Raw genomic sequence first — 139,807 nt, forward strand, 5'->3', positions numbered from 1 at the left:
TGGAAAACACAAAGTGTTTCCCAGTGGACTTCTGTGAGTTGTTAGGTTGGTTTTTTTTTTCTGGCCACATTGAAGCAGGAGGCAATGGAGGCACCAGAAGAGTTCATCAGCTCCATCCATCTGCCCTCACACAGGATCACCTCTGGTTAGGTAATTTCTGAGCAGTGCATGCCACACCTGTCCCTAAAGACCACAGACATTGCAGTGTTCACCTGGCAATGCCAGTGCTTGCTGACTTTAATAGAAAGTATTCCCTTGTGCCCGATCTGAATCTTTCTTGTAACATGTCAGCAGTGGACATGGATAATATTACATTCTCCATTTACGTGTTTGAAGACTGTTGCCACTACTCCTCTCAGTCTCCTTTTGTTTACATAGAACAACACTAAGTACCTCTCCTATATTTTATGACTCCTTTGTCATTCTTCTCGGTGCTGTCTTGTGGACTGTCACCAGTTGATTCACAGCTTCCTTTCTGTAGTGTGGCCACAGCTGGGTGTCACATGCTGAGAAACAGAAAATGAGATTTGGGGTGCTTCAGAGGTCAGACTTCTGTTTATACTGTGAGATTTTTCAAAGCAAAATAAATTGCGTAAGGATGACACAATACATACATGTGTTTTCAGGACTGAGATAAAAGTTGTTGGGGTGAAGTGAGACACGTTTTTGTCTCTTGCTTGCCTTAGCTTTGTGACTATTTATTTATAAGTCTAAGGGGCTATATTTTAAATCCTATTTTGCTTTTAAATTTTAGCTTGACCAATTGTTTTAGTAATTTATGTATGATTTTTAAGGCAAGTTTCAATTTAAAAATATGAATGATGGTAGTCCATAGGACATGCTAACAAATAACTTTTCATGAATAAAGACCATGTAATTCTTACTCCAAACAGTAGAGAGCATCATATAACTAATGGTTCCAATTCAGGCTGCTTTTTCTTCAGGTGATGGTGAACATGCTTAAGAAATGAACAAATGTCACCGTCTTCTTTGGTTCTAGATTAATACTGTGATGAATTATTATGACAGATTGTCAGACTATGGAAATGATGAACGTTTTGCACCTTTAACCTGTATTTTCTTCTTTTTCAGTTGTGAAGGTATAAATACTCCTGTAAGGGTGTTCTCTAGGAGTGCAGAGCACCTTGAAGCTGAAATAAAACTACAAATAGGGAAAAGATTGTGTGAGCCTTTATTCTTACAAAACCACAAATAGGGAAAAGATTGTGTGAGCCTTTATTCTTCCCTGGAGACCCTCCTTTCATGGGATCTCTGCATCTCTCATCTCTGTGCCAGAGCAACCAAGGACTCCTGTTTCACTCTAGTCTGCTACAGACATTAGAAAGAGCAAGAGTGATGTTTGGCAAAGCAGCAAAAGCTGACCAGGCAGAAAAAGTGTGTATGACAGTCCTGTTTTTCAACCCTGGCACCTCCCAAAATAATCAGTCGTTTCCCAAAATCATCAGTCGGCCTTAGAAAAGGAACCTTTGCAGTTGTTTCCTGTCTGTTACAGCTTCTAGACAGCAATGTTCATTTTCCCCCTGTAATCAGGTTTATCAGAAATGGAATTTAATATGTTCTTTCTTTTGAAGTTTTAGTTTATTCTGTGACTCTCATACCTCTTTGCTCAGTCTCAGAAGAATCAAATGGTAAGTTGAGAGGCTCAGAGCAAACTGCAGTGGGAGGAAGGAGAGGGTAGCACGGAAGTTGGTTCTGGAGAAAACCTTGTTCCCACTTGATCTTGTGCAATAAATCACCCTTACACAACTTAGTACAGATATATCCTTGTCAGTCCAGCCTCTGGTCTGGGCTCCTTTTGGAAGTGTGGTAGGTGTCAAGGTGGAACAACTTGGCTGGTGATGCTTATCACCAGCATTTTCAAACACATCTGTCCCTGTGCTGTGCAGAGGTGCACATCTGTTTGTCTTAACTGACCTAATTCCTTCATTTTCTCTTCTCTGTTTCCTGCATTTCTCCCTTTCAGTTTCTCTGAGCATGCCCACTGGGGGGTGGGCAGTGGTCTTTCTTGTTGCTTGAGATATGGACTTGTACAAGTCCATGCCTCATGGCAGCAAAATTCTGAGGAATAGGAACTAACTTGATACCTCTTGATCTGTTTCAGTCACCCTCGAAGAAGTGTTTTCGTTTTCTTACCATACTTGCTGGAAGAACAGGTTTGCCTTTCCTCACCTCACTCCTAAAATATTTCTTGAGTAACTTCTTAAAAAGTAGCAAAGTACAAGGAAATAGTAGTGAAATGGGAATGAATCACAAGACTAAGGAACAAATGCAGCCCTAAAAAAAAAAAAAAAAAAAAAAAAAAAAAAGGAGGGGATAAAACTCTCAGTGTTGTTTTCCTGCCAGCTTCCTTTTGGCTCTGATTTAAAGGTCAGAGACATCCAGCTTATTGACATCAATGGGAAACTCCAGTTTTCCCCAGGAGTGAGTAAATAACATCAGTGATGTGTTCCAAAGCTATATGGCAATGTCAGGAGACATTGTATGAGAAAATTCTCAATAATGAATAAAGGTCCTGGTTACAGATCCTACCTGGCTGAATCCTGATACAGAGTCAGTGTATAAATGCACCTGCACAAACTGGGGCCCCTTTTTACAGTGCCAGAGCTTGATTTATTTTCCATGGCATATGTGGGGATCACTGCTGCACACTTAATTCAGATTGGTTGCTAAGAGTGTTAACAACAGCAGTGCCTATTTTGTTTCTTATTTGGACACACTCCTGGTCTCCAGTGATTCCATAATCGCTTGAAGAAAAATACTGCCCTCTTGCCCTCCCCTAAAAGTTTTGTGCCAACAATGCTTGCTTGCACCTACCAGAGTTGTGCTCTGGAGTGCTATCGTGGCAAACACTTGTAAGATTGAACTTTTTCTTTCTTGCATTGTTTTTGAGTGAATTCTGCATGAACCCTCACAATTGCAAAACTCCAGCAACAGAGTGGAGGGAGGAGGGATAGTGTTACCTGCTAACCCCAGAGAGGGAGGAGCTCCCTACTTCAAACATCATCAGAATTATAAGGAAGGTGTGTACTTAGAGCACTTCCTCAATATAGAAGTTCAAGCACACTATGCTGAAGATCTGTCCTGAGGGTGCTGTAGAAAGTCTCCAGAGGGTCATTTCATGGGGGAAAATCCTGCCAAGAACCATTATGCACAGCTTAACCAGGGAGAAGAGAATGAGATGGTGAGTTGTACTTCTGTCTAGGTCTTTCTCAGCTTGAAGCAGAAGGTGGCACGTGTTCTACAATACAATGCTACAGACTGTAATTGAGTTATTGCTAGTTGGAGTGTTTCCTTGGCAGAAACACACAGTTAAAAGGGGATATAATATTTTTTTTAGCAGAAAGAAAATAAGGTTGGTTGTGTCCATTGGATTTAACCGGTTGTCCCCTCCAACAGGGGATGATGGCTCAACAGATTATTTGTGGTGTTACAAATCTAGATGGAGGTGGTTTAATATGAGCTTGAGAGACGGGCCAGACTGGCATCCCCAACCATTTGACAGCTAGATCTCCAGGGTCAGCTCCAGTTAGAGAACTGGAAACCCTGGCTTTTTCCAAAACATAAAAACACCTGTTGCATTTGCATAAATTACTGGCAAATGCAGTCTATTGAACTGCCAACACTATCTCAGAAGCTGGGATTCCTAAATACAGAACTACTATATTTCTTTCTAGAGTTTCCCAAGGAGAAATGTGTTTGCATGCCTTTTGTAACATCTGGAAATAAGTCCTAAGTTTAGGCAAAATCTCTGCTGTCCTGCATGGCACTGCTCTTAAATAGTAACGTCAGTGCATGATTGAAGTGAATTCAGTGCTTCTGAGCTGCTTTGACATTACTGTGTGTTATGAGTCAGCTATTCACATGGATTCTATCCCTCTAATAGATTCTGCTGGAGATGTCAGATCCACAATGCAGCTGTACAACAGTTCTTAGGTATATCTGGTAAATGCAGTGCTTCTCAAAATTCCTGTGCTGCAGAGCCACTGGAGCACTGCTGTGAGTGCCTGCAGGATTTCAATTGCTTTGCTGTTGAAACACAGTTACAAATTGACACAACTGTTCACGTTCAGAAATCCTGGAGAAGTCTTCAAAATCTCCTCACTGAGATTCTTGTTGTAGTGAAAAAGACTGTGTCATGTGCAAACATGGATACCTGTTATCTTGCAAAGAAAAATGTAGATTTTCAGATAGCTCCCTCAGCCATCCAGGGAAGGGGAGATGCCACATTTTGCGTAATGCAAACCCGGGGAATGCAGTAGAGAGTCACCCAGCAGCATCAACTGAGCACTGCGGGAAGCACAAGGCACTGGCTCCGAGGGTGGGGACTAATTAGCTCTGTGCAATGCAGAACCCGACGGGCTCCGCTGCCCGGTTACTAAAGCTGCTGGCAGCACCCCGCTCCTGGCTCTAGCCCTGGTGCTGATGTGCCACTGCTCCCCAGCTCCAAACAGCTGCTGGGCTTGTGCCTCTGCTCCACCCTGCCCTGTCCTTCTAGGACTATAAACACCCTGTCGTGCTCTCACCACTATTAGTGCTGTCTCTGGCAATGCCAGAATTGAGCTGGAGCTAATTAGGTTTAAGTGGATTGTCTGGTGCTTTGTACAGTCACACTTTTGTACCCTGAATGTTCACTTCCAGCTATGCACTGCTGGGATACCCAGACTGTGCTTGTATGGAGCCAGTTATCCCAAGGATGTTCTTGTTTCTCAGTATCATACCGAGCCCATGAGTCCTGAATCTAGTGCTTAGGGATCTGCACTGTGAATCTGAGGTTTTCCATGCACAGCTGCTGTGTGTGTCCAGTGTTGAGTCAGTCTTCACTATGAATCCAGAGCATCCAGCAGTTGCCATGCTCTCCATGCCTGCAGTGAGTATGTCCAGTGCTCATTCAGCTGGGGTTCCCAAATGGAAATTAAAGGACAGAGTCTTGTAAAGCACTTGAGTAGAAAATGCAATTAAAACTGTAGCCAAATTATGCTAAATTAGGCAGGAATGCATGTTTGTTGCATAGATGTAAGAGAGAAAAAATTTATGAGACAGAGGAAGATATCCCTGAGGATGTATGAGGTACTGTAAGAGGATGAGAAAAAAGTAATGTCTCTATAGAAAAAGAACAGCTAATGTGTATATTTGTGTGAAAGGAAAAAAGAAAGCATGTACATCAGAGTAGCTGTGAAGAAAAAGAAGTCTCTCTTTAAGTAGAGTGAAGAAGGATATATGAAGTAAAGAGAATTACTTTTTTTAAATTCAAAGCCATGAAAAATATTTTTAATGTTATTTTCAACAGTCAGTTTAATCTACCTGAACCAAATTATTAACAAGCAGTTCTTGACTTCCCAAACAAGATCAGATCTTTTGGTCTAATAATGCAACAGCTGACACTGTACAAGTGCCAGTTCTTCCAGAGTGGAATAGTTCAAGTAATCTGAAAGCATGCAAGTAATTAAATTGAACTCTGGGTGTGCAATGTTCCCTGTGTTGAACCAGCTGTCCAATTTGCTGAGGAAAGTTGGGGAACTCTAATAAGAAGAAATGCTTTGAAGTTTTCTTCTGTATTTCCATTTCTTGGTACAGCTGAGGTGCTAGATGGTCCTGGATTTAAGAGTAATCACTCTGACTTAGGAAATCTAGCCTTATAGATCCTTGTATATCCTTGTGTATGTCTTTGGGATTATTTTAGAATTGCTGCAGAACATTTGCTTGAATGAAAGTTCATTCTTCTACTATGCAGCTAAAACCTAGCAAAGTATATCCAGAGCATGAGATAAACTCTCCATAACCATCTGTAGTACCAGAAATATCTTAGTAGAGTGAGAGAACTCTGGACACAGCAGCTTGCCTCAGAGAGGGCTAATAGTATGATTCTCTTCAGAAAAATCTGCTTAAGATTTTAAGAAGTACCTTTACTGTGGAATACAAAGAGGAAGGAAAAACACAACTTTATGCTCTCTGCCAATTTGATGTTCTTCTCTACACAGCTTGGGAATAATCATTCCCTTTGCACAAAACCTAAAGTGTGAAGCTTAAGTCTTGCAGTGCAAAAGATTGTGATAGACTTTGACTGGCTACTGCTTTGGGAAGGATTTGCCAGCAGCCTGTCTTAAGCATATGTTCCTCCATTGCTTGTGGCTGAAGGAATGGGAGAACTGCAGTCAGTCAGCTGGTGAACCCTAGCTTACTGCTCATCTTGGCAGCTGTCTGCCTCCTTTGAGGGAATTCTGAATTCTGAAGGGAATCTAATACAAGAATTTTATATACTTTGAATTTGAAAAATGTAAGTTTTAAAATGGAAATAAAATCTGAAAGGTACAATCTTGTTGCTAATGGAACAATAGTGAATTTGGCTACGGGTTTCAGAGAGAACAGGAACAAACCTCTGATGAAACAAGTTCTGGTTGGTAAGAATGAGATTCATTCTTATTAAACTGCTTGTGAAACTTAGCCAGTCTTTCAAGTCTAATCCTATTATCTGTTGTTATAGCAACAGGTTGTTCATAATAAGGTACCTGGTGTTGAGGCTGCTAGAAATATGACCATTCACAACCACTGTTTAGGCTCCCTGATGGTAGCTATAGGCTTTGTTTTCACCAAAGAAAAAAGTGCCTGAATTTGTTTGACTTTTGCATTTAAATTCTGCTGTACAGATGACCTGGCAGTTAGAGGCAAGTTAGAATTTTTCTTTTAAACATAAGTAACAAAGACTTGCTGGACACTAGATTGATAAGCTCTTGAATGCTGTCTTTCTGTGATTGTAAAAGCAGCTAAGAGCCTTACTTGCCCACTGAGCAGGTCTGGCAGCTTTTTCTGTTCAATAATCCTGGCCCCTTCTTAGACCCTTCACTCACAAGTCAAACCATTTTGTTACAGTCACTCTTCTGACTGTTGTGAGTCTCAAGAGAAAAGGGATGTTAACAGATGAGCAAACAAAATTTTACTATACACTACAATTTATTAAAAATTATTCTATAGAGATGAGATGAACACTGCATACCGACTTATTTTGTAGATGATGTTACCTCCTATGAGATAATGAGAAGCCCTTTGGAGTCTTACAGACAGCTAATCTTCAATTTATTTTCCACCATTTCCTAGTCTGGTGCACTCAAGAACCCAGATTATTTGACTGTGAGCTGTTTTGTACGCCAAATGCATTTATTGAACTCTAAAAACTTGTTCATGCCTCAGACAAGTTGTCAAGGTTCAAATCTGTATTCATCAGACCCTCTTCAAAAGAACCATGTCTGCACCACCACAGCGAAATGAAACACAGCAAAAGTTATTTCCTTAACAACATAAAACTAACCTGACAGACATGCTCTCACTGCAGTCCTCTCAGCAGGACCTCTGCCAGCCTTGAAAGTATTGTTTGCCAGTGGACATTCATTTGTTTGGAGATCTTGGTAGCAGAAGCCGAGTGAATCCTAAATAAGCTTTAAGAATTTCCAAACCCTAATTACTATAAGTTGTTCAAGTGGTTAAACAAAACTGCGCCATGTGTTTGCCTGGTTCCTCCCTTCTTCATGTGCATTGTGTATACCTCTGTCAAGGGTCTAACATTCACCTTTTTTTGTGGAAGATAATAGTTTTGAGAATTCTTCTAAAGAATTTCATTTTGACTTATCTGATGAGTGAGAAGGTTCTGCTTCAACAAGGAGTTATTCATGTTTCAATTTTTTTTTATGAATGCAGCATTCATTGCTATAATCCCTCCAGCTGAAAGCACAGGGCCAGAAAAATCTCCTCAACCTAACAGAACATCCTGTACTGAAGTTAAGCTTGAAAGGTTCTGGCTCAGGGAACTTTGGCACAAGTCAGATTTGGAGCTCAGTCTATTTCCCTACCTAGCTTTACTTCTCAGTGACGTGGCCCAGGTGATCTGCTCTAGACATTTACAAACGGTGGGAAATTATTTGCTTTGGCAATAGATTCCTTCATGGACATCTAGATGTATCAGGTAACATCTGATGTTTATTCTTTCCCAGCTTACTCCTTGTAGAACTCCTGAATAGCCAAATTCAGAAATGTCACACTCATCAAGGTATGAACCAACAAGCCTGAACCAATATTTCTGTTTATATGGCAAATCATGCCCTTGAAAGGTCAGAACAGCTCAATGGTGTCCTTCTATCTATCTGTCTCTCTATCTGTCTCCAAAGTCCCCTGTGAGAAGCGGCAAGATCCAGCACACAGCATAATGGATGTCTTAAAGAGCATGGTCTTTTCTTCCAAGATGAGCTGTTTTCCTTGTCTGCCTCTCTTCTGTATTTCAAGATTAGGAATACCGATGCATGCTTGGTTCTGGGGAGTGTCTTGGAATCTATGGATTCAAATCACTTTTTGAATTGAAACTACTCTGGAAAAAATGGCCTTAAAACTTATGCTGGCATAGGGAGACTCAGATACATATTTTCATATATTGATGCATGGTTTCCTAGGCAAAAATACAGAGAAATACAGAGTTTGCTCTAGTTTTGTGGTTATGTTGTTGTATCAGGCTTGGGAAATGATTGAACATTTCAGTGGAGAAGAACACTGCCAACAGGAGATGATCCCACATGACTGCCAATCATATGCATAGCATCCACCCTCTCTCTTTTTAATTCTACTAGTACAGCCTTGCTGACTTCGCAGACATTGGGTGTAAGGCACAAAAACTGAAAATTAAAGGAGTGATTCATGGGCAGAAGCAAGATGCACATGGCAGCAATCCTGTTCATCCCCACCCTGATATTCATGCCCATCCCAATTTGAAAATACTGTTCCAGTTATTCCAGGTACAACCATATGCTGAAGGAAGTCCGAAGGCGTGTTCTTTTAACAGGTCTTCCCTTAGGCATCTCTGTCTTCTTGGGAGATCATTTGTCTTGCTGACAAGCTGTGAAGACTGGATCCAAGCATCTAGATCCTGCTAGTAAGCAATTGCTGTGAAGAATAAATTCCCATTGTCCTATGTATTATTCTGTATGCTGGTGCTGACACTATTTCTTTAACCTTTTTGTTAAGGTTACAGCTAGAGAGAGTTGAATGGAGACACTTTACCTGTTTATAGGAGCATGGGAATATTAATTGCACATGACTGCCACACCGAATACCTCCTAGCAAGCTTGCCTGTCTGCTGTCCTCCATGGGCTTCCTTCTATCTGGTGCAGAGTTACTTTATTCTCTTGGTCTGCTCAGACATTATAGACGCCTTTGAAAATACTGTGTGTGTATCTCACAGGTTGTATAACCAGGTCCTGTGCAGTGCAGGCCACTCTCCTGTGTTGTTTACCTTACTTCACAGTTGCCAACTTCTTCCCCTTAGAATTCTCTTGGAGATTGCTTAGGATGACAGAGTGTGTCTTTTGGAGAATGCTACAGAGCAGGTGTGCCGAGGCAATGTGTGGAACCACTGGGCAGGGCCTGCATTTCACATAACAAGCAAAGACACCAGCACAGAACCAGGAATTATGCATTAGTCATCCTTAAAATTGCATTGCCTTTTCTTCTCACCTTATAAAAGAATCTTGCAATATCTGCGGCTGCAGATATCTGATCCTCAGAAGCAGATTGCACGGTTGCTGCAGATATACTCAGAAGAAGGGAACTGAGGAACCTTAACCCTTATGTTAGCAAATTCTCCTGGTCATCTGAGGTAATTGCAGCTGTGGAATCTCCCATCTTATCTTAGGCTGCATCTCCTCTATAAATTTACTGTATACATTTCATTTCATGTTGACTAAGTCCCTGCTGGCAGTACTGAGAAGAAATTTGGCCACAGTACCAAGACTTGCAGCTCTTGAAATGTAATGTTGACAGACATCTCTTTGATGTTTTGGGCAAGTCACCTTGCCTCACTGTAACAATTTCCCCAGCTTTAAAAATGGAATAATAATACCTACTCATACAACTAAAATGAGCAGCTTCCTTTGGCCCTCTGAACATGTAAAGCATTATGCAAGTGTTCATTAGATGGTCTTACTAACAGTTATTATTATTATTAATAGCAACTATTAATTATTAATTATCAATAAAAATTATTATATGTTAGGCCAATGGCACATTGAGAAGCTTCAAAATCCCCATACTGGAGTTGTCATGGAAGAGGGCAACAACTGCAAAAGCTGTGTCTGTGCCAGGTTGTGCACAGCAGCCCCAGCTGGTGCAGGCACACAGTGTCATTCAGGACCAAGCAGGGAGACTGGCTGAGTCTCTGAAGTGTAGGTGCATTCGTGCAGATCATTGCTAGAGCAGGGAGCAGCCCTTCTAGTGCAGCAGCTCTGCACTGATCACTCACCATCCCCTGGTGCAGATTTACTTAAGCTCTGCAGCTGTCTGACCCTTAAAAATGCTAACTGTCAAATCTGAATTCCTGACTCACAACGAAGGTTTGAATCTCTATATTTTGTTATCATTCCTCCTCATGCAGACACAAAACAGTGTCTCATGCAGAGTTTCACAACTAGATAAAAATAATGGTCAGATCTGGAGTTTGAAGGTGGATGGACAGTTCTGTTGAAGATGCAAATTTTTGGTAATCATGTTTAAGATATGTAAAGCAGCCAAATACAAGTTCTCTGGCTTGTTTTTCATAGTACCATACCTAACACTACCTGTGGGATATATATGACAGGAAAGTATAGTATTCCAGGCATTTCTTTAGGATAAATAGTAACAAATTTTCTCTTTTCTTTGCTGTACAGGACATATTTGGCTACAAAACTCAAGGCTGCCGAAAGGCCTTGTGCATTGCTGGATACATCTTGTCCTGTGGGGCTCTGAGGCTGCTGCTTTACTGGAAGCCAGAGTGGGATGTGTGGCTGAACTGCATCCGATGCAGCTTGGAAGAAGCAGATATTGTTCTTCTTAGAACAACGGTAGGTGCCTACTTTAATCTTTTAGTCTCTAGTAGGTAGCTATTTGAAAGGTGAGTTAACTGTAAGGTATCCAGCTAGCTGAAATCTCTTACATTGTTGGTTTTCCTGCAATAATATCTTATGTGTACCACTGTTGATCTAAAGAATTTCAAAGTACTCCATAAATTATGTGTACGATGATGATGGAGGGTAACAGCTGATCAGACAAGGTGAGAGACACTGGGGTGATAAAACCCATAATATCTGTGGTTCCAAACTTATTTATTCTCAGTCCTTCCTCCTCCCTTCTACCATCCCTGTACTTTCTACATGGTAGCCTTGTGCTCCAGGTTCTAAAGCATCTGTTTGTTTGGCAGTATCCAGCAGATCCCGTTTCCCTCACTTGACCGTTCTGGTGAAGATGTCTCTCTCTGCCAAAAATTTAACTACTATCTAATTTAATCAAATTAAAGATTTGTCTAGCAGTGTCCCCAGCAGTGTCCAAGTGTGTCATGAGGGATCAGTACACACAAGAGGCCAAGCCTACTCTGCTTGTTTTCTTGGCTGGGTTTCCATTTTCCATCAGCCCTGCCCCATGTCCAAGAAGCTTGCAATCCTACAGTTAATGCTTTCAGATGTGGTATATTTTGCTAGTAATTTCCTGATACAGCTGTCTATCTGTTGAGGACTGTGCTGTAGCACTCCAACATATGGAAATCGTGGTTTTTTTTCATGGAAGGAACCGCAACACTAAAGAAGCAACCTGAGACTTGGGTCTGAATCCCAGCTGAGCCTGAAACTCCAGGAGCTGGCAGGGTTGGTTTACTTCCAGAAATGTGATTTGTTCTGCTTCAAAGATTCCTAAACAATGGCATCTTCAATGTTTGCAATTGCAAAATGGATCACTTATTGCCTCTGTGTTTGAGCTGCTTTCTTAAATGCGCAGAGCAGCTTGCAGTTAAAATCCCAGGTTTTGAAAACCACAGATCTGCCTATTGAATACTTTATAATGAAACAATCTGCATCCTAATAGTTTAGAGTGTGTTTTTTCTTTTATTAAAAACATCATTTTAGGCTTAATATCCCTTTTTAATCTTCAATTCAGTTTGCATTTTTAATTACCTATTCTTGTGTGCAATTTTAAAAAGATGTGCCATGCCAAGCACTTTTGAAACAAATGAGTTTTTAAATGATCCTTTGTGTAATTAAACAGGAATTGAATCATACTGTATGTTCTTGTTATCAAGAAGCTTTCTCAAATATGCTCTGGGTGTTTGAAAATTTAAGATTTCCTTCATGTTTCTTTGTGTTAAAATGACAGTTTTGTTTTGTTTTGCTACATTCTGATTATATCAGTTCTCAAATGTGATGGCTACTGCTAATGAGGATACAAGTAATTTCATCAGCTTGATTCTTGGAATTATCTTTTGCTTCACATAAAACCTTAATTCTTAAGTCATCATTATCTCTGCATTTGCAATATAAAAGCCTATTAACTCACTTTTGTTATTAAATTTTAATTCACTTTAGTTCAAATGATGAGCACCTGTGTTATTCACTGGTTCCCATCTCAAGCTGCATCCCAATGTCTACTGATTCTGAAATCTAAATTAAATATATCAGAAAATAAATGTTATTCTACTCAAAAGACCAGTTTAAGAAGAAAAGCAAATAAGATATGTAAATATGTAAACATTGTTAAAGTTCTTTTTTTAAACACTTAAATTATTCCAAAGCACTCATATCTTGTACAAAAATCTTTTTTACTCTTCCCTTTTGAAATTAAAGTTTCATAGCTGTAAAACTGCTCACACACAGGATGTAAGTCAGTCTCATAGCTGGCCCTAAGGCAGGTAGTTCAGTGTTTGGGACTGCAACTTAGCATGAGGCTACTCACTACAGTAGTTGCTGTAATCTCTCAAGACTACCAACACTTGTCAGGCAGTGCTAATGTTCAACTTACTTTATAAAAATGGGAAGGTCATGAACTCAGTTTGTGGTAAAAGCTTGTCTAAAGTGCCATAAGTGCTGGCACACATTCTTAACACAATGAAGTGTTAACTCAAGAGTGACTATAAAGGTGCTGGCACTAAACATCCATTTTGCAGCACAGTGCTGTGTTTCTTTTGATCTTCCCTTTACAGCACGGTCACTGCATCTCAGATTGTCCTGTGCTGTTTGCCTGTCCTAGATCTTGACCTGGGTGTTCACATTCCATCCTTATCAGCCAAACACCAGACCTGTGGTCACTGAAGTATTTGCAGTACTCATATTTTGACAGGACAGTGGTTCTGTTCCTATTCTAATGATTTTTTCTCTAAGTCACAGGAGTTGGGAGGCTTCTGTTGGTTAATCCTTAAAAAAAGCCAGAGCAGTGCTCTAGAAAGGCTACTGTAATCATTGATACCAAGGTGAAAGTGAGTTTGGTCTGTGTTTGGGGCAAATTGTGACATTTCTCTTCTATACTCACTCAGGATGATTTTCGGATTTATTCTCGTAAGCCTGTGACATGGATCTCTGTGTCTGCATTTATCAAAAGTAGATCAGATTATTCAGCCACTGAGGAGGACTCAATCTTCAGCAAAGCCATAATGAAGCCAAATTTGCAAGTAAGTAAAGTATTTCCTGCAGCATCTGGGAGATGATGGCAAATCTCAGCCCTGCTTCATGGAGTGAAAGTGACCCATGAAACACATCCAGCTAAGAGTTTTGCAGCTTGAGGAACATGAGCTGTGGAAAAAGAAGAGAACTGTACTCAATGGTAATGGCCTCTGTAAAAATCCTCTCTTTTTATGAGGGAGGTTATGAAATGAGAATTCTCATTATTTGTGACAGAAAACCTGTGTTGTAAATAAGAGAGCTTCAGGAGACTGGGGTGGCAGTGGAGAATCAGAGTTCCAAATACAAAAAATCATTCCTGCCATAGGAATCAGGGAATTTAGGGGTGACTGTGTGTCTGAAAGGAGACTGTGCAGAACTGAATGCAGCTGCCCCAGAAACATGGAAACAGGGATGAATGCAGCTGATGGGGAATAAAACAGAAAAATGCCTGAGCTACATCAGTATTTCCAGAAATGTTTCATCAACACATTTTGCTTCCTTGCCTTTGTATCCACCAATTTGTTCTTTAAAGTACATTTTCTGGAATCAGGTTAACAGGAGTCACTGTAACTGTTCTTGCAAAAATGTATCCTCATGTCTGCTAGTTCCATAGATTTGAATCCTAGTGAGACACTGGGGAGAGGGTAGATGATGGATTGATACAAGCAGATCTCCATGTCCCTCATGAGCTAAGTAAATGTAATTATCCCATGTCTAAAACATGTACCAGACAGTTCAGTTATGTGCCTTGCTTGGCATTACATGTTAAGTTTGTGTGAGCAATAGGAATGCAAATGACACATGTGCTAATATCTGGCTCTTGATTATAGATACTAGAGCACTGCACTGAGGAATTCAGAAAAGAACTATTTTCCCTTTCAGGAAATAAATTTCTAAGTTAATAGAATTTCTTTTTTATATCTACAACAATTTTCAGTACATATTTTCAATATAAACCCAACTTTAGCTGAGCAAAGCTGTTACTGTTTCTGCTGTGGACATATATAATGTACCTAGGAGAGTTTAGTGCCAACTAGTTTAATTAACTGGCACAATATGAAGAAAAAAAGCCAAATATAGCCTCAAATAATAGGCCCTTTGAACACCACTTTCATATCAGTCAAAACATCTAGATAGAAAAGCAGATTTCAAAAGCAGCAAAGAGAGTACAGTTTAATCCTTCCCTAGCAACTCAAAAGCCCCTACTTACAAGTCAATAAATAGTAAGGTGGGTTTTGCCATTTAAGCTACCTAAGTTCATAGAGTTGTGTGTAGTGCCCAAGAGCTGCCCAAGGACCTCTTTCAACAGGGAGCTGAGTCCCTTTCTTCCCACTCCAGTTTTTAGCATTGCAGATATTGCAGCTCCTATTGCATAAAATGCTAACTTCAGACCTCTTGTTAAGTTAATGACTGTGGTTACAGCTCCATTTTGAGTCAGTGGATGAGCTGAGTCTAGATTTCATTGGCCTATAATAATGCTTATTGTGCTGGGCAGGGAGAGTTCCCTGGAGCTGATTTCTTTATCACTCGTGTGTACAGGTGTATAGCCCTGCCTTCTGCCAGCTGATAGGAAGTGCCATTATCTCTAATAGGCTTTGTTATTGTTGTGCAGGACAGGACAGACTCCTCTTGCAAGTTAAAAATGACAGCATGTGTTCCTAATGGATAACTGCTCTGCAAGGGCTTAGCATTGGCAGTGACTCAATATCCTGGGATGGCGTTTCTTGTCTGTTGACACATCTGTTTAGCTGAAGAACTCAGCACTATGCTTGGAAACAGCCCAAAGCCCCCTGCTTTCTCCAGAGCCAGACAGAAGACAAGGGACTTGTTGGCTGAAGACAGGCTTTTTCAGCTGCCTGTGTACCCACCATAGCATCAGTGATCTCTTACATTCATTCTGTGAGATCAGAGTAAAGATTATTCCTTTCTTCACAAAGAGCACTGCTTTGTACTTGCTTGACCTAAAGATCTGTAAAGCTTATTGGAACCTGCACTGAGCTGGGGATCCCCATCTGTAATTCAACTAGGGAGTCAATGTATGCAATCCTGTCTTCTCTCCCTCCTTGCCCCCACAAAATTTCCTTTATCTGTACTTGACCCCAGTGAGATGCCTAGATGAGCTCTGTGAGCAAGTCTCAGAGTATGTTTGTTTGTTGTGTTGCATGTATTGTTGTCCTTGTTTTGTTTTCTAGGTGAAAACTATCCAAGTACAAAAAATCCGCTATGTCTGGAATATCTATGCAAAACAGTTCCAGAAAGTTGGGTGAGTTCACTGCAGTGGTTGCACAAGTCTCTGAGGAAGTCAAGTGTCTTTGTGAACAATGTCCTAAGGAAAACACTTCCTTTCTATTTTAGAGTCCTGGAAGACCACTACACTTGCTCAGCTATACATGATAAATTTGGTTCTGGTCTCACCTGCAATGAACAGAATGTCAGGTACACATTTTAAAACATGAACGCTCAACATATGGATTTCAAAGAGATGTAAATTCCTTCTGTTGGGGCACTTCCCAGGAATTTTTGTGTATTTATTGATATGCACATAATTTTAGATGAAACAGTCATGCATTGAAATGTTGAATGAAAAAGGCTAGAGAATGCTGTTTATTCCTTGTCAAATTTTTTGAAGTGTCTCAGTATTCATCACTGTTATTGTTCTCAATCAGGAAAGAACTGTGTCCTGTAACTAAATTTAAGCAGTTTTTATTTGGAGCAAGAGAAAGTCTCTGTGAAAGAGTGCAGATAAGTTGTGTATTTGCTTCTACACTGGGGCTCCAAATTGACTAGTTCTGGTCATTGAACTTATTCTTATAAACTACTGTATCATTAAGCAAGTTACAGAACATGTATTTATGGAATTGCTAAATAGAGAAATAATCTTCAGTTGATTGAATACTGAAAATCCAGCTCCTGACCTTAGCTCATGTCAAATCTTACATTCCAATCACTCTTAACTTTTTGCAAAATTATTTGGGTTTGGATCATTTAGTTTTGGATGCAGAATTCCTTTGTTTATGGTGTCTCAAAGTAATTTTTGTGTGATGGAAATGTTTGCCTAATTGGTTGTGTTACACCTCTTGTCTGCATAAGTAAATGCCACTGCTACAGGCATCTTTTCTGACATAAGCGCTGTAGGGACATTTAAATTTTTTTGTCTTGAAGAAATATCCTCCCAGCCTTTAAACTGGGATCAGAAGAAGCTCTCAGAACTATTGAAATCTGCATGTTCTTGAGCTAGTGACATTGTCATTATTTTATCTGTGAGTGATGTATCTTTGTCCCATACAGGAGAGTTATATGTGGGCCAAACACTATTGATGTTCCAGTGATCCCTATTTGGAAACTACTCCTCAAAGAGGTTAAGCATTTCTGTTGTTTTTATTCTAAACTGCTTGGGAGGCCATGTGTGCATATAATTGATTCTACATCTGATTTAACTTCCTATTACTCACTCTTCTTGCACATTTCTTTTGCAAATCCTGATGGGAAGGTATTCCATGAAATCATCATAAATCCATTCATTCTCCCTTGTTCCCTATCCTCCATGCCTGTTTGGTATTTCTATGTATCTGTGTCCTGGGAGCCCATTCTATTTACCTTCTGAGGGCCACTGAAGGTTTCCAAGCTGCACTGGAAATTAAACCTTCCAGACAAGGGGCTGTCTCTTAATCAACAGAGGTTAAGTAAACAGCAGTACCTGGTACATGCCTACAGCTGCAGAGAGACTCAATGAGCTCATGATTTTGGGCATAGCACCACACAAAGCACCAGTATCTCCTTCAGACAGGAACTGCCTATATGTGGCTGAAACAGGGTGTTTGTGGCTGTGTGCTTATGGTATATGAGCTCCATGCTCACAGCACAATCTGCTCTTCTTTCACCTTTGTTGCTTTTCTTGCAAGAACAAAACACGGATTAGGCAGAGTCATTCACGTCCCAAATAATATCCTATTGGTCTATATTATTTGGCCTTTCTGTCAGATGAAGATGGTCTGATCTGATTAAAGTGACTGCTAAAATAATCACAAAGGGGTCAGAAGTCACAATACTTGAAGTCTCTTAGTTCAAACCTTTCCCAACAGGTTGGACTGTCTAGGTATATGGGGGCCATTTAAATGTGGCCAGCTCTTTACTGTTGCTGTTTCTCCAAACAGGTCCTAAATCCATTTTACGTGTTCCAGCTTTTCAGTGTGTGTCTGTGGTTTGCTGAAGATTACATGGAGTATGCCACTGCCATCATAATCATGTCTCTCCTCTCAATATTTTTGACTGTATATGATCTTAGAAAGGTGAGACACCTCACGTTTTTCACAAGGCAGATTTACCTCTAATGTCTGGGAAAGGCCAGCATGTTACAACTTGCACACAGTGCTGTGAGCCTTACTCAGAGGTTTAGTCTTGTGGCATTGTATAGTAGCAGGTGCAATGGCCTGGTCTAGTCATCATAATCTCTGTGTGGTACCTTATCCACATCCTCCCTTCCCCATTCCAGTGCTTCACTTTGTAACATTTTGTTATGCTCTCAGTAATTAGGGTGGGGAATTTTTTTCTCTGTGTGGTTGTACAGTTCCTGGTAGAGCCGGAACTCAGTTTCTGAAGGCTCTCATAACTACAAATGACAGAAGGAAATAATTGTTAATGGACAAATTGCATCATGTGAGTAAGATGTAACACTTTTGTGTGTTCTTCTTTAATTTATAGCAATCCATTAAACTGCACAGACTGGTTGAGTCTCATAACAACATCATGGTCACTGTCTGCAGAAATAAGGAAGGTGACTCCTCTATTGCTTTTTTCGATGTGTTTTGTTTCTGTAGCAATTTATATGAAACTCAAGCATGTAAAGTAACAGATTCGTTCTAAAGTGGTTTTCCTCTTCGGCTTCTCAGTTCAGTCAACCCACATCTGCACATTCTGCACATTGAGTTTTGACTTATAAATATATTGTGGCACATCAAGTGTATTAATACTTGAGTGCAGCCTTCACAGAAAACTGTCAGGAAAACTAAGTGGTTTTTCTTAAAGCAGTGTTGACATAGCCAACAACATACCCATTAAATGGCTGTGAGTCCACCTAATTGCTCCATGCAAAGTCTGTTCATTGTCAAGGTATCTAGAGCACAAACCAAACAGACAAAATCAGATAAAGAAATAAAGGCTCATCAGTTAGGTCAGTGCCCTGGAACAGTAACCATTGGTTGGGCACCTGGGTACATAATGAGGAATTCTACAGTTGGAATTATGCTTAGGCTTTTCTTAAATATTGGAGGTTTTATACTTAGGTCCTACTGTGGCCCTTTGTTTATCAGCCATTATAAAGAATTCTATTCAGCAAGTACTTCCTTGTATTTTTTTCCCTTTGCTACAGAGAAATATATGAAGAACACAAAGTTTGCATTACTTGTCACTTTCAGATTTCCAAGAGCTGGAATCACACCATCTTGTTCCTGGAGATATGCTGATTTTGAAAGAGGGCAAAACCCTTTTGCCTTGTGATGCCATCCTGGTCAGTGGGCAGTGCACCGTAAATGAAAGCATGCTGACAGGTACAGCTCACCCCTCCCAGGTTTGCCACTTCGAACATCTTGCTGAGAAGGGGATTATTTCAGTTTGATATAACTGAGATTGAATTGTTGTTAATTGTCTGAATAGACAATATGGACTTTAGGAAGGGCAGTTTATCCTTTTCTACCTTCCTGGGGTGCAGCATTTAAGAAAAGGTGAAAATAGAGAATATCATGTCCCTGTCTGCTTGAGGGAATGTATAGTGACCTGCACATGAGGTTCAAATTAGGTAAACAACCTCTGGCCATTCAAAAGCACTCATGCAACACCAGTTCATGTCTCTTTTTAAGTCTCTACATCTACAGCCAGGGTTTGGAGTCCTTGGACTTCTTACAGTTCTCAGAGTTACATGAAGCTGCTGTACTGATGCAAAGGAAAACTCTTCTTTGGCAGTCTATTTGTTTGCTAGGGTTTAAGCTCTATTCACTCTGAAGATGTCAAAATATAAAAGTAAAATTTCTGTAAACTGGTTTCTCTAGTAAATACCTTTAACTTACCACCTAGATGTCTAGGTACCTATTTGAAAGTCAGCAGGCTGTTATGAAGAATACTGCAGTTTTCCTCATGTGAGCTAATCTTCCCTAGGAGAAAGTATTCCAGTAACAAAGACCCACCTACCCCGAGCTGATAATTTCAAGCCCTGGAGAATGTACTGTGCAGAGGATTATAAAAAACATGTCCTCTTCTGTGGAACAGAGGTCATCCAGACCAAGGCAGATGACAGAGGAGTGGTGAAAGCTGTGGTGCTGCGGATTGGTCAGTCAACACTTGAGTTCACTTTTCCTTCCATGATTTTTCTCACTGGAATAGTCTGAGAATGTACCAAATCACATTAAGTTAAAGGCACAAATCCATATTTACAACAGACAGATGGAGAATCGTTATCCTGGGCTGGGCTAAGTTATTATGCATAGTTTCTTTTTGCTTGGCATAACTTCTACAAAACTATCAGCATATCATTATGAAAAAGAATATTGCTTTGCTTCTAAGACATTGAAAAACTACTTCCCCCTAAGATAAAACAACTTCTTTTCTATATTCTGCAGATAAGATCACATACACTAGAATGAAACACCTGGGCCTTCTTTCCTAAGTTGCAGAAATTATGAATAATTTTGAAGCCCCCCATTCTTTGCAGAGAATTTTTTTGAAATATTTTCCTCTTGGAATGATTTTAATTTGTCTGTCCAGGTTTCAACACAGCCAAGGGGGATCTGGTGAGGTCCATTCTCTACCCTAAACCCATGAACTTCAAGCTGTATAGAGATGCCCTCCGGTTCCTGATGTGCCTCATAGCATTTGCAGCCATTGGAATGATCTACACTGTGTGTGTATTTGCACTTAATGGGGTGAGTTACTAAATGCAGGAGAAATGGCTCCCCAGAAAGCCTTTTAAAGCACTTCACTCATTCTCATGCATCAAGGTCAATGTGAGAAGAGTTAGACTGTAAACAGTATCTCTGCAAATTTTAAAGCCTAATTGATTTAGAACTTCAGATGCTTTCAAGAAATCATTTCATGCCATGATAATTATCTGCCAGTGTAAAGTCCAAGCCATAGGTTGCAAAGTTGATTCTGTAATTCAGCTTTTGAATAATTTTTCTCCTGGGGAATAATCTACAATCAGTTGGCTCAGAAGATTACTTCCCCTTAGGATATCAAAGAAAGTGTGTTTAAGTACTTATTCTTGTATCTGCTTTGCAGTTCTTCCTTTTTTTTTTAATTAAACTTCTCCATTGTAATATGTAAAATACATGCTGATGCTATCTCAATCGCTGAAATTTTCTTGTCAATCTTTTAAGATTGAATCACAGGATGTACTCAATGCTTTCACTTGTGTGAGGGTTTATCTAAAGGTAGGTGGTAAGCACTTCATTGTAACATAAAATAGATACCAAATATTATCAGACTGGTGTGTTCTGTGGTCTGAGACAGTATCATGAAGGGAGAACCAGAACGTGATGGAAATTCAGCACATCAAATACTGCATGATTTGCGGTCCAAGTCCCAAGTTCAGAAGTAGTCACAGTAGATCTCTATGATGGCTTGCAAGTGTTTCTGAACTGCAAATCTGCTTTTGTTTGCAGTGTCTCAGTCCTGGGACCCCAATTTGAAAAACATTAAATTTTTTAGTATTTATGTGAACTGCCCAGAATAACAGTGCCCACACTCAGCATCCTGGCAGTCAGTTTTACACTGCCCTCTAAGCTCCCAAATTATAGATTGCTTTTACAAAAGTAACTCTTACTTCCACATCTCTTCCTGCAGGTAAAAACAATTTTCTTTCACAACTCCTAGAACATAAGGTCAGAAGAAATCATTAGCTCATACATTCTGCCCTCATTTTCAGCACCATCCCGTATGTCTCACCCGTCACCTTAACAGGGAGTACAGAGCTTGCCTGTAGGCATTTGGATGAATGCCCATATGAATAGCACATGTGTGCTGTGTCATGGGAAAATGGGTTTCACTGAGGCTGCAATGATCTAGCTGGCATGTTTGAACACGTTTTTTGGAGGCGGATGTGAAATGTACTTGGCAGGTTTGTTTGCATGGAGAGTGGATGAAGGCCTGGAGGCTGCTCTTTAGCAGTGTTGAGGCTTGAAAGCCTCTGGTTAAATTAAGCCTAATAATTTCTTACGGAGATGAATATGGGATAGACCATGGGCAGGAACCTGTACAGCCTGGAGCACCTGCAGGGGAGGGGAGGAGGGCTGAAGAGGGCTACACCCAGTGCAGCAGTCTCCTTGCTACTCTCTCCTGATAACTGTCCTTGTTATTATGTCAGGAGGAGACAGGAGAAGTGGTGAAGAAGGCTTTGGATGTTATCACCATTGCTGTCCCACCAGCTCTGCCAGCTGCCTTGACAACAGGAATCATTTATACCCAACAGAGGTTGAAGAAAAAGGGCATCTTTTGCATCAGCCCACAGAGGATCAACATATGTGGACAGCTGAACCTTGTCTGCTTTGACAAAGTAATGTCTGTGTGGTGGTTATGGCCTCATTGGTAATGGGAGCCATGCTGGGGGTGGGAGGCTGGGGTTTGACTGACATTTCCATTGTATTTTAGAAACACAATGACCAGGGCTGTGTACTTAAGTTCTTGGTGTCTGAACAGAAGCTGTGGCAAATTCTCTTTTTTTCTTGGAATCTAGGAATTATCTGGTAGCCCTTTTGCTCTGCACCATGCTGGTATTTTCTGGACAATAACTTGTAAAAATAAGTCTTGTTTTTTATTCCTATTGGAGCTCTCATATGAGAAGTTAATTTAAATGTATATTTTAACCTAGACTGGCACCTTAACAGAAGATGGCCTGGATCTTTGGGGTTTCCTGCCCTCTGAAAGAAACTGGTAAGGCTCCTTGACACACCAATGGCATCTAAATTTGTTGGGGTAGTGATTGGATTCTTCTACTAGACAAAGGACCAAATATGAAGGGCAGTTATTGTTAAACAGTTAAGCAGTTTGAAGTTTCCCATGTTTAGATTTTAAATTTTATTTCTATATCCTCTGGAAAATGATTTGTTTGCCTTATCCCAGGGGTCCTGCTCCACATGAAAAGATGCAGCCATTGTTGCCAGCATTTGGGTCAGCATGTCTGGGCAGACAGTGTTCAGTAAACAGGCTGGGTTAGAGCTCAAAGCTGCAGTGTAACCCCAATCCTTTATGACAGGAAGCCACTGTTACCCACAAGATCGACACTCTGTCCGTGCAGTGGCCTTGATTTCACCCATTTACACTTCCAGAAATGTGCATACACAGAGTTGCTCAAACTTATATCAGCTTCAGAACTCAAAGAATATTTGCACGAGCCACAAGGAAGGTATTTTATAATAATCTGTTCCTCTCTCCATGCCACTGTACTCCCTAACTAGGCACAACACCCCTGATTTGAGCATGTGTATCCCAGCTTAAATTGGGCTCATAGAAAGCAGTTCATGGGGGAGGATAAGTCCCCAGAACATGCATGTGGTCTGGTTTCAGGATGGGACTTTAACTGCCCCAAATTTAGGACTTTTTTTCTGTTAGTCTTATGTTGTTTAGTGTTCTCTGAGAGTAACCTTTTTGTTCTCTTTTGCTTTAGCTTTCAGGATATTCACCGTTTCCCTGCAGACCATGGCCTGCCTTGGGGCCCAGTGTTCAAAGCACTGGCAGTTTGTCATTCATTAATTGTTTGGGAGGGCAAGATCCAAGGAGACCCACTGGATGTGAAAATGTTCGAGGCCACTGACTGGGTAAAGCTGTGATTTGTTGTTATGCAAACAGTGGGGAGATCACCTTGCCATCTCAGGTTTAGCCAGACACCTATCAAAATTATGAAAAACTCAGGAATTCTATTAAATTACTCCTGTGAAACAAGAATTGAGTTTCTTTTGACATTAAAAAATATTTTTGTTCCTCACAAGCATGTTGTGATGATAAAAAAATCTGGATGATTTGTGGAATACTTCAAGAGCAGAGCTTTCTACATGAATACAAATTCTTGTGTATTATTTTCTCATTGAGTCTATGTTATATCTAAAGATTTATCTTTATTTAAGTGTGTTGTAATGAATAAAGGATGTATTGTCAGTGAGAGGACATAGTCTATTTATTGTGCAAGGCTACAGCATTGTCTTAGTGAACCTAGTGAGGCTTTCTATTTGATTGCCAAGAGAGGCAGTGAATTTTCCATTACTGGAAGTTTTTAGTTTGACATCAGACAGACCTCTCCCAGGAATGAATAAGATATCTTGTTTAGAGGCAAGGAATAGCTCTGAATGGATCCTTGAGGTTCCTTTCAGCTACACTGGTGTTGCAGTCTGCAATATTTTTGTCTTTCAATGCACAGGTGATAGATGATTCCAGCAGACACCAGTTTGAAGGTCAAGGATCCACACATGCCACAGTTGTTAGACCTGGACTTAAATCCACCACTGTAAGTTATTTGCAAGATTCACATCCATGATCAAGTTAGACTTTCATTGTAAAGGTTACCTTTCAGTATAGGAAAGCTTGGGTGTCTTTGTCCAAGAGAGCTCTTCCCCACTTTGTCTTTCCTGTACTGCCTGCAGATTGCTCTCTCTGATTACAGATGCCTGGGGAAGCTTGCTGCTCACACCAGAAACAGGGGGATGCTGGATTAGAGGTTTTCCAGCTCAGAGATTTGCCTGTCCTTGAGGCTTGAGACTCAGTCTGAACTCAGCTGAGTGGGGAATGCGGTCTGGTGGCTGATGTCAGACCCTTACTGGTGACATACACTGGCGGGACACTCTCTGACAAACATTTTCCCTTTGCAAGACCAGTGTAAGACCTAACAAAGTCTTACTAAAGAAACAGGACTAGTAAATTCCTTTCAGTAAATTACATTTAGTAGTGTGCTAAAATTGTCAGTGAACTTTCCCACTGCTTAAGCTAAATATTTCTGCATAAATTTAATCTCATCTTTATGTACCAGTCATTTCTGTCTGAATGTGACAAATTAGCCCATTTTACGTAGCTAGCTTCTTACTATGGCCCAAAAGACAGACCTAAAATTCTTCAGTCTGAGTTTAAAGTCCTAGCTAGAGTGTGTAATCCACTTGCTTTTCTCCTAGGCCCCAGTGGAAGGAATTACCATTTTACATCAGTTCCCATTTTCCTCAGCCTTGCAAAGAATGTCTGTCATTGCCCAGGAAATTGGTGGGGATCCACAGGCCTTCATAAAAGGGGCTCCTGAAATTGTAGCCATGCTGTGTAGAGCAGAAACAGGTAACAAACATTTATAAATGTATCCTAGAAACAGCTATGTATAATTGACTTTGGATGGTGCAATGAAATGGAAGGCCCAAATAGATTTCTGTCTAAGACTTTATACTAAAGCCATAAAAGTGTCTCTGTTGTATTCCAAGTCTAAGGCTAAGCTCTCACACAGCTCTTCTTAACAAAAAAGGACTTTGAGAGAGATAAGAGATGAAAGTAACTACCAACTCCTGTACATGGTGTACAGTCTCTGGCAGAATAGATATTTGGAAAAGTGGTCTACAGGTCTGCCCCCACTCAAAAAAGTTGGGCTTTTTTTCTCCAAACATTTGGAGGGCAGCTAGAGAAGCACAGATCCTTCATGACGCCCTGGAAGATGGTAAGTCTTTGCAGTTTAGGACCTAAGTTCAAAATTATAAAGGAAAGGCAAAGATTTTCTTACTGAACAAAATTAAGTTCAACCCCTTTCTTTGATGTGCTTGGCCTATTGGTAGACTCCAGGTCTACAGGCCCTCTGGGACACAAACCTTCCCTGCTCCAAGGCTTCCTTTTACTGGAAAGCAGTTGAATGCTGTAATAAACTGTCTTTTCCTCTTTTGTACAGTCCCATCAAACTTTGAAAGCAAGCTCCTGCTCTACACAGCACAGGGCTTTCGGGTCATCGGACTGGCCTGTAAATCCCTGCAGGCAGGGAAGCTGCCTGCTGCTCTGACAAGGTAAGCCACAGAACTCTGCTCCTGGCCACCTTCGGCCATGGGCACCACCACAGAGCACCATCACCACATCACTCCTGCCAAGAGCAGGGTCATTGGTCCAATCATTTAACTTTCTAGCTTCTGCTGTGTTTAGTTTCTAAACAATTCAGCAAACCCTGCTATTATGCTGATGGTATTAGTTTTTCAGAAGCCTCACAAAAGAACACTTACACAGGAATCCATATAGTTTTTCCCAAATCCCTTTTGCTTTTGCCTGTGATACTCCAGAAACACCACTTCTGAAATATCTGCAGTTACTGAGCAGATACTGCAGTTACAGATCAGATTACTGATCTGCTGTCCTCTCTCTTTCCTAGCTGCAGGTCCTAACCCAGGTGAGAATCCCTTGCTTTTTCACAGGTATTTTTGCTTTGCTGAAAGGGCCAGTGACACTGAGGCAGAGTGCAAGTGGTTACATAACTCTTGTGACAGGTGTCAGACCTATCCAGCCCAATGAGCAAATGTGTGTGAAATGGCCCAGATTTTGCAGTTGTGTTTGCAGTTACAGCATGTGGGATATTTATGCTGCCAGGAGAAAGGAGAAAGCTGCTGGTCAAACACCAGATCTGCTGTGAAAGCAGTGACCATTCAGGCACCACTTGACTCAGCTACTCTGACTGTCATGCAAGAGTTTGACATCTCCTTGGTGTCTAAAATAAGTGCATGAAAGCTTCTTTCCACATTCTTCAGAGTCGACCTGTGTACCTGAGAGACCTCTAGTTCATGACTCAGGGATGGGGTGTCTACTAAATCCTGTTCTCAACTGCATGTGTTCAACTCTAAAAAAGCAATAGCACAGGTGAAAAGAAGGAAAACACAATTGGAGTTGACACAGGCTGTTTGCTTAGGTCCAGCTGTCAAGAGGAGCAGACACATCAACTAAGGTGTATTTCTTTGTTGTACAGTCCTCAAATGAGAAGGTCTAGTGTGCAGGAACTTTCCAAATCAGTCCACCACAGTTTAGGAGTCTTGCAGGAAATTCAGGGTTCTGGTACTCAATTAGCACTGCTGGTATTGAAATAGCTGCACAAAAGGCAGACATCCTGGCACTGCAGAAAATAGACAAATTATTTAAATTCTTTTGAGTTAGGTGGGGTGGTTGAGAGTTATAACTGGCTATCACCAAATCCAATGGTGATAAAGTTAAAATTAATAATTAAATCTGTCTGTTACTTTTTGACTATTAGGGAGGAAGTAGAATCTGATCTGACATTCCTGGGTCTGCTGATAATGGAGAATCGATTAAAGAAGGAGACAAAGCCTGTTCTGGAAGAGCTCAGTGCTGCCCGCATCAGGAGCGTCATGGTCACAGGTATCTAAAAAAGGTGGATTATTTTTGTGGTCACTGACCCAGACAGTGTGTCCACCAATGTTTAAATGAAAAGTCTGCTGTTGTCAACACCACTGGTAGGAAGGCACATATATTTAATCCAAAAGGCATCTGTGTTTTAATAATGACATAGGGTGAACCATGTTCTCTCTGGCAATTTCACCAGGCTGTGTCTGATTCTAAAGTTTTTCCATTGTCCAAAGACTTGGGCCTCATCCCTTTCAGCCCACATACATCAAAGTCAATCAATAAGAATCAGGGATACCAGCAGCAACTTAGCACTGAACTCCCTTGTTTTTTTTTTTGTTTTTTTTTTTTTTTTTGTCTGAAACAAATAATCCAAGAGCATATTCCCCATATGGATTTCTTCAAGCTGAATATGAAAATACTTCATGTCCATATCAAAACATTTCCAAATGAAAATATGTTTAATGATTGAGACAAATCTTATCTGCAAAGTTTTAGTCTTTATCAAAAGTTTAAAAGTTATGTACAGGTACTGAAATCCTACTGATTCTTCTGGATATATTTGAAAACTCAGAATTCAGGCTAATGAATAAACAATCCCTCACTGCAGAAATTTTTAAATAACACTTCCTTTGATTTTTGTAGGGGACAACCTTCAGACAGCTATAACAGTTGCCAAAAATGCTGGCATGATTGCTCCAACACACAGAGTGATTCTTGTGGAAGCAGACAAAATGCCTGGATCTTTTTCAGCATCTATAACCTGGAAATCCCTAGAAGAAAACAAACTTGAAGATTACAGAAGCCTGGTGAGCATATCAGAAGCAGGTTTTGTACAGCAGAAAAACAAAATAAGATGGAGTGCTTTAAATAAGGAATAGGATTATGCTGGTATAACTGAGAACTGCCATTCACCATCAGAATATGTGCTAGAAGAGTGTTTATGCAGAGAGGATCTTTATAAAAATGTGCTCCTGTAGAGTTTACTTCCTAGCATATTATCCTCTAGCTAACTGCCTAGCTGGGTTTGAGACCAGCTTTGCAGAAATCCCAAAAAGATTTATCTCTACCCCTCACGCCTAGCTGATGCCAGTTTAAATGCTTCCTTTCCCTGCAAGATAAATTTGATGGTATAGATGTGGACTTAAAATCTGTGGAGCTGCATTGAACTAGCCAGCCCCGTTCAAGCAGGTAGAGTGTTAGCACTTTCCCATACCTGCAGAATTGAAACACAGTCCACTCGAGGAATTGCACATACACAGTGAATCATAGGCAAGCCAGGCTAAGAAATTTATTTTATCAAGCATCTCCACAGAGAAGCTGGGATGAAGACCAGTTGCTTTCTCCCTGAAGAGTTAGTCTGAAGGTGCTGACCCTTCTCTGGGAATTACAGAGTCAGGCAGATGGTAGGGAACACCTACAGGGGCTTTGAGTGGCTCCTCAGCCTGAGCAACTTCTGCCCTGTTTCACTGCATGAAGACTTGCTTAGATGTGCCCATCTGCTGTCTCTAGCCCCTCTCATTTCCAGTGCAGCCCACCAGACTGGCACTGTTGCATGAATTCTACCAAATGCAACAATTCATGTGATAGAACTCATGTGATGAACACCCAGTTAACACTGAAATTATTGGTGTTATGTGCCTCAATCCCTTTACAAATCCAAGCAAAAGCAATGGGCCTTGAATCCAAGTCTCCCAGAGCCTTCAAAAGCACCCTCCCCATGGTATGTCCTTTACTTTATCTGTAGTAGTGTCTGTGTAAATGCAGAGTAGCTTTTGAGGGCCTGGGCACAGCACTCATTCTGTCTTATTTTATAGGTGGATGACAGTCAGGCTGAGCCAGGAATCAGGCTGGCATTGGGATCAGGCCAGTATCATTTTGCCATGAGTGGAAAATCTTACCAAATTGTAGCACAACATTTCAGTCACTTACTTCCAAAGGTAAGATTTGGGTTATTTAACTGAAGTAGCCTTGCCATTCAGGAGATACAAATTGTCCCAGTACAATTAGCTGAAGAGACTTGTATTAGGACATCTTCTGGGAACCCTGAAATACTTACAGGCTGGATGAATCTCTGATTATTATATGGTGAAGGATCTGAAAATCCCTGTATTTTTCTCTGCACATGAGAGGAGCAGGCATGCCTTAAGGTGTGAAGACATGATTTAAAACATTTGTGCCCCTATTCCCACTCCTTGCCCAACACTGACTCTGACCTGTTTTAAAGAACAGGAGAAAATGTGATATTACACATGGTGCAATTCAGCATAGCTTGTTTGTTCCATGGACAGGATAGTCTCATGAATTCTCTTCTTATAACTCCCTGCCTGGTAATCTATGTTCATCAAGTAACTCAAATGGCATACCAGGCCTCTTCTCCTTATTGTCATTGTTACTTTTTCAAAACATTGATTAAGATCCTCTTTATCTTTGATCATCAGCATTTCTTGCTTCAGAGTCTATAACCAGTTGTTTATACTTGACGATTTTCATTCCAATTGTTACAGAAATCACTTATTTCAAGTGTTTTAAAAATAATTTCCTACTTTTCTCGTTATAGCTCTTGCTGAATGGAACAGTTTTTGCTAGAATGTCTCCTAGTCAGAAATCCAGCCTGGTAGAAGAGTTTCAGAAGCTGGAGTAAGTTGCTAATGAATTTGAAAGTGTTTGAATTTTCAGGCTTGAAAAGAGTCTAGTAAGAGCTAGCTTTTGTCTGGCATAGAATTTCATGGAACTGCACAAAACTGAAACCTCCACACATCTGCAAGTTGGCAATTAAATTCCAAAAGACTGTTAAAAAAGAGACACTGAATGCCACACTGGTTTGGAAACCTGTTGAAGATCAAAGACTTCCATGGTCCTGGCTTTTGTTTGTTCATATCATCCTTAACTTTTACTTTACTCTGGGCCTAAAGGATTGACACTTGTCTTCCCAAGATTTTTTAGCATCTCTCCCAGAACTGCAGCTTCTCTAAGCTTGCTGTCTTTTTACCATGCTACTGCTGGTTCAATGTGATGGGTTAGAAAATACGGCAGGGCAGTCTGGATTGTTCACAGTAACAGTGAGATATATATACACACACACACACATACATATACATATATATATATATATATATATATATATATATATTCCTAAGTCATAGGCATCTTGTTGCCTGTTGCTCAGCTGTATCCCAAGTCTTTTGAGGACCCTCACCCTTACTTCACCCCAAGCCTTGTGCTAGAGCAAAGTGAACTTTAGGCTATTCAGATTATCAGTCTGGTGTGTGCAGTTGTGAGCACCTCAACTGCTGGTCAGACAGGCTTTAACTTTCCAGAAAAGCTTTTAACAAAAATCTTGCATAACTTGCATAAATGACTTGCATGGAGCAGGCTCTGATTCCTCACTTGCCTTCTCACTTTATTTTTTAGTTACTTTGTGGGGATGTGTGGAGATGGAGCCAATGACTGTGGGGTAAGTGAAATACTTTTACAGTATATTTTAAAAATGAGAAATTAATGCAATGCCAGTAAAATATTCCAAACTGAGCACATGCTGGAGATGGGAGTGTGTCACTTATTCACAGAGCAGCTGTACTATCAGCAGTAGTGATTTAGTGATGTGTGGTCCTTACCATGCAAGAGTTGTCCTAGGAAGAGATTTTTGCAGTTTGTGATCTCAAAGACTGGTTCATTTTCTTTGCAAAAGCCACCAGAAGATTCTCATGGGGGAAGCTAGAAGGGAACCTAGACTAGCTGCATAAAATGTGAGAGCAAACAAGTGCTGCAAAAGGAGGCAGAGCCAAACCTGTCTTCTGCAGCTGGCAGTGGATGGTTGTGGGGTCTGTGGAAAATGAACTTTCCCATGCTCTCATCCCCATTGTTTCCCTGGACTTGGCATCTCACTGGAGGAACCCTCAGGGTGGAGCACACCCAGGGATTGAAGAGAGACTGCTGTCACAGAACACATCCTGTAATGAGGGGTCACTGCTTGCTGACATGAAAGTTGCTGTGTCTTCCTAGTGAGCACTAAGGAGGAATGTGACTTTCAGGCTTTGAAAGTGGCACATGCAGGGATATCACTGTCGGAGCAGGAGGCGTCTGTGGCTTCACCTTTCACATCCCAAACACCCAGCATAGCCTGTGTTCCAGAGCTGATCAGGTAAGTGTGGGGTTTTGTTTCCTATTTCATAAAGAAGAAAGTTCCCACTCCTCTCAAACACTAGTCTTGGGTATTGTCATCGAGTCACAATCTGCGTATCTAGAGAAAAAGAAATGTCTCTGACCTTGAAATTGCCATTTGCCTAGTCCCTACCTGAAATTTCTTTAAGAGACATTAATTATCATAAGAGGAGGACATTTACAGTTGAGCTTTATGTCATCAAAATTATTTTAAATGCAAAAGAAATAACAAAATGAACAATCCTCTATAAAGCTGAATTGAATGTCCACCAGCCAACCAGCCAACCTGGACATGAATTTCAGGTCCTACCTCTGATATTGTATGCTAGTAAAATATGGCATCTGTTATGCCAGGATCCTGATTTTGCTTACTGAGGCATTTGAATAGCCAGGGAGAGAGCATTATCCTGATTGGATATTATATGTTCACTGCAGGAGCAGAGGACTTGTTAGTTCTGAACTCACTGAGCAGCTCCTTGACTTTGTAAGTTCTTCCTCATACAGAGTTGTTACCTACATTATTAATGTCAGCAGAAAAAGTTGCTGGGGTAAATTGTAGTCTACAGAACACAGGTGATTGGAACCAAGCCGATTTCATTGAACAAGATATCTACAGGTGAAGGTTTTACTTTCCTTTATGTCAGATTTTACTTATTTCACCTCCCAGCAAGACACTGGTAGAGGCCTCTCTGCTTGTGACACATGCCTTGTTTTTCAATAACTTTTTGAGAGAACTGGCACCAGGAGCAGACCCATCACCTAACTGCTGTACTTTATTTATGCATTCACACAGGGAAGGCCGTGCTGCTCTTGTCACCTCCTTCTGCATGTTCAAGTACATGGCACTGTACAGCACAATCCAGTACCTTGGTGTTCTCCTGCTTTACTGGGTATGTATTGGGAACACATTGGCTGGAACTGGAGAAGCTACTATTTCCTTGAAGGAGAAATAGGGCATAAAAGCCACGTGAAACTAGGAGATGGAGCTTTACCTGTACCTGAGCTGCAAACTTCTGTGGTGTGATCATATGGTCCTCCTGCACTCTCAGCAGAAAACTGGCAAGATTCTTCCCATGAACTTCAGCCAGAGGGCTCAAGATCCAAGCTGGGCAAAAAGAAAGCTGAGATACTAAATGGTGTTTTGGATGAGGGCATATGTCTGTGAAAAGGAAGAATCTGGTGTAAGCATATGCTGTTACAATTTATTCAGCATTTAAAGCATGAATTAACTTGACAGTAAGCAAATCCCCTGGAGTGCCTTAAACCACTTTTGCATGGCTTTTTCCCAGATGGAGAGGAGGGCTTTGTGTTCAGAAGTAACCCAGCAGTGAGAAATCAGTCTCTTCAAATATTCTTCTCTTTTATTGCCTGGAGTGAACTGAAAGTGTAGCTAGTCCCAACAATGTGCAAAATGAGAATATTCACCGCAGGCCCAATGGCAAGGAACCTCTTGGCAGGGTGGTGAAATGTGTGGTCTCCTTATCTGCAGAGTAGATTTCAGAACAAACAGGAGTAGCTCCATGGATATAATAGGGTTTTCTGGAGAGGATATAAAATGCCCACGACAAATGTCTGATTTGTGATATTTTTTCTTTGTTTTCCTCTTTTCAGCAACTAAACTCCTTTGGGAATTACCAATTTTTGTTCCAAGATCTGGCTATTACCACTGTAATTGGTGTGACAAGTAAGGCCCTTAGTCATCCTATGTATTAATGAGAGAATGACCTCAAATATTTTTCTCCTCCTTGGAAATGCATAATTCTACATACATAAAGGAAGAAAATGAAGGCCAAGCTTTCTGCAGACTAAACGTGCTCTATGTAGAATACAGGATGTTTAGATTAGTAGAAGAGGGGTATTGGTGTAGAAAAGCCCTGAAGGTGGGAAGTACTTAATGGTGCATTTGCTGAGTGTGTAGGTTGTTGCCAACAGGGGTGCTATCTTTAGGAGCAAGGAGTAAGCCCACACCTAGTGCAGTGGAAAGTCTATTCAAGCATTTTCCTGTTGACTTAGGAAGGCAGATTAAGAAAATACATGACTCTATGCCCAGAGGAAAAAGCAGGGATTAACTTTTTTGAGTCCAGCTCACATTTGAAGCTCTGTAGACCAGAGCCCCGAAAGAAGAGAGAGGTAAAAATGGAGAAGAAAGAAATGACAGATGTCAGACACTACAGAGCAGGGAGTTGTAAGCCAAGAATAAGAGGGGAAACCAGTGCTGAGGCACAAAGACAATGTTATTGAGACAGAATAAGTGCAGGGAGAGTTTCAGAAGCAGGAATGGCAAGGACAGGGCCATGAAAAGCATATAGCAAAACCACATCCTGATATGTTCTATCCTTGCTGGAACACAGACAAGGAAAAGACTTTGATGAAATCAAGCCTAAAAAGGTCAGCCACAACACAACTGGGTGCCAAAAGCTACATTGCTGTAAGTAGTTTATTTGGAATAACATCAAAGCTTTGTCCATAGCTCTTTTACTCAAAGTCTGGATGACTTTGTTAAACCTAAGAACGGAGGAAAACCTGTTGTGTCAGGTAATGCTGTCCTTCTCCAGCTCAAATAACCAGCCACTAGGTGTTTAGAGCAGCAGGATGAACAGAACATGAGTAGCAAAAAAGCCCAATCCACAGCTGAAAGTGACAGAAAGAGAACAGAAGAGCATAAATATATGTTCACATTCTTGGGCCTGACAGTAGCCAAGTAAAATAAAAAAGCCAACATTTTAGTTTTCAAAAATGCCTCATGATAGTCAGATGACATTAGTTAGCCTGGTCTGTGTCAATATGACTTTGGAAGAAAACTGTTTTTTGTACTTGATACAATTTTTGTATGCTTTAATGTGAATATTACAGACTGCAAAAATGTCATTGATACAGTCAGTATTACAGAGCATCGCTGCTTGTGTTTTGGACACACCACTAAACACATCTGTACTTGTTTCAGTGAGTTTCACAGGTGCCTATCCAAAGCTGGTCCCCTACAGACCTCCAAGCCAGCTCATCTCACCCCCATTGCTGCTCTCTGTTGTGCTTAACATCCTCTTCAGCCTCAGCATGCAGATCTTCGGGTTTGTGGTGGTCCAGGAGCAGCCTTGGTATTCCAAGACCAATATACACAGGTAGGGCCCCTTTCTGGGACTCTGGATGCCACAGGGGGGCAGGTCTGTGTGAAGCTATTGATCAGCTTCACTGCAGGCTGATGAGCAGCTGCAGCAGACCCTGTGCTGCCCAAGGGTGCAAACACTTTAATTTGTGTTGTCTGAGGTCCCTAAGCTGTCCAGCAACCTGCCACACACAGTTCATGTGGTGAGAATGGTTCTGCTGAGCACAGAGAGGAGGATTTGGTTGCAAGAGGGACCAGGTTTGAGCTCAAGCTCTAACAAGTTCAGCAAGCTCAACCAGTGGTGAGGTAGAGGGCATTGCCAATAGCCTATATCATGGCAGTGAGGGAGGACTCCTGATGGTTAATAGTGGAAGCTGGGGGAAATAACCAGGACAATGATCATTCCCTGAGCAGTGTGACACTCTTTTTCAGTGCCTGCCTGTCAGTGAACAACCATGAGAGGAATTTATCTTCCAGCTTGGGGCTCCAGGGGGTGAGAGATGGAGCCCATGAGCAAACAGACAATGGCTTCAAGAGCTATGAAAACACCACAGTGTGGCTGCTAAGTACCATCAATTGCCTCATCGTAGCACTAGTGTTTTCCAAGGGAAAGCCTTTCAGGCAACCCATCTACACCAACTGTAAGTATGAGAAGAGAAGCAATGACATATAAGTCAGCTCAGAAGGTCAATTTAATAGGGCAAAATTAGACTTAACCAAAATTATGTCAGCCAAAAAATCAAGAGAAAGACTGTCCCATGAAGGGAAGACGAGCACATATGTTTGTGATAGTTCCAGCAGATGCAGCGAGTCATGGAAGAACTGTTCTTTTTCTCTTTGGGACAAATCCTGCAGCATACTCTTAGAAAAAACTCTCTTCAGCCTTTTTTTTTTTTTTTCCCCTGAACAATTAAAATAATGCTGCAGGTTTCATGGCTTTGATGTTTTGGTATAGTAATAGTGAGGAGGGGACATTCCTTGTAGAGAGCAGAAAAGGGGGTCATCAGTCTCACAGAACATGGCAATACACAAATGAGTGGGTGGAGGATGAAGTTCAGTGCATGCCAGCTGGAGAGAAAATGAATTTACTCATCACTGGAACATTTGCCTACAGATGGAGAAGGTAATAGGTTCTCCATTACTTAGACTCTTTAGATCCTGATCAAGAGCAAAGTCTTGACATCCCTGAAGTTGAAGGGAGCATTCCTAACCATATTAACAAGATCAAGACTACATCCTGGACGTTTTTCTGAATCACAGGATATACTGTGATCAGAGAGAGGCTTACTGGAAGGCTGTAAAGCTTCTCAGATGTAAAAGGTCAAATCAAATGTTCAAAATACCCATTTGGTGTTTTAAATCTATGGCTACAATGCTTGTCTCACACTCATGTATAGCTACTTGACTGAGTAAGCCTGGGATTTTCCTCTGTTCATTTTTCTTTTGCTGAAAATTCCTTTCTATCCCATGGATTCTTTTGATAACTGTGTAACAGAGGAAATTATTACAATCTTCTGCAGTAAAGGCAAGCAGCTGAGATTGCTCATAAACCTGTGGGTTTCTTTCTTTGCTCTTTTCCCTTCAGATGTGTTCATAGTGGTGCTCATAGGGCAGCTGGGCATTTGCCTCTTCTTCATGTTTGCTGACATTGATGATCTCTACTCCAAGATGGATGTGAGTATTGTTCCAAAGGGGATTTTCTTCCTACTGCCAGTCCATTATAAGCACACTGGGATTATTTTAACAAAAGGCACAGACTTTTGCAGGGAAACATGGCACCTCCAAAGCCAAATCATGTTTAAAGAGGTGCATTTTAGATGATGGGATTGTAGAAACTTCTGCAAATATAGTGACTCCAAAGTAGTATCTGTGCATTCAGTGAGACAGCTACACATGTAATTGTGATTGTTTCAGCACATTGTACAATCAACAGAAGATAACATCACTAAGCTTACGTGTGGTATGTTGGTGGCTTGTGAAGCCAGGAGCAAAACAGGGCTGGGCTCTGCAAGTTTAAAATAAAGCACTATGTTCCTGTGTTTCTCAAGCTGAGCTACTCTGAACAAAGGTCCTCTTACCAAAAGTTGCCAGTTAGCGCTCAGAGCAGCTCACAGTTCCATTCTGCAATCTTTTCAGGCTCCCCATTTAAATTTTAGAGAGCAGTTTCCCAAAGCAGGATTTGGGTTTAAAACAGTTGTAGAGAAAGACCAGTGGGGCTGCCATGGCAAGAGAGGATCTATCTTGATCCTTGATTAATAAATACCGGTAAGGCTTGACGTATGTAGTCTGGCAGAATGCAAGCTGGGAGTTGTCTTGTGCAAATCCATCCCAAGGGAAATGTGAGGGAAGGATAAGATCTACATCAGCTGAAGGACAGGGTTGTCAATGGACCCGACAATGAGGCTGTGAGATGTTAACCTCCTCCACTGTGACACTCTCACAGTCTTCCTGTAGGAGTTACAGGAACAAAACAAGAAAAACACCACAAAACTATTTTTCTGTACATTTGCAGAGCAGTGGCTTTGAGTCACAAGTGCTGAACACAATGCAGCTTCCAGTCCTGTGTGTTTGCATGTCAGTTAGCAAGTCAGTTTAGAAATGGGATTAATGAAATATGGAAAGAGAAAGAGAGTCAAAGGCCCAGGTCCCAATTTTAATGTCAAACAGCTCACTTATCACTGCTGCCTAGAACTATTTGCAGAGCCCGGCTCAGCGGGCAGACCCAGCTAGAGAAGCTGCCACGAGGTGGCACTTTAAAGCAAGTCATCGTCCTGTCGTGGCCTGTGCTGGCACAGGACATTTCTCAGAGCTGCAGCTGCAAGGGGACAAAATGCTTTTGGGGAGAACTGCAAAACTCTCAGCCCAAGCAGTCTGGAGGGAATTCACTAGAATTGCTGAGAAGAGAAAGGAGTAGTAATAAAAACCTCTGCAACAGCCTAGCCCTGGAGAAAACTGCTGATCCAAATTGCGCATCTGAGCTGCATCTCCAAAAGCAGTTGAGCTACAGCCAGAAAGCCAGTCCCATCTCTGGGAAGCTGGAACTGGGTTTTGGGCTGAAATACTCAGTTTGAACTATTTCTTAACATTAGAAAGTAAAAAGGCAATTAGATTTCCTCCTGCAGTTCTAAAGAATGGTTTTCTCTGCTGCATCAGAAATCTAAAAGCATCTTTATCAGTAATTCCTCAAGACAAATAGCAGTATTAGCTCCTCACCAGGGTCACTCAGTTGGGCTTTTTATGACATGGAGCTGCTGAAGATCAGGGGCACAAGTCATGTAAGGACTGGCTGAGGGAGCTGTGTTTGTTTAGTCTGGGGAAAAGGAGGCACAGGAGAGACCTTAATTCTGTCTACAGTTACCTGACAGGAGGTTGTAGCAAGGTGGGTGTCACTTTTTTTCTCACATGTAATAAGTGATAGAGAGGAAATGCCCTCACTTTGTGCCAAGGAAACTTTAGACTGGAGATAAAGAAAAAAAATTAACTGAAAGGGTTACGGACTGGAACAGACTGCTCAGGGAAGTGGTTGAGCCATCATCCCTGGAAGTATTTAAAAGAAGTGTAGTGGTGGCCCTTAGGGACATGGTGGACTTAGCAGTGCCTTGGTTTATGGTTGGGCTCAATGATCTTTAGGGCTTTTCCCAGCCTAAATGATTCTGTGTTCTATTGCACTCGTACCCACCAGTGTTTACTGTGGACTCATTGCTGAACAGCTTCTCCTGCTTTTTTCCCAGCTCGTTTGCACCCCTACCACGTGGCGAATCTCCATGGTGGGAATGCTTGCAGTCACACTTGCTGTGTCCCTCCTTGTTGAGGTGAGTGACCATAACTGGATGTGCTGGTCTGCACTAACTGGAGAGGCAAAATGGTCGAGTCTTGCTCTTTCTCCCTCTACCTCAGCCTAGTTTGGGAATATTGAGTAAAACAGGAATAATTGCTGCTACCTCACCCTTGCTCCTTTTTCTTAAGGCTCTCCATCTGAATGATAAGGGAATGCAAGGCCTGGCACCTTTTCTTTCCCCTAGTGAATGGGATCTATCAGGCCCTGCCCCCGGCTAGAAAAATATGGTCAGTCCATGGTGTTTTCCTCTCAGATCCTGAAGACTCTCAGGAGGAACTGGTCACAGTTCTCTGGTGGAGAACTCTGGGGGAGCTGGTATGAAATGTGGTCAATAAAAGGGACAAAGTTTAAGGGACGATGAGCAGGGCAGGTGGGAGGTCTGGGTCTCCACTATTTGCCCCATGTGTGTACTCTGGAAGAAGAGTAAACTGCTATGCAGGTCCTCTTAAACTTGTTTTTTCTTCTACCTTTACAGGAAGCTGTCATTGAGAACAGACCCCTGTGGCTGCTGCTGAAAAAGACATTCAGGTACCACTCAAAGAGCCACTACAAGAGGCTGCAGCACGTGTTGGAGCAGGACTCAGCCTGGCCACCTCTGAATGAAACCTTCTTCTCTGATTCTGTGGCAGTAACAGTAGAAGGAAATATGGGAGGCCATAGCAATCCAACATTTGACAGCAGTGAGGACTCACTCTGAAGGAAACTGCAGTGGACACATGTCCAGGACAGTTGCATTTGACCTTGAAAGACTCAATGAATTAAAACCAGGAAGGGCTGACTCATCATTGCTCTCCCATTCTCGGAGTAACCTGCTCTTGCCTACATCTAAATTAACTGGAAGCACAAAATCTGCTGCAGTGACATAAAGCCACGATGGTGTTTCCTCTGTCCCCTTGCCCATACACAAATGGTTGCCATCTGTAAATCAAACACCTTGCTGAATATTGGTAAAGAATTTGTGGTTGAAACACCCCATTGCTGTGTCCTCTGTTGAACTGCACTATGCACTCCCTAAGAGTGGGAGCAGCTCCAGATGAAATGCAACTAATTGCAAGTGCAGCACTCCTCTGGGCAGATAGATCCCCTTTGAGAAAACAAGTAGAATTTACTCCTGGCAGAGGCTGCTGAGCATTGGCATTCCTGGGATTCCTCATGGAGTTTCAGATACTACTCAAAGTCTTGCCTTTTTTTGGAGTCTTGCCTTTTTCTGGCAATTCTTGGCTTCCAGAACTGAAAGCAGCTGCAATCAGCCAAAGCTTTCAGGAAGTGTCCATTCCTAGCATTGTTTTGCTGTTCCTACGATGGGAACAAAAAGAACTCTCTTGCTAGCTCACTGCTATCAGGAAACCTGTGTGCCCTCTTAGTTTTTAGCAAGTGATACTTGCATTTTGTGCGTAAAAAATGGCATTATTTAACTTTTTTTTGGCAGGAGGTATTTGTTCAGGATATCCACTAAAACATGTAGAATGGAACGTATTAATTACAAATTATGATCTCATCCTGTGGCTCTTCAAGGACACGCTGTCCCTTGTGGTGTGAGCTTGCTTTACTAGGGCAAGTGCTGCACAGCTGGGGTGCCTCCTGGCATCAGCTTTACCAGTATCAAAAGAAGCCAACATTGAAGATGTTATTAACCTCGAGGACCTGAGGCCTGAAATAAAAGATGTGGAGTCAGCCAGGTCTCAAAATATATATTTTTTTTAAATTCTCTTTCATGCTCTTAAGTTGAGCCATCTGAAGTTTAGTCTGGTTTCTCCATAATTGCAGATGCAGTTCATTCATTGGCTCATATGCATCATCTGTTGTCCTTTGATGGAGAATTTTACTTACTTTGCTGTGCTGTGTTTGACGTACATAAATGCAACAACACTACCTATTCCTGCAAGAACCTTCCTTTAACCTCTGCTCCTTTTCAAAGAGGTCAGTGAGTCAGGCCAGCACTTGGGGGGACAGTCAGGAAAATTTCATCTGGGTGCTTTGGGATGGGGTGACTGATACTTCACAGACATAATCCATAGTGGAAAGCTGGTGAACCTCTTTTTTGGCTATTAGCACACATTCCTGGCAGAAGGTTGCAGGGAATAATAGCGAGCTAAGGAGGTGCTGCATACTTGTAACAGCTAAATATTTCCCTTATGATGACTGGGTCCCTTCTTGGAGAGCAGTGCTGTCAAAGCCTGATGTCCTCCTCCTCTGCTGCTGGCCCTTATTCCTGGCAGAACTTTTCCTGTGTACAGGGCTGTCTTGCCTCCTGACTGAGCAGCAGGACAGCCCTGGAGTGCTCAAGCTTTTTGCAGCTGCTGGGGCCACAGTCAAATCATAACTGCCCCTTCACGGAGCCTCTTAATGGATTTTTTTTAGTACAGCTAAGACAGACTTGTTCCTCTTTAACAGCCTTGATTTCATAGTCCAGAGACTACAAATACCAGAGAACAAATACCAGCAGCTGCTGCTGCTTTTGCTGGGTTTGCTTGTGACCTCAACAGCAGAGTAAAGCACAAATGTGTTTAAGAACAGAGGAAAATATTTACAAAATTGCTATTTTTAATTGCTTTTTTTCACCTCATAACTTCCTTTTCTCCTACAACATAGACACAGGATTTTTTTTCCTGCATAGATAAGGACACACTCTAGGACTGATCTTCTCCTACAGAGGACAAAACAAACACATCTTGTGGATAAGAGGGAAAACAGTTATGGATAGCTACTTGCTGAGTTTGCATATAGAAATGCCAGGCATGTGTTTCTGCATACAGGACATGGTTGTGCCATTTGTCTTCACTTTACTGGGCTATGGATGCTACATGAGTGTCTTTAAAATGGGAGACACCTATGAATGCTGGGACTCTAAACTAGTATGTGCCTGAACTTTTAGTGAAGTACCTAATAGTGAAACCCTACAAAATTCATGAGAAGTTTCAGGCCTCTTGAAATTGGTTACATTTGATGTTACCAACCTTTCAGTGCCCTCTGGAAAGAGCTTTTGAAGAGAACTCCAGCGTGGCACTCTGAAAAGTTTATTTAATTTGAACTTCTCATTTCCATCCAAGGCTGAAACTTTATGTTTGAAATACTAATGGTCGTGCCTGGAGGCAGACTGGTCCTCATAAGCTTGTGGTAGTTCAGTCCAGATACAGCTTCAGTGTCAAAGGGCTGGCACCCTTGATTTAGTGTCTGTCTCTTTGTTCTAGTGAATGTCGAAGAATGCATTAAATTTGCAATGAGGGACCAAATTTGTCAGATGAATACTTCATTTCAGTTCTAAACTATGCAGAAAACACTTTCACTGGCTATTTTAGTTCCACTAGCTCTACAGAATAGTCTGTTACTACTTCAGAGAATCCAAGTGGTGAGTAAATCTCTGAAAAACTTAATCTAAACCTTTTGCTGTTTGTTAGGTACCACAATAACAAAAAATAAAAAAATAACACAATAACCACAATAACAAAAATTATGCTTTCAGGTATCTTTTGGCCAGTTTTAACATAAAACATAAAAGTGAGTGATTACTATTGTTATAAGGCTGACAGAATGTAGAGTAGGTAAAAGCATGGAAGTACAAGGAAATCAAACTATCATTTTAGCAGTAGCCTGAGGCTGATTACTGCTGAGCTCACAGAGCATTAGGTTTTATTTTTTCCAAATAAATATCATATTCACAGTGACTTTCTTAAATCATAAAACATCGAAGACTTCTATGCTAATTCAGTCTTCTCCCTCCCCCATATTTCGGTACTGTTTCCTGAATAGCATCAGAAATGTCACCTCTGTTAGACTGCTGTGCTGGGAAATCACGTGACTTACAGTCATGACAAAGTCCCAGCACAGCTTCTGCCAAAGAGGAATTGGGTGTCAACATTTTCTACAGCTTACATAGTTACAGACACACGTAAGCTGGTAAGCTGTTCAACTTACAACAAGCTGTTCAACGGGAATAACTGTGTCCTGGGGTGCCTCAGGCACACGACTGCCAGCCAGGCAAGGATATTCCTGACTCCTGATAAATGTTTTATAAATCTTCAGGAAGACATAAGGGTTAGTGGTCAACACTGAGAACTGCAGTTCCTGAAAGCAGCTTGATGTAATTCGAGGTGGTGGAGGGTGTGAAGGGCTGGCAGCTCGGATGTGCACTGACCTGTTTGTCATGATCATGTGCTGCTTAGAGCCAGGCACATCTTACATTGCCTCCAAAGTCACTGCTAAAATCATTGTTTCTGAGCTGAATTACTGGGCAAGATTCAGCCTTTTGAGAGGTTTCTTGAGACGATGAAGTGCTGTCTGTGGAGTGCTGCCTGGGAACACTTTTATTGCTGCCTCTCACTGATCTTGGCAAAGCCCATGTGAAGAGCTGGGCCTTTGCCATCACAGGTGTGTTGGCTGCACATCACACTTCTGTATCTCCAGTATCTGCAGCACTCCCATGCTGAACAAGTGCTCAAGATGCCAGTGTACCTTTGTACTCAGAGTACTGCTGTCCGTAATTTTGCAATTGCAACTTTTAAATCAAGATAAGACATTATCTCTAATGGCCTTGCAATGACAATTAACTTCAGCATTATCTCAGAAGATCCAACTGTATGAATCTGATTGCAATAACTGGCGAAGCTCAGACACCCAACTTAATTAGAATTTCTGTATTTCTTCTTGCAATGGGAGTTTTGTAATGACAGTCTTTACAACTTGGTGGTTTTGTTGATATCCTGCAACTGTTGAGCACAAATAAACCTTCTAAGAAGGGGCTGCAGACAGCAAGGCTACAATTAAGGGGGCTGACTCTGGCATGAAGCAGGAATTGCTCCTTGAAGGCCAAGGGAGATATAGGGGCATGAACTGGAATCAAACAGAAAATTGGATCCATGTTCCCACCACAGCTTGTTCTATGTTAACTCAATGAACTCAAATCCTGACTTTTAATGAGTGATGTGATACCTCCCTGGATAGCTCCAACTTCAGTTTCTGTGCTGTTAGTATGGCCACTGAATTGTAACTCCCTGTTTCATGTTGACTGCTGGTGTCTCAATGCTGCAGTCACCTTCCCATCCACAGCAGCTTCCCAAGCTGCATCACCTCACTGAGGAGCACAACAAAGTTCAGGTTACCATCTGCACCCAGAGAGTCACATGTGAGTGAGTCACATGCATCCCATTTTTCTCACCAGCCTGTATCATGAATTAATATGTTAAAGTGCATCTGGAATTGCACAGCAAAGGAGGAATGGGGCAGAGGGAGGTGAGGTGGGCAGGGCAGCAAGAAGTGTGGACACAGCCTGTATGATGCAGTGATGATGCATCTGTATCTGCAGCATCTGTCATTACACAGGTGAAGCCAGTAATTTGTGTTAAGAGTCAAGAACAGCTTAGAAATTTAATTTCACAAACAAGCAACAAGACAACAATTCTGGCCTTCCAAGACCTGCTTCCTGGCTCTGCTACAGGCTGATTACACTATCTTGTCAAGCAGTTTGTGACTGGTGTTTAAGGTGTCTAGATATACAGCTCCCATCGAGGTATGTGCTTTCTTTCCCAGCCTCAGTTCCTCACCCATAAAATAGAAGTTACAGCTATTTTTGCCTCCCAAAAGCATGGAGATGAGCAATACTTAGGGTGGTAGGGAGATGTAAAGGCATTGGGTAGGTTTTCCTGGTCAGGGTGTTTTATGGACACCAGGAAAATGAAGCTGAAGATGCTCACTTGGAGTGAGAAGTTTAAAGGGCTGATCTTTGAGCTGTTGTTCTTCAGCCAGTAGTATTTCTAAGAAGCACTGCTTTAAAATAATAGAGTGGAGAAGATTACTGATACTGTGTGTGTCTTGAGACTTAATTTAACCACTGCATAAGTAAAGTTGTTTTTGTATTGTTCTACAGGAATCTTGTTACTTAGTCCCTGGAGACACATTTCTTTTAAGTGGAAAAAGGTTCTGTCTCCCCTGTGATGCTGTCCTGGTCGATGGAAGCTGCATTGTGAAGGAAGGGATGTTCTCAGGTGCAGCATTGGAGACAGAAATGCTAAGGTTCTCTGAAAGGGAGGTGTCTCTATCTGTTCTGACAGCAAATTATTTATTATTAGTGTAGTTTGCAGCAGGAGGGAGAAAAACTGTGGGTTGAATAATTCACAGTTGTCTTAAGCTTTTGGACACTGTCATTGTGTAATATGCCTTTCTTATCCACATTTAAAACAAGTAGCATTAATGTACTGTTAGGTGTAGAAAGTAAAAACACTCAAATACCCTGAATATGTATTTTTTTCGTTTTTGGTGTCTGATATTGCAGCAGTTCAGCTCAAGCACACAGATCAGAGAAGCCAGTGTTAGCCCTAAACATCAAGACAGCAAGGCACAGACTTGGTTCAGGGACAAAATGTGACCCAATCTCCTCATACAGAGTGTTCAGAAAAATCTATCACAACATGGGTGGGAGGAGGCAAGAGAAGGAAAGGAGCTGCTCTTCTCTCTGCCATGTCCTGGCCTAGAGTGGTTCTGGATCTCTACAGTTACCTACCCTGTCATTTTTTCTCCTTCCTTGTCAACATTTTCTCCAGAGAGATACCCAGGTATGTTTGGGGAGGCAGAGTCCGATGGGTGTCCCTGCTTCCTGCTCAGCTCTGTCCCTGTGAGAAAGACCTGGGCACTGCTGTGGCAGATGTAACCACAAAGGAGGCTGCTAATTCAAAGCAAACAGAACTCAGCAGCAGCCTGAGTGCTTTTAATTATCCTGAAGGGCGTTAGGAGAATATGCACAGGACTGTTCAATTATATCATTCTCAGCACAGTTAATAAATAATTCAGTCGATAAACCTTTCATCTTGTAAATGTTAGGATAATGTTCCTTCTCTTGAAATAAAGTCTTGCTGATTTTGGTGCTTGTCAAATATCACCTACCTTCTGCCAAATCCATGAGACCACAGATCAGAGCTGCAAAGTGTCTTTAGGGACATTCCTAAACCCTGGCAGGCTACATCTCAATTCCAAGCCTAAAGACCATTGAAATCCTAAAGAAATAACCATATAAACATGAAAATTGATTATATTCAAAACTGTCCTATTTCTTTCATATTGCAAAATACAATAACAGACTTCAGCACTTCAGTGCATGTGATGCCAAAATGTTAATCTTTTCCAGTGGCCAGGGCAAATCATACACCCCATATCAACTCCCAGGATAATTAGAAGTTATTAGTACACCAGATACTTCAACACCACAGAGATAATTATCCCATAATGAACGAAAGAAGAAATTCATTGCAAGAGGAGAACAATCACATTCCCAATACTTCTTAAGAAAGCAGAGAGGAAATTACTATCTGATATAAATTAATGAGATGAAATTAATAAGTGTCAACCAATAAAATACTCCTCCAGTGGGACCAGACTGCAGGGCCGTAGTACAATCTCTTCTTGGCCCTCCTCCAGTGCTCTGGGGAAGCCCCCTGAGGTGGTGCATGTTGAAGAGACTCACAGCCCATCAAAAGGCAGGCAGCTCCAGCAGTGCCAGAGTGTTTCTCACCAAGGTGAAAATATTCATCCTTGCAGGCAGTGTCTCACATAAGCAGCAGAACAAAACTGGATCAATGTGTCAGAATAAATTCATGTAATTGAAAACATCCTCTGTAAGGTATCACAATGTAAAGCTCTTTTTCCAGATATGTCCAATGGGCATCTGGCTCAGAACGTGCTGGTGACTCTTGCCAAGAACACGAGGAGGAGCTACTGCTGTGTGCATGGATCTCATTAGTCTATTTGCATAATTACTCCTTCCTAAATGTTCACATTTTTAAATGTATTGTAAAACTAGCTGTCAGCTAAGCTCAAAACTGTGAGGCAGTAAAGGAATTTAATTCTACTTACAAAATATCCTATTTTATGTTTAATACGATATAAATATTTGTTGGCTTTATGTGATGTTTAGCAGCTTCACGGTGTCTCTGAAGTATTAATTAATTAATAAGCCAATTATGATCAGGCTGAGAACAAGGTATAATGTGCTGGAGACAGAAGAGGCTTTGATGGCTCCAAGGCACAAGAGGTCTGGACTCATTGAGCTTTTTAATAGAGCTGCTTGCTTCCAGATTCATTTCACTGTGCTTGTGCTATAATAGGGGATGTTAGTGGTGATCAAAGATAAATATATCTATTTAAAGTTCTCCTTAACAGGCCAGATTAAATGGTGATGGGCCGTGTTGTGGCCTGCCAGACACACCTTGTCAGCCAGCAGCTTTTTAGGGGAAAATGCGTGTCTATGAAAAGAGAGGACTCTGATAATAACTTCTGTGATGAAATTACAGTGTCTTCACCCAGCCCAGCCTTGCATGTCTTCAGTCTGAACTGCATGCCCAGGAGGGAATAAACCTCAAGGCTGGGTAGAAAGAGAAAAGAAAGAAACAGAAAGAAGGTTCTTTCATAAAAAGAAACTGGGGCGTGAACCTTTGAGTTATGCTGAGGCATGGTGTCAATAGGGGCTAACCAATTTACCCATTTTTAACACCAAGGTGGGAGAGACAAGGTGCCTGTGGCTCTGCAGATGTAAAGTCTGCAGCTGGAAGTGAAGCTGGGGCTCCTTGTGGCTTGCAAACTGCTCCCAGGGTCACTGTGCTGATCCAGCCCTGTCAGTGAGCAACACCAGCCCAAGCAGATGCTCTCCCTTTCCATACTGCAGCCTCACAACTCCTCTCCAAGGGCATATTGCCAGGATTTTTTGAGATCCCTGCTGTGAGTTGTTTCCTCTCCAGTTGCTGTTTCTGCTCAAACAGCAATTGTTAAATAGGACTCCTGTCCCTGCCCATGAGAAGGTTTTCCCATCTCAGTTACTTCACATCAAGCTGAACTCATGAGAATTTATCACTGAGTATTTTTGCCCTCTGAAAAGCAGTCCCACTAACAATATGGTTTCACTATTCAAGTTTCAGAAAATCCCTAGGTTTCCATGCTCTGCCTGGGGAACCGTATGTGAGGGGAGGAAGGCAGGGAGACCTGTCATCCATTGGTTGTTCTGGATAAGGAGATTCAAGGAAACCCCCTGGATCTGAAGAGGTTTTGAGCGACTCACGGCTGCCTTCATTTCCTCTCCTAGTTTTACTTACTGGAGTGTAAGGCAGGGGAGGCAGAGCCTGGTCACCTCTTGCTGAAAGTAGATGATGAGATAAACCATGGACTTCCTCTTCAAAGGCCCTTGGGAAGCTCTGTTCTGACAGCTGAAAACATAGATCCAACCAGCTTCTTCCAAGAAGGAGCAGGATTTCCTGTAACTCTACCAGGAAGACAGTGCTATGGCAACAATGAAATCAGTCTTGTTTCAAAGGCTGCTCTGCTCCCATGACAATGTCACTGTAACTCATCATGTTCCAGTTTCCAGTTTTCCAGGACTCAGGAATATTGCATTAATATATGCTTATTAAGAGAAAGGCTGGGACAAAGACTGGAAAACAAGTCAAATATAAAGAAAAACACCAAGATTCCTGGGAAGTATGCTGAGATGACAGCTGTTGAGACAAGTTCATAAACTTGAATTCAATGGTCTGATTACACAGCCAGAAGACAGAGAATGTCAGAAGCAAAACAGTCACCTATTATTAATAAACCACTTTATCAAGAAAGATGCAACGTTCTGGATGGAATTAGTTTGGGTAATCAATGACTCAGATACTCTCACTTTCCTGACCTCTTCTGGACTCCTGTGGAGGAATAGCAATTCTACCCCAATTCCCATTTTCTTCTGGGCTGTGGAGAATGGTCATTATTTCACAGAAGATCACAGAGGAACAGTACAAGATGTACATGAAAGTACCATCAGAAATATTGTCCAGCTTTTGCAGACAAGACACTCATGTGGAGTTTCTATACTCATACCAAAAGAGAAACTTCATGGTATTTTTGACCTTAATAAAATCTTTAATCAGTGCTTGTGTTGGGGCTGAAATCCTAAAAGGATTTCCACTGGCCCCACTGCAAGTGCACGTATATGACTCTTCATGCAAACAAGCCTTGGGCTCATTAAATGCCATTAATTAATGCTACAAACAAGTTTTCATTGCTTGTAAGTTCAAGATGCACAGAGCCCAACAACTAGAGGGATGCACAGCCTGAAGTTCAGCTGCTCTCTATCTCTTAGCTGACGTGTATCTGCTGAAGATTTAGTGATCCAACAATGTAGGATCAGAGTAATTGCAGGTGTCACAGCAAGTGTGTTGTGCTGTACAAGTTCTTAAATTTCCTCCTAATTTATTGCTGTGTAAATTCAACATGGAGTTACTGACCCGGCTTGTAAAGGCTTTAAATCTTAGCAGTGCAAAGCTCACTGTGGACATGCAAATTACTGTTGTTAAGGATAATTGATATTAATACTCGAGCCAAGGTTTCTGTCCTCTTGTTGCAAATAAGCACAGGCTTTTCTTTTTTGTCTGTCAAGGATATTATAGGTTTGTACTCAAATTTGTCTGCAAATTTGAAACTCAGGTCACTCCTATGATTCACTGAATATCTTAAAACAATCCCAAGCAAACACAGAACCAGTGATCTGTGGCTCTGTGGTTTGTTATTTTAGGTGTCACTGATCTGCAAAGAGGCGAAGGACTCCACAGTGCAAGGAGCTACCTGAGCTATTTGTGGTCCAGCAAAGGCCACAACATGAATTGGGGTCTGGAGCATCTCTCTTATGAGGAGAAACTGTGGGAGCTGGGCCTGTTTAGTCTGGGGAAAAGTGAGGAAATGTCATTAATTAATATTATAGATATCTCAAAGGTGGGTATCAAGAGGAAGGTGCCACACTCTTTTCAGAGGTACCCAGTGACAGGAGGAGCAGTAGCCATAAACCAAATACAGACAGTTCCACCTCAGTGTGAAGGAGAACTTCTTTGCATTGAGGGCAGCAGAGCACTGGAAGAGCTGCCCAGGGAGGTCTCCTTCTCTGGAGATATTCACAACCCACATGGATGGTTCCTGTGCCACCTGCTCCAGGTAACCCTGCCTGGCAGGGGGGTTGAACTGGATGATCTCTAGACTCCCTTCCAACCCTATCAGTTCTGTGATTCTGTGAAAACAGCTTTAACAGAAAATAGAAAGATTTAGTTTAGAAACACGTAAGATCTAATGACACAAGCCTCCAAACAAGGCAACAGCAGCCAGAAATATGTCTTCAAAATTATGTTCTACTTTCCTAGGTTTCTCAAGAGCTCCTCTTATCTGATCTAGTTTGTTTCTCTATTGATTGCAGGTTAACGAATCATTAGATACTGCACTGTAAAGCTGTGATTGCAGTGTATAGTAGAAAGTAAATGCAGAAAAATGCTGCAGAGATAAAAGGAATTCTTTGCTTTTAGAAACACAGGAATTATCAGAAAATTGAAAATTTAGTATTTAAAAGAATTCTTACCTTAACACAGAAGCATAAAAGCAATTTTTTTCAGTCACGTGATTTACTACTAACAGGCAGCAAAGTCAGGCTCATTGAAGCACAAAAACTGGAGGGGGAGGGTTTCCTTCCAACTTCCATTAGCTTGGTGATTGGCAGAAAAATGCAAGGCAAACACAGCTGCTCCCTATGTAAGCACAGCCAGGGATGGCTGCTTTGGAGTGCCAGGGGGAGTTTAATGCTTTTAATGCCTAATAACTGCCTCCTTGCTGGGGATTCAGTAGTTCTGAGGAACACAGGAAACCTGGGGGCTAGTTCATATCTACCTCAGGGTGTATGGAAGTGTGGTAAGGACCATGCATCCATTGAGGAGAAATCATTAGTGGAGTGGTTCTTTCCTCAGGACTTGTGACATTACTACACCAATATCTGGCAAGGCTTTGCAGATGCAGTGCCCACTTCAGTCATGCTTGAAGAGTGCAGAATTAATGCAGTTAAACACATTTGTTTGTGTAACAATTTGCTGGGCCAAATTTCAGTGTCTGAGCTAGCAGCCTGCAGTTAACAGCAGGCTGATATGTGTAAAGAAAATGAATGTGAAAACGTGTAAGGAATCAAACGTTGCCAGGTTAAAGTTTTACAAAGGCATGTTGCAGAAGGCTGTGTCCCTGGTTTCCTGGACACTGACAAGGAGGAGGTGAAATGGCATGTTATGACCTCAGTCTGAAACTAAAGGCTGTGTTATTTCTAGTAGGTATATGCTCATACTGAGGTAGAGATCATCTTGGAAAGCAGAAGCCTGAAACCATTTTGCAATGAATTGAAAGTCCTCTCAGATTATTGTCAAGCACTTCTACAGCTTGCTGTCAAAAGTAGGTTCAGAGAAAACAATGCACTTACTTGTCCCCCAATTTTATTTCATGTCAGTTGTGTTCTGTTGGGAGAAAGTGTTTTTCTGTCAGCAGCTGTAATGTTACTTCACATTTTGACAACTCCAGGCGAGCTCCCACCATGCCTCAGGTTTAACCTGAACAGCTTGCTTTCAGCATCTTGTAACACCTCAGATGACAGGGGTGCTGTGATGCTGCCAGTAGCTGCACAGTGGAGTTACTCCACGGTCACCTTCTCAATTCCAGTTTAATTAAAAACACCAACCCCATGACCATGTGCCACTTCCACAGCCAGCAATGGCCTTGCTCAACAGGGCCATCAGGAATGTGAAATAACCACCTCTAGCAGCAGAGATCTTCAATTCTTATCACTCAGTCCATAAAATAGCTGGTGTTGGGACAGTTTCTCAGATTTTGTACTCTCTAGCTAGCTTTTCAGATAGAAGAAATGCCAGGCTGAGCAGTGTTACTGCTGCTGTCATCAGCCATCTGTTCTGCACTTGGGGAGCCCTTACAGGGCATGGCTGCTCTGAAGGCTGCTGCAGAGCATGTGGTGATCACTGGCTTCTCAGCACCTCTGACAGAACAGGGGAGGCAGAAAACAGCAGGATAAATATGAAGTTAGAGGACACCTAAACCCTAAGGGGAACAAAACCATGTCAAGGTTTTGGAATTGGGATTTGAGTATTTGACAAGTGTCAGGGACCCACCAGGAAGGTCTAATCCTGTCTCGGTGGAGCAATGGAAGCACAAATATTGCCAAGCCAGCTCATTGTTTTTTCTTGCAGATAATGGTGAATGTGCCTATCTTTGGCAGGATATCTCCTGGCCAGAAGTCCAGCCTTGTTTAACTCGAGTAAGGTTCCCTTTTGTTTTCTTCTGGAACCAAATCAATAATGTGTTTTCTTGAAGTGTGACTGTCCCATCCAGTGCTGCTCCAGGCTGATCTTTCCCACCCCCTCTCTCTTTACAAGCAATCCCCCTTTGCATCCTTTGCAGCTGCTTTTCTGCCAGTTCCCTTCCAGGCATCCTTCTGCATCCAGAGCACCAGCACCCCTTACCCAGACAGAGCCACTGCCCCTCTCCAGCACAGCACAGAAGGCAGCACTAAATATGAGGCTGAGAGAAAAACACCAAGGCAAACTTCCACATTTACAAATAGCCCCAACTGCAGCAACTCCTGCACAGTGGCTGGTGCTGTCTGACAGCCCGGCAGAGCTGGAAAATACCTGGCACAGTTTGGGGGTTTGACCCCAAAGATGCTCCTCCAGGTCCCCCAAAGGAAAGCTTTGTCCCCCAAACATGATTATCACTAATTATGGATATTGCATTTTAAGCATAAACAAGACATGACACCTTTCCGAAAAAACAACAGTTCATTATTTATTAATTGAGGTGGAAGGCTATTTTTCCATCTTGTGGCTGCCATGGATTTCAGGCTTTGAAAGTGATCTATGCAGTGATATCACTGTTAGAACAGGAGGTGTCTGTGACCTCATCTTTCAGCTCCCAAGTCCCCAACCTGCAGTGTCTGCTGGAGCTGATCAGGTGAGTTTGCTCACGGGGTTGGTGTATGGGGTTGTGAGAGGGAGTGCACAGCTCTCAAAGGTGCTGATAAACCAAACTTAATTCCTCAGGAACTGCAACAAGTATAGAAGAATGGGGGTTTGAATTGGGTTTGACCCTCAAATTTCAGTCCTGGGAGGATTTTTGTGATGTTAGGAGAGCTTTGTGCTTGGTAGCTCATATTTCTGAATCAGGTACAAAAGTGGAATCACATGAAAAGGCAAAATATAATGGTAAGCACAGAATAGATTTGCCTGCCATTACTTAAAAAACTTTCAATTCCAGATGCTACAGACAGTCATGGAGCAGCCAGTAACAATGCCTTTCAGCCAAATGTATGTGAAGATAATTACCTGATTGTGTAGAAATGTGCTTGATTCCCAGAGCTGTTGAGCAAATTAGTAATGTAAAAGCAACAACAGCTTAATCTGGGTATAAAAATTGTAGCTGCAGAATAAAACAAAAGAAACAAACTGCTGCAGATGAAGGGTAGTTAAGTAGCTCTGCAATACCTTAAGGCAAAAATATTTGTCTATGGAATCTGAACTGTTTTCTACTCTTCTGTGGGAGCCTGAACATAGATCCTGAACACAGAAACCATCTGCAGCACTAAACCTACAGTACTGTTGCTGTAAGTAGGATTTGTGGTTTGTGTTTTGAGCAGGGAAGGTTGAGCTGGTGCCTTTGCTGTGAACAGCTGACGCTTTAGGGCCTGATTCAGTTTGTTGGTACCATTCTGGTGTTTTGGGTCAGTGCTGCATCCCCATTGTTTATCAGCACATGGTTCTCACCGTAGGTTTTTATCTTTATTGGTATCACTAGGCAGGGGAGAAAGGACATTCAGGGCTTCAAGTTTAACAAAGATCTGAAAAGTTGTTTCCCTGCCTCTGCATGGATGCATCACAGGGCAAGTGTCTCAGTGCAGGCAGCACACATCTTCATAGCTGTGTCCTTCAAGCACTGTGGCCTTTGCCCACCTGAGAGCCAAGATTTTGGCACTGACCAAAAAACTAAGCAAATATTTTTTGGTTTTAATGTCTGTTTGATGTTTTTTTCCTTTAATGTATGTCTTTCAGCCCTGTAATTGATACCTGGTTATTATAGCAGGCTGGGCTGGAAAGAAGAGGGAATTGCTGTTTGCAGTTCCCTTTTCCTGGAAAGAGCAGGGACAAAATGTTGGGTGTTACCTTTCAGACAGTGCTCTCCAGGAAACCAACGTGTGCCCCCCAGCAGCCCAGTGGGAAATGGTACCAGCAGTAAAGACACTGCAGCTCTGACTACTGTCTTCTGTCATCTGCACCATTGTGACCTGTGTTTTTTCCAAAGGAATGCTCTTCTGGAAGCCCACCAACCTATGAGCTGGGGTGACATGTACTCTGCAGAATCGTATTCTTCACTCAAAATAACCCTGGCTTGAGAGGCTGCTAGGACGGGGATGCTGTGGACTTTTCTATACCCCCAGCAGTCACTGGCATGTAAAATAATTGCTGGTCTATGCAAGCTCCTGCCTCTCCACTTCAAAATGCTCTGCTTGTGTACCTCTTCCTTGAGAAAGCAGAGCTGAAAGGGGAGATTGCAGCTTGGTTTAGAAAACAGGTGCCTCCAGAAGATGATGTGGTGGATTTAGTGCAGAAGTATGTGTTACTGTGAGCGCAGAGCACGAGGGTCAGATGTATTCATTTTGAAATACACACATCAAAAAGAATTCATCTGAGATTCGCAGCCTTACCTTGCCTGACTTCCATTCCCAGAGAAGATAGAGAAAAGCCTGTGATGATATCACTTTTAAAAATCTCTCTCTCCTTTTCTGTTTGAGTCCTGCAGAGATGATTTGAGCCTGCCTACCCCTCAGTTGACTGGGACTTCTCTTGCAGCTTTTTGCTCCTGGATGAGAGGGCTGGACGTTTCTTAATCTTAGCAGAGTTGACTTTTTTAGGAGTTTTGTTAAAAGGCAGGTGCCAAGCCCATTTAACAGAGAACTGATTCTCTACAGAAGACAGGTAAGACCAGAAAGAAGCTGCAAGCAGCCAGGCTGAGATGGGACCGAGGATTTATCAGCTGGAAAATCTGCACACGCATCTTTGTGTTTTATCCTTGTTTTGCAAACACCCCCAGGAGAAAGCAAAGGGCAATTCCCTTGGTTTTAGCACCCACTTAGCTCTGCCTCCTCTTTTCCCCAGAAGTCAGGAATTTGCCAGGGAGCCCCTGGCAGCTGTTGACCCATCCTGCCAGCAAGGTTTAGGATGCTCAGCTTCTTTCTTTCCACCTCACGACCTCACAGGAGCTGCTGAATTTAGGCACCACAGGCACTCCAAGACACTGCACATGCCTGACTTGTCCTTTTGCAGTCCTGGCAACCAGGACTTTTCCACCTACTCAGGCCCACAGCAATACTTTTATGTTACCTTTTCATAAAGCTAAGCAAAATCAATGATTCACAAAAAGAGCCTGAAGGATATAGCTGATAAAATCAGGATATGGGTAGAAAGTCATCACCAGTCTTTAGAAAAGCACTGAAAGGGAAGTGTGTTGGGAGGGGCGAGAGGGGAAGGAATGGAAAATTTGCTTGCAAGTGCTTGTGGACTATCACAAAAATCATCCCAGACAATGAAATAAAAGGAGATGTGGCAACCAGGCTAGCGTTGCTGGGGGTCACGTTGAATGGTGACATTCTTGACTTATTATTTCTAATGAGGTGGCAGGGAGAAGCAAGACCAAACTTTCACACAAAGCTATCTGCAAATAGATCAAAGAAGATTTTAGGCAATATGAGTGTGGATTTCTGACATTTTATTAAGGCTTGCTTAACAGTTACACCAAGCGTACACAGTGGCTAGTCAAACTTCATGGTAGGTGTAGCAAAAGATGACCACTGACCACTGAGGCCAGGACCTCCCAATGCCTTGGTCTCATCTCCTTCAGACAGCCCAGAAGTACTACTATTTTTTGGACGAGGCTTGTACAAAGCTATGCCAAGACCAGCGCCAAGAAGAGCCGCACCTCCTAACGCTATAAAAAAGCCAGCAACTCCTTTTGTGACCTGTAAAGAGAAAGTAAAACACAGGCTGGAAACATGACAAGCACTTATATTTACTCTGTCCCCCAGGATGATAATGCAGAAAAGGCAGGGACAATCATGGTAAATAAATCAATAAGAGTCATGTGCCCCATTAGCAGAAGGGGTAACACCCAGGTTTGTACCCCTAGGAGGTGGCTTTCAACAGGAGGGCACTGTCAGGGTGCAGACAGACCACAGTGACCACTGCATGTCCCAGGGCTCTGGGGAGGCCAGAGGCAGCACTGGCTTGGAGCCCACAGCTGGGACTTGGCTGTCCCCATGCAGGCTGCAGGCTGTGTCCCAGTCCCCGGGTGACAGCCAGCAGCCAGGAGCTGCTCTGGGAGGCTCCCAGGGGCTCAGCCCGTGTCACTCACCTGGTCAGACTTTCTCTTTCCATAGCGCAGCCCTGTCACAAAGTGCTCACAGTTGCTGCCAAGCACATTATAGGGCACCTCTTTGCCAATCCATTGCTCAGCACGCTGGATGATCTCCTCCACGGGGAGAGGATCGCGGGAGCGATCATACTTGTTGTTGACACACCATTTATCATTTCCCACCACCTTCTTCAGGAGCTCCTTCTTCACTTTGGCCCTTGTGGCGGACATTGATGAGCTGCTACCCAAAACGGATGAGTCTCCTTCATCTGGGTAAGCCAAGGAGGAGGTAAGGCAGGCAGGCAGACCCACTCTGACCCTCCAGGACCTCAGATGGGTTTCTGACTGCTCCTGCAAAATCCAGCTACACACAGGGTCCACCAGCTGCCCCTGGGTGTTATGAATCTGGTGTGGTAATTGGCTCATGCAACAGAGGAATAGTTGTTGAGTATGGTGGGGAGAATTTTTGTTGGGGTTTGCAGTTCTTTTGATATGTACTTTTGTTGTTCCAGTATAGTTTTGAACCCTTTTCTGTTCTCACGCCAATCCCTCCCTTTTGTGGTTCCTGCCTAGCAGCTCTGGCTGACAGGGCTGTACAAACAGATAAAGAACGGAGTTCATTCGTACGGCCGGCACGGACAGATAGACAGACGGACACTTGTGGTGGGAGGCGGGGCGGGCTCAACACGGCACCACCAATCAGGAGAAAGGCTCCACCAATGAAAGACACGGGAAGACTGATTGACGGGGTTTGGGCCGAGCCGAGGATACAAATAAGGGCAAGGTAAAGGCTGTGGGAGGTGCGGGAATGGCACATTTAGGTCATGAATATTAATGACCTGAGCAAAAGTTGGAGATCTCATTTTCTGGGCCTGAGCCTGTGGGAGTCAGAAAGAGTCTCCCAGTGCCGTTTCCATCTTTGCTTTGTAATTTTATTGGGTTATAATTAGGTGTTATTTACTCATTCCCGCCCCGGTTCTGAGTCGTTTATAGCAGAGGGAGACAGGGCTCTTGGGGCATCCAACACCCACCCGGCACCCTGGCGGTGACACAAGTCTTACCTGTCACATGGATGACATATCCATCCCCGACGTAGAGAGCCCAGTGCTGGTAAACGGGCCGGAAGATCTCGATCAGGTCCCCAGGCTGGGGGTGGCTCCTGCCATCTGCCATCTCCGGAGGGTGCGGTCAGGCCGTGCCCCTGTAGCGGGGCTGGCTCGGCGCAGGGCAGAGCGCAGCGGGAGGCTCGGGCTGTGCAGGGGCAGCTGCCGGGAGCGCAGGCACGGAGGGTGTCAGTGGCGGGCCCCGAGGGCAGCGGCTGCCGGAGCGGCCGAGGCCGGCCCGGGCCGGAGTCCGGCTGCTGCCGCCGCCCCCGCCCGCCCGCGGTGCCCGCGGTGCCCTCCCGGCCGCGCTCCCTTCGGGCTCCGCTGCTGCCGGCGCCGGAACGCGGCTGCGCGGGGGTGCCCGCGGTGCCGAGCCCGTGCCCGAGCTCTGGGGCACCTCCGGCCGCCCGGCAGAGCCGCGCCCGCCGCCGCAGCCTGGAGGGGCCGCATCCTGCTGGGAAACCCCCGCTCGCGTCTCCCGAGCCCCGCTCACCTCAGCGCCTGTCCCGCTGTTGTAGTGGTCTCTCGCTGCCCGCTTCTCCCCTTATAAATTGATTGGACAGGCGATTGCGCAATGTTTCTGGGCTCACTGCCTGCAGCCGCACGTCTGGTACCACCCGTCCCCTGCAGTGATAAGTCTCTGCTCCCTAGGGTAGTGGCCTAACCACTCGTTTTGTGGAAAACCTGATCCTGTTGCCGAAGACTTGGGGCCACCACCTCATTATGAGGAGGGTCTATCCTCGAGTCATCCTCCTGTCCAGTGATGGGCAACAGCCCCGACCCTGTGCCCTCTCACTCTGCTGGACGTTTCCTTGCACAACAACAACCACTGGATCGTGCTTCAAACCTGACTTTGGTACCAGTCAAACAGTTGGTACCAAAAATGGCAGAGGATGCTGCAGAGGGATTTCAAATGGCCTCATGTAAACACAAAAGACTTTGCAGCAAAAGGCTGATGGATTAGGTTTATGCTAACCCCACCCACAAGCACAGTGAAGGGCACCACGCTGCACAATGCTGGGGCTTCCCTGGCTTGCTCAGAATCAGCCCAGGTTTTCATCTTGTGATGTGGACCACAGTCACATGCTTGAAATCTCAGCAAATGCCCTTCCATTTAGGGACAGGCTGTACCCATAGCCCTGATCATAATCCAGGATATTTCTCTAGGGTCTTGGGAAAAGGACAGCCTTGACTCTATTCCGTGGCAACTGAAGGTCTTGGGCCTTGCCAATATCTCCTACACAGGCTCAAAATGCAGCAAATGATGGATTCTGCTGTATCTCCTCACACTCTCACCACATGGTTTGAGCAGTGTTTCACCAAATCCTGCCAATGCATCTACCAGGTTCCATGGAAAGGCAGCCCCATAATGAGCAACATCACCCTGACTGCAAAGAGAAGCACGGTACAATTGCAAACTGCTGCATTCTGTGAAAAGTTACAGATTTCAGGAACAGCAAGACAATCCCCAGATAAAATAATGCCAGTTCTCTTGTATTCCAGGATGAAGTAGAGATGTGAGAGCTCCATACGCTGGCCTCAGGGAGCACCCGCCTTGTCAGGGTGTGCAGAGAGAATGCTCTGAGTGCAGGAAGGTTAAATTTCAAAGATTGCTATTGTATAACCTTATAAGAGCCTAGGCATGAAAGAAGATTCAATTCCATTTCCAGGAATCCAAAAATAAGTTTCAGTTTCATTATGATATGTTCCCTGTATTACAGCTAAGAACTTTACTCAGATATAATAACCGAGGGCAGTACAAAATAGAACTGGAAATCTTGGCTTGGTTCTTTCAAACATTGTAAATCAACCATTTTAAAAAGCAGTGAATTGATTCATTGTTTTGCTTTCCTTTAATGCCGAGCTTTTGGTTACCTACTAAATCAGCTTGTTCTCAAGCCACAAGTTTTTCACTGCAACTCTTCTCATTCCCTCCCTGATGAGGCTGGCATGGGAGTGAGTGACCAGTGATCGCTGATGCCAGGGGCTCCCCCTGCTTTGCTCTGAGCTCTTTCTTGTGGTTCATCAGTAGTACTATCTGCTGGAAAGGCCCTTGTACAATAAAATTGCAGCAACAGCACCAGCAGCACCAAGAATGCCTCCTATTCCTGCTGCTGCTGCAGTAGCAACAGGAATGGCACCACCAACAAGACCTCCAACTGCTGCTGCAGTACCACCAACAACTGCAGTTTTGACCTATAAAAGGGAAAGCAAAACACAGGCTGGAAATATAAGGAGCACTTCTATTTACTCTCCCCCCCAGCATGATAGTATAGAAAAGGCATATATAATCAGGGTGAATAAAACAGTCATGTGCCTCATTAGCGAAAGGGGTAACACCCAGGTTTGTACCCCTAGGAGGTGGCTTTCAACAGGAGGGCACTGTCAGGGTGCAGACAGACCACAGGGACCCCTGCAGGTCCCGGGGCTCTGGGGAGGCCAGAGGCAGCGCTGGCTTGGAGCCCACAGCTGGGCTTGGCTGTCCCCATGCAGGCTGCAGGCTGTGCCCCAGTCCCCGGGTGACAGTGAGGAGCCAGGAGCTGCTCTGGGGGGCACCCAGGGGCTCAGCCCGTGTCACTCACCTGGTCAGACTTTCTCTTTCCATAGCGCAGCCCTGTCACAAAGTGCTCACAGTTGCTGCCAAGCACATTATAGGGCACCTCCTTGCCAATCCATTGCTCAGCACGCCGGATGATCTCCTCCACGGGGAGAGGATCGCGGGAGCGATCATACTTGTTGTTGACACACCATTTATCATTTCCGGCCACCTTCTTCAGGAGCTCCTTCTTCACTTTGGCCCTTATGGCGGACATTGATGAGCTGCTACCCAAAACGGATGAGTCTCCTTCATCTGGGTAAGCCAAGGAGGAGGTAAGGCAGGCAGGCAGACCCACTCTGGCCCTCCAGGACCTCAGATGGGTTTCTGACTGCTCCTGGAAAAGCCAGCTACACACACAGGATCCACCACCAGTCCATGGAGGGGGACAGGGCTCCTGGGGCAGCCAACACCCACCCAGCACCCTGCCAGGCTGCACCAGCCTTACCAGTCACATGGATGACATATCCATCCCCGACGTAGAGAGCCCAGTGCTGGTAAACGGGCCGGAAGATCTCGATCAGGTCCCCAGGCTGGGGGTAGCACCTGCCATCTGCCATCTCCGGAGGGTGCGGTCAGGCCGTGCCCCTGTAGCGGGGCTGGCTCGGCGCAGGGCAGAGCGCAGCGGGAGGCTCGGGCTGTGCAGGGGCAGCTGCCGGGAGCGCAGGCACGGAGGGTGTCAGTGGCGGGCCCCGAGGGCAGCGGCTGCCGGAGCGGCCGAGGCCGGCCCGGGCCGGTGTCCGGCTGCTGCCGCCGCCCCCGCCCGCCCGCGGTGCCCGCGGTGCCCTCCCGGCCGCGCTCCCTTCGGGCTCCGCTGCTGCCGGCGCCGGAACGCGGCTGCCCGGGGGTGCCCGCGGTGCCGAGCCCGTGCCCGGGCTCTGGGGCACCTCCGGCCGCCCGGCAGAGCCGCGCCCGCCGCCGCAGCCTGGAGGGGCCGCATCCTGCTGGGAAAAGCCCGCTCGCATCTCCCGAGCCCCGCTCACCTCAGCCCGTGTCCCGCTGCAGCCGTCGCCGGGTCCGGGGCTCGCTACACCTTCAAGAAATACCACAGCAGAGGAAATTGTGTGCTTCCTGCTTAGTTCACTGCGAGCACCACCCCGGAGCCGTCCCGTCTGCCCCCCGACGGCTCCCTGCTCTCGGGAAGGCTGTGCTCCCAAGGATGGTGCCAAAATCACCCTTTGATGGGAAAATCTCATCTTGTACCCAAAGAAGTCTGGTCACTGCCTGGTTGCATGGAGAGTCTGTCCCTGAGAAGTCCTCCTTTCCAGTGGTGGGCAACTGACCCTGTGCCTTTTCAATCCGCAGGACACTGTGTGACAGAACACCCACCTCTGGGTGATGAGTAAAACCACGGAAAGGTAACCCCTAATAAGCCCTGTCTGCAAAGAGATGCACGGTACAATTGCAAATTTCTGCATTCTGTGAAATATTGCAGCTTACAAGAAGAGCAAGATAATTTCCCAAACGAATGAAGTCCAGTATTCTTCTCTTAGAGGACAAAGTAGAGATGTGAGACGTCCATATGCTGCCCTCACAGAGCATTCCCCTTGCCAGGGGTTGCAGAGAGAATGAGAAAAGTTAAATTTCAAAGGTTGTTGTATAAGTACCTAAACAGCTTAGCCATGAAAGAAGTTTTGATTCCATTTATGGGAATCCAAAAACCAGTTTCAGTTTCAGTTTGATAATGGTGTGTTTTCCTGTATTGAAGCTGAGAGCTTTATTCAGATGAAATAACAAAGGGCAGTTAAAAAGACCCAACCAGCCAACCAACCAACCAACCAAACAAACAAACAAAAACCAACACAAGATATCCTGGTTTGGTTATTCCAAACATTGAAATGCCCTCCCTCCTACTGCCCGACCTCCCAGGAGCTGCTCCGTTGAGGCAGCACAAGCTGGCTAAGGTTTCAAGACACGCACATATCCTGCCTATCCTTTTGCAGACCTGGCAGCCAGGGCTTTCCCTCTTAATGAATTAGTGAATCTTAGTGAATTTTACCCATTGTGATCGTGAAGACACTGAGAGTAGTAGAGAGTGACTGCCTGGAGTCGGATGGCGGGGGAATGGGTCCTACAAAGGAATTGGCTGACAGCCCCGGCACGCCAGCGGAATCGTTTGCGGAGGGGAATGGGGGCCTTGGCAGTTTTGTAGCTGGTGGTTCTCTGTCACACTCGGGGCATGCGGAGCCGTCGGGCGGTGCGGCTAAAAGTGATGCGCTCTGTCCCGGGACCTGGCTGCGCTGTCGGCCGGCAGCAGGGTGTGCCTGTGGCTCGCTGTATGTATTAGGCAGCACGCTGTATCTGTAGCTCGCTGTATGTATTTATTAGGCAGCATGCTGTGCATGTGGCTAGCTGTATTTATTTATCAGCACGCTGTGTCTGTGGCTCGCTGTATGTATTTATCAGCACGCTGTGTCTGTGGCTCGCTGTATTTATTTATCAGCACGCTGTGCTTGTGGCTCGCTGTATTTATTTATCAGCACGCTGTGCCTGTGGCTCGCTGTATTTATTTATCAGCACGCTGTGCCTGTGGCTCGCTCCCCCGTGCCCTCCTGGCCGCGGTCCCCGCGGCCGCCCCGCCCGAGCCCCGCGCAGGGGCCGTGCCCGGCCCGCTCTCGCAGCGCCCCTGCCTGCCGGCCGCCAGGAACTGCGCTGCTCCACGGCTTGGGAGCTGCCATGCTCCTGACCGCTGTGTTCTGCACATTTCGGAGTACAGAACTCTTACTCCTCTTTCCACACCTTTGCCTGAAAACCCCGTCATTTCGAAGTCATAATCATTGGGAAGGAGGGGTCTTCCATCGCTTCCAGGAAGGTTCCCACATTCCTTTGCAGATTTCTGTCTTTTAAACCAGAACACCGCCACACACAGGGCCTCAGTTGGAAAACACCGTAAACTCTCAGCAGTACTTTTATTTCAGTGATACAAAGAAAGAGCAGTCAGGAGCTAGCTGATCAAAACAGGAAGCAAAGGCTGCACAATTGTCACCAAGGCACTGGAGGGGAGGTGTGGGAAAGGGGAAGAGAATGCATAAACCGCTTGCCATAGCTCCCAGACTAACACAAAAAATCATCATAGACAATGAAATAAAAGCAGATGTGGCAACCAGGCTAGAGCTGCTGGGGATCATTTTGAACATTGATGTTCCTGACTCATCATTTCTTAAGACGATGGCAGGGAGAAGCAACGCTGAATTGTTAAACTTGCACATAAAGCTACACACAGATAAAAGAGTATTTTATGGCAACATGGGCTTGTATTTCAGACATTTTCTCATGGCTCATTTAACATCTGCAGCAAAGGGTACACATTTGCTTGATGGCAGGTGTAGCAAAAGATGACCACTGACCGCTGTGGCCAGGAGCTCCCAATGCCTTGCTCTGAGCTCTTCCTGACAGCCCATCAGTAGTACTATATCCTGGAAAGGCCTCTGAACAGTGCTGCAGCAGCAACAGCAACAGCACCAACAATAATACTTCCTAGGGCTACTGTAGTACCATCACGAAGTGCTTTTATAACCTATAAAAGGAAAGCAAAAGACGGACTGGAAATGTGAGGAGCATTTATATTTACTCCCCCTTACATGATATTGTGTAAAAGACAGGAATAATCAAGGTAAATAAACCAGTGAGAGTCATGTGCCTCAATAGCAGAAGAGGTAACACCCAGGTTTGTACCCCTAGGAAGTGGCTTTCAACAGGAGGGCACTGTCAGGGTGCAGACAGAGCACAGTGACCCTTGCAGGTCCCGGAGCTCTGGGGAGGCCAGAGGCAGCGCTGGCTTGGAGCCCACAGCTGGGACTTGGCTGTCCCCATGCAGGCTGCAGTCTGTGTCCCAGTCTCCGGGTGACAGCCAGCAGCCAAGGAGCTGCTCGGGGAAGCTCCCAGGGGCTCAGCCCGTGTCACTCACCTGGTCACAGAATTTATCATCATACCGGAGCAGTGTCACAAAGTGCTCACAGTTGTTCTTAAACAGATTATATGGAATCTCCAAGCCAACTAAGCTCTCAGCATTCTGGATGATCTCCTCCACGGGAAGAGGAGTGCGGGAGCGATCATACTTGTTGTTGACACGCCATTTATGATTTTTCACCACATCCTTCACAACCTCCTTCTTCACCTTGGCATTTCCAGTTAAGTTTGAACCAGAGCCAACTGGTGTAATTGCACCCTTTGAACCTGGGTAAGTCAAGGAGGAGGTAAGGCAGGCAGGCAGACCCATTCTGACCCCTCCAGGATCTCAGATGGGTTTCTGACTGCTCCTCAGCTACACATGCAGGATGCACCAGCAGCACAGGGAAGGACAAAGGGGTTCTGCCATAGCCCAACACCTACTGTGCACCCTGATGTCCTGCAGCAGCCTTACCTACATCGGTCACGTGGATGAGATATCCATCCCCCACATAGAGGGCCCAGTGCTGGTAAAGTACCCGGTCGATCTCAATCAGGTCCCCAGGCTGGGGGTTGCAATTGTCCCACTCCATCTCCGGAGGGTGCGGTCAGGCCGTGCCCCTGTAGCGGGGCTGGCTCGGCGCAGGGCAGAGCGCAGCGGGAGGCTCGGGCTGTGCAGGGGCAGCTGCCGGGAGCGCAGGCACGGAGGGTGTCAGTGGCGGGCCCCGAGGGCAGCGGCTGCCGGAGCGGCCGAGGCCGGCCCGGGCCGGTGTCCGGCTGCTGCCGCCGCCCGCGCCCGCCCGCGGTGCCCGCGGTGCCCTCCCGGCCGTGCTCCCTTCGGGCTCCGCTGCTGCCGGAGCCGGAACGCGGCTGCCCGGGGGTGCCCGCGGTGCCGAGCCCGTGCCCGGGCTCTGGGGCACCTCCGGCCGCCCGGCAGAGCCGCGCCCGCAGCCGCAGCCTGGAGGGGCCGCATCCTGCTGGGAAACCCCCGCTCGCATCTCCCGAGCCCCGCTCACCTCAGCGCTTGTCCCCCTGCTGTCGTGGATGGGCTCCCGTTCTCCTGATCCCGATGTAAATTGCTTTGTAGATACGATTGCGCAGTCGTTCCGGGGTCACTGTCCCGTACACACCTCTGGCACCACCCGTCCCCTGCAGTGATAAGTCTCTGCTCCCTAGGGTAGTGCCCAAACCACTCGTTTTGTGGAAAACCTGATCCTGTTGCCGAGGAAGTGGGGCCACCACCTCATTATGAAGAGGGTCTATCCTCGAGTCATCCTCCTGTCCAGTGATGGGCAACAGCCCCGACCCTGTGCCCTCTCACTCTGCTGGACGTTTCCTTGCACAACAACAACCACTGGATCGTGCTTCCAACCTGACTTTGGTACCGGTCAAAAAGTTCCTACCAAAAATGGCAGAAGATGCTGCAGAGGGATTTCAAATGGTCTCGTGTAAACACAAGAGACTTTGCAGCAAAAGGCTGATGGATTAGGTTTATGCTAACCCCACCCACAAGCACAGTGAAGGGCACCACGCTGCACAATGCTGGGGCTTCCCTGGCTTGCTCAGAATCAGCCCAGGTTTTCATCTTCTGGTGTGCACCACAGTCACATGCTTGAAATCTCAGCAAATGCCCTTCCATTTAGGGACAGGCTGTACCCATAGCCCTGATCATAATCCAGGATATTTCTCTAGGCTCATGGGAAAAGGACAGCCTTGACTCTATTCCGTGGCAACTGAAGGTCTTGGGCCTTGCCAATATTTCCTGCACAGGCTCAAAATGCAGCAAATGATGGATTCTGCTGCATCTCCTCACACTCTCACCACATGGTTTGAGCAGTGTTTCGCCAAATCTTGCCAATGCATCTACCAGGTTCCATGGAAAGGCAGCCCCATAATGAGCAACATCACCCTGACTGCAAAGAGAAGCACGGTACAATTGCAAACTGCTGCATTCTGTGAAATGTTACAGATTTCAGGAACAGCAAGACAATCCCCAGATAAAATAATGCCAGTTCTCTTGTATTCCAGGATGAAGTAGAGATGGGAGAGCTCCATACGCTGGCCTCAGGGAGCACCCCCCATTTCAGGGTGTGCAGAGAGAATGCTCTGAGTGCAGGAAGGTTAAATTTCAAAGGTTGCTGTATAACCCTATAAGAGCTTAGGCAGGAAAGAAGATTCAATTCCATTTCCAGGAATCCAAACATAAGTTTCAGTTTCATTATGATGTGTTTCCTGTATTAGAGCTAAGGACTTTACTCAGATGTAATAACCAAGGGCAGTACCAAATAAACCCGGAAATCTTGGCTTGGTTCTTTCAAACATTGTAAAACAGCCATTGGAAAATGCGGTGAATTAATTCACTGGTTTGCTTTCCTTTAATGAAGAGCTTTTGGTTACATACTTAATCAACTTTTTCTCAAGCCACGAATTTTTCCCTGCAACTCTTCTCATTCCCTCCCTGATGAGGCTGGCAGCAGAGGGAGTGAATGGCTGCCTGCTGCATTCTTGCTGGCTGGGGTTAAACCTGGGCAGTCTGTCGAGAGCAGACAAAACCAGACAGCCTCTCCCAGACAGCTCTTCTGCCCTCACCTCTCCCTGCACTCCAGGCAGTTGCCTGTAAGAAAAGCTGCTCAGGATTCTGTGTCTCACAGGTGGGATGCAGGTAACCTAGTTCCAAACACTTCAGGCACACAGTCCAGATAAAGGCCAATAAAGCACACTTTCCCTGCACAGTTTTCTTCCAAGTTAATCCACACATCAGCTTTGTGACAAGGAAGTAGCATGGCTCAGTACATTGGGAGATGCAGCATAGGTGCCTCACAGCTCATTCTTCACATCCCTCAGCCCCAGCACTGCAGACATCCTGGCTTTGCCTTCCTGCTGGCTGAGGGAAGACTGAGCTGGTGGTGGGACTATGAATGCTTTAGAATCAAGATTTGGTCATTGAATTGAGCATGGCCTCAGCTCTCTGAATCAAAGCTTCGTGGCTGCCTTTGTAATTCTTTAAGCCCTGCAGTGTTGTGGCAGCTCACAGAGTAGAATCCTAGAATGGGTTGAGAGTTGGAAGGGATCATCAAAATCGTCTCTCAGGCTTGTCCAGCTTCAAGGCCAGCAATCACTGCACATACAGGGATGAAGTGGGAAATTTTGATGCTAGAGTGGAATGAAGAGCTGACAGAGAAAAAGGCAGCTGTGGTTTTTCTGTCAGACTTCCCCACACCGGAGGTCTGCTACTGCCAAAGAGAGCCAGAAGAGCCAGGGAGAGGAAGAATTTGTAGGCAGGTAAAAACTGAGCAAAACACCACCACACCAAACTCAGAATGACCCTGTCAAACACTGAAGTATACAGCCTGTATGACCTGCCCTTCCCTCCTACTGCCCGACCTCCCAGGAGCTGCTCCATTTAGGCAGCACAAGCTGGCTAAGGTTTCAAGACACAGCACATGTCCTGCCTATCATAACAGTGATGTTCCTGATTTATCATGTCTTCATGAGAAGGCAGGGAAAAGCAAGGCTGAATGGTTAAACTTGTGAACAAAGCAATACACAAATAGATAAAAGAGGGGTTTAGGGCAACATGAGTTTGGATTTCAGATGCTTTATTAAGGCTGATTTAATGTTTACAGTAAGGATGGCAGAGTTGCTAGTCAGCCTTGGTGGCAAATGTAGCAAAAGCAGACCAGTGATCGCTGTAGCCAGGGGCTCCCCCTGCTTTGCTCTGAGCTCTTTCTTGTGGCCCATCAATAGTACTATGACCTCAAAGGCCCTTGGACAATGTTATCTCAGCAAAAGCACCAGCAAAACCAACAATGACTGCTACTGCTACTGCTGCAGTAGCAGTAGCAGTAACAACAGGAACGGCAAGACTAACACCACCTGCTACTGCTGCTGTAAAACTGCGAACAATTCCACTTGTGGCCTGTAAAAGGGAAAGCAAAACAGGTTGGAAAATGAGGAGCGCTTATATATACTTCCCCAGCATGATAATATAGAAAAGGCATATCTAATCAGGGTGAATAAACCAGTGAGAGTCATGTGCCCCGTTAGCAGAAGGGGTAACACCCAGGTTTGTACCCCTAGGAGGTGGCTTTCAACAGGAGGGCACTGTCAGGGTGCAGGCAGACCACAGGGACCCCTGCAGGTCCCGGGGCTCTGGGGAGGCCAGAGGCAGCGCTGGCTTGGAGCCCACAGCTGGGACTTGGCTGTCCCCATGCAGGCTGCAGGCTGTGTCCCAGTCTCCGGGTGACAGCCAGCAGCCAGGAGCTGCTCTGGGGGGCACCCAGGGGCTCAGCCCGTGTCACTCACCTGGTCAGAGACTCTGTTTCTGTAGCGCAGCCCTGTCACAAAGTGCTCACAGTTGCTGCCAAGCACATTATAGGGCACCTCCACGCCTATCCATTGCTCAGCACGCCGGATGATCTCCTCCACGGGGAGAGGAGTGAGGGAGCGATCATACTTGTTGTTGACACACCATTTGTTATTTCCGGCCACCTTCTTCAGGAGCTCCTTCTTCACTTTGGCCCTTGTGGCGGACATTGATGAGCTGCTACCCAAAACGGATGAGTCTCCTTCATCTGGGTAAGCCAAGGAGGAGGTAAGGCAGGCAGGCAGACCCTCTCTGGCCCTCCAGGACCTCAGATGGGTCTTGGACTGCTCCTGGAAAAGCCAGCTACACACACAGGATCCAGCACCAGTCCATGGAGGGAGACAGGGCTCCTGGGGCATCCAACACCCACCCAGCACCCTGCCGGGTGACACAAGCCTTACCAGTCACATGGATGACATATCCATCCCCGACGTAGAGAGCCCAGTGCTGGTAAACGGGCCGGAAGATCTCGATCAGGTCCCCAGGCTGGGGGTGGCTCCTGCCATCTGCCATCTCCGGAGGGTGCGGTCAGGCCGTGCCCCTGTAGCGGGGCTGGCTCGGCGCAGGGCAGAGCGCAGCGGGAGGCTCGGGCTGTGCAGGGGCAGCTGCCGGGAGCGCAGGCACGGAGGGTGTCAGTGGCGGGCCCCGAGGGCAGCGGCTGCCGGAGCGGCCGAGGCCGGCCCGGGCCGGAGTCCGGCTACTGCCGCCGCCCCCGCCCGCCCGCGGTGCCCGCGGTGCCCTCCCGGCCGCGCTCCCTTCGGGTTCCGCTGCTGCCGGCGCCGGAACGCGGCTGCCCGGGGGTGCCCGCGGTGCCGAGCCCGTGCCCGGGCTCTGGGGCACCTCCGGCCGCCCGGCAGAGCCGCGCCCGCCGCCGCAGCCTGGAGGGGCCGCATCCTGCTGGGAAACCCCCGCTCGCATCTCCCGAGCCCCGCTCACCTCAGCGCCTGTCCCGCTGCAGCCGTCGCCGGGCCCGGGGCTCGATACACCTTCAAGAAATACCACAGCAGAGGAAATTGTGTGCTTCCTGCTTAGTTCACTGCGAGCACCACACCAGAGCCGTCCCGACCGCCCCCCGACGACTCCCTGCTCCCCGGAAGGCTTTGCTCTCAAGGGTGGTGCCAAAATCACCCTTTGATGGGAAAATCTCATCTTGTACCCAAAGATGTCTGGTCACTGCCTGGTTGCATGGAGGGTCTGTCCCTGAGAGGTCCTCCTTTCCAGTGGTGGGCAACTGACCCTGTGCCTTTTCAATCCGCAGGACATTGTGTGACAGAACACCCACCTCTGGGTGATGAGTAAAACCACGGAAAGGCAGCCCCTAATAAGCCCTGTCTGCAAAGAGATGCACGGTACAATTGCAAATTTCTGCATTCTGTGCAATATTGAAACTTGCAAGAAGAGCAAGATAATTTCCCAAACAAATTAATCCAGTATTCTTCTCTCAGAGGACAAAGTAGAGATGTGAGACGTCCATATGCTGCCCTCACAGAGCATTCCCCTTGCCAGGGGTTGCAGAGAGAATGAGAAAAGTTAAATTTCAAAGGTTGCTGTATAACTACCTAAACAGCTTAGCCATGAAAGAAATTTTGATTCCATTTATGGGAATCCAAAAGCAGTTTCAGTTTCAATTTGATTATGATGGGTTTTCCTGTATTGAAGCTGAGAGCTTTATTCAGATGAAATAACAGAGGGCTGTAGAAAAATAACAAGAAGTCTTGGCTTGGTTATTTCAAACACTGAAAAACTGCCATTTAGAAAAGCAATGAAAAAATGAATTCTTTTTCTTTGCTTCCTTCCACAGCTTTCAGTTACCTACTAAACCAACTATTTCTCAAGCCACAAGTTTTTCACTTCAACTCTTCTCATTCCCTCCCTGATGAGGCTGGCAGCAGAGGGAGTGAATGGCTGCCTGCTGCATTCTTGCTGGCTCGGGTTAAACCTGGGCAGTCTGTCAAGAACAGACAAAACCAGCCAGCCTCTCCCAGACAGCTCTTCTGCCCTCACCTCTCCCTGCACTCCAGGCAATTGCCTGTAAGAAAAGCTGCTCAGAATTCTGTGTCTCACAGGTGGGATGCAGGTAACCTGGTTCCAAACACTTCAGGCACACAGTCCAGATAAAGGCCAATAAAGCACACTTTCCCTGCACAGTTTCCTTCCAAGTTAATCCACACATCAGCTTTGTAACAAGGAAGTAGCATGGCTCAGTACATTGGGAGATGCAGCATAGGTGCCTCACAGCTCATTCTTCACATCCCTCAGCCCCAGCACTGCAAACATCCCAGCTTTGCCTTCCTGCTGGCTGAGGGAAGACTGAGCTGGTGGTGGGACTATGAATGCTTTAGAATCAAGATTTGGTCATTGAATTGAGCATGGCCTCAGCTCTCAGAGTCAAAGGCTTCTGGCTGCCTTTTTAATTCTTTAACCCCTTCAGTGTTGTGGCAGCTCACAGAGTAGAATCCTAGAATGGGTTGAGAGTTGGAAGGGATCATCAAAATCATCTCTCAGGCTTGTCCAGCTTCAAGGCCAGCAATCACTGCACATACAGGGGTGAAGTGGGAAATTTTGATGCTAGAGTGGAATGAAGAGCTGACAGAGAAAAAGGCAGCTGTGGTTTTTCTGTCAGACTTCCCCACACCGGAGGTCTGCTACTGCCAAAGAGAGCCAGAAGAGCCAGGGAGAGGAAGAATTTGTAGGCAGGTAAAAACTGAGCAAAACACCACCACACCAAACTCAGAATGACCCTGTCAAACACTGAAGTATACAGCCTGTATGACCTGCCCTTCCCTCCTACTGCCCAACCTCCCAGGAGCTGCTCCATTTAGGCAGCACAAGCTGGCTAAGGTTTCAAGACACAGCACATGTCCTGCCTATCATAACAGTGATGTTCCTGATTTATCATGTCTTCATGAGAAGGCAGGGAAAAGCAAGGCTGAATGGTTAAACTTGTGAACAAAGCAATATACAAATAGATAAAAGAGGGGTTTATGGCAACATGAGTTTGGATTTCAGATGCTTTATTAAGGCTGATTTAATGTTTACAGTAAGGATGGCAGAGTTGCTAGTCAGCCTTGGTGGCAAATGTAGCAAAAGCTGACCAGTGATCACTGTAGCCAGGGGCTCCCCCTGCTTTGCTCTGAGCTCTTTCTTGTGGCCCATCAGTAGTTCTGTATCCTGGAAAGCTCCTTGAAAAATGCTCTGACACCAACAACAGCAGAAGTACAAAGAATGCCTCCTATTACTGTTGTTGTCATACCAAGAGAAAGGGCAGCACCAGCAATACTTACTGCTGTGGTTGTAGTGAGACTAAGAATTAAAGTTTTGACCTGTAAAAGGGAAAGCAAAACACAGGCTGGAAATATAAGGAGCACTTCTTTTTACTCTCCCCCCCAGCATGATAATATAGAAAAGGCATATATAATCAGGGTGAATAAACCACCGAGAGTGAAGTGCCGCATTAGTGAAAGGGGTAACACCCAGGTTTGTACCCCTAGGAGGTGGCTTTCAACAAGAGGGCACTTTCAGGGTGCAGACAGACCACAGGGACTCCTGCAGGTCCCGGGGCTCTGGGGAGGCCAGAGGCAGCGCTGGCTTGGAGCACACAGCTGGGACTTGGCTGTCCCCATGCAGGCTGCAGGCTGTGTCCCAGTCCCCGGGTGACAGCCAGCAGCCAGGAGCTGCTCTGGGAGGCACCCTGGCCTGTGTCACTCACCTGGTCAGACTTTCTCTTTCCATAGCGCAGCCCTGTCACAAAGTGCTCACAGTTGCTGCCAAGCACATCATAAGGCACCTGCTCGCCAATCCATTGCTCAGCACGCCGGATGATCTCCTCCACGGGGAGAGGATCGCGGGAGCGATCATAGTTGTTGTTGACACACCATTTATCATTTCCGGCCACCTTCTTCAGGAGCTCCTTCTTCACTTTGGCCCTTGCGGCGGATGAGCTGCCACCCAAAAGGGATGAGTCTCCTCCATCTGGGTAAGCCAAGGAGGAGGTAAGGCAGGCAGGCAGATCCTCTCTGACCCCTCCAGGACCTCAGATGGGTTTCTGACTGCTCCTGCAAAATCCAGCTGCATACACAGGATCCAGCACCAGTCCATGGAGGGGGACAGGGCTCCTGCGGCAGCCAACACCCACACAGCACCCTGCCAGGCTGTACCAGCCTTACTTGTCACATGGATGACATATCCATCCCCGACGTAGAGAGCCCAGTGCTGGTAAAATTCCCGGTCGACCTCGATCAGGTCCCCAGGCTGGGGGAAGCACCTGCAATCTGCCATCTCCGGAGAGTGCGGTCAGGCCGTGCCCCTGTAGCGGGGCTGGCTCGGCGCAGGGCAGAGCGCAGCGGGAGGCTCGGGCTGTGCAGGGGCAGCTGCCGGGAGCGCAGGCACGGAGGGTGTCAGTGGCGGGCCCCGAGGGCAGCGGCTGCCGGAGCGGCCGAGGCCGGCCCGGGCCGGAGTCCGGCTGCTGCCGCCGCCCCCGCCCGCCCGCGGTGCCCGCGGTGCCCTCCCGGCCGCGCTCCCTTCGGGCTCCGCTGCTGCCGGCGCCGGAACGCGGCTGCCCGGGCGTGCCCGCGGTGCCGAGCCCGTGCCCGGGCTCTGGGGCACCTCCGGCGGCCCGGCAGAGCCGCGCCCGCCGCCGCAGCCTGGAGGGGCCGAATCCTGCTGGGAAAAGCCCGCTCGCATCTCCCGAGCCCCGCTCACCCCGGCGCCTGTCCCGCTGCTGCTGTGTTCTCTCGCTGTCCGCTTCTCCCTGCTCCCGCTATAAATTGCTTTGGAGAGGCAATGATTGCGCAATGTTTCTGGGCTCACTGCCCGCAGCCGCACGTCTGGTACCACCCGTCCCCTGCAGTGATAAGGCTCTGTTACCTAGGGCAGTGCCCAAACCACTCGTTTTGTGGAAAACCTGATCCTGTTGCCGAAGACTTGGGGCCACCACCTCATTATGAGGAGGGTCTATCCTCGAGTCATCCTCCTGTCTAGTGATGGGCAACAGCCCCGACCCTGTGCCCTCTCACTCTGCTGGACGTTTCCTTGCACAACAACAACCACTGGATCGTGCTTCAAACCTGACTTTGGTACCAGTCAAACAGTTGGTACCAAAAATGGCAGAGGATGCTGCAGAGGGATTTCAAATGGCCTCATGTAAACACAACAGACTTTGCAGCAAAAGACTGATGGATTAGGTTTCTGTTAACCCCACCCACAAGCACAGTGAAGGGCACCACGCTGCACAATGCTGGGGCTTCCCTGGCTTGCTCAGAATCAGCCCAGGTTTTCATCTTCTGGTGTGCACCACAGTCACATGCTTGAAATCTCAGCAAAAGCCCTTCCATTTAGGGACAGGCTGTACCCATGGCCTTGATCATAATCCAGGATATTTCTCTAGGGTCTTGGGAAAAGGACAGCCTTGACTCTATTCCGTGGCAACTGAAGGTCTTGGGCCTTGCCAATATTTCCTACAAAAGGTCAAAATGCAGCAAATGATGGATTCTGCTGCATTTCCTCACACTCTCACCACATGGTTTGAGCAGTGTTTCACCAAATCCTGCCAATGCATCTACCAGGTTCCATGGAAAGGCAGCCCCATAATGAGCAACATCACCCTGACTGCAAAGAGAAGCACGGTACAATTGCAAACTGCTGCATTCTGTGAAATGTTACAGATTTCAGGAACAACAAGACAATTCCCAGATAAAATAATGCCAGTTCTCTTGTATTCCAGGATGAAGTAGAGATGTGAGAGCTCCATACACTGGACTCATGGAGCACTCCCCTTGTCAGGGTGTGCAGACAGAATGCTCTGAGTGCAGAAAGGTTAAATTTCAAAGGTTGCTGTACAACCCTATAATAGCCTGGTCATGAAAGAAGATTCCGTTCTATTTCCAGGAATCCAAAAATAAGTTTCAGTTTCATTATGATTTATTTTCCTGTATTAGACTTAGGAGCTTTACTCAGATATAATAACCAAGGGCAGTACAAAATAGAACTGTAAATCTTGGCTTGGATATTGCAAACATTGTAAAACAGCCATTTAAAAATGCTGTGAATTAATTCACTTTTTTGCTTTCCTCTAATGCAGAGCTTTTGGTTACATACTTAATCAACTTGTCGTCAAGCCACAAGTTTTTCACTGCAACTCTTCCCGTTCCCTCCCTGATGGGGCTGGCAGCGGAGGAAGTGAGTGGCTGCCTGCTGCATTCTTGCTGGCTGGGGTTAAACCTGGGCAGTCTGTCAAGAGCAGACAAAACCAGCCAGCCTCTCCCAGACAGCTCTTCTGCTCTCACCTCTCCCTGCCCTCCAGGCAGTTGCCTGTAAGAAAAGCTGCTCAGGATTCTGTGTCTCACAGGTGGGATGCAGGTAACCTGGTTCCAAACACTTCAGGCACACAGTCCGGATAAAGGACAATAAAGCACACTTTCCCTGCACAGTTTTCTTCCAAGTTAATCCACACATCAGCTTTGTAACAAGGAAGTAGCATGGTTCAGTACATTGGGAGAGACTTTTTAGGCAGGGAAAACCCAAGCAAAACGCCATCATGTCACAAGCACAGCACTCCTGTAAAACTCCAAAGGAGTTATAGCTTATAAGACCTGCCTTTTTCCTCCAACCTCTCACGAGTTTCTCAGTTTAGGCAGCACAAGTACAGGCTCCAAGACACTGCACATGCTCTGCCTACTCCTTTGCAGATGTTGCAGCCAGAGCTTTCCCACCTACACAGAGCCTGAGCTGAAAAATCCTCAGAAGTACTTGTTTTGACTTGTTTGGAAAGCTGAGGTTAAAATCATGGATATACAGAAAAAGTGTACAGGAACCAACTGATGAAAATGGATGGAAAGCCTGCAGTGCAAATGCGGCCAGATTACCACCAAAATCATCACAGGCAATGAAATTAAAAACAGATATGGCAACCAGGCTAGTGCTGCTGGAGGTCACCTTAAACGGTGCCCATCTTGATTTTTTATTTCTTAATGAGATAGTAGGGAAAAGCAGGCTGAACAGTTGAACTTGCACTCAAAGTTATACTCAGATAAAAGAGGATGTGGGGGCAATTAAAATTTGGGTTTCTAACATTTTGTTAAGGCTTACTTAAAGTTTACAGCAAGGGTGGCACAGTTGCTAATCAGTCTTGATGGTAGGTGTAGTAAAAGCTGACCAGGGACTGTTGTTGCAGGGTCTCCCCCTGCCTTGGTCTGAGCTCCTGCACACAGCCCATCAGTAGTACTTGTTCTCTCTCTTGGATGATTCTTCAGAAAAGCCCTTCACAACAGCAGTGGCAAGACCAGCAAGAAAGATACTTCCTACAGCTGCTGTAGTACAAATAACTGCTTTTGTAACCTACAAAGGGAAAGTGAAACACAGGATAGAAACATGATGATGAGTACTTGTATTTACTTCCCCGCCATGATATGATAATATAGAAAAGGCAGGGATAGTCAGGGTAAATAAATCAATGAGAGTCATGTGCCCCATTAGCGAAAGGGGTAACACCCAGGTTTGTACCCCTAGGAGGTGGCTTTCAACAGGAGGGCACTGTCAGGGTGCAGACAGAGCACAGTGACCCCTGCAGGTCCCAGGGCTCTGGGGAGGCCAGAGGCAGCGCTGGCTTGGAGCCCACAGCTGGGACTTGGCTGTCCCCATGCAGGCTGCGGGCTGTGTCCCAGTCCCCGGGTGACAGCCAGCAGCCAGGAGCTGCTCTGGGAGGCTCCCAGGGGCTCAGCCCGTGTCACTCACCTGGTCAGAGACTCCCTCTCCGTAGCGGAGGTCGGTCACAAAGTGCTCACAGTTGCTGCCAAAAACATCATAGGGCAACTCCCTGTCAATCCATCGCTCAGCACGCCGGAGGATCTCCCCCACAGGGCGAGGAGTGCGGGAGCGATCATACTTGTTGTTGACACGCCATTTGTTATTTCCCACCACCTCTTTTAGGAGCTGCTTCTTCACCTTGGCCTTTCTGGTGAATATTGATATCATGCTGACCGACAGGGATGGGGCTCCTTCATCTGGGTAAGCCAAGGAAGAGGTAAGGCAGGCAGGAAGACCCACTCTGGCCCCTCCAGGATCTCAGATGGGTTTCTGACTGCTCCTGGAAAGGGCAACTACACACAGGGTCCACCAGCAGCAGCACACGGAGGGAGACAGGGCTCTTGGAGCATCCAGCACCCACTCAACACCCTGCCAGGCTGCACCATCCTTATCGACAGGTGTCACGTTGATGACATATCCATCCCCCATGTAGAGGGCCCAGTGCTGGTAAAATTCCCGGTCGATCTCGATCAGGTCCCCAGGCTGGGGGTGGCTGTTTTCCTGTCCCATCTCCGGAGGGTGCGGTCAGGCCGTGCCCCTGTAGCGGGGCTGGCTCGGCGCAGGGCAGAGCGCAGCGGGAGGCTCGGGCTGTGCAGGGGCAGCTGCCGGGAGCGCAGGCACGGAGGGTGTCAGTGGCGGGCCCCGAGGGCAGCGGCTGCCGGAGCGGCCGAGGCCGGCCCGGGCCGGTGTCCGGCTGCTGCCGCCGCCCGCGCCCGCCCGCGGTGCCCGCGGTGCCCTCCCGGCCGCGCTCCCTTCGGGCTCCGCTGCTGCCGGCGCCGGAACGCGGCTGCCCGGGCGTGCCCGCGGTGCCGAGCCCGTGCCCGGGCTCTGGGGCACCTCCGGCCGCCCGGCAGAGCCGCGCCCGCCGCCGCAGCCTGGAGGGGCCGCATCCTGCTGGGAAACCCCCGCTCGCATCTCCCGAGCCCCGCTCACCTCAGTATCCGTCCCGCTGCTGCCGTGTCCGGGATCAAGGTCCCCTCTAAACGCTGTAAACCGGGCGAAGGACGCTCTTGCGTGTAATCTGCCGGGCTCACTGCCGTCACTGCCCCAGAGCCGCCCATTGGGACACGCCCGCCACCTGGTTCGGGAACTTTCTACGTCCGAGGTTTTTGCCCAAACCACCGTTGGGTGAAAAATCTGGTGCTGCCATCCTGGAAGTTAGGTCAGTGCCTCTTTGCCAGGAGCCCCTGCCTTGAAGGTGTCCTCCTGTTCAGTGATGGGCAACACTCCTGACACTGGTCTCGTACACATGGCCAGATACCATGTTTTAAAACAACAACCTGATCCACGTTTAAATGGGGCTTGTGTACCAGTCAACCGGTACCGAACGCAGCAGAGGATGTAAATGGCCAGTGCAAATGGCCTTGTGTAAATTCAAAAGACTTTGCAGCAAAAGCACGATGGATTAGATTTACATTAGCCCACCTACACAGTGAAGAGGACCAGGTGAGCCCTTGAGCCAGGCTCAGGGCTGCACAATGTCGAGGCTTCCCCAGCTTGTACTGAATCAGCCCAGGTTTTCATCCTCTGATGTCCACCACATTCAGATGGTTTAATGTCCTACAAATGCCATTCTTTTAAGGGACACATTCTTTTCAGGGCTATGCCCCAAAGCACAGGCAAGGATTGTTCTCACAACTGTTGGGAAAAGAGCAGCCTTTACTGCATGGCAACTCAAGCACATCTGAGGCCTTGCCAACATTTCCTAGAAAGGCTCACAAGTGCTGAATGCAGCAAGTGATGGATTCCCCGCCCCCCTCCCCCTTTTTTTTTTTTTTCTTTTTTTTTTTTTTTTTTTCTTTTTTTTTAAGCAAGGGGTGGATTTTGCTGCTCCTCCTCACACTCTCTCTTTATGGTATGGGCAGTGTTCCACCCAAACCTGTCAATGCATCCACCAGGCTCCACGGAAAGGCAGCCCCTAATGAGCAACATCACCCTGACTGCAAAGAGATGCATGGCACAGCTGCAAACTGCTGCATTCTGTGAAATGTTACAGCTTACAGGAACAATAAGGCAATTCCCCAGATGAAGCAACTCTGGTTCTCTTGCATTCCAGGATGAATTAGAGATGTGAGAGGTCTATAAATTGCACTCACACTGAAATTCCTTTCCAGGGGTTGCAGAGAAAATATTCTGAGTTCAGGAAAGTTCAGAGGTTCTGTATAACCACCTCAACAGCTTGACCATGAAAGAAGTTTCAGTTACATTTTCAGGAATCCAAAAATGAGTCCCAGCTTCAGTTTGATTAAAATGTGTTTTCCTGCAGTAAAACTAAGAACTTTATTCAGATGTAATAACAAAGGGGAATACAAAATACAACTGTAAAGCTTGGCTTGGTTATTTCAAACATTGAAAAACTGCCATTTAAAAAAGCAATGAAAAATTAATTCTTTTTCTTTGCTTGCTTGCACAGCTTTCACTTTACCTTCTAAACCAACTTCTTCTCAAGCCAAAAGTTTTCCACTTCAGCTCTTCTGATTCTCTGATGGGGCTGGCAGAGGAGGGAGTGAGTGGCTGCCTGCTGCATTCTTGCTGGCTGGGGTTAAACCTGGGCAGTCTGTCGAGAGCAGACAAAAGCAGCCAGCCTCTCCCAGACAGCTCTTCTGCCCTCACCTCTCCCTGCCCTCCAGGCAGTTGCCTGTAAGAAAAGCTGCTCAGGATTCTGTGTCTCACAGGTGGGATGCAGGTAACCTGGTTCCAAACACTTCAGGCACACAGTCCGGATAAAGGCCAATAAAGCACACTTTCCCTGCACAGTTTCCTTCCAAGTTAATCCACACATCAGCTTTGTGACAAGGAAGTAGCATGGTTCAGTACATTGGGAGAGACTTTTAGGCAGGGAAAACCCAAGCAAAACACCATCATGTCACAAGCACAGCACTCCTGTAAAACTCCAAAGGAGTTATAGCTTATAAGACCTGCCTTTTTCCTCCAACCTCCCACGAGTTTCTCAGTTTAGGCAGCACAAGTACAGGCTCCAAGACACTGCACATGCTCTGCCTACTCCTTTGCAGATGTTGCAGCCTGGGCTTTCCCACCTACTCAGAGCCTCAGCTGAAAAATCTTCAGAAGTACTTGTTTTGACTTGTTTGGAAAGCTGAGGTTAAAATCACGGATGTACAGAAAAAGTGTACAGGAACCAACTGATGAAAATGGATGGAAAGCCTGCAGTGCAAATGCGGCCAGATTACCACCAAAATCATCACAGGCAATGAAATTAAAAACAGATATGGCAACCAGGCTAGTGCTGCTGGAGGTCACCTTAAACGGTGCCCATCTTGACTTTTTATTTCTTAATGAGATAGTAGGGAAAAGCAGGCAGAACAGTTGAACTTGCACTCAAAGTTATACTCAGATAAAAGAGGATGTGGGGGCAATTAAAATTTGGGTTTCTAACATTTTGTTAAGGCTTACTTAAAGTTTACAGCAAGGGTGGCACAGTTGCTAATCAGTCTTGATGGCAGGTGTAGTAAAAGCTGACCAGGGACTGTTGTTGCAGGGTCTCCCCCTGCCTTGGTCTGAGCTCCTGCACACAGCCCATCAGTAGTACTTGTTCTCTCTCTTGGATGAGTCCCCACACAAACTCTTCACAACAGCAGTGGCAAGACCAGCAAGAATGATACCTCCTACAGCTGCTGTAGTACAAATAACTGCTTTTGTAACCTACAAAGGGAAAGTGAAACACAGGATGGAAACATGATGAGCATTTGTATTTACTTCCCCGCCATGATATGATAACATAGAAAAGGCAGGGATAGTCAGGGTAAATAAATCAGTGAGAGTCATGTGCCCCATTAGCGAAAGGGGTAACACCCAGGTTTGTACCTCTAGGAGGTGGCTTTCAACAGGAGGGCACTGTCAGGGTGCAGACAGAGCACAGTGACCCCTGCAGGTCCCGGGGCTCTGGGGAGGCCAGAGGCAGCGCTGGCTTGGAGCACACAGCTGGGCTTGGCTGTCCCCATGCAGGCTGCAGGCTGTGCCCCAGTCCCCGGGTGACAGCCAGCAGCCAAGGAGCTGCTCTGGGAGGCTCCCAGGGGCTCAGCCCGTGTCACTCACCTGGTCAGAGACTCCCTCTCCGTAGCGGAGGTCGGTCACAAAGTGCTCACAGTTGCTGCCAAAAACATCATAGGGCACCTCCCTGTCAATCCATCGCTCAGCACGCCGGAGGATCTCCCCCACAGGGCGAGGAGTGCGGGAGCGATCATACTTGTTGTTGACACGCCATTTGTTATTTCCCACCACCTCCTTCAGGAGCTGCTTCTTCACCTTGGCCTTTCTGGTGAATATTGATGTGGTGCTCACTGACAGCGATGGGGCTCCTTCATCTGGGTAAGCCAAGGAGGAGGTAAGGCAGGCAGGCAGACCCACTCTGGCCCCTCCAGGATCTCAGATGGGTTTCTGACTGCTCCTGGAAAGGGCAACTACACACAGGGTCCACCAACAGCAGCACACGAAGGGAGACAGGGCTCTTGGAGCATCCAACACCCACTCAGCACCCTGCCAGGCTGCACCATCCTTACCGACAGGTGTCACGTTTATGACATATCCATCCCCCATGTAGAGGGCCCAGTGCTGGTAAAGTGGTCGGTCGATCTCGATCAGGTCCCCAGGCTGGGGGTGGCTCCTGCCATTTGCCATCTCCGGAGGGTGCGGTCAGGCCGTGCCCCTGTAGCGGGGCTGGCTCGGCGCAGGGCAGAGCGCAGCGGGAGGCTCGGGCTGTGCAGGGGCAGCTGCCGGGAGCGCAGGCACGGAGGGTGTCAGTGGCGGGCCCCGAGGGCAGCGGCTGCCGGAGCGGCCGAGGCCGGCCCGGGCCGGTGTCCGGCTGCTGCCGCCGCCCGCGCCCGCCCGCGGTGCCCGCGGTGCCCTCCCGGCCGCGCTCCCTTCGGGCTCCGCTGCTGCCGGCGCCGGAACGCGGCTGCCCGGGGGTGCCCGCGGTGCCGAGCCCGTGCCCGTGCCCGGGGGCACCTCCGGCCGCCCGGCAGAGCCGCGCCCGCCGCCGCAGCCTGGAGGGGCCGCATCCTGCTGGGAAACCCCCGCTCGCATCTCCCGAGCCCCGCTCACCCCGGCGCCTGTCCCGCTGTTGTCGTGGCCGCGCTCCGGGCCCGCTGCTCCCGCTATAAATAACAAGAAGATGGCGCTTGCGCCGATCCTGCCGGGCTCTCTGGCGACGCTGACCGAGGGCTGGCCCGTCCGTCCCCTTCTCTTCCATCCCGTCCCCACCGCCCCCGCCTTCTCCCTCCCACCGCACGTCTCACGTGGACGCGCCGTTCCCGAGATTGTTGTCAAAACCACTCGTTCAGTGCAAAAGCCGATTCTGAGCCCGAGGAGGACGTTCCATTGCCACTTTCCCGGAGACTGCCGCAGCTCCTCAGCCCCTCCAGCCGCGGAGGGGCTCCGGTCCTGCTGCGCCGAGCGGTGAGTGAGCATCCCTCACCAGGAAACCTTTCGAGAGAAAAACTGCTGCCTTTCTACTCCTTCACTGTGATGAGAAACAAAGGGGCGGAGCTCTGAGCGACATGATTTTAGGGCAAAGGGATTTTTAGGATGTGTTTTTATGACGTGGCCTGGGCATTTCCTTTGGGACATCAGAGGAATCTCATGATTGTGTCCAGCAAGGGTCCTGGTCCAAGAGATGGGCACAGCTGAGCCTGTACAGCTATATTCTTTACTGGTGCTAGCACAGTGTGCTAAAGCTAACAAGAAAACTGTCCTCTGGGTAAGCTGAACTTAGCAGTGTATTTAAAACCTTGCATTTCAGAAGACAGGCGAGCAGGCTAGTTGATTTAAAAGATGAGAGCAGTGGAAGATTGGCATCTTCCTGCCTTCCAGTGACATGAAATTGTTAATTCAGAGGAGCATTGAACAGCAGTTCTGCTTTCTGTATCATCCTCTTCTCTAAGTCTGAACTATTTGCAAAGTTTTGCAGTGGAAGTTGAATCACCAAGGCAATTCTTGTGGTATGAAAAAAAAAAAGCGTATATATGGAAACCCAGATATCTGCTTTACCTGGGCACAACAGGGACCTATTGCTTGAGGGAGCCTGAGCTGGGATCCTGCAGGGCAGGGACTGGCCTGTGCTCCCACCCACTGCAAAGAGAGGTGAGTGTTGTCAGCACTGCGTGGCAGTCACTGAATCACGCTGTAGCAGGTGTAGGAGTACAATAGAAACTGCCTCTGAACCAGCAGCAAAATGGTATTATAAACACAGTGAAATTCCAGCATAAAGTTGACAGTTCATTTGTGCACGAGTAGGTCTCTCGTGCTGATTCATTTTCATTGTGTAATGAGGTTGAAAGGCCCCTTCTATTCATACCCTTTCCAATATAGATGTGGCCCGTGTGTGTGGTGTGTTCTTGAATGGACCAGAATAACCTAACTCACTACAGAGACTGCACATACTTCTCTGGCTAACAGTACACAGGAGTTTATGGATACAGGGAAAGGAGAAAGGGTAAGTAAATAATAACCAGCATTACAACAGAAACAACAGCAAGCCCTGTGAAGGAAACCCTCCTGTCCAGCTATCCAGGACCCCCTCTGGCAGTCAGTCACACTTGCTGCACTTTGAGGTGCCCCCCTTCGCTCCCTGTACACCTCACACTCACACATTCAGACAAAGTCTTTTTACTTGCTTGGCCCCAGGTTTCCCATAGCAGAGTCTCAAACACTTGGAATAAATTATTTATGGTGCAACAACCAAACAACAGTTTGAGCTGGATGCCTCCAAGGAGGAACCCCAAACAAAAGAAGCCGTGTGGATTTTGTACCCTGGCAGTCTGGGGTCTCAGCTCCTGCTGTATCTCTGATTGTCTGGGGTCTCAGCTCCTGCTGTATCTCTGATTATCTGTTTCTGTGCTGGTGTCACAGGTCCCCTGCCCTTTGTTATGTAAAGGGTTGGTATAGTTCAGTCAGGCTTTGCCACCCAGAGCTCAATCTGCATCTCACACTGCAGTTGCACACTGAGCTACCTGCATGATATGTCTTCCTCAACAATCAGAAAGTAATCTGCAATGAGCTACAAAAGCAAAGTTTTCATGGTGCTTTAAGTCTCAAAGTTTCACTCATAGCCCTGCTAATTCCTTCTGGGCTTGGACAAGGCTCAGGCAATGCTTCAGTCCCTGATGTTGGTGAGTGTCTGTCATGGGGTGGGTCTCACACACAGCATGTAACCAGGCATTGCTGCCAATACCTTTCATCTCCTGAAGTAGGGCACTCCTTAGCATGGTCTGGGGCTGAGTTGATGCTGAGCTCCTCTCACATTCATCAGTGTGGCAGCTTCTGAGTTTGCAAAGGCCCTCAAGGAGAGTTTATGACATGATCTCATTCTCCAGAAAGTTTTTGTTAAGTTATGCTCTTCCTTAGCCCCCACAGGTTGGGGACTGATGACAAGCCTGCTTCTTGTCCCTTCCACTGTAAGGGGATAATGGGGATCCTCCTTGTTTTTATCATCTGTCCTCAGGTGAGTTTAGTGTATTGTTTCTTTCTCTCCCCAGCTGGACATGTCTTGCCAGAAGAGGGGTAAAGAACTGTGTCCATATCAGTCAACTAATCCCCTCCCCATGCAAGGATTTGGGTAAGATCCCATGAAGACCTGCCTGGGATGCTATAACTAGTTTGTAGAATCATAGAATGATTTGAGTTGGAAGGAACCTAAAGATCATTCCGTTCCAATCCCCTTCCATGGGCAGGGACATCTTTCATTAGACTAGATTGCTCAAAGCTCCATCCAACCTGGCCCTGAACACTTTCAGGGACAGGACATCCACAACTTCTCTGGATAACCCATTCCAGTGCCTCATCGCCCTCATAGTAAGGAATTTCTTTCTAAAATCTAACCTAAACCTACTTTCTGATATCTAACCTTCATGTACTCTCTTTCAGTTTGAATTCTGACTGCATCACTCTATGGTTTGTATTACTCTCAGAGGTGTGTTATGGTTTGTGCTTCTCTCAGAGGTGTGTATGTGGTGTTGTGCAGCACACTTGTGCCGTCGGTGTCTGTCTGGAATTTGTGTTTTTCAAACCTCCTTTGAAGACAACAGAGTCTCTTTGGTCAGTTAGGACATATTTTGATTTGGGCCTACAACGTGAGATCTGAGAGATATTTTAAATGAACAATTTCAAAGATTTTCAAGAAATGCAATGATAAATTTATTATTATTTCTTTTCAAAATATTAGACATATCATTAAAATACAAGAGTAAAAAGTATGATGAATAGGAATAATACTGTTAACTATAGGTGTGTATTTGGGGATTCATTTTGATCAAATGCTCTGTTCACGAAGTAGCCATAATCTTGCTCACGTACTCTGGCACCTGATTCATCCCTGGACCATTTCAAAGAAGACTCCCTTGATATTGTAACTGTATCCGTCTTTCTCTTCCTTCTGTACAGTGGGAAAAAAAATGGAACAACCTATTTTAATTTGTATTCTTATTTATAGTGAAAGATCAAACAATGCTGTGAGCATGAATGGAACTGAGTTTTGGAGAGGCCAGAGTTTTATATAAGTGATACATATTCCCTGTGTAAAAGAAATGGCCTATGTTCATTCTTGATTTAAAAAAAAAAAAAAGGTAATTTTCCCCTCACATTCATCAGAAGATATCCCCGATATTGTGACTTCTTTCTAGCCTTGCAGGTATGTGACTGATGGAAGTTTTGAGGTTTACAGGTGCTAAAAGAGGTGTATTTACTTTGCTGAATGTAGCAAATCTGGGAAAAGCCTTACCCGAACAGGTACACTGTAGAGGAGATGAAGATGACAATAACAGCGACACCCACCATGACTGCGACGACAATGGCGATTGTGCTCCCTGAATCCTCTGTGACAGGGTCATCAACTGAGGAACAAACAAGAGCCCTGTCACTGAAAGCTGACTGTGCTGTGAACTGAAATATTTTTTTTCCATCCTTGCTTGTCTGTTTTGTTTTACTGTGTTCTCTGTGGCGTCCTGGAAAGGTGTCACACCCCCCGTCCTGTGTGTCTCACCCAGCCCTGCTGCCCTGCTTTCTGGTACCTCTCCGCTTGGCTTCTGACCCTTCTCTCTGCTTGGATGACCACAGGCTCTCACCCACTGGGTTACTAACCCACATCATGAAAATGAAGAGCAAGCCCAGTCTTTTCCGTAACAATATCCATTTTTGAAAGGGATATGTTTAATACAGACAGGAAAATCCAGATTAGTTTTATTACCTATTTTTTCAGCCTCACAGTTTGGTCCTGTGTAGAGTTCTGAACATTCACAGGAGTGGAGGGAGGTGCTGTTGAAAGTTTCAGAGCAAATGCCATCATTCTTACAAGGATTTGGCATACATGGGCCACCTGGGAAAAAAGAAGAAACCCTTGACTCTCAGATAATCCAACCCCAAAGAGAACCCCAAGAGGTTTTTGCTTAGCTTAGGCTGACTCCTAATGCTTCACATCCCCTGTATTTTAGCATGTTTCTTGTATCTGGTAACATAAATAAGGGAAAGAAACTCTGTTTCTCCAGTGAAATGTCAGAGCAAGATCCCTTGCATGGTTTTCTTCTGTACACTCTCTCTTGCAACGATCCATAACCCAGTGATGCCCTTTAAAGTTAGTCAAGACTTCATAGCACCAAAGACAATGTGGTAGTGGTTGACTCACTCCTGTAGCATCCACGACTGTAGTTTGAAATGCCACAGATTTCACCAGACCCACACACTTCGTCAAAGCAGAAAACAGTGGAGCTTTCCGTGCACTGGCATTTCTGAGAGCAGTCGTCAGTGGTGAATATTTCTCCAATCTGGAAGAACAGAAGTTAGATGTTAAAAAAATAAGTAAAATCAGCCAGAAAAAGGGTAAATGTAGCACTGGAACCTTCAGTGTACTCTCTCCAATGCTGATGAACGGCAATAGGGCAGATTGGGATTTTTTAAAGTAGTTTGTAAAACAAAAGGAAAGCAAGCAGCTTACTAATGCAGCTCTTTGAAACTCGAGGATGGCCCAAGAAAGTGGGCAAAAGAGTTTAGGGCATGAGATCCTAGCCCCAGGCAGGGTACATGTGCAGCCAAAAATGGGCAACTGTTGCTGGAGATGAGTGGCAGATGAATCACATTATACCTCCAAGGCAATGTGAAAGTGCTATCAATCATTTTTGTTAAAAGTGACACTTGTTAATAGTAAATCTTTAAGTAAATCTTTACTCGATTGGACCTTTTTTTTTTTTTTTTGTACCAAATCTCTAGTGGTTAACCAGAAATCTGTGAGATAATGGAGCTGTTCTATCCTGCAGTGACAATGGAGGATTCTCCTCAGAATCCAGCTTTGCCCAGGGCTCTCTTCATGTCCTATCCAACTCTGCAGACTCTCAACCCTGCCTATACTGCTCTTCACTGAAAGGAGCGAGGCCACAGTGTTGCACAGAATTTTTCTGTAACTGATGTGTTGTAAACTTTAGACCCTATGAGTGTAATAAAGGTCAAGAGTTAACATGAATTTAGTCACATAGTTTCTCCAAGTGTCTGCCTTGGATTGGCAGGCAGAGTTTCAGAGGGACACCAAGAGATCTTGACCTCTCTTCCCTTTCTCCAGAACCCAAAATTTTATTAAACAATTGCTCTTTGTTTCTAATGTTTCTACTGCAAAATTACACGCTGAGGATTATGAGGGGATGGTCAAAATAACCAACAAGAGAAAATACTGTTTAGTGCTGTGGGAGCTGTCTGACCCACAGAGAGACCGTACCTCATAGTATTTGTCAAGGTATGTGCAGCCACACTGTTTGTAAGGGACACAGTCAAAGCCACTAAGAACATAACCAGGGAGACATTCACAGCCTTCAACACAGGGTGATTCACACTCAGAGGGGCTGGTCAAGTCGTTGCAGGATGCTGGGCATGCAGACATGCAAGAGCTGTAATTGCTGTTGGCAGGACATGATATTCCTGTAAAAATAAGGAGTCCAGTTACACCAGGCTGCTGTGTGTCACTTACAGAATTCCCTTTCTGATCCATTTTGTAGGAGGCAATGTGATAAACACACACACGCAGATGTGCATGCATATATAACAGTATTGAATCTGTAAGTAAAGCACTCCAAACTCAGGAAATGCATCATCAAAGCTATTTGTATACTGTGCTCTCATTCCTGGTATACACTGATCTCAAAACAACTTCTCACGTGTTCGGGGTTGCCATCATTGAAGTGCCAGAGCTGTTCCATAACTTTGGGAACTGAGTTTCACTAGAAACACAAAGTTACATAACCATAGCAGACATAGGGAGAATACAGTTTAATGGATCTCCAAACTTTAAAAAAAATGAGGAAAAATATGTTTGAGATGATTATAAATCTTATTTCAGCATTTTTTTAGTCTGAAAAATTTTGAGTTTTCAATTGAATCTCTTTTTTTTAATCTTGAAATTTCTCAGACAAAAAAAGATAATTAGTATATTTTGTAGATTAAAAAGAGTTTGAAATGAAATGTTTTCATTTTGTAGCTTGTGATAGTCAGATTTGTAGCTTGTGATGGTCTCCAAAATTTAAACTTTTTGTCCCATTGGGAATGGAGACATATTTTCACTCACAGAACTTCTGATTACAGGGAGATGACAGCTCTGATATCCTAAGTATCTCTCTCTAAGCTGTGGTTGGAATGCAAAAGTTAGCATAGGACACAGAAGAGAGGCCAGAAAACAAGTATCCTTAGCTGTGAAGAGTGAGTGAAGTGTAAATCAGCATGTTTTTACTGCCTGAGAAGATTTGATATAGGAAAAGGCTTAAACTTCAGATTTTAAGAGTCCTGTAGGTAGAATCCCTACTTTGTGTTTCTTCCTGTGCTTACCACAGTCTGTCTGCTGCCTCCAGCCATCCATGCTGACTCCTTGCTGCTGACAAGCCAGCACATATTCCTCCAGACTGCGACACAAGGTAGCAGCCTCGTCTCCTTCCACACACATATCGAACAGGCAGCTCCTGTGTACAACACAAGAAAACATTCATTCCCAGTATATTTGTTATTGGTTGTTTTCATCTGCTTTTTTGCCTCACTCCAAGTTAGTTTTGTTTTCCAGTATCTGGCTGACAGGAAACAGAGGAATAAATGACACCCAAGCACGTGATTGTGCAGCTGCTGCTGCTATGTGAGGTGTCTATACAGGATTATGAAAGCTGGAAAAGGCCTCTAAGATCATCGAGCCCAACCTTTAACTGTCTGCAGTAGACACTTACGTGAAATAGAAGCCAGGTTGGACTGCAGAATGACACTTGGCAAAAGGACCATTCAAGTCAGTCAGAATCTGACACCTTGAAGTTGTATTTTGCTGCTCCAGCTGATTTTCACTGCAGCCTTGGAAAAGCCCGGGATCTGGTTCCTCCTCAGACTCATTTTCTGAGATGACATCTCGTCTGTAAATGAAGTAATTATGAAATCATCAGTGTTCTGTGTACATCCAGCATTCATGGTTCTACTCTCAGAGTAACACTGCAAGAATACTTCTGCCTTGTGGTATAAATGTGAGCTTATTTCTCTTTCATGTTTCCTGAATGGGAAGGAGATACAGCAAATCGAAGATGTACTGGAGCTGTTCCTACCATCTCAGAGATTTATGGATATTTAAAGTAAATGGGATATCTGTAGTTATCTCTTTGGAAATTCTGCATTATACATGTCTTATCCATTGCCTCCTCCATCCAATCTATTCAGCAAAAGCTGAATACTATTCAGAAGGATGCAGCTGGAATAAAGCCCCGTTTCTTGGATATATGTTCACTTTCACTGAACAACTGGCTGCATGCCTGAAATGCCAGAATTTTCCCATGGGCATAGCCTCCAAGCCCCTTCATGCTCAACACTGCCCCATATACTGTTTTCTGGCAGGCAAATTTTTGCAGCCAAAATATATCCGGACAGCTAATGTAGTTCCATTTACTTTCTGAAAAACCAATGTGTTAATGGCTAAGCAATTTCCACAGGGCTTTCAAAGCAACAGAAAGAAAGGCAGGCAGGAAGGAAACCTCAAGAAAACAAGAAAAGCCTTTTTTGGTGTTGTGTACGGACTAATTAGCACAGAATTTTCCTGACCACAAATACCATGCTCATGTACAGTCAAAAGAATGTCCTTACTTTTCATTACCAGCAGGGAAAAAAAAATAGCTATGAAAGCAAGAAAATCAGACTCTTCAAGAACATTTTCTGGGAGGAACTGTGCATTTATGTTGATGGATTTCAAAAGCTACCTTCATGTTCCAGAGGAAAGACTGACTTTGAATCAGGATTTGCATTCAGGCCCATCCAGCACCTGTATCTTTGCCAGGAACCATGAGTTTGGCAAAGATGTTATTCATCCCTGTGCCCTAACAGTTGTAATGGCTGTGACTCCAAAGAGAGATAGAGAGCTGGAGTCATGCACTGACAGTTCAGGCCTCTTCTGGCCAGATACAAGGGCACTGATAGTTCACCCTAGTGAAAAAGTCCCTACACACAAAGGGAAGTCCCTACACACAAAGGGAAGAAGAAAGATAGGACAGAAATGAGACAGTGTAGTTATTCCTAGTGGTTAACTATTACTTAATTCACTCAATTCTAGAGATAGTGCTTACTGTGGATATTAAATAGAAAATCAAGTACCTGACACGAGAGTTTCTTTTCAGAGGAACTTTCCAGCTTTCGCCAAATACATTCACGTTCCTCACCCAAACACCATCTGGATTTGTGAAGTCATTTCTGTATCTCCCATCAAAGTTACCACACAAGCCTTCTACTCTGCTTCCGTAGGTGGTAGCCAGCTTTATGTCTAGGCAAAGTCAGAAGGAAAAAAAGCTGTTACATAGAAATTGTTGCCACGGAGTGTACAGAAGAGGTGGAAATCTATGCCAAGTGCCACATGTCATGATTCAGGTTGCAGATAGGAATCTGACATGGGCTTAATACATAGCATAAGAACACAGCCCTGAACCTGAATACCTGTTCATACATGTATTCACAGTTTCTGTGCTCTGCAACGTGGATCATGAAAAAGTAATTTTTCACAAGATTTTATGTAACATGATATCACTGCCTGGGTGCTCTTAGTGCATGCTGTTTACTGCTTTTCAACAAACAGAATGCATCACCCACTTTTTCCCCTTCACTTACAATCCACTGGATCACAGAGAAATAGAATTTCTGTAGACAGACATTTGCTTTCTGCAATGGAATTTCTGTTGGAATTTCAGGGTTTGGAATGATGGCTGTGTAAATCTTTCATCATGCACTCAAAAATCATCTAGCCATATGCTGTTGTAAATCAGGAGTAGCTCTGCTTTGAACAGAGGAGGTATCATGTGTCCAGCTTGCATGAGTGACTTGTGTATATGCTATATGAAAGTCCTGACAAACACTAAAGAATGGGATTATCTGGAGCAGGCTTGAGAGGAGGCATGCAAAGTGATACACTCACAGTTGTATAGCTTGAGGATCTCAGTCCTACAGCTCCTGTGACTGGTTCAGCTGGCAAAGGGGCAGATCCAGATTTTGACCCATCATCCCAAATAACAATTTAAAGTGATTTACTTTTGTTTTTATCATTCAGACCTTACTTAACATGAAAAAAAAATCTGACAGTCTGACTCTACATTTGTCCTAAGTTCAGTGGGATCCAGACAGAGAAGTGCCAGCTTTATGTTTTTTTCTGGTTCCTGGGAAACATTTCTTTCTGCTCTTTTCTAGTTATTTTTGGTATTTTATATCACGAAGGACCATAAGTGCAAAGGGTGAAGATTTCAAATTTTGCCTTGGGTTTAGACCTCCTCTGGAATGAGAACATTTCTGGGGACAGTGCATAAATATTTCTGCACAGTTTTTTAGTATCACTTACCTGCATTTTGATTGCCATCAAAGCTCAGGTATAAGCCAAAATCTGTCTCCAGGTAAATTCTTGTTGTTCTCTGATATATGCGAATACCTTCATGAGGTCGGACAGGGGGCCTCACCCTCACACCATCCAACTATCAAGGAACGAAAAATTAAAATTCATTGTATATAGGCCAAATTAAAATCTGATTTCAGTACAGGTGAATGCTACAATCCAACACTACTCTAGTTTTATGATAAATATATCAGATAATTTAACAGTATTAATTTTTTTTAAGTTAACAAAGTCATGTATTGAGGAAAGTGACCTGAACATAGTACTGTCACTATCATCCAAAGAAATTTCTATTATTGAGCTAAAAATGTAATATAGCAGCTATGTATGCTCTTACACACCAATAAAGAGGAAGGAAATTAAATTATCCTAGCATAAACCAAACCTTTCCTTACCACTGATAAAATTTTGTGTGGCTTTATTGTAAGCCTTGGGATATTTGGGATTTCATTGCTAAAACTGTATCTGTTGATTTATTTATTTGATGTAGAATTGTATCTTTCATATCTGTGGAGAAAAAAGACTCCAAACAACTGAAAATCTCATTTGTGGTTGCCTCACAGCACTGCTGTAATAACACAGTTCACTTTAATACTTTAATTCTTAAAAAAGAATGTCCATTACTCAGAGGTGTTTTTCTCCAAGGGAGTGCCTTCCTCTGTGTCCTGCAGTCAGGGAGGGACTTACCAGAACCTGCTTGTGCTGCCTGAATCGCACTGTGTGGTTGTAAACATTGACGAGCATCTCTTTCAGGTAGGTAATGTGTCGACTTCCACGTAAAGGATAGTTCATGCCTTCAATGCTGAACTGTGTCAGAGTGTCAGGTAGGTCAGGGATGGTCTGAGCCAGAATATACGTGTATTTCCCTTGGAAGTGGTGCACCAGCCCATCAAAGGTGATGTAGTGTGGGTCGCCCATGACCTGGCATCTCCCAAATCCTGCAGGGGAAGAGCTTCATTACTCTCCAGTCTAAACCTGCATGTGACAGGTGCCATGCCTGGATTGGTCCAAACTGTTAGATAAAAATGATTGCTGCCAGCATGCAGGTCTGAAAATAAAGGTGGGTGCTCAGGCTTCACTCTAGTGAATGGACACTCAAATGGAGAGATGGACAGAGAAACTCATTCCTCTGCTGAGAACCACTGTGAGCCAACTGAGCTGAAGCAGAACATTAGGGTTTATAGAATTTATTGAGACTACGTTGTGGACATTGGCCCTCTGCAGAGGAATGACACTGACATAATGGCTTGAAGTTGCCTCCTAAGAGATGTTGTTTTCATAACCTCTGCCATGTGTTGTTACAAAATTGAAAAGCAATGTTTAGTTTTGGCTAACTCAGAGCTGTCACTGATTTCAGCTGAGGTTACTAAACTCGTCATTGCATCTACCAGACCTAACAGTCAGATACAGTGACTATCATCTATGTATTCTCCTTGATCACTGAGCACAGAGTAAATCATTATGCCAGGAGCAAGGCATAAGAGAACTACCCCTGAAACTGCTGGGGTGCCTCTGCTCAGATATTTTGCCAAAATGTAGCAGGGGGACACTGGATTTGCCATATGCTTTTGTATTTATCCTCAATACAGTAGGACTGATGCCATGCTATTCTTCAAAATTGAAGTGTAGGGACACTATGCAACAAGCTCCCTCCTAATCAACCCAACCCACCTAGAAAATATGGGATCAGCTTTGCCTAGCCAACACAAATGTTGAATGAAAAGTCTTCTGACTGTCCTATCATATATCTGTCCAGATCTGCTCTGTGCTGGTTTTTCTTATTGGTTTGTTTGCATTTTTTTTCTGTTCTCCAATCAACATGTAATGGAAAAAACAGAGTTGTTGTTATAGGATTCACAAACCGAATTTTGCATTCAGTAGATGCAGTGGGAATTTTTTAAAAGAAATTTTATTCAAGCCAGTCAGACTGAACTGTCAAATTTCTAGATATAAGTAAATTATGCCCAGGTATCCATTTCCCTCTACCAATTCTCTGCATGGAATAGGAACCTTCTGTTATGAAAACTGAGTATTCAATTTTTGTATTCAATAACATGTTGTCAAAACAACAGTCAGAGTTGCCTTCTTTCCCCATGAAAGAATGGAATTACCATGAAAGAAAGTATGTACACCCACAGCCTCCCTCCTTCTGCAGCCCTCAAGTGAACCCCAAGTGAAGACCTGCTTGCACATACTTGTTGGATTGCACTTGTGTTTTCCATCTTTGATCACGCAGGTTTCTCTGGAATCACAGCTATAGCTCTTGCAATGGATGACACCATTCTTCTGGCACTGGCATCTTTTGGTGCAGTGTGGAGTTATCCATGTCTCCCCAGCCTGGACACAAGTTGTGTTAATAATATGTTATCAAGATGCTCAGTTTGCAGTGCAATGGAAGTTCAACAGCCTCGGCTGTGGACACAAGCAAGGCTCAACCTTGTCCACTTGGCCATTCCACAACTGCTTGATTAAGTGTAGTCTCACCAAGAGCCTGTGAGAAGGGATCTCAATCCCTTTATCTTACTATCTTCAACATGAGAATTTGAACACAAAACTGGACTAGGACAGACTGCCTGAGTAATTCTGATCAATTGACTGTTTTAAAATAGGCCTCAGTTTTGGCCTCAGGTGCAAAGTACCAAGCAAGCTTCTGTATCTTGTAATACCCAAGGCAACAGCTTTTACTGATTAGATGAAAAGTATTTGAGAGGTAGATCCTGAAGTCTTTGATCTCTCTCTCTTTCATTTTAAGATGGACAGGAGACCGACTTTTACAAGTTTTGGAGTCAGAGATTTGCTCCACAAACTACTTACGCTGTAGTAATTGTTATCATCATCCCTGCAGCCACAACTGCTGAGAGGCACACAGATGCCTTTGCTGAGCACATAATTATTGTCACATTCACAGCCCTCTATGCAGTCTTCTGTCTTCTCACAAAGGGAAGAGGCAAAAATGTCACTGCATGTTGATGGGCAGGCAGAGACACAGTCTTTGTAGTGGCTATGGGATGGGCAGGGCAGTGCTGTGTGGGAGAACAGAGCCAGCTTTATTAAATACATTTACAAAGGGCACTGCAAACACTGAAAGCTACACCTTGGCCTATGGAATAGTAGTACAGAACTACCTTTTAATAGCTGATTTTGATCATCAGCTGTTTTTTATTTTTATAGTTTACTTAAAAAATCAAAACAACAAAAAACAAAATAAAGAATGCTCTCTGGAACTGCCGATTCAGTTTTATTACAGATATGACTGAACTATCTGGCACTAGATTATTCAGATTCAGTATTCCAGTTCAGCTGCAAAGGCTTCTTTGGCACTGCTAGAAATGAGACTCTCAAAGGCAAATTCCTTAAAATATTCAACCCTCCACTGATGCAAACCAGGTGTAAATTTAGCTTAATTACAGACATGCAAGAGCAGCAGATATGCATTGTCAGTTTGCAGGTTCATCTAGTCTAAACCCTATTTATGCCAATGACTTGATATGCATAATGGGACAGTTCAAGAAACAGTGTAACATGACAAAAAGTTTGTTAGTCCAGTATTTTCCTCCACTCATGTCAAGGAGGCAGCTAGGGATTTCTGATGGATCTATTAAACATTCATCTGACTTGGTTTTTAACCAGTTAGCTGTTTTGTTCTCCAGATCATTATGTGATAATCCGACAGTATAATATTAAACTATAAAAACCCCCCCAAACCCACAGATAAAACTCTACACATGATCTTTACTAATTTCTACATAATTTGTTTGTGGCTTTATTGAAAGGGTGGAGTGAGGCACATACCTTGGACAATAATCTGAGAACAGGGTCCATAATAAACTACTGAGCAAATTGACAGTTTTTGTTCAAATCACAGTGAATGGCATTGAGCACTGTGTCCTAACACTGTATCTTTCTTTCTTTCAGTCTTCTGGTTATATTATTTCAACATTTTAAGCTCACTACAATACCTTATTTGGCTACCAATGGCATTCTAACTCCACATTAATATCCATAATTTGTCTAGTTCTGAGATATCTCTGGGTTTTTCTGAATGTGAACACAGTTCAGTGCAGCAATGGAATCATGATAGTAGAATTGCATTTTGTAAGAATTTAGATTTAATTTTCTTTTACATTCAGGTTTCAGTTTTTTCACTTGCTTGTGTACTTACGACAGAATGTGCTATTCCTCCATTTAATGGTGATTCCATGACTCTTGCAGGTGTCCACATAGACTTGAACTATGTCACACAGAACAGACTTCATACCATCATACTGGCACATATCATAGATGCAGATCTCTATGAAGTCATCAGGGTTGACTAGACTATGGCATGCTTTGAATTTGTCTGATTTTAGAACATTGCACTGTCTTTCAATGACTTCTTTGTTCTCAGCAGTGCAAGGAGGATCATCATCTTCTCTTGAGTCCGGCAAACAACTGCAACAAAGCACAAATACAGGCTGCTGTAAGACAGACTGAAACTGAAAAGTTTCTTTCCACTGAAAAGTGGAAAAGGCTGGAGACTGTGACTTCCTTCTGTCAATGGATGAAAGACTGGGCAGAAGTGGACCTGCCTGACAACCACCATGCTGTGTCTGACACCTGTTACTCTCATTGAACTTGACCCTGACTAGAGGACGGACTTCACAGCTTGACCTTGGATCTGTCTCGTCACTGCAAATTTCTGTGTGGTGACCTGAACTGAGCCAGGCTGACCTTGGCTTCCATCATGGGGCTTCCCTGCTTGCCTTGCTCAGGTGGAGTGGGATGGACCCTGGCTGGTGAGGCCACAGTTTTCTCAGCTGTGTTGTCACATATGGCACTCCATCTGCCAAGGAGCAGCTGGCCCTCACCATTCCCCAGCACCATCAGCTTGCTCTGGGTGTTACCAGTGTAAAATAAACAGAGTCTAAATGTGGACTGCCCAAAGACCCGTCCTCCAAGTGTATATGTAGACTGATAGAACAGCTGTGGTTTTCCTCTGGCCTGTGTAGTGGTTTCCTGTGGGGATGGCTGTTTTTTGAGCTACAAATTCAAGAAGAGAGAAGTCTAGAATACAGTGCTTATATGTTAAACGTAGCAGACAGCCAAAACAATTGAAAACAATTCACTGTGTTCCTGAAGCAAGATGGGAGGTATGAAAATTATTTAATATTTACCCCTTATCACTGTCTTCCTTCACTTCCCAGCTATTTCCAAACTGTGGGGCAGGGACAACTGTACCATTGGTCAAGGACAGATCATCTTCACGATCACCATTGAAATTGCCACACATGCCATGCACCTGCATATGAAAAAGAATCATGACCTAAGCATGACCTCTTTGCATCAAATTCCCAAATAACTTCTTATTCATTGCCTATGAAACAATGAGGCTAAATCACCATCAAAAACCAAAACTGTACCAGAAATTTCAGACATTCTGACTGCACCCATGGAGAAACAAAACAGAAATTACAGTAAATCTGTGATTCCCTAAGGCTTCAAGCTGTTTATTTCTCTAAGTTAGAAATCTTTCCCTAGAAAGGTAATTTGCTTTAACTATCCCCTTGGAACACAAAGAAAATGTTGTGAAGAGAAAAAATAGAAAGGAAATAAATTAGAAGTGGTACAATACAGCTACAAAGAAAAATGCAACAGCAAAACACAGGAATAAAAGGAGCTAGAAGTAAATGCACAAAGAAACAGTTTTGAAACAACTCTAGATGTTTGTATACTAGATCTTACTTGTGAGAAGTAAGAGCGTGGGAGGGTGATTTCCAGATGGTGATCGCCATCATACTTCACTATCACACCAAAGTCAGTTTCCATTACTATAAATCTGCCAACGTTTCCAATGGTCACGCCTTGCAGTCGGTTCTGCACTGGAGTGTAGACTCTCTCGTTGTTCAGCTGGAGAGACACATCATTTGTCAGTATGGACATTTCTCCATGAAAGCTCACAATCTATATTCCTAGCAGTGCTGAAGATTTCTCTGCGACAGTTTTAGCTCTTTACACTTCCACTATTTTATATTCTAACTTTGGGTGGCAGCCTTTTAGCTGAGGAGGGCTGGGCAGGATTTGTATCCTGTGCTTTTAACAGGGAGCTGGAAATATCCCTGGTAGCTCTTTCTCACCCATGGGGCAGATTCCCTGCCTCCAGTACTGCCATGGCTCCCCATGTTATTCTAGGCTGATACATTATGCCTTGCTTGCTATAAGTGATTGGGTTGATAAAAGCTGTTGAAATGGGGAGTCCCATATTTTAATTCAGGCAACAATTCCCTGGTATGGAGGCCCTGGGTCTAATCTCTAAGATATGGACAATAGAACAGTAAACCCAAACCAGAAGCCTTGGGAACTAGTGAGAAATTATATTTCCTCAAGACATCCACTTAATGGGGATGCCCACAAGTGTTAAGTATATGCATACACGTTCCTTAGGAAACGTGAAGATCCTTTTTCCTACAGCTATTCTAAGTGAGCTGATTTTAAGATACTTCTTGCCGGAAAAAAAGAGCACCACCACCTACCAGGATTCCTTGGTTTTTCTGAAGGGTGATTCGTACACCATGCACATCTATGTAGACTTCTTTCAGGTATGTGGCCCCTCTTAGTCCTCTGTCTTCATTCTTGCCAAGTATGGTTATAGGAATGACATTGGTGGCAGTGCTGACAACCTCAACCAAAGTGTACGTGCAGGTTCCCACAAAAGTGTACTTCATTCCATCAAAAGTGAAATAATGAGGATCTCCTACCACCTGACATGTTGCTTGACCTGAAGGTGCAAAATGATCTAAGAATTTTGTACTGGATTTCACCATAGAATCAGCTGACCAAAGCAGTTTGCATTAGTGTATCAACCTCATTCTGATCATAATTATGAGGGCAGACTTTTAGAGAGGCATCTCAGGTTCATGCCAATGACATCTATTTGTAAATAAGAAGTTTCCAGAAAGCATCTCCTAAATTTAATTTGTAAATTATATACAAAATAAACTTTTGTATATATTTCTATATGCTGTTGTAGCTATGATTTATAGTATAGTTGAGAGTAATACAAAGCTTTTCTTATCTATATAAAAATACATAATTAACTGTATAAATATAGTTGTAAACATAAAAGTAAATAAAATTGCATCTATATACATCAATACATAATGCACTTGTCATTATGTAGGCCCACAGAAATACAATCCTCATAGAAATGGAACCAAATTCAAAGCTTGCAGCACTGGTGATGTGGGACTTGAATTTTCACTATCAGGACAAATAGAATCCAAACAACCTTGCAAACTTTTGGGCAGCATCAGGTTTTGCTGATACCCACTACAACAGGATGCCATCTGTTCTTGCAAGATGCATTTTCATCTCTTAGCACTGGCAGCAGTCAGCTGGGACTTCTTTACTATCCCATATGAAAAGATATTTATAATAAAGCTAGAAGAAGAAGAGGATCTAATTATGGAATTGACATTGAGGTGGTTTTCAGGCAGGACTCACCATTGGAATGACATCCCAGCACACCATCCTGAATACTGCACTCCTCTTGGACTCCACACTCCCAGGATTTGCACTCAATGGTGTTATTGGCCTTGCAGGTGCAGCGCTCATTGCAGGGGTAGTGGGTGAACCAGCTTTCATTCAGCTACATGGGGAAAGAGTGTAGAAGTATATATTGTAAGATAAATAAGAAGGCAAAACCATAAGGGAAAATCAAATTATTAGTATTTGAATGTGCATGATATATAATCATTTGGGCAATTGTAGCCATGCAGTTTATGGACCAATAAAGTTGGCAAAGTAAGTCTATTTTGAAATTATTAATGGTGTGAATATGAATTGTGTAGTGTTATTAACATGTTTTTTCCCTCACAGTGTTAAAAAATAGGATGTCCTGTTTTTCCCTTTTATTCTTTAAATATCTGATGTAACTTGCCTGGTGATACTGGTTTTTGTCATCAACACAACCACAGTTGCTCTGTGACACACATTTGTCTCCACTCAAAACATAGCCTTCCTTACAGAAGCAACCTTCCACTGGCAAAGAACTGCAGGACTCAGCTGCTGAGGTGTTGAAACAGGTAGAGGGACACCTGGTACCACAGCTTTTGTAGATGCTGCCTCCAGGACAGGACATTGCTAAATAAAGAGAAATAAAAAGATCACTCAAAAGGGCAAAATCATAATAAACATTTTCCTGATGCTTTCACTGTTTGCTCCTGAAAATATACAAAATGGCTGTTAGAAAGTCTGACTGGAGAGTTATGGGAATAGAAGAATCCAGAAGAATCTATTCCCAGTTATGGGAATAGAAGAATCTTTTGCCATACCAGCTGATATGTCCCCATTACTGTAGTTACTATTTGAGCATCTGCTATATATTCCAAAATTGAACTAAAAATCACACTCTTGTCTTTCACTGAGACTCCTTGAGAACAATATACTTTCACACCCCCCTGCTTATGCTAGAATTGGAATTCTATCACTCAAAACATGGTCCACAGGGATAACATTACATTTTACAGAAATCCTGAAGCATTTGTCCATTTCTGTCATCTAAAAAAACATAGAAAAACATGGCTTTGGCAGGATTCTGTTATAAATCACTACATATGATTCTTATTTATTTCTGTCCCTACAACAGGATCTCTTAGTCCTGTCAGACAATTACAGCCCACATGTCCAGTCATCTAGCCAGACTTCCTTCCCTTGGCCAGGAAGCTAATTGTGTTTTTATTTGAATCAGTGATGAACAGAGCACTTGAGAGTCAATCTTTCTAATATTACTGAATTTTCTCTATTACTATAATGAAGCCATAGATATTTGGGTCCTGGCCTATAGCCTCTGACTATGGAATTTGGATGTCCACAGTTCAATCTGATTTGGAGGGTTAAACACTCATTTCTCGTTCTATCTTCTTTTTATATAAGAATTCTCTGTGTTCTGTCCTCTTAGGGCTGAATTACTGGGTGCTTTAAGTAATTCTTTTTCCAAACTTACCAGCTCCTGGAATCTATCTGGGGTGGGTTTGTTTGTTTGTTTGTTTGTTTGTTTGTTGTTTGTTTGTTTTTTTTTTTTAATGGTTTAGTTAAAATGCAGAGCTAATTGTTGATCACAAAAAAAAAAAAAAGAAAGAAAAAAAAAGAAAAAGAAAAAAGGTGCAGATCTGCAGAAGGTAATCCAGTGGTAACTGGTATAATAAAAATTAGTGTAAGACAAAAAAGGATAGAGGATAATTATGGTTTATTTAAGTATGGATGACCTTTAGAGGACTTTTTTTCTCTCCAAGTGTGTAGTTTGTGGACTTAAATGTCCTTTAGAATATGGTGCCCAGAGAAGTTGTGGATGCCTCCTTCCTGGAATTATTCAAGACTGGGTTGGATGAGGCTTTGAGAAAGTTTTTTTAATGGAGGACATCCCTGCCCATGGTAGGAAGGTTGGAACTAGGTAATATTTAAGGTCCTTTCCAACCAAACCATTGTATTATTCTATGATTGTGTGTCTGACAAGCAGAAAGCTGTCCAGTGTTGCTTAACATCAGCACCAGTGGAACCCCTGGAAAGCTTTATTCTAAAACATATGAGTTCATTATATTAAATTTACCATAAGGTCATTCTGAAGATAACGAATTGAGATGTGACAGCACTCAATTTCTTTGCTTTAGAGAGAAATAGAGCCCTTCCTAGAAACAGCTGCTTTCCAAGGCTTCTTATTTTTTTAACCAAAGGCCACTGATAAACATGTTTTATGGAAGACTATCAGCTCCACTTACATTGAGGATGGTAGATTTTCACCAAAGCAAAGGAACTTACTTCTCCAATGCAGAAGCTCACATAAGACACAGTTGAATGTAATCACACTTTTTCAAGAAACTAATAGCAAATTTTAAAAATTATAAAACTTTAAGGATTTAACCTGCATGTGTCCTAATGTTCTCGAAATTAGTAGTTTATACAAATCCTGGAAAGGTTCTGAATCTGAAGCAGGCTCCAGACATTATAAAAGAAGGACTATATTGAGAACATTACATAAAATGAAATAACATTCCTGGAAATGGTAGAGGACACTAAAAGTAAAATTCAGAATAGATATTTATATCAAAACACTCACGACAAAGAGTAGCATTCCTCCACTCTATGCATATCCCAGCATTGACACACGACTCAGCATAGGCCTGCAGTCCATAGCATAAGGATGTTGCCTGTCCCCCAGTGAAACAGATGTCATAAACACAGTTTTCAAAGAAATTCTGTGGAGGCACCTTGGTGTGACAGTCCTTGAAGATTCCTGTGTAAATCAAAAATGATATATAGAAGAATAGAAAAAAACCACTGTGATGTAAGACTGACCACCATGCATTTTCTGTCACAGCAAACACATTGTAGGTGTTCCAGGTTATGTTAAGTAAATTAATCCAGTACTTGAAATGGATACAAAATACACAATGTGAGAATGGGTTCCCTGGATCAAGTTTTCTTCTTTTTGCATGATTAATACAACATAACTTACATAAATTAAGCATTTTTGCCTAGGAAAACCACTAACTCTAGGCAACTACAGGGAACATGGACAGAATTTCAGATAAAGTATCTGTAATACACACACCAACAGTCCGTCTGCACTATTTCTTTTAGCAATCAGAGTACAAGTCACTGTCACACAAGGAGCAGCTATGGTTCCCTGCACATATTCTCAGATAAAATTCACGGACACATTGGCATTGTCTGAACATATGACATATTCTGGCCAGGCCCCTATGGGTTTTACATTGGCCATTCACACTGGAGGCTGTATATGCTTCCAGTATAAGCTCAGAAAAGAGACCATAGAGAAGGGACAGAACAAGCTAGACCATGCTCCATCACCTGGCTCACAGAGATCTACCAACACACTACCTGTTGGGTCTGTGATCATGCCACATGCTGTGTTTTTCTTTGCTTCACTCTCCAATGCAGGATCACATTGCTCTTCTGTTCCACCGCTCGAGCATCTGGGGAAAGCAAGCAAATCAAACACTTGTTTCACATCTCTTATTATCAGATTTTCAGTGGAAAATTAATACATGACAACACTGAACAAAAGAATGCATTTTATTTCTGTCATAAGACTTTATCCAGCTTCTTTGAAAAGCTGATGTCAGCCCTCTCACTGAATAGACTCCTTTCTTGATCCCTTCTGGGTGATTCAAAGGCTAATTCTTAGCTGGGAAAAAAAAAAAAAGGAGCTATGGGATCCAAACAGTTATGGTTTCCAATCAGGGAGCTGGACTGATGTACCACCCCCCTCATATTCAACAGACAAATCTTGCTTTGGAAAATGAGACTTAAAGGACACAAGCCCTCCTATCATTCACTGGTTTATGTGAAAGTCTAGCTCCCTACTTCTAATGGGCAGCTGAAAGAGGTAGAATGTTACTTGAAAAAGCCAGCAAGCAGATGGATATTTGATTTTAAGAGTTTGCTCAGCAAACACCACATGATGTAATGATTTTACATACACAGTGTCATTCTCAGGCACCAGCCAGCTTTCTCCAAGATCAGTGGAACTGCTTGCAATGTCACCGTTGGACTTGATATTGTCGTCATTTGGATCACCATTATAATTACCTGTGAGGGTAAAAAGAAATGTATGGGACACATGAAACCTGTAGAAAAAAACTAGGTTTCATGCTGTAAAATAAATTACAATGAGATAGGGAGAATATATATGTAACATCAATCTGTACTGGGTAAAATAAGAGCAGAATTGTATTTTGATTGCTGACAAGAGCTGCTGCTCAGACATTTGAAGCAGGAAGTCTGTAAGTTCCTACATAACTAGATTACATGGAATTGAAGAAAAAACTTATCTTAAAAAATCCTACTCATTTTCTTATATCCTACATGTAGAATGTAAATGTAAAAGTTAAACAGTGCTATTTGTACCATTATATTCTAGGTAGATTTCCTGCATTGTGAAAAAAGTGTGAAAAACCCATGAAGAGATAGTTGAACTAGGAAACTCCATATGATCCAAACCAAAGAATAATCAGAAACTCACAAGACAAACTATTCTTGTAATTTCTACAAATAATAATAATAAAAAATAAGTATTCACCAGCTACCACTTACCACAGAGGCCACAGAGCAGACCACTGTAATTAGAGGGCACAGAGACTTCTGCATAATGATTTCCATCATATCTCACCCACAGTCCAAAGTCAGTTTCCAAGAGAACATAGCCACCACTGCTTTGAATACTGATCTTCTTTTCAATAAATACAGGCAGGTTCATTCTGCGACCATTCACCTGTACAGCAAGTTGTGAAAGTAAGTGTAAGGCTGTTGGGACTCCTACAACTACCAGCAGCTAGTACAGATTGCTGAAAGATGCAATGTGCACAGGGGAACTGGAACTGATTAAAGAACATCTGAGCAAGTTTGTTGGAGATCTCATTAAAAGAGGTAGTTATAATTAATAAAAAGATAAAGTTTTGTATAAACTCTACAGAGATAATAATTATCTGCATGTCAGTTAAAAATGAGATATCTTTTAAACAGGTATTGTCTTACATTCACTTTCTTGTTTTTCAGGAGAGAAATCTGGTTGTCATAGACTTCCACATGCACTGACTTCACATAAGAGACTTTGGTGTTGGCTCCTCTGTGCTCATTTGTTGTGGACACATCAAAGTATGGAAGATTCTCAGAGGCATTGCACACTTTGGAGAGGGTGTAAGTGCAGTTTCCCATGAAATTATGGACTTTGTGATCAAAAGTATTGTAATGTGGGTCCCCAGAGGCACTGCAGGAAGCACGATCTGTCAAGAAAGAATAAGTCCCTCTGAGTCTTCACCAGACTTTTGCAGCTGCTTGGTTCCCAGTTTGTTTATGTTGTATTTGTTGCTCAGATGTAACAGTGATGACATCATCCAACAGCACCCCAAAGGCCGACCCAGCTTTCTGTCTTTGGACTCACAAAGAATCTACTCATGTGTATCAGAAATCTATGCTAGAGGTTGATGAAGAAAGTTGGGGAAAAGGCAATATTAAGACATCATTATATAAAGTGGAGGAGTGAGTTTTTAGTGTCCAGATCTGAAAGGCTCTTTCTGACTAAATAGGAAGAATTTACTGAAAAACTTTACAGGGTTGGTTAGCCAGAATAGACCACTGCATTATCAGCTGTCTGGGGGTTGGTACTCATATCATCTATGGAAATTAAATTGAGCATTGCTTTCACAAGATACCCTTTACACACTTTAAAAAAGCATTAAAATTGAAGAGCCAGTAATAATTTGTACAAATGGAGGTACACTGTGTATGCATTTACATCTGAGACCTGCGTACGATTTTGAATGCTGGTAGAAACTTCTGATTTTAAAGGAAAAGCTTCACCTCTTATCTGAGTTGAGCTTAAGGAGCTTCGTGGCATTTACCAACAACAAAAAATAAGGAAGAGAGGTTATTACACCTTTACTTTTCAATGCCATGAGAAAATATAGCTACATTTAGGATTGTGTCTATATGTCAACCTTAACTCCTTACAAAGGAAGACATACTTTACTACCATGAAAAGCAGAAGAAATCTAAACCGAGTAGGGGAGCCAGGACTCTCTTGTACTTAGCAAGCAGATAGACATCAGTGATTAAACTTGGAGGAAACCACCAATTAAAATTTATCTAAACTGACATTTTAGTAAATATACTAAATAATAAACTAGTCTTTTCCAAGAAAATATAATTGGATTAAATCCAAAACAAAAACAAAATTTGGAAATTTAAAAAAAATTAGAAATATAGACAATAACAGGTGAAAATTTGCCATACAAAAGAGTAATTTAAGTATTTATGGACATGGAAATAAAAAGTATGTGAGATAACTATCACATGTCTGGTCTACTCTTAAAAAACATCAGCACTGTGGCAAAAGAGATGTGTTGGTAGATGTATAGAGTTGAAAGTCAGAGGAAAGGAAAGCAGAGGTTGTAGAGTGAGGGTGGAGCCACCTTTTCCCCATGTCCAGTAGGACACAGGTACACACATGGACATCCATGGCATGCCCATGGAGAGGTGAGGGTGGCCAGCCAAGGGCAAGTGCTAAGCACAGCCACTCCAAAACACAAATGGGAGACAACAGTACCTGTGCTTGTCCCAGGTGACGGTGATGTTGTTGTATGTGGAGGCCGTGTGGTAGTGCCTGGCAAGGGGGGCGAGGTTGTAGGAGCTGGTGAATGAAACAGAGTGAAACAGAAGTGGAGAAGGTATGTTTGATAATGGAGCTTTGTTCCCAAATGGGGATGTTGCACACTTCCCAAACACCCCCACACCACTGCAAACAAAGTGCAGGACGGGGATTCCACCTGTCCAGAAGAGTCTCTTCATGCAAGGGCTGGCCCACCAGAGTGGCCAGTTATGTGATACAGGGGAGATCTCTGCCCCATGTACTGCCCCCAGAACTGCCCCAGTCCTTGTCTCTGAGAGTCAAGGAAATCACAGGAGGATTACTTTGAAGACTTACCACAGACAGTGCCAGCACTCCAGTCTCCCAGAGCAATGCCTGCCTCAGCACAGGCTGCAGCATAAGCCCCCAGGTCATTGCAGAGGTGCTCTGTGCTGCCACCCGTGGCACACTGGTCATAGACACAGCTCTCAAAGTATGTCTTGGGTGGCAGAACTGCATGGCACGGCTGGAACGGGCCACCAAGGTGTGTGAGGATTGAACACTGCTTGTTAGCTGCTTCCTCCTCAGCAGGGGAGCAGGATATAGGTGGGCTGATGGCTGGGTCACACCTAAAAGGCAGACAGACAGCCCTGAGTTCCCTGCAGCCTGTTGACAGCAGCCACTGCATTTCCTGACCTCCTCCCCAGCCATAACGTCAGCTTTTGCAGTTTAGACCCCTCACTAAGGCAGGCACCCATGGCTGTCACTTGAAAAGGTGGAACACAAGGCCTACAGGCTCTGTTGCCCTCCCTGGTTAAGGGTGGACAGTAACAAACGACTGAGGCAGTTGTGACCTAAACAGCTTAGGAAAAGCATCCTGCCCAGGCTCAGCACACCTGTCTGTGGTCAGGACCTGCCTTTTCTGCCTTGCCCCATAGTTGCCATCTCCAACCCTCTGTCCTGATGTCCCTCATAGCTCCCCTCTCCCACACTCCCTTCTGTCCTTCATCTGCACAGTGGAACAAAGACTCACGGCCACTCCTCATCCGGCACCATCCAGCTGGCTCCAAAGTCATTGAAGTCGGGCACAACCACGCCATCGGGTCGCATGAAGTCGTCCTGCTGGCTGCCAGTGTACGTCCCACACAGCCCACAGAGCTTGCCCTTGTACTTCTCAGACACCTTCACTAGGAGCTCATGGTCCCCATTGAACTGCAGCTGCAGGCCCAGCTTGGTAGAAACCTGCACGTAGGAGCCACTGAGGGAAATGGTCACACCGGGGGCAGGAGAAGCAGGCAGGGAGACCAGGGCACCGTTGATCTGGAGAAGGGGAACACAGGGAGACAGAAGCATAAAGAGGTGCCCTCCAGGTCAGTGTTCCTCACTGGAGTAGTGCCAGAGCCAGAAGCACTGCTGGCCTGAGAAAGCCTGCCCAGGCCAACAAGGGCAGCAGCAACTCTACCAATGGCACACTGAAAACTCAGGAAAGTAACCAAGAATCTGTGTCTGCATCAGCAGCCATATATGGCCCCACCCAGACACCTGCCACGCTCTTCTGTGAGCATGGAGCAGGCTCAGGGAATAGTAAGCTCTCCCTGGCGACAGGGGGGTGTTTAAAGAGATTCCATGGTATCAGTTGTTCCCAGGTACCAAAAGGAGAGGCTTACGTAGACGGCCTTGTGCTGGCGCAGTGCAATGTGGAGGCCGTGGAGGGACAGTGCCACAGAGTTCAGAGCTGTCCAGCTCCGGCTGCCGCGATGTTCGTTGCGGGTGGTGACACTGAAGCCAAGGGAGGAGTTGCCACAGCCCGTCACCACGGTATAGTTGCAGGAGCCCTGGAAGTGGTGGAGCTTCCCATCAAAGGTGCTGTAATGTGGGTCACCGTAGATGTGGCAGATGGCAGTGCTGGCTGGGTAACAGCCCCTCTGGCCATCCTGGATCTTGCAGACCTCGTCCTCGCCACAGGACAAGGCAGAGCAAACCATCTGGCCTTTGGCTTCACACCGGCACCGGCGAGTGCAGTTCTCATTCACAAAGGATTCGCCTTCCTGCAGGCAGGGAAACACCAAACCTCAGTGTAAGAGGCAGGGAAGTACAGGCACAGGAGTGGCCTGTCAGGGATGCAAACCAGGGCAGGGTTTTCACTCACGGTATAGTAGTTGCCCTCAAAGAGGCAGCCACAGTTGGCCTCGGGCACACAGGTGTCTCCACTCAGGAGGAAGCCAGGGCTGCATGCACAGCCCTCCACACAAGGCTTGGAGCAGTTCTGTGGGGCTTGTTGATCAACACAGGTGGCAGGACAGCCGGTCATGCAGGAGTCATAGTAGCTGTTGGGGGGACACTGCAAGGCTGCAATGAGAAAGGGAAAATTAGGACCAGCAAGACTTCAAATCATGGACAAGTCCCTGCCTTGAGGGAAGGTAAAGATCAAAGGCTCGCTTTGGCCAGAGGTTCAGAGCAGAGGGTGTGGCCCATTTCCCTTTCTCCAGTGGCAAGGCAGGTACTCACGGCAGAAGGTAGCATTTCTCCAGGGAAGAAGAGTCACACCCGCTGCCTGGCACGCATCAGCATAGGCCTCCAGAGCAGCACACAGGAACTCCTGGCCACCATTCAGGGCACACAGGTCATACAAGCAGGTGTCAAAGTAGTCCTGGGGGTTGATCACGCCGTGGCACCTGTCGAAAGAGCTGGGCCTGGTGGTCAGTATGCCACAGAACTGGTCGGACTGGTAGAGCTTCTCCTCTTCTGCACTGCAGGGTGGGGAGGGGACAGGGACACCGCAGGAGGGGTCACTGTCAGGGACCTGCCAGCTCTCCCCCAGGGCATTGGAGTCTGCAGCCTGCTGCCCGTTGGGCATCATGTATTCGTCATCTCTGTGGTTGTTGAAGTTGCCACACATGCCACAGGTCAGGTTGAAGTAGGTGGTGGGCACCTTCACCTCCACCGAGTGGTCAGCGTCGTAGGACACTCTGAGGTTGAAGTCTGTCTCCAGGACGATGTAGCGACCACTTGTGCTCACCGTGATGGCTCCTCCCGCTGCACTCACCGGCAATGTCTGGCGCACGTTGTTCACCTACGGCACACACAGCACGTGGGCCCCGGGCCTGTCCCCAGCCTCCTGGGCTGCTCCAGCCCAGGGAAAGCAGCTGCCAGCCCAGGCATGGCAAACAGCTGCCTGGGATGTCCTCACACCCCAACCCCCGTGGGGCTCACAGAGCTCTGTGCTGTGCTCTGCACTGTGCTCAACATGGCCCATGTGCCCCATTTCCTCCTCCAGCCCCTCCAGGAATGGAAAACAAAGCAGTTCTCCCAGTGCCTTCAGGAGAACCATCCCCCACGTGGTGTGTGCTAGGCCTCTCCACCTGCAGCCATGCCTGCCTTGCAGCCACAGCCCACTCTCATTGCAGCCCCACTGCCTACCAGCACATGGCTCCTCTGCTGCTTGACAATGACAATGCGTTGTCCGTACGCCTCAACCACGACTTCGCGCACGTAGGACACTCGGGTGCTGCCACGGTTCTCGTTCTTGGCCTCCACGTTGAAGTAGGGCAGGGTGGTGGTGTTGGAGCACACTTTGGCCAGGGTGTAAGTGCAGTTGCCCATGAAGTTGTGCGTCACCTTGTCAAAGGTGTTGTAGTGAGGATCCCCGTGGACGTGGCAGATGCCGTAGGAGTGTTCGAGGCACACAGGTTTCCCGTCCTGCACCCCGCAGTACTGGCCCGCAGGGCAGGAGGCGTTGAAGCACTGGACTTTGCTTCCCCGTGCGGGACACGTGCACTTGGAGGAGCAGGTGTTGTCCGTCCAGAACTCAGAGCCCACGGGGTAGTGCTGCCCGTTGTGCCAGCAGCCGCACTGCTGGCTGGGCACGCAGCGGTCGTGGTAGAGCAGGTAGCCGCTGTCGCACACACAGCCCTCCACGCACGGCAGGCTGCAGTGAGCAGGAGCCTGCGGGTCAGCACAGGTGGCAGGGCAGGCTGCAGCACAGGGCTCGTAGTGACTGTTGGCCGGACAAGTGATTGCTGCCAAGGCAGATGACACGGCAAATTACTTGGAGAACAGAATACACCTTTCTGCTGAATATCCCCTTTTCCAAAAGTAACTATCACTATTTTCTCTATAATCTCTTTGGCTCTTGTTGTATTATCTGTCCTACTCGATCAAAATGAGACAGAAAATGGTGCCTCTAATACTGCTATCTTCCTGCACATCTCAACAGCCCATAGGGAGAATAGTTCTTATTCCCCAGCCCACTCTTCCAATCCAATCCTGTCTTGTCCTGAGAGTACCAGCCCATGGTACAGTGTCTGGACTTACGGCAGAAAGTTGCATTCCTCCACACAGGTATGTGGACACCAAGTGACTGGCAGGCATCTGCATAGGACTGCAAGCTCTTGCACAGGGCCTCGTGGTCCAGCCTCAGCTCACACAGGTCATATGAGCAGGTGTTAAAATAGCTGCTGGGGCTCAGCACAGCGTGGCATGCCTGAAACGGGCCGCTGGTGTCAGTGAGGAGCCCACAGAATTTGCTGCTGCCGATGAGTTGCTTGTCAGTCTCATTACAGGCTGGGGTAGGCAGAGGTCCAGCTGAGCAGCTGTGGAAAGATGGGCAGAAGGCCCCTGAGTCATTTGTGGACTTGTCCTGGTGCCTCCTCCTCCTGCCCTTGTCCAATGTGTCCCCAGGGCTGCTGGGGACTGTACCCACCTGCTGTTGTTGGACACCTCCCAGCTGTTGCCCAGGCTGGTAGAGTCTGGCTCCATTGCCCCTTCTGGGTTCTGGAAGTCATCTTTTGCTATTCCGTTGTAGTTCCCACACATGCCACAAACCTTCTGCCCAAAGGTGCTTGGAAGTGTCACCTCCACCCGTTGCTTCCCATCAAACTTGACTCTCAAGCCAAAGTCCGTCATCACCATGGTGTAGAACCCGCTGGACAAGACCTGCACTCCTGAGGATGGGCTGCAAGGCAGGATCTCTTCCACTCCATTGACCTGGAAGGACAGGAACCGAGACAGGATTGGAGCAGCCCATTTGGCACAGCTTCTCTCCTCTCACACAGTCCCACAGCATCTCCCCCTCAGGCTCACCGTCACCACTCCACGCTGTCCTAGCCTTATCCGCTGGTCAGCCACATCGACATCCACGTATCGGACATAGGACACACGGGTGTTGCCTCCCCTGTGCTCATTGGCTGCTTCCACGTTGAAGTAGGGCAGGGAGCTGTTGCTCTCACACAGCTTGGACAGGGTGTAGGTGCAGGTGCCCATGAAATGGTGCAACTGCTTGTCAAATGTGTGGTAGTGAGGGTCTCCTTCCACCACACAGGTGCCTGACAGTGGAAAGACCAGAGAAAAGTTTCAGTTGAGCACCTCCTACTGCCTCTTCTCCCCAGCTTACTTTAGTCAAACACTTTCTACTGCCTGACTGGTCTATTGGCTTTACAGACAAGCAGAGTTATCATAGATCTATGTCACGAGAGCATTACTTTTTACAGACATACAGTTCAAAGCTACTCAAATGTCCTAATGCTAGAAGCACACCTGTCCCACACAACGCCTTAGAAAGGGAAGATGATTCAATGGATGTCATATTATTGAGGGAGAGTGAAATAAATCAAGTAAGAGCCCTCAAATGCAAATGCACCACGTTCCAGTATGGGTTTTGAAGAGGACTCAAAACTCTGCGAAAAATAGCAGTACCTGAGGTCATCCCAGGTGGTGTTGGTGTTGGTGTTGTGGTTGGTGGTCTTGATGTTGTTGGTGGTGGTCTTGGTGTTGTTGTTGTTGGTCTTGATGTTGTTGGTGGTGGTGTAGGTGTCGTTGGTGGTGGTCTTGGTGTTGTTGTTGTTGTTGGAGGTCTTGGTGTTTTTGTTGGTGTGGGTGTTGTTGGTGGTTCTGGTGTTTGTGTTGTTGTTGGTCTTGATGTTGTTGTTGTTGGAGGTAATGGTGGTGTTGTTGTTAGAGGTAATGTTGTTGTTGTTGTTGGTGGTGGTGTTGTTGGTGGTGCTAGTGTTTGTGTTGTTGTTGGTGTTGGTGGTGGTGTTGTTGGTGTTGTTGTTGGTGGTGGTCTTGATGTTGTTGTTGTTGTTGGTCTTGGTTTTGTCGTTGTTGGTGGTGGTGCTGTTGTTGTTGGTGGTGGTCTTGATGTTGTTGTTGTTGTTGGTCTTGATGTTGTTGTTGTTGGAGGTAATGGTGTTGTTGGTGGTGGTGTTGGTGTTGTTGGTGGTGCTAGTGTTTGTGTTGTTGTTGGTGTTGGTGGTGGTGTTGTTGGTGTTGTTGTTGGTGGTGGTGGTCTTGATGTTGTTGTTGTTGGTCTTGGTTTTGTTGTTGTTGGTGGTGGTGGTGCTGTTGTTGTTGGTGGTGGTCTTGGTGTTGTTGTTGTTGGCCTTGGTGTTGTCTCTGTCGTAATGTTAGGCAGTGGAGCAGGGGTTGTAGTAGGAACTGTGGAGAGAGAGAGGAAGAAGTGGTAAGTGTCCACATGGGCCTTAGCTGTAAGCAGCTAATCCAGCCTTCCTGAAAAACCCAACTTGCTGACCCGAGAGACCCAGGGCAGGAATGGCATGGTTGTGCCTCTGCAAAAACACTACCACCAGCAGCAGAGCTGGGACAGAGGAGGAGACACACCCCGTTAAGTACGGGTGCTCCATCCCGTGTCATGGGCCTTGGAGGAAGCAGAATGAAAAGTTCCAACCAGCAGAATCAGAAGGGGATGGGAGGAGCGAGCACCTGAGCTAGGTGTGGGTCTGGTTGGTGAGGTGGAGAGTACAGGCTGTGTTGTGGTACCTGGCAAGGGGACCGTGGGTGTTGGTGTCAATGGACGTAGCACAGGAGAGAGTTAGAGGACATGTGCACCAACAGGGGAGTTCTGTTGCAGACAGCTGGTTCCCTCACCCTTCTGAAGCACCCAGCACCACGACCAGGCATACCCAGGACAGGGATTGAGGAGTGTCACTCAGGCAGAGCTGTCCCTCTGAAGGGCTCTGCCCCCAGCTTAGCTGGGTGACAACAGCACATAAGGCACTTCCGTACCTGTGGCCAGTGTCTTGCCTGTGAACCTTGTAACACATGAACTAAAACAGTGACTGCAGGCATTGCCAGTGATCCAACCTCCCGCAAGAGACTCAACTCGGGCACAGGCTGCATCGGTGCCCAAGGACAACCTGTGCTCCTGCTTCTAGCACAGCCTGCCACCTCAGTCAGTGACACGTCTCCAGCTGCCCTTCCCCAAGCCAAGCCTTGTACCTGGACAGGATCCCTTTACAATGGAGACATCATCCAATGCTACGTTGCTCCGCTCGTCTTCACCCCATTCTCCCTCCAGCAAAATCTAAGGGAAGGAATGGTTGCCAGCATTAGCTCCAACTGCATGTGTGAAGAGCCATTAGAAGGCAGGGTTCCTGTGAGGTGACAGTGAGAGCCTGTGGCCTTACCTGCGTGTCTCCTGTGATGTGTACCGTGACCTCTGCCAAGTGCCACTCCTCCCCGTGGTTCCCCATTTGATTCCAGACCAGCACTGGCTCATCATCCTTCCGCAAGTACACCCGCAGGGCCATTGTCTCCGTTCCGTACATGTGGTACCAGAAGCGGAAGCAGAATATTCCTTCCCAGCTGCACACCGGACTGACCAGGTGAGCCACAAAGCCAGGGAGAGTATCATCACCCCCCTTCAGGTAGATGTAGTAGCCATCTGAAACAAAGCACAAGCCACACTCTCACAGATGCATCAGAGCTACCCAAAGCAGCCTGGGACAGCCCAAGCACAGTCCTGGGAGCACGCGGGCTGCAGGTTCAGGCAGGCAAAAGGAGGGGAGAGCAAACACACTTCCTTCCCAAGCCACAACCCTCCCCAGACCCAAGTGCCTCTATGAATGTGCTCTCAGGGCTATGGCAGATGTGTGCTTTGGACTGGGACATGGCAACACACCCAAAGCATTGCCACAGTCCTTACATGGCTCTGCAGATTTGGAGCAGTCTCATCTTTGCCTTCTGGAAAAGCCAGGATCTCATAACAGAGTCACAGACCTATTTGTCTACCCCAGAGACCAGCAGGGCATCAAGATGTGCAGTACATCTTCTCCCCTGCATGGCAGATGCTCGCCTGCTTTGGGGGTAGCACACTCTGATTGCCAGGGCTGGAAATCCTGCCAAAGGAGTCCTCTGGCCACAGGGGACAATGTACAAACCAGTCAGGAGGAAGGCCAGGAAAGACGTATTTTGTGTTCGCTGTCAGAAGTTTGTTGCCATCTTTGTGGGGACATCCACCCCTCTGCCTGTGTCCTGACAGCCCTTCTTACCTCCTGTTGTGTGGTCAGAGGACGGGCCGGTATTTGGTGTGGGCGTTGGGCCTTTGTTCCTTATCCAGTCAATGCTGCTGTAATCTTCCTGGACCCACCCACAGAAGTCCTGGTCAAATGTGCAGGGAAAATTGCAGTCGTTTGGTGGAGCTGAACATGGTGCAGAAAGGAAATGTGAGATAATTATCACATGTCTGGTCTACTCTTAAAAAACATCAGCAGTGTGGCAAAAGAGATCTGTTGGAAGATGTCTAGAGTTGAAAGTCAGGGGAAAGGAAAGCAGAGGTTGTAGAGTGAGGGTGGAGCCACCTTTCCCCATGTCCAGTAGGGCACAGGTACACACATGGACATCCATGTCCATGGCATCCATGACATCCATGGCAAGCGTAAAATAGCGGTACCTGAGGTGATCCCATGTGTTGTTGTTGTTGGTCTTGATGTTGTTGTTGTTGGTCTTGGTTTTGTTGTTGGTGGTGGTGGTGGTGCTGTTGTTGTTGGTGGTGGTCTTGATGTTGTTGTTGTTGTTGGTCTTGATGTTGTTGGTGGTGGTCTTGGTGTTGTTGTTGTTGGCCTTGGTGTTGTCTCTGTCGTAATGTTAGGCAGTGGAGCAGGGGTTGTAGTAGGAACTGTGGAGAGAGAGAGGAAGACGTGGTAAGTGTCCACATGGGCCTCTGCTGTAAGCAGCTAATCCAGCCTTCCTGAAAAACCCAACTTGCTGACCCGAGAGACCCAGGGCAGGAATGGCATGGTTGTGCCTCTGCAAAAACACTACCACCAGCAGCAGAGCTGGGACAGAGGAGGAGACACACCCCGTTAAGTACGGGTGCTCCATCCCGTGTCATGGGCCTTGGAGGAAGCAGAATGAAAAGTTCCAACCAGCAGAATCAGAAGGGGATGGGAGGAGCGAGCACCTGAGCTAGGTGTGGGTCTGGTTGGTGAGGTGGAGAGTACAGGCTGTGTTGTGGTACCTGGCAAGGGGACCGTGGGTGTTGGTGTCAATGGACGTAGCACAGGAGAGAGTTAGAGGACATGTGCACCAACAGGGGAGTTCTGTTGCAGACAGCTGGTTCCCTCACCCTTCTGAAGCACCCAGCACCACGACCAGGCATACCCAGGACAGGGATTGAGGAGTGTCACTCAGGCAGAGCTGTCCCTCTGAAGGGCTCTGCCCCCAGCTTAGCTGGGTGACAACAGCACATAAGGCACTTCCGTACCTGTGGCCAGTGTCTTGCCTGTGAACCTTGTAACACATGAACTAAAACAGTGACTGCAGGCATTGCCAGTGATCCAACCTCCCGCAAGAGACTCAACTCGGGCACAGGCTGCATCGGTGCCCAAGGACAACCTGTGCTCCTGCTTCTAGCACAGCCTGCCACCTCAGTCAGTGACACGTCTCCAGCTGCCCTTCCCCAAGCCAAGCCTTGTACCTGGACAGGATCCCTTTACAATGGAGACATCATCCAATGCTACGTTGCTCCGCTCGTCTTCACCCCATTCTCCCTCCAGCAAAATCTAAGGGAAGGAATGGTTGCCAGCATTAGCTCCAACTGCATGTGTGAAGAGCCATTAGAAGGCAGGGTTCCTGTGAGGTGACAGTGAGAGCCTGTGGCCTTACCTGCGTGTCTCCTGTGATGTGTACCGTGACCTCTGCCAAGTGCCACTCCTCCCCGTGGTTCCCCATTTGATTCCAGACCAGCACTGGCTCATCATCCTTCCGCAAGTACACCCGCAGGGCCATTGTCTCCGTTCCGTACATGTGGTACCAGAAGCGGAAGCAGAATATTCCTTCCCAGCTGCACACCGGACTGACCAGGTGAGCCACAAAGCCAGGGAGAGTATCATCACCCCCCTTCAGGTAGATGTAGTAGCCATCTGAAACAAAGCACAAGCCACACTCTCACAGATGCATCAGAGCTACCCAAAGCAGCCTGGGACAGCCCAAGCACAGTCCTGGGAGCACGCGGGCTGCAGGTTCAGGCAGGCAAAAGGAGGGGAGAGCAAACACACTTCCTTCCCAAGCCACAACCCTCCCCAGACCCAAGTGCCTCTATGAATGTGCTCTCAGGGCTATGGCAGATGTGTGCTTTGGACTGGGACATGGCAACACACCCAAAGCATTGCCACAGTCCTTACATGGCTCTGCAGATTTGGAGCAGTCTCATCTTTGCCTTCTGGAAAAGCCAGGATCTCATAACAGAGTCACAGACCTATTTGTCTACCCCAGAGACCAGCAGGGCATCAAGATGTGCAGTACATCTTCTCCCCTGCATGGCAGATGCTCGCCTGCTTTGGGGGTAGCACACTCTGATTGCCAGGGCTGGAAATCCTGCCAAAGGAGTCCTCTGGCCACAGGGGACAATGTACAAACCAGTCAGGAGGAAGGCCAGGAAAGACGTATTTTGTGTTCGCTGTCAGAAGTTTGTTGCCATCTTTGTGGGGACATCCACCCCTCTGCCTGTGTCCTGACAGCCCTTCTTACCTCCTGTTGTGTGGTCAGAGGACGGGCCGGTATTTGGTGTGGGCGTTGGGCCTTTGTTCCTTATCCAGTCAATGCTGCTGTAATCTTCCTGGACCCACCCACAGAAGTCCTGGTCAAATGTGCAGGGAAAATTGCAGTCGTTTGGTGGAGCTGAACATGGTGCAGAAAGGAAATGTGAGATAATTATCACATGTCTGGTCTACTCTTAAAAAACATCAGCAGTGTGGCAAAAGAGATCTGTTGGAAGATGTCTAGAGTTGAAAGTCAGGGGAAAGGAAAGCAGAGGTTGTAGAGTGAGGGTGGAGCCACCTTTCCCCATGTCCAGTAGGGCACAGGTACACACATGGACATCCATGTCCATGGCATCCATGACATCCATGGCAAGCGTAAAATAGCGGTACCTGAGGTGATCCCATGTGTTGTTGTTGTTGGTCTTGATGTTGTTGTTGTTGGTCTTGGTTTTGTTGTTGTTGGTGGTGGTGGTGCTGTTGTTGTTGGTGGTGGTCTTGATGTTGTTGTTGTTGTTGGTCTTGATGTTGTTGGTGGTGGTCTTGGTGTTGTTGTTGTTGGCCTTGGTGTTGTCTCTGTCGTAATGTTAGGCAGTGGAGCAGGGGTTGTAGTAGGAACTGTGGAGAGAGAGAGGAAGACGTGGTAAGTGTCCACATGGGCCTCTGCTGTAAGCAGCTAATCCAGCCTTCCTGAAAAACCCAACTTGCTGACCCGAGAGACCCAGGGCAGGAATGGCATGGTTGTGCCTCTGCAAAAACACTACCACCAGCAGCAGAGCTGGGACAGAGGAGGAGACACACCCCATTAAGTACGGGTGCTCCATCCCGTGTCATGGGCCTTGGAGGAAGCAGAATGAAAAGTTCCAACCAGCAGAATCAGAAGGGGATGGGAGGAGCGAGCACCTGAGCTAGGTGTGGGTCTGGTTGGTGAGGTGGAGAGTACAGGCTGTGTTGTGGTACCTGGCAAGGGGACCGTGGGTGTTGGTGTCAATGGACGTAGCACAGGAGAGAGTTAGAGGACATGTGCACCAACAGGGGAGTTCTGTTGCAGACAGCTGGTTCCCTCACCCTTCTGAAGCACCCAGCACCATGACCAGGCATACCCAGGACAGGGATTGAGGAGTGTCACTCAGGCAGAGCTGTCCCTCTGAAGGGCTCTGCCCCCAGCTTAGCTGGGTGACAACAGCACATAAGGCACTTCCGTACCTGTGGCCAGTGTCTTGCCTGTGAACCTTGTAACACATGAACTAAAACAGTGACTGCAGGCATTGCCAGTGATCCAACCTCCCGCAAGAGACTCAACTCGGGCACAGGCTGCATCGGTGCCCCAAGGCAACCTGTGCTCCTGCCTCTAGCACAGCCTGCCACCTCAGTCAGTGACACGTCTCCAGCTGCCCTTCCCCAAGCCAAGCCTTGTACCTGGACAGGATCCCTTTACAATGGAGACATCATCCAATGCTACGTTGCTCCGCTCGTCTTCACCCCATTCTCCCTCCAGCAAAATCTAAGGGAAGGAATGGTTGCCAGCATTAGCTCCAACTGCATGTGTGAAGAGCCATTAGAAGGCAGGGTTCCTGTGAGGTGACAGTGAGAGCCTGTGGCCTTACCTGCGTGTCTCCTGTGATGTGTACCGTGACCTCTGCCAAGTGCCACTCCTCCCCGTGGTTCCCCATTTGATTCCAGACCAGCACTGGCTCATCATCCTTCCGCAAGTACACCCGCAGGGCCATTGTCTCCGTTCCGTACATGTGGTACCAGAAGCGGAAGCAGAATATTCCTTCCCAGCTGCACACCGGACTGACCAGGTGAGCCACAAAGCCAGGGAGAGTATCATCACCCTCCTTCAGGTAGATGTAGTAGCCATCTGAAACAAAGCACAAGCCACACTCTCACAGATGCATCAGAGCTACCCAAAGCAGCCTGGGACAGCCCAAGCACAGTCCTGGGAGCACGCGGGCTGCAGGTTCAGGCAGGCAAAAGGAGGGGAGAGCAAACACACTTCCTTCCCAAGCCACAACCCTCCCCAGACCCAAGTGCCTCTATGAATGTGCTCTCAGGGCTATGGCAGATGTGTGCTTTGGACTGGGACATGGCAACACCCAAAGCATTTCCACAGTCCTTACATGGCTCTGCAGATTTGGAGCAGTCTCATCTTTGCCTTCTGGAAAAGCCAGGATTCATAACAGAGTCACGGACCTATTTGTCTACCCCAGAGACCAGCAGGGCATCAAGATGTGCAGTACATCTTCTCCCCTGCATGGCAGATGCTCGCCTGCTTTGGGGGTAGCACACTCTGATTGCCAGGGCTGGAAATCCTGCCAAAGGAGTCCTCTGGCCACAGGGGACAATGGACAAACCAGTCAGGAGGAAGGCCAGGAAAGACGTATTTTGTGTTCGCTGTCAGAAGTTTGTTGCCATCTTTGTGGGGACACCCCTCTGCCTGTGTCCTGACAGCCCTTCTTACCTCCTGTTGTGTGGTCAGAGGACGGGCCGGTATTTGGTGTGGGCGTTGGGCCTTTGTTCCTTATCCAGTCAATGCTGCTGTAATCTTCCTGGACCCACCCACAGAAGTCCTGGTCAAATGTGCAGGGAAAATTGCAGTCGTTTGGTGGAGCTGAACATGGTGCAGAAAGGAAATGTGAGATAATTATCACATGTCTGGTCTACTCTTAAAAAACATCAGCAGTGTGGCAAAAGAGATCTGTTGGAAGATGTCTAGAGTTGAAAGTCAGAGGAAAGGAAAGCAGAGGTTGTAGAGTGAGGGTGGAGCCACCTTTTCCCCATGTCCAGTAGGGCACATGGACATCCATGTCCGTGGCATCCATGACATCCATGGCAAGTGAAAAATAGCGGTACCTGAGGTGATCTCATGTGTTGTGGTTGGTGGTCTTGGTGGTGTTGTTGTTGGTCTTGGTTTTGTTGTTGTTGGTGGTGGTGCTGTTGTTGTTGGTCTTGGTGTTGTTGTTGGCCTTGGTGTTGTTGTTGATGGTCTTGGTGTTGTTGGTGGTGTAGGTGTTGTTGTTGTTGGTCTTGGTGTTGTTGTTGTTGGTCTTGGTGATGTTGTTGTTGGTCTTGGTGTTGTCTCTGTTGTAATGTTAGGCAGTGGAGCAGGGGTTGTAGTAGGAACTGTGGAGAGAGAGAGGAAGACGTGGTAAGTGTCCACATGGGCCTTAGCTGTAAGCAGCTAATCCAGCCTTCCTGAAAAACCCAACTTGCTGACCCGAGAGACCCAGGGCAGGAATGGCATGGTTGTGCCTCTGCAAAAACACTACCACCAGCAGCAGAGCTGGGACAGAGGAGGAGACACACCCCATTAAGTACGGGTGCTCCATCCCGTGTTATGGGCCTTGGAGGAAGCAGAATGAAAAGTTCCAACCAGCAGAATCAGAAGGGGATGGGAGGAGCGAGCACCTGAGCTAGGTGTGGGTCTGGTTGGTGAGGTGGTGAGTACAGGCTGTGTTGTGGTACCTGCAAGGGGACCGTGGGTGTTGGTGTCAATGGACGTAGCACAAGAGAGAGTTTGAGGACATGTGCACCAACAGGGGAGTTCTGTTGCAGACAGCTGGTTCCCTCACCCTTCTGAAGCACCCAGCACCATGACCAGGCATACCCAGGACAGGGATTGAGGAGTGTCACTCAGGCAGAGCTGTCCCTCTGAAGGGCTCTGCCCCCAGCTTAGCTGGGTGACAACAGCACATAAGGCACTTCCGTACCTGTGGCCAGTGTCTTGCCTGTGAACCTTGTAACACATGAACTAAAACAGTGACTGCAGGCATTGCCAGTGTTCCAACCTCCCGCAAGAGACTCAACTTGGGCACAGGCTGCATCAGGGCCCAAGGACAACCTGTGCTCCTGCCTCTAGCACAGCCTGCCACCTCAGTCAGTGACACGTCTCCAGCTGCCCTTCCCCAAGCCAAACCTTGTACCTGGACAGGATCCCTTTACAATGGAGACATCATCCAATGCTACGTTGCTCCGCTCGTCTTCACCCCATTCTCCCTCCAGCAAAATCTAAGGGAAGGAATGGTTGCCAGCATTAGCTCCAACTGCATGTGTGAAGAGCCATTAGAAGGCAGGGTTCCTGTGAGGTGACAGTGAGAGCCTGTGGCCTTACCTGCGTGTCTCCTGTGATGTGTACCGTGACCTCTGCCAAGTGCCACTCCTCCCCGTGGTTCCCCATTTGATTCCAGACCAGCACTGGCTCATCATCCTTCCGCAAGTACACCCGCAGGGCCATTGTCTCCGTTCCGTACATGTGGTACCAGAAGCGGAAGCAGAATATTCCTTCCCAGCTGCACACCGGACTGACCAGGTGAGCCACAAAGCCAGGGAGAGTATCATCACCCCCCTTCAGGTAGATGTAGTAGCCATCTGAAACAAAGCACGAGCCACACTCTCACAGATGCATCAGAGCTATCCAAAGCAGCCTGGGACAGCCCAAGCACAGTCCTGGGAGCACGCGGGCTGCAGGTTCAGGCAGGCAAAAGGAGGGGAGAGCAAACACACTTCCTTCCCAAGCCACAACCCTCCCCAGACCCAAGTGCCTCTATGAATGTGCTCTCAGGGCTATGGCAGATGTGTGCTTTGGACTGGGACATGGCAACACACCCAAAGCATTGCCACAGTCCTTACATGGCTCTGCAGATTTGGAGCAGTCTCATCTTTGCCTTCTGGAAAAGCCAGGATTCATAACAGAGTCACGGACCTATTTGTCTACCCCAGAGACCAACAGGGCATCAAGATGTGCAGTACATCTTCTCCCCTGCATGGCAGATGCTCGCCTGCTTTGGGGGTAGCACACTCTGATTGCCAGGGCTGGAAATCCTGCCAAAGGAGTCCTCTGGCCATAGGGGACAATGGACAAACCAGTCAGGAGGAAGGCCAGGAAAGACGTGTTCTGTGTTCGCTGTCAGAAGTTTGTTGCCATCTTTGTGGGGACACCCCTCTGCCTGTGTCCTGACAGCCGTTCTTACCTCCTGTTGTGTGGTCAGAGGATGGGCCGGTATTTGGTGTGGGCGTTGGGCCTTTGTTCCTTATCCAGTCAATGCTGCTGTAATCTTCCTGGACCCACCCACAGAAGTCCTGGTCAAATGTGCAGGGAAAATTGCAGTCGTTTGGTGGAGCTGAACATGGTGCAGAAAGGAAATGTGAGATAATTATCACATGTCTGGTCTACTCTTAAAAAACATCAGCAGTGTGGCAAAAGAGATCTGTTGGAAGATGTCTAGAGTTGAAAGTCAGAGGAAAGGAAAGCAGAGGTTGTAGAGTGAGGGTGGAGCTACCTTTTCCCCATGTCCAGTAGGACACAGGTACACACATGGACATCCATGGCATGCCCATGGAGAGGTGAGGGTGGCCAGCCAAGGGCAAGTGCTAAGCACAGCCACTCCAAAACACAGATGGGAGACAACAGTACCTGTGCTTGTCCCAGGTGACGGTGATGTTGTTGTATGTGGAGGCCGTGTGGTAGTGCCTGGCAAGGGGGGCGAGGTTGTAGGAGCTGGTGAATGAAACAGAGTGAAACAGAAGTGGAGAAGGTATGTTTGATAATGGAGCTTTGTTCCCAAATGGGGATGTTGCACACTTCCCAAACACCCCCACACCACTGCAAACAAAGTGCAGGACGGGGATTCCACCTGTCCAGAAGAGTCTCTTCATGCAAGGGCTGGCCCACCAGAGTGGCCAGTTATGTGATACAGGGAAGATCTCTGCCCCATGTACTGCCCCCAGAACTGCCCCAGTCCTTGTCTCTGAGAGTCAAGGAAATCACAGGAGGATTACTTTGAAGACTTACCACAGACAGTGCCAGCACTCCAGTCTCCCAGAGCAATGCCTGCCTCAGCACAGGCTGCAGCATAAGCCCCCAGGTCATTGCAGAGGTGCTCTGTGCTGCCACCCGTGGCACACTGGTCATAGACACAGCTCTCAAAGTATGTCTTGGGTGGCAGAACTGCATGGCACGGCTGGAACGGGCCACCAAGGTGTGTGAGGATTGAACACTGCTTGTTAGCTGCCTCCTCGTCAGCAGGGGAGCAGGATATAGGTGGGCTGATGGCTGGGTCACACCTAAGAGGCAGACAGACAGCCCTGAGTTCCCTGCAGCCTGTTGACAGCAGCCACTGCATTTCCTGACCTCCTCCCCAGCCATAACGTCAGCTTTTGCAGTTTAGACCCCTCACTAAGGCAGGCACCCATGGCTGTCACTTGAAAAGGTGGAACACAAGGCCTACAGGCTCTGTTGCCCTCCCTGGTTAAGGGTGGACAGTAACAAACGACTGAGGCAGTTGTGACCTAAACAGCTTAGGAAAAGCATCCTGCCCAGGCTCAGCACACCTGCCTGTGGTCAGGAACCTGCCTTTTCTACCTTGCCCCATAGTTGCCATCTCCAACCCTCTGTCCTGATGTCCCTCATAGCTCCCCTCTCCCACACTCCCTTCTGTCCTTCATCTGCACAGTGGAACAAAGACTCACGGCCACTCCTCATCCGGCACCATCCAGCTGGCTCCAAAGTCATTGAAGTCGGGCACAACCACGCCATCGGGTCGCATGAAGTCGTCCTGCTGGCTGCCAGTGTACGTCCCACACAGCCCACAGAGCTTGCCCTTGTACTTCTCAGACACCTTCACTAGGAGCTCATGGTCCCCATTGAACTGCAGCTGCAGGCCCAGCTTGGTAGAAACCTGCACGTAGGAGCCACTGAGGGAAATGGTCACACCGGAGGCAGGAGAAGCAGGCAGGGAGACCAGGGCACCGTTGATCTGGAGAAGGGGAACACAGGGAGACAGAAGCATAAAGAGGTGCCCTCCAGGTCAGTGTTCCTCACTGGAGTAGTGCCAGAGCCAGAAGCACTGCTGGCCTGAGAAAGCCTGCCCAGGCCAACAAGGGCAGCAGCAACTCTACCAATGGCACACTGAAAACTCAGGAAAGTAACCAAGAATCTGTGTCTGCATCAGCAGCCATATATGGCCCCACCCAGACACCTGCCACGCTCTTCTGTGAGCATGGAGCAGGCTCAGGGAATAGTAAGCTCTCCCTGGCGACAGGGGGGTGTTTAAAGAGATTCCATGGTATCAGTTGTTCCCAGGTACCAAAAGGAGAGGCTTACGTAGACGGCCTTGTGCTGGCGCAGTGCAATGTGGAGGCCGTGGAGGGACAGTGCCACAGAGTTCAGAGCTGTCCAGCTCCGGCTGCCGCGATGTTCGTTGCGGGTGGTGACACTGAAGCCAAGGGAGGAGTTGCCACAGCCCGTCACCACGGTATAGTTGCAGGAGCCCTGGAAGTGGTGGAGCTTCCCATCAAAGGTGCTGTAATGTGGGTCACCGTAGATGTGGCAGATGGCAGTGCTGGCTGGGTAACAGCCCCTCTGGCCATCCTGGATCTTGCAGACCTCGTCCTCGCCACAGGACAAGGCAGAGCAAACCATCTGGCCTTTGGCTTCACACCGGCACCGGCGAGTGCAGTTCTCATTCACAAAGGATTCGCCTTCCTGCAGGCAGGGAAACACCAAACCTCAGTGTAAGAGGCAGGGAAGTACAGGCACAGGAGTGGCCTGTCAGGGATGCAAACCAGGGCAGGGTTTTCACTCACGGTATAGTAGTTGCCCTCAAAGAGGCAGCCACAGTTGGCCTCGGGCACACAGGTGTCTCCACTCAGGAGGAAGCCAGGGCTGCATGCACAGCCCTCCACACAAGGCTTGGAGCAGTTCTGTGGGGCTTGTTGATCAACACAGGTGGCAGGACAGCCGGTCATGCAGGAGTCATAGTAGCTGTTGGGGGGACACTGCAAGGCTGCAATGAGAAAGGGAAAATTAGGACCAGCAAGACTTCAAATCATGGACAAGTCCCTGCCTTGAGGGAAGGTAAAGATCAAAGGCTCGCTTTGGCCAGAGGTTCAGAGCAGAGGGTGTGGCCCATTTCCCTTTCTCCAGTGGCAAGGCAGGTACTCACGGCAGAAGGTAGCATTTCTCCAGGGAAGAAGAGTCACACCCGCTGCCTGGCACGCATCAGCATAGGCCTCCAGAGCAGCACACAGGAACTCCTGGCCACCATTCAGGGCACACAGGTCATACAAGCAGGTGTCAAAGTAGTCCTGGGGGTTGATCACGCCGTGGCACCTGTCGAAAGAGCTGGGCCTGGTGGTCAGTATGCCACAGAACTGGTCGGACTGGTAGAGCTTCTCCTCTTCTGCACTGCAGGGTGGGGAGGGGACAGGGACACCGCAGGAGGGGTCACTGTCAGGGACCTGCCAGCTCTCCCCCAGGGCATTGGAGTCTGCAGCCTGCTGCCCGTTGGGCATCATGTATTCGTCATCTCTGTGGTTGTTGAAGTTGCCACACATGCCACAGGTCAGGTTGAAGTAGGTGGTGGGCACCTTCACCTCCACCGAGTGGTCAGCGTCGTAGGACACTCTGAGGTTGAAGTCTGTCTCCAGGACGATGTAGCGACCACTTGTGCTCACCGTGATGGCTCCTCCCGCTGCACTCACCGGCAATGTCTGGCGCACGTTGTTCACCTACGGCACACACAGCACGTGGGCCCCGGGCCTGTCCCCAGCCTCCCGGGCTGCTCCAGCCCAGGGAAAGCAGCTGCCAGCCCAGGCATGGCAAACAGCTGCCTGGGATGTCCTCACACCCCAACCCCCGTGGGGCTCACAGAGCTCTGTGCTGTGCTCTGCACTGTGCTCAACATGGCCCATGTGCCCCATTTCCTCCTCCAGCCCCTCCAGGAATGGAAAACAAAGCAGTTCTCCCAGTGCCTTCAGGAGAACCATCCCCCACGTGGTGTGTGCTAGGCCTCTCCACCTGCAGCCATGCCTGCCTTGCAGCCACAGCCCACTCTCATTGCAGCCCCACTGCCTACCAGCACATGGCTCCTCTGCTGCTTGACAATGACAATGCGTTGTCCGTACGCCTCAACCACGACTTCGCGCACGTAGGACACTCGGGTGCTGCCACGGTTCTCGTTCTTGGCCTCCACGTTGAAGTAGGGCAGGGTGGTGGTGTTGGAGCACACTTTGGCCAGGGTGTAAGTGCAGTTGCCCATGAAGTTGTGCGTCACCTTGTCAAAGGTGTTGTAGTGAGGATCCCCGTGGACGTGGCAGATGCCGTAGGAGTGTTCGAGGCACACAGGTTTCCCGTCCTGCACCCCGCAGTACTGGCCCGCAGGGCAGGAGGCGTTGAAGCACTGGACTTTGCTTCCCCGTGCGGGACACGTGCACTTGGAGGAGCAGGTGTTGTCCGTCCAGAACTCAGAGCCCACGGGGTAGTGCTGCCCGTTGTGCCAGCAGCCGCACTGCTGGCTGGGCACGCAGCGGTCGTGGTAGAGCAGGTAGCCGCTGTCGCACACACAGCCCTCCACGCACGGCAGGCTGCAGTGAGCAGGAGCCTGCGGGTCAGCACAGGTGGCAGGGCAGGCTGCAGCACAGGGCTCGTAGTGACTGTTGGCCGGACAGGACAGTGCTGTGTAGGAAAATAGAATGATATATATGAATATTTTGCAATTACTCAAGTGTTGGGGTTTGTTTAATATCATAATCTGGTTTCTCTTGAAATGTTTGTGAACATCTTGGAATTATCCACATATTTAAGCCTTTGTTGTCTTACCGCACTTGAATTTCTTTGAGGTTTGTCTCTCTAAACTTTCACTCAGAGAGAGCATTTCCCAGGACATGAAGATGATTTCTGGAATTCTTGCATTGGACAGAGGATATCAGTGTCATTTTAGCTATATGTGTTAGACGTGCTATATTTACACTATCATTCTGATATTTACTTCCAGACATGTTATAATGTCTTAATTCTTTTTTATTTTTTACTTCACAGAGGTCTTTAAGGTTTGGAAAGTAGTCAGGATGTAGACACACTCCATTCTATTTTTATTTTTTGTTACACCCATTGCATATAACTACTATTTGTAAATAGATGTTTTAAACACAGTTATATTTTGATGAGAAGGTCTGAGAACTGGAACTTCCTAAGCAGCCTTTTTTTAGCTTCCAGATATTTATCTGGTATGGCACAATTTCTAATGACATATTCTCTCACTGCACCTTTAGCCTACTTTTCTAAGGAGTCAGAGATAATACAATGACCTTGTACATTTCTTTGCCCATCTTCCCACTTAATTTGACCCAGATGATCTACAGGAAATAAGTCGGTGAGGTTGGTAGAGGACAAAATATATACAGTTCATTAAAGGAAATAGGTGCATGGCAAGGAGTAGGGGTCCTGCAATCTCTTTTAGCAGAAACAAGAGATGCAGGAACAGCTTACTCCTGCTTAGAAGCCACTGAATCTCTAGGAAAGAAAGCCTAAGTAATGTTCCCAGGCTAGAAAATGCTCCCGGTGGAGACTCAAGCTAAATGGGAAACAAAAGTCAGAAAAGAAATTAGGCTTCAGTAATTCCAATGTTTTCAGACAAGCTTTTTGGTCTCCCCATCTCCCTCAGCCCAAAAGGCACATGGGTCACTGAATTACTATTTCCTGTTCCTTTTATTGTTTCTAGTGGGAACAGATCTGTTCAGGCATTACAAACATTAAAATTGTATTTAAATTCTGTTTTCTAAAAATAATATGGATGTCTTTTTTTTCCTATAATATATACCTGAATGTTTGAGAAATATTCTTTATTTACTCTTTACCAATATTCAAACATACAAAAAAACCATTATTCCTACTTACTCCTTAGCACAGACATCTATTACTTCAATACTTGACACCTTTTGTCTTGTGCCTCCGTCCATTTCTCTCTCTTCCACCTCTTCCCTACCCTCCCTGCCTTCTCCACCCTGAGTAGCATTGTTAAAATCTCCATTGTTACAACCTCCATTGTTACAGTCTCCAATTACTTTTGCCTTCTGTCCTGGTCTTTAATTCCAGGCTGCCTATCTGTGTTAGCTCCTCTCCCATCTGAAACCATGAATGATTATGCCTGTATGGGACACTCTGATGCTTTCTTCCACAAAATATAGGAAAGAATGGTCAGCACTCCCTACTCTCTTATACATATTAGAGTCTGTACCACTGGTAGTGTTTACAACACGTCACCCCTTTATCCCAGATCTCCTGCTCAGCTTGTCAGAAGAGTTCCTCCTTCATCCTGCTCCCTTTGCAGAGAGGAATTCAAAGAAAATGCCTCCAATCCTCTTTTGAGATGGATTAGATGGATTTTTTTTTCCTTTTGTTCAAAGTAGCTGAACTATTTTCACTAGCATCTTCCCAAAGGAATCAAACTGAGAAATTACATATAAGCCTGAAATCTTTAGCCTGATCAGTCAAGATTCTCAGTGTTACATGAATTCAAAACAGGGCTGTAAGGCTGTGTCTTCAGGAAGTCCTCACTATATCCTCCTGACAAGTGTTAATATCTAACAATCTTTGATACATACGGCAAAAGGTTGCATTTCTCCATGGTGCCAGCTGGACTCCTGCAGTTTGGCACACGTCTGCATAAGCCTGTAGGCTTTCACAGAGGGCTGCATTGTTCAAGTGAAGTTCACAGAGATCATACTGGCAATCTTCAAAATAACTCCGTGGATCAACTACTGAGTGGCAGTTCTGGAATGGACCTTTTGGATCTGTGATCAGACCACAGTATGCATTGCTTTGGATCATGTGTTTTTCATCGTCAGTGCAGTTTGGAGTATGGCCATAATCTGGTGAGCACCTAATGGGGAAAAAAAGAAAAAAGGTGTGGAAAAATTAATGGATCAACTTTGAACTCACTAGCATCCGAGATGCTTTTGAAATCACATCTACCAAAACTACAGGTCTCTTTCCAGACTAAACATGATGTATTTCCAATCCCTCTATTTCAAACTCTTAGGATAGAAATTCAGATTTCAATATTATCTCAACCTGATAATATTCGAGAGGCTTGGACAAAACCCAGATGTTTATTTTTGGCTTTCTAGTAAGTCAGGCTGTTTACATGGAAGGGGAATTAGAAAGCGAAAGCATTCAAAGTTCAGCTGCTCTCATTGAATAAGATACCTTGAAATAATTAATAACAAGTCAAGTATCTCAGAAGAGTTGAAACAATATCTTCAAGTATTAGCATTCACAAACCAAAACAATAACTAAAATATTAGCGGGCACCTTCAGTGTTTTATTCAAATGCTAAAATGTACATTTAAATGTACAAAAGAAATTTAGCCAAATCAGTGCTAAAACTCACAGCTCATTCTCCCTATCTGGCCTGTGTTTGCATTTAACATACTCCTTCTTTGTGTTTGCTCAAACAGCACTAGGGGACAAAAGAAGCCCCTATGGCCTTTCTCTCCTATCAGCAAGGCAAAGCAAATGAGAAAGGCAGTGCCTCTTTTATGGGAGTGTTGTTTGCTTGCAGCTGTGTGCCTGGGTTTCATCAGGGAGCCTAAAGAGACCATTTATGTTTTTCTTATTTAATTTGCCATTGTTCCTGAAAACCCCAATATGTAAGTAACCCCAAAACTCAGGCCCAGGGGTCCCTCCAGGAGGATGTAAAGTGCCGTGTGTGCACTTCCTAGCACCTGGCAGGATCCAGCCCTGACCAACAGGGACAAAGCCCTTCCCCATGGTGAGGATACAGGGATGGTACTGTCTCCCTGAGCCCAGCAGAAGCCTAAGCCTCTCCTGAGGAATCATCATGATGTGAGGAAACAAAAAGTCACCCCCACCCCAGCTGGAGTCTCTTTGGACACAAAGCATATGTGGAGTAAGACTTGAAGGGGAAAGAAGGAAGGGATTTCTCTCCTGTCTTTGGCACTGTTGAGGGCACATCTTGATTCCTATGTTCAGTTTTGGGCCTCTCACTACCAGAAAGACATTGAGGTGCTGGGCTGTATCTAGAGAAGGGCAATGGAGCTGGTGAAGGGTCTGGAGCACAAGTCTTATGAGGAGGGGCTGAGGGAATTGAGGCCTTGGGAGGGGAGAGGCTCAGGGGACACCTCCTCACTCTCTGCAGCTCCCTGAAAGGAGTTGTAGTGAGATGGGGGGCAGTCTCCTTTCCAGGTGACAGGGTGAGAGAAAGTGGTCTCAAGTTGCAGCAGGAGAGGTTTAGATTAGATATTAGGAGAAATTTCTTCTCCCAAATGGTTGTTGAGCACTGGAACAGATTGCCCAGGGAAGTGGTGGAGTCATGATCCCTGGAAGAGCTGAGAAGATGCCCAAGTGTAGCATTTGAGGACATGGTTTGCTGGTGGATATAGTGCTGGGTTAACTGTTGGACTTGATGACATTAAAGGTCTTTTCCAGCCCAAACAGTTCTAAGAGTCTAAGAATTTTTCTCTTTTTAAGCACAGTTAAATTTTCTGTGAAACTTTACTCACACACATAAAGTAAGAACACTGACAAGGATAGATTTTATCCCACATCAGACATTTGTGGCCTCCAAAGAAGAGTTGCATAAAACTGGTCATGCATAGCCAACAGGTAAAGCCTGACATCCCGGCAGGAGTCCTACCTGGAGTCGTTGTAAACCTGCCAACTGTTGCCAAGGCTAGTTGAATTTGCTTCCATCTCTCCATCTGGGTTGAGAAAGTCATCTGCTTTTTGCCCGTTGTAATTTCCACATATTCCACAGACTTTAGACATATAGGTACTGGGAAGAGTGATTTCTGCTCTGTGATTTCCATCAAACTTGATTTTCAGCTCAAAGTCAGTTGTAACCACAACATACTGCCCGCTGAGGGAAATACTGACACCTGGGACCAAGGTCACAGGGACCACCTGGCTGACTCCATTGACCTGCAGGCACAGAGAAGAACAGGTATCGTAAGCACTTGACAAGAAGTGTTTTTAATGGGGACCCTCTTAGATCCTTATACTGACACAGTGAGGAGTAAGAACTCACTCTGTGGTAGTATATGTATGTATATGTGTATATGGCCACATAATCTAGAGCTTGAGGCCCTAACAGAGTGGCTACAACATAGTTTACAAGTGTGGTCTTGGTGAGCCAGACACAGCTGGCAAAAGTCCAAAACTCAGCATTGTCTGTCTGCAGCAACTGCCTACAGACCTATTCTTTTTTATAATAAAACAGTAAATAGAGGAGAAAGGTATAAGAGAGAGGCTGCTGGACAAATGAGGCCATATTAGTTTTCTATGTCTTTAAGATCAGATGGGAAAGGTTTCAGTGTACCTTCAAGACACCTTTCAGTGTACCAGAGCAAGGGGAGCAGGTTAGAAAGGTGGTCTAGCTCATCATCCCCATCTGGAGTGTCAGCTCTAAGCCTGCTTTTCAGTTTTGAAATTCCCATGTTTAAGAACTCCACATTACTCCTGCTTCTAAACATCTGACTGCCCTCTAAAAATTATTGTATGGGTGCTGGAAATTTGTAGTCACTGTACAACAATATCTTCATTCATGCTGTGAGTTATGAATGATAGACAGGGGCTTCCAACCATACCTTAACAGCTCTTTTTTGACCAAGGTTGATCCTGTATCCATAGACATCAATGTCCACGTATCGGACATAGGACACACGGGTGTTGCCTCCCCTGTGCTCGTTGGCTGCTTCCACGTTGAAGTAGGGCAGGGAGCTGTTGCTCTCACACAGCTTGGACAGGGTGTAGGTGCAGGTGCCCATGAAGTCATGACGCTGCTTGTCAAAGGTGTTGTAGTGGGGATCCCCATGTATACTGCAAATAGCTTCTGGAGACAGGAAAAAAGAATATGTTCTCATTAATATACAGACACATCCCAAAAGCCCATCTTATTTTGTCCTTCCACTGCACAATCACCCTCATTTTGTAGATTACCCCTGGAAGAACTAAACCAGAAAAGGCTGATTTGTATAGCATAAAGCAACATTGTAGCCAAATACCCATAGAAATTACCTGAAGCAAAGAAGCAGTACTGCTAGTAAAAAATGCAAGTATCCTACAACCCGTTCAGTAATATATGTAATTAGTTAAATTACCTGTCACTGGAAGTGGTGTAGGTTCTGTTGGTGTAGGTGTTGGTGGTACAAGTGTAGGGCCAGCTTCTGTTAGTGGAAAAGACAAAGCAATACAATGAGCTTTAACATTAAAGGGTGAGCACTATTTACACACCAACACACAGGAATTTTCACTTACTCTTCACCAGCATAAAGTTAGAAGTTCTTCAGTGAAGGAAGTAGAACTTCCTGTGTTTAAAATCGGGGATGGGTGGGTCTTTTTAGCTCTTAGGAAAGCTCATGAGATTTTTAGTTAGATCACAGTGACTGAGCTTGGGCTCCTCTGGGGAGCTGGAAGTGTAGTTACAGTTGGGTGTGTGACTCCCTCTGGTGTGTGTTAAGACACATGAAGGTCTTACTGTCAGCGAGTGTTGGCAGGTATGAGAGTGAGATGAGCAGAGAAACTCCTGTCTCTTGAAGTTACCTTTGTGCACCATCCAGTGGCTGAATCATATGCTCATACAACTGGAAAAATGAAGAACTGGCTTGCCCTGGCCCTCAAGTGAAATAAGGCCCCAAGTCTTTTTCACAGAATTTTAAATAAAATCATATGATCAGAGAATGTGGATCTGAGAGGAAATCTTTGTCACAGGTAGTGTAAATTTGAAGCATGTTATGTTACTACCTTAGTAGTATTTCACAGACAACAACACCTATTAAGACCTAATGAAACTTTCTATAAGTTTTTCAGCAAAGTTCTTGGTCAATTCGTATTCTGTATGTATTTCATGCTTGTCAGTAAAAATGGATCCCAGCCAGGCACAGCTTGTGCTAGTCTTGGCTGATCTGTTACAGGGTCAGAGATCAAGCTCAAATTGCTGATTCGTAGTCAAAGCTGATAGTGCAACTCAGTGTTACTGACACGCTGTTCCTTCTTTTTGTGACACAAGATTGTACAGTATATTTAATGAGCTTGCATGAACTGATATTTGCTGTAAAATGCCAATTAGGCAATTTAATCTGGAATGCAAGATCAATGTGCATAGCCTTGTCTAGGTTTAGAGATGCACTTCAGACTTAGAAGTGAAGGTAAATTTTGCTGGATCTGGTGAAAAAGGTCAAATTTGCAGAGAAAGAGATAGCTTGTCTTGGATGTTGGAGGTGATGAGGAAAGATTTGGGAAGAAATTACAGCAAAACACACAACACTGAAATAAAGGTGTAAAGTTTTTGCCGTTTCTCCTTTGCAGTTCAAAGTTTTAAGGCTTGCTATATTGTATATGGAGTACAGTAGTGAAAATTTGTCGTCAGCTTAAACTGAGAGGAGGAGGTAGCACAGACTTGGTTGCAAACACAGACTTACCACAGGGTCCATCCCTTACTCTCACATTGTCCAGTGCTGTATCCCCATACTCTGTCAGTCCTCGGACAGCCTCAAAAATTACCTAGGCAGGACACAAAGTGATCCCTGCATCAGAAATGTTTAGGCAAACACAAGACCGTGTCTCTTAGCATGTTTTCAAACTAATCTCTCTGCTTTTTTCCCTAAAAACAGCAATCGGCAAGATGAGGTTATAAGAGTTTTCTTAGTTTACTTCAGCTAAAGGAATATATATTCTGTAATAAGATGAAGACTACAGGAAACATCATCCTCTATTTCTCTGACTTATAAATGATTTATGAGAATTAGTGGTCTGGATTCTACAGAGGAATCCAACACAGGTGGCATTCCAAAGTCCAAACCTTGAAATTCACAGTAGACAAACCTGCATTTAATTAAGACATTTTTAGTCCTTGACTTCATGATAAAATTAAGGAAGAAAGGACGAAAAAAGACAGAAAACAAAACTAAATTTTATCCCTTAACTAACAGCACTAGTGAAACTAGGAGGTTGGTGGTTTCTTCTCTTAGTTCATTGACAGAAGTCAATAAGGCCATTCTATTTACAAAATATAAACCAAATACAAAGCAAATCTTGGTTATATTTTCTAGCTTACTTGCACAACATTTTGCAGCCTGCCAAGGGAGAACAAATGCTGAGACTGTACAAAGAAATATATTCTGCAAATATTTTACCTTTATCTTTCTCTGTGTTGGAAAAGTGTGAGTGATTGCACCATATTTCCAAAAGGAACTCTGGTTTCCTTTCCGATGCCACACCAGGGACTCCTCTGTGCCATCTTGGACAAGCACTCTCAGCTCATTCCTCTCTTCTGATCCAAACATGTAGTACCAGAAGTCTATGCATATTTTCCCAGAAACTTCAGTGTCTGGGCTCTCCAGCCTGTTACTGTCGAAGGGGATCAGATTGCTTGCTTCTTGGTAGATGAAATAACCTTCTGCAGTGAAAAAACATTAAAATATGGTTGAAGCTTCTGATAGCTTTCTAGGTGTAATTTAAAACTGCAGTACAATCCAAATCTGGAGAAATTAAGGCATCATTATCAATGTAAAGAAGCAAAGCAAAGGGTGTTTGGACTTCACATTGCAATGGTTAACCTGTATAGTTATACAATGTAGAATGTGAGCCTGAGAGCAAAGCAAATATATTTCATCTCACAAAAACAGTTATTTTGGGATCACAATTAAAGATGTAGGACTCTTTCAAGAGTCAGCACCTCCAGACACTGCCACACTGATCTTTGTTCAGTTTCCTCTTTCCTCAAAGGAAAATAAGGCAATCCTCTACACACTTTCTTTTGTGGGATATATATTTTTTAATAAATATTTTGGTCTCAAGATGAGTAAATCTCTGCCACAAGGAAAAATCTAAACTGTCAGCATTTTGTTTTGTCTCAAAATAGAAGAAATAGAAAGAAATACTCTTCAGTTTCAGGCTTGATTTTGTAACTAGCTGGTGTTAACTTTATCTTGTGCCAGTGCAGTAATCATTACATTTGTTGCCATAAACTGGTATCAGTGGAATTTGGCCAGGAGCCACGTCTTGAAAAATGATCTGTTCCATGTCACTACATTCCTTATGAGGCCTTAAGCATGATACAATTAGCTTTCTTTTACTTCCATGTACTGATAAAGATATCCAATCTATGATGGGCAAGCCAGTTTAATTCAGTCCTGTCTGATATGATAAAAAATCAAAGAGAGGTGTCAGCATATAAAAAACCAGATACATTTCAAAGGACTTCATGAATCTCTTTTCTCTTTCAAAGAAAAAAGAATAGTCAGGCTGTCTTTAGAAAAGGAAAATCATCAAGGCCACAAATGAGCACTTACTTCCATCAGGATAGTCTCCTTCAGGTCCTGTTCCATCAGTTGGAGTGTCATGCTTGGTTCGTATCCACAGTCCCTGGTTGACATTGCAAGGCTGGGTCCAGTCACAGAATGGCCTTGAGTTATTGTTAAAATCACATCTGGTGAGGTAAGCTGAAATACAACACATTAAAGTGAAGAAGAGGAGCCAACATGTCCAAAGTCTGCCTCGGATGGTTATCAGCACTAAAGCCTTGCAGTTACCTGTTTCAGGATCCCATGTCCTAAAGCCACCTCTTGGTCTGTGCTTGAGCCTGTCAAGAAAAAAACGGAGTGAAGCCCTTGTAGAATTAGTAACTCAAAAACTGTTTAAGAAAGAATGTTGGGACCTCAATTTATGCCTCTGGGTGTTTCATGGAATAACTGAATAGACCCAGGGTTTCACCTATTTCTGAATTTCTCTTCCCATATGGAAGTTACTCATGGCAAAAGTCTGAGAGTGAGTCAAAGGTGAGAAGGATCCTCTGCTCTATATCTCACTGAACTGGAATGAGAGGAGTTCTACTGGGCACAGAGAGCTGCAGAAGGATGGCTCAGACTGCACCAGGATAATAGCAAAGACTTTCTAGGAACTTGCTCATGGCATTATTGTCCCTACTGTTGCTAGGCAAAGTGTGTCAACGCCAGTAAGCCAGTGCTCTGTGTAACTCAGTTACTTGTTGGAAAGCTACATATTTCTTTTAACCCCTGCAGATTTCTCATGACACAAAGGTTTTATTTCATTCAGCTCTTCTAATTTACCCTGAAAATGCAGCAAAACAAAAGCAGTTACAGATGCACAGTCCTTGTGTGCTACAAAGTCCTGCAGAGATGAATTGACACAAGACCAAAATCCCACCGTAGATCCCAACATAAATGGCTCTGCTCTTTGGGTGTTTTGCATAGGGAAGGGACGATCTCCAGTTTCTGGAGGCAGAGTTCTGCTCCAAACTCTGTGGTGCTCCCTCCCTAGTTATCTTTATTGTACTTGACATAGGATAGAGAATCTGTCCTTAAGTGAATGCAGCACGAGAAATGTCTGCACTGCTCAAAATCCAAGCAGTGACATTCAGAAAACATGGAGATTAGAAGCAAATATCATAATTAATTTATTGTGAAGTGATGCCATGAAATGCAGCAAGCAACTGGAAAACAGACTGAGCTCAGGCTAAGGAGGAAAAAGAATACATAAAAACAGATAAAGTAAGAAAGTTTTCTTCATTTTTCTTGGGTTTCTTCTTCCATGAGAAAGGGAAAGTCATGACAAGTTGCCACTCAGTCTCTATTCAGTGTTATCTTTAAACAGTTATACAGCAGGCAAATCCTAAAGCAAAGCTTACTGTAGGCATATTCAGAGTCAAGAGAGTTTTATACGTATTGTGATTACTTGTCCAGATTTCTTCAGGTAAGCCATTAGAAATCCACATGTTACAGGTTTCTCTCACAGACAGAAGCCAGAGCAGAATTAGGTAACCATAAATTAAAACGATTTTCTTTAAAAAATGACATAGTTCAGTTGTACAACCTTCCACATTTAAAAAGGGAAGAAACATTCCACATTCTAAAAGTGAAGAATGGATATGTATTATTAACAACTAAGCTTCCTGAATTAAGCTACATTCAGTAGTGTGCTACTTACCCTGTGGTATTCGGCACTGAAATACAGAGTAAAATTAAAGTGTATTGTAAGTGCCAGGGGGTTCCCATGCTAGAAGACAGAGTTAAATCTTCTGTGTAGTGCAGTTTGCATAGTAATCCACCAGCTGTACTGAGCAAGGAGAAAATGGGGATGACCTACGGTGAACAGGTGAATATATTGACAAGAGGGTGGAGGCGATTATAAAAAAACTGTCCAACCATGTATTATGTTCCCTGGGCTGTCTACCTTGAGGAAAACACCTATGAACTCAATACTCATACTCTGTGTCACTTTCTTTGACACCCTTAGCTGTTTGCTAGAGAATTGGATGTGATTTGGGAATTTTTTCTTGCTGCTCTTGTATATTTATGGAGTCTGGAAATTTAAAGGGATTTTTTTCTGACATAGATAGCAAGACAACTTTTTTCCACTTTAAAACTCCTACCCAGCTTTTACTGCTAGTCTAAGTGAGATTTCTAATTCTGTCTGAATTTTCTCCCTTTCTGAAACTAGCAGTCAGCAGAACAGATAACAAGATTTCAATTTACTCACAACAATCAAAGTGTCATGGGTATAATTCAGGAACTTGCTGAAATATTACTGATACTATACTGGTCTTTTTAAAAATAAAAGCTCATTTTCTGTGCTTCCATGAAGTCTCTCTTGGTTGCTGCAGCCCAGAAAAAGCAGGTGGATCATTCCCACTGATGCTTGGGCCTTTACCGTTCTGTTCTTTTGCAGCATTTCTTACACCAGGGTCTGTAATAAATAGCTCAAAGGCAGAAAAATTCCTACTTCACTTGGATTTCATGAGTGAATGAGAGTCAAAAGAGTATCACAAAGTGTACAGTGTTTCCTTGCACTGCCAGGAAACTCCAGACCATGGCTTTTTTTTTACCTAAAAGGAGGATGTTTCCGGGAGTGGGCCTTTCTGTAAAAGTGGCCTCTTGGTTGCAACCATTTTCTCTTTTCTATTATATTTTGATGATTAAGATAGTTAAGCCTTCATAAATTAAATCTGGAATTTCTTCAACTCCTTTTTGCCTTACTCATTAACAAGTAACTAAGGAGGCAACTTACAGAAACAAGAGAAACAGGGGCAGATCAAGGGAGGCTAAGGAGAAAGAAGTATTTCAAGTTAGATGTTAATGAGTGTGTGGACAATGGCCCTGGACCTGCATTCTGCCACAATGTCATGCCCTGCACAAGCCCCTCCCAAGCAAGAGGGCAGATGCTCATTTGACTAAAATCTAACAATCCCTCTCCAGTACAAATATTTTCCAAGGAAAATGTGTGTACTTTTGCCAGCCAGTAGAGAGGGAAGAGAATTTCTGCAATTTAGAGAGAAAAGAGACTCATTTCATGCACAAAACCCTTGACCACTCTTTCCAGTTCAGCTGAGGAGAGCTCAGTGAGAACACGAGTGACCACCAGATACAGATGCATTGTGCACACTGTGTTTTCAGCAGGGCTGAATGAATCCTTTTACCACCTGAGATGCTGGCCCAGTAGGTGGAAATGTGGGCAATAGATGTGCTTGGCACTGCAGAGGGAAGCAGGGGACCCTCCATGTACTCACATGGTTTCCTTCTGCAGACCAGGGGGTTTTGGTGCTGAATTTGGTGCTGCTCTGTACAATTTTGAAAAGATGTCAGTCCTTCTTGGAAAGAAAGCAGCCCTCTGATAAACCCATCCATTCATTCATACATTCTTTGACCTTTCCTCACCCACAGCAAGTGTGAGGCCCTGCAGCACCATGAACATCCCCCCAGCCTTGCTGTGTGACCTTTCCTGTGACTTTTCTGTCACTCAACTTACTGCCATCTCAGGTACTCTGTGAAAGGTGAACCAAAGTACGGACTAAGGCTTTTCAAAGGAGAGCACAATATGATAAATCTCTTTTCCTTATGCAAAGGATGACAAGGAAACGATTTGTCATTTTGTTTCAGTGGGATGTAACAGTATCCCACATTCCTGACAGTCAAATGGATCACTTTGCACGCCTACTATTCCTCTCCTCTACTTGCATGCCTTGTATCTCTGAGAGGTGCCTGGGAGACATTGGCATTTGTATAAAAATACTGGGCTGGACTGCCCAGCAACCTCAGGAAGAAAAGCAACATCAGTTTTTAATTGCTAATACAGTGAAGATAAAATTCTTTCTAAGGAGGGGTATTTGCAGGCAATCTCACCAACAGTTTATGTTTTACTTCTGCCCTAAATCCAGGATACAAGTGATGCACACCTGGTTGCTAATGCCTATGAGTGGCTTGCTGGTGCTTTGGACTGCTGTGTTTCATTCTGACAGCAGATTTCACTCCAGCTGCAGCCAGCATTAGATACCTCACCTGCTGCCTGTTGACAAAGCATGCTGGGGCTGCTCATGGGGGCTGTTTGTCTTTAGGTGATACAAGAAATTTCCTACATGAAATCCGCAGCAAAAGATGTTGATAATAGGGCTTGTCAATGATCGGTGTGGCATGCAGCACCCTCAAATGGCAGATAATACTGCATACAACTTTATTTCTGGCTGGTGATCAGAAAGGGGCTCTTCAAGAGACTCTCTTAATTTTTTGCAGCATGAATTTATGTTTCCCAGGAGACAGAATTAGCTTGATATGCATGCAGGGGGATAGCACAGTGAAGATAATAACAAAACAAACACCTCCCACAAAAACTAAAACAAACAAAAAAGAGCACAAGATAAATCAAATAATAAAAGAAGCGAACTCAGTAGTTCATCTGTTCTAGTGAGTGCTGTCTATTGCAGCTTTTGTTGCACAGTTACTCCAATACATGTAATTGTCCTCAAGTACCTAATCTGGTTCCTCCCATGTTCTTGAATCCAAGTGTTCTCTGATGAATAGCAATTTCAATTCACTGTATAGCTAATGCTCACTCTGTGGTGTTGTAATCAGTTGAAGGCTAGGAAGCTTGAAAAGCTTAAAGAATGGGGGAAATGACACAAAACCTCTTTCTCCTAAGGCATTAGTTTGAGGCCAGTTGAGCCTCACTGTGGGAGGCTGCTACATTCCTGCCTAGCACAAAGCAGAGAGGTGACTGCCTGATATGAAATGCTGCTGTCTTGTTGGGATGCACTTGCAGCATGGGTATCTCAAAGCTTATTCTGTCTGAGGCTATATCTAGGAAAAAATTTAATTAATTAACTAAATGTCTGCTCTTACATGGAAGAATTCTGTGCGGATTCCCTTAATTTAGAATACATTAAGTTCTGTAAGTTTGCACACAGAAACTAAAGATCTTTATCTGGTTTTCAGATAGTGTAATTGTATCTCCTTGGACTTTGCACAGATTTAACTGCACTGTTTTTTTTTTTTTTTACATTAATTTCAGTTTAATTGATAAAATTTGTGAAAGCAAAAGGATCTTCCTGTAGTTTATTCAACTAATAATATCTTCCTCTGTCCCCACAACTGACTGAGTCAGTTTTTAGAGGCTGTATTACCTCTGTCACTATTTCTGGAATTCTCACTGACCTCTGGCTCCATTCTGCCTTTACTGACGTTATGGGTGAGAAGGCACTGATAGATGTCCCATTCCTTTGGAGAGCTCTCTGTGCTGGACTGCTGTTGGAGCTACACTCAAATCACTGCTCTGCAAAACACTCACCAACAGTTATAAAGCAAGCAATCAGCACCCATAAATCTATAAACAAATAAATTCAGGATATACAGAAGTGTAACTAATCTCACTTTTGTACTGTTGAGTAACATATGGTGATGGGCTGAAAGGACATGAAAAATGTATGTTATAACTGGATGTTTGCTTGATGAGTAAAGTGTGTTCTGTTGAGCACAAGCTGAGGCTGTTTTTTTAACTGCTGGCTCTCCAAACTGAAGCTTTGATTTGAAATTCAAGCTGTCTCTTTCCGGGTCTGAAATCTGTAATAATTTTGGAAATTAAATGTCTCACTAGAGTACAGATTCCAGATTCAAGTCTCAATCTCTTTTTTATGGTTTGAACAATTCAGAGATAACAGAAATAAAAAGATAGCAACTTTTTGGACTGTATTTTCTGTTGTCAACTGCCTAGGGCCAAAATTCCTGAGGGCAAATGGTGCTCTTATACTGTGCTCTAAAAGAAATGCCTTTTCAAGGTAACATTCATGAGTTTATTCAGTGCTTATAAATGTGTATAATATGGATAATGTACATTAAATCTGTAACTATTACGATCTTATCTTTCAGCTGAAATACATCTCAATATATTTTATTTCCAGCATACTGAGGTAAAGACCATAACATTCTTGCCAATTAATGCAATACAGAGGGTTTGCTGGTATTCCAGTGGATATTTGAAGAAAGAAAAGACTGTAATAGGTAGAGCTCTTCTTAATTTTGGGGAGCTACACTTACAATCATAAAATTACTAAATCAGTTCTTAAAAGCCCAGAAATTTTCCAAGTCTGCCTCTTAATAATAAGTAAGATATAAAAGACAATTTTGAATGTGTGTTTTGGGAGTAGATCTCTGGTAGGAGGAAATAGATTATATTTATCTCTTAAACTGCCTTCTTTATATAGGGTTGGGTGTTTTTTTGGTTCAGTGATAATCTAAGCAACTGTCTCTGGTTCACTGGAGTTCAGTAATTTCATACCTGCACCTTTATACATTTTACATTTATTATTGCATCTACAATACACAACAAACCTGTGGTAACCAGAGACCACACCCTAATAACACTTTCTTTCAGAGGCAGAGTGCTGCTCTTTATTTCTGTCCATGGGTTTGTAAATCCAAGTAACCTACAGAGACAGACGTCTGATTCCACTATTGCACTCTTTCAATTTCAGTATTCTACTGTTAAAGCTGGTGGTGCTGGTCCTAGTTTGTTGTGATGTAAACAAATGGGGCTCCTGGGTCATTCTTTAAATATAACTTGTATTACAGCAGTCTGTGTCTAAAATTAGCAATCTCAGGCTTGGCTTAATGAATGCTGAGGTCTGGATTTTCAGCTCACCACTGCATACTCCTTTGGTGCTGAGAAAGCCTGTATTTATCTCTCCTGTCGTCAGCACTCTGGCTTCAGCAAGCCTTTCACTTACTTGAACACAATTCTACACAGCTGTCTGTGTCTATTTGATTATTTTTGCTACAGATCCCAAAGGAATTGGGATCTTTGCCTTCCAACCCAGCTCCTCATGAACTGAGTAATCCTGCAAGCCTCTTAACTCTTTTTGGTCATTTCACAAAGGATGACTTCTCCCATCCCTTGTCTTCTGGATAAATCTGCTTCCTCTCAAGTTATAGTCCTGAGGTATGGTCACTTTTTACAGCCCCTTCTGTAAGACAGCCCTCTGAATATCCTGAATGGTTCCTGCAATAAGCTATTACAACTTGTTACTATGGTTGCTTCACAAAAAAATCTAATACAATT

General features: G+C 45.4%; 8 protein-coding genes and 1 long non-coding RNA gene across 11 annotated transcripts; 2 read left to right on the top strand and 7 right to left on the bottom strand.

Annotated features, from left to right (window-relative positions):
* Positions 1-3,044: 3,044 nt before the first annotated feature.
* ATP13A4 (ATPase 13A4) lies at positions 3,045-39,577 on the top strand. Its single transcript, XM_063408713.1, has 30 exons — positions 3,045-3,202; positions 10,704-10,877; positions 13,331-13,465; positions 15,650-15,720; positions 15,813-15,893; positions 16,746-16,815; positions 17,612-17,746; positions 18,159-18,231; positions 18,872-19,003; positions 19,608-19,778; positions 20,214-20,371; positions 21,811-21,999; positions 22,315-22,376; positions 23,110-23,260; positions 23,857-23,943; positions 24,602-24,755; positions 25,351-25,462; positions 26,689-26,813; positions 27,444-27,607; positions 28,616-28,738; positions 29,359-29,438; positions 30,213-30,255; positions 30,833-30,942; positions 31,756-31,852; positions 32,574-32,646; positions 33,907-34,081; positions 34,498-34,706; positions 35,651-35,739; positions 37,797-37,877; positions 38,379-39,577. The coding sequence occupies exons 1-30, from the start codon at positions 3,140-3,142 to the stop codon at positions 38,598-38,600; spliced, it is 3,609 nt and encodes a 1,202-aa protein (XP_063264783.1). The 5' UTR covers positions 3,045-3,139; the 3' UTR covers positions 38,601-39,577.
* A 14,892-nt stretch (positions 39,578-54,469) lies between these two features.
* On the bottom strand, positions 54,470-57,568 carry LOC134556316 (phospholipase A and acyltransferase 3-like). Of its 2 annotated transcripts, XM_063408714.1 has the most exons (4): positions 56,729-57,568; positions 56,194-56,397; positions 55,133-55,401; positions 54,470-54,740 (listed from the first exon to the last, which is right to left on the bottom strand). In XM_063408714.1, the coding sequence occupies exons 2-4, from the start codon at positions 56,303-56,305 to the stop codon at positions 54,534-54,536; spliced, it is 588 nt and encodes a 195-aa protein (XP_063264784.1). In that variant the 5' UTR covers positions 56,306-56,397; positions 56,729-57,568; the 3' UTR covers positions 54,470-54,533. The 2 variants fall into 2 exon arrangements, with proteins under 2 accessions (XP_063264784.1, XP_063264785.1); XM_063408715.1 differs by lacking the exon at positions 56,729-57,568 and having other exon boundaries at positions 56,194-56,517.
* A 501-nt stretch (positions 57,569-58,069) lies between these two features.
* LOC134556317 (phospholipase A and acyltransferase 3-like) lies at positions 58,070-59,420 on the bottom strand. Its single transcript, XM_063408716.1, has 3 exons — positions 59,280-59,420; positions 58,818-59,086; positions 58,070-58,431 (listed from the first exon to the last, which is right to left on the bottom strand). The coding sequence occupies exons 1-3, from the start codon at positions 59,389-59,391 to the stop codon at positions 58,270-58,272; spliced, it is 543 nt and encodes a 180-aa protein (XP_063264786.1). The 5' UTR covers positions 59,392-59,420; the 3' UTR covers positions 58,070-58,269.
* Positions 59,421-61,721: 2,301 nt separating this feature from the next.
* On the bottom strand, positions 61,722-63,326 carry LOC134555997 (phospholipase A and acyltransferase 1-like). The gene is made up of 2 exons (XM_063408141.1): positions 63,195-63,326; positions 61,722-63,007 (listed from the first exon to the last, which is right to left on the bottom strand). The coding sequence occupies exons 1-2, from the start codon at positions 63,310-63,312 to the stop codon at positions 62,721-62,723; spliced, it is 405 nt and encodes a 134-aa protein (XP_063264211.1). The 5' UTR covers positions 63,313-63,326; the 3' UTR covers positions 61,722-62,720.
* A 2,418-nt stretch (positions 63,327-65,744) lies between these two features.
* Positions 65,745-68,613, bottom strand: LOC134555851 (phospholipase A and acyltransferase 3-like). Of its 2 annotated transcripts, XM_063407846.1 has the most exons (4): positions 68,022-68,613; positions 67,487-67,690; positions 67,025-67,293; positions 65,745-66,638 (listed from the first exon to the last, which is right to left on the bottom strand). In XM_063407846.1, exons 2-4 carry the CDS (start codon positions 67,596-67,598, stop codon positions 66,477-66,479), a joined length of 543 nt encoding a protein of 180 aa, XP_063263916.1. In that variant the 5' UTR covers positions 67,599-67,690; positions 68,022-68,613; the 3' UTR covers positions 65,745-66,476. The 2 variants fall into 2 exon arrangements, with proteins under 2 accessions (XP_063263916.1, XP_063263917.1); XM_063407847.1 differs by lacking the exon at positions 68,022-68,613 and having other exon boundaries at positions 67,487-68,015.
* Positions 68,614-70,052: 1,439 nt separating this feature from the next.
* On the bottom strand, positions 70,053-72,836 carry LOC134555850 (phospholipase A and acyltransferase 3-like). The gene is made up of 4 exons (XM_063407845.1): positions 71,787-72,836; positions 71,252-71,455; positions 70,795-71,057; positions 70,053-70,408 (listed from the first exon to the last, which is right to left on the bottom strand). The coding sequence occupies exons 2-4, from the start codon at positions 71,361-71,363 to the stop codon at positions 70,241-70,243; spliced, it is 543 nt and encodes a 180-aa protein (XP_063263915.1). The 5' UTR covers positions 71,364-71,455; positions 71,787-72,836; the 3' UTR covers positions 70,053-70,240.
* Positions 72,837-73,000: 164 nt separating this feature from the next.
* LOC134555853 (phospholipase A and acyltransferase 1-like) lies at positions 73,001-77,004 on the bottom strand. Its single transcript, XM_063407849.1, has 4 exons — positions 75,822-77,004; positions 75,279-75,490; positions 74,817-75,083; positions 73,001-74,420 (listed from the first exon to the last, which is right to left on the bottom strand). The coding sequence occupies exons 2-4, from the start codon at positions 75,396-75,398 to the stop codon at positions 74,298-74,300; spliced, it is 510 nt and encodes a 169-aa protein (XP_063263919.1). The 5' UTR covers positions 75,399-75,490; positions 75,822-77,004; the 3' UTR covers positions 73,001-74,297.
* Positions 77,005-77,128: 124 nt separating this feature from the next.
* Positions 77,129-80,102, bottom strand: LOC134555852 (phospholipase A and acyltransferase 1-like). The gene is made up of 4 exons (XM_063407848.1): positions 79,950-80,102; positions 79,409-79,618; positions 78,945-79,213; positions 77,129-78,551 (listed from the first exon to the last, which is right to left on the bottom strand). Exons 2-4 carry the CDS (start codon positions 79,524-79,526, stop codon positions 78,429-78,431), a joined length of 510 nt encoding a protein of 169 aa, XP_063263918.1. The 5' UTR covers positions 79,527-79,618; positions 79,950-80,102; the 3' UTR covers positions 77,129-78,428.
* A 42-nt stretch (positions 80,103-80,144) lies between these two features.
* On the top strand, positions 80,145-82,372 carry LOC134555854 (uncharacterized). The gene is made up of 3 exons (XR_010081521.1): positions 80,145-80,303; positions 81,216-81,339; positions 82,251-82,372. It is a non-coding gene; the product is annotated as an uncharacterized LOC134555854 (long non-coding RNA).
* The last annotated feature ends 57,435 nt before the right edge of the window (positions 82,373-139,807 follow it).

Source organism: Prinia subflava, chromosome 11, assembly GCF_021018805.1.
Source record: "Prinia subflava isolate CZ2003 ecotype Zambia chromosome 11, Cam_Psub_1.2, whole genome shotgun sequence".
Lineage (NCBI taxonomy): Eukaryota > Metazoa > Chordata > Aves > Passeriformes > Cisticolidae > Prinia > Prinia subflava.

What these genes read in the sequence shown, in the direction of transcription:
- LOC134555852 (XM_063407848.1), bottom strand. Translation starts at nt 79,526, where the DNA reads ATGGCAAATGGCAGGAGCCACCCCCAGCCTGGGGACCTGATCGAGATC. An exon ending in CATAAACGTGACACCTGTCG is followed by an intron (nt 79,214 to 79,408) that starts GTAAGGATGGTG and finishes TGGCTTACCCAG; the next exon opens with ATGAAGGAGCCCCATCGCTG. An exon ending in GAGAGGGAGTCTCTGACCAG is followed by an intron (nt 78,552 to 78,944) that starts GTGAGTGACACG and finishes TTCCCTTTGTAG; the next exon opens with GTTACAAAAGCAGTTATTTG.
- LOC134555850 (XM_063407845.1), bottom strand. Translation starts at nt 71,363, where the DNA reads ATGGCAGATTGCAGGTGCTTCCCCCAGCCTGGGGACCTGATCGAGGTC. An exon ending in ATATGTCATCCATGTGACAA is followed by an intron (nt 71,058 to 71,251) that starts GTAAGGCTGGTA and finishes TGGCTTACCCAG; the next exon opens with ATGGAGGAGACTCATCCCTT. An exon ending in GAAAGAGAAAGTCTGACCAG is followed by an intron (nt 70,409 to 70,794) that starts GTGAGTGACACA and finishes TCCCTTTTACAG; the next exon opens with GTCAAAACTTTAATTCTTAG.
- LOC134556316 (XM_063408714.1), bottom strand. Translation starts at nt 56,305, where the DNA reads ATGGCAGATGGCAGGAGCCACCCCCAGCCTGGGGACCTGATCGAGATC. An exon ending in ATATGTCATCCATGTGACAG is followed by an intron (nt 55,402 to 56,193) that starts GTAAGACTTGTG and finishes TGGCTTACCCAG; the next exon opens with ATGAAGGAGACTCATCCGTT. An exon ending in GAAAGAGAAAGTCTGACCAG is followed by an intron (nt 54,741 to 55,132) that starts GTGAGTGACACG and finishes TTCTCTTTACAG; the next exon opens with GTCACAAAAGGAGTTGCTGG.
- LOC134556317 (XM_063408716.1), bottom strand. Translation starts at nt 59,391, where the DNA reads ATGGCAGATGGCAGGTGCTACCCCCAGCCTGGGGACCTGATCGAGATC. An exon ending in ATATGTCATCCATGTGACTG is followed by an intron (nt 59,087 to 59,279) that starts GTAAGGCTGGTG and finishes TGGCTTACCCAG; the next exon opens with ATGAAGGAGACTCATCCGTT. An exon ending in GAAAGAGAAAGTCTGACCAG is followed by an intron (nt 58,432 to 58,817) that starts GTGAGTGACACG and finishes TCCCTTTTATAG; the next exon opens with GTCAAAACTGCAGTTGTTGG.
- LOC134555997 (XM_063408141.1), bottom strand. Translation starts at nt 63,312, where the DNA reads ATGGAGTGGGACAATTGCAACCCCCAGCCTGGGGACCTGATTGAGATC. An exon ending in CATCCACGTGACCGATGTAG is followed by an intron (nt 63,008 to 63,194) that starts GTAAGGCTGCTG and finishes TGACTTACCCAG; the next exon opens with GTTCAAAGGGTGCAATTACA.
- LOC134555851 (XM_063407846.1), bottom strand. Translation starts at nt 67,598, where the DNA reads ATGGCAGATGGCAGGAGCCACCCCCAGCCTGGGGACCTGATCGAGATC. An exon ending in ATATGTCATCCATGTGACTG is followed by an intron (nt 67,294 to 67,486) that starts GTAAGGCTTGTG and finishes TGGCTTACCCAG; the next exon opens with ATGAAGGAGACTCATCCGTT. An exon ending in GAAACAGAGTCTCTGACCAG is followed by an intron (nt 66,639 to 67,024) that starts GTGAGTGACACG and finishes TCCCTTTTACAG; the next exon opens with GCCACAAGTGGAATTGTTCG.
- ATP13A4 (XM_063408713.1), top strand. Translation starts at nt 3,140, where the DNA reads ATGGGGGAAAATCCTGCCAAGAACCATTATGCACAGCTTAACCAGGGA. An exon ending in TAATGAAGCCAAATTTGCAA is followed by an intron (nt 13,466 to 15,649) that starts GTAAGTAAAGTA and finishes TTTGTTTTCTAG; the next exon opens with GTGAAAACTATCCAAGTACA. An exon ending in TGTGTTCCAGAGCTGATCAG is followed by an intron (nt 30,943 to 31,755) that starts GTAAGTGTGGGG and finishes GCATTCACACAG; the next exon opens with GGAAGGCCGTGCTGCTCTTG.
- LOC134555853 (XM_063407849.1), bottom strand. Translation starts at nt 75,398, where the DNA reads ATGGGACAGGAAAACAGCCACCCCCAGCCTGGGGACCTGATCGAGATC. An exon ending in TCAACGTGACACCTGTCGAT is followed by an intron (nt 75,084 to 75,278) that starts AAGGATGGTGCA and finishes GCTTACCCAGAT; the next exon opens with GAAGGAGCCCCATCCCTGTC. An exon ending in GAGAGGGAGTCTCTGACCAG is followed by an intron (nt 74,421 to 74,816) that starts GTGAGTGACACG and finishes TTCCCTTTGTAG; the next exon opens with GTTACAAAAGCAGTTATTTG.